The 144,179-nt window shown below is 44.8% G+C and overlaps 2 protein-coding genes across 3 annotated transcripts; both read right to left on the bottom strand.

Moving 5' to 3' along the window:
- Positions 1–38,904: 38,904 nt before the first annotated feature.
- Positions 38,905–90,983, bottom strand: HEATR6 (HEAT repeat containing 6). Of its 2 annotated transcripts, XM_032216265.1 has the most exons (20): positions 90,695–90,983; positions 89,369–89,476; positions 88,115–88,255; positions 85,732–85,847; positions 84,171–84,285; positions 81,944–82,045; positions 78,021–78,158; positions 75,973–76,256; positions 72,686–72,863; positions 70,939–71,145; positions 64,593–64,692; positions 59,520–59,875; positions 55,255–55,377; positions 54,087–54,167; positions 53,116–53,250; positions 52,360–52,482; positions 47,197–47,321; positions 43,892–43,988; positions 42,683–42,887; positions 38,905–39,610 (listed from the first exon to the last, which is right to left on the bottom strand). In XM_032216265.1, exons 1-20 carry the CDS (start codon positions 90,947–90,949, stop codon positions 39,057–39,059), a joined length of 3,543 nt encoding a protein of 1,180 aa, XP_032072156.1. In that variant the 5' UTR covers positions 90,950–90,983; the 3' UTR covers positions 38,905–39,056. The 2 variants fall into 2 exon arrangements, with proteins under 2 accessions (XP_032072156.1, XP_032072157.1); XM_032216266.1 differs by lacking the exons at positions 89,369–89,476; positions 90,695–90,983 and having other exon boundaries at positions 85,732–85,837; positions 88,115–88,198.
- A 15,700-nt stretch (positions 90,984–106,683) lies between these two features.
- Positions 106,684–129,060, bottom strand: DYNLL2 (dynein light chain LC8-type 2). The gene is made up of 3 exons (XM_032215720.1): positions 128,692–129,060; positions 115,266–115,404; positions 106,684–108,123 (listed from the first exon to the last, which is right to left on the bottom strand). The coding sequence occupies exons 2-3, from the start codon at positions 115,395–115,397 to the stop codon at positions 107,986–107,988; spliced, it is 270 nt and encodes an 89-aa protein (XP_032071611.1). The 5' UTR covers positions 115,398–115,404; positions 128,692–129,060; the 3' UTR covers positions 106,684–107,985.
- Between the last annotated feature and the right edge of the window lie 15,119 nt (positions 129,061–144,179).

Below are 144,179 nucleotides of genomic sequence, written 5' to 3'. Positions count from 1 at the left end.
TTCTGGGCTCCTAGTGGAGGTTCTGATCATCTGATGGAGGCCCTGGGCTCCTGGGGAGGCCCTGCTCTCATCGTGAAACTCCTGCTTCTATAGTGCAGGTCCTGTTCTCATAATGGAGCTCTTGAGTTCTTGGTGGAGATTCTGGGTTCCTAGTGGAGGTTGTCATCTCCTGGTGAAGGTCCTGGGCTACTGGTGGACTTTCTGGGTTCCTGGTGGAAGCCCTGATCTCATAGTAGAGGTTCTGGTCATCTAGCGGCCAGTTCTGCCTTCTCCTGATACGAGGATCAGGGAGCCTGATGGAGGAGACCAGCATCAGGACTGGTCTCCAGCTGGATTTTGCCAGAGCCTCCCCTAATGGGGTAGCTGATGGGTAGCTTCTGTACATTGCTGAGCTGGGAGGCTAAAAATTGACCCAGGAGGGACTTTCCCACCTGTTCTTGTGACCAGGTGAAGAGGTTCAGGCTGGAAGGCCTTCAAATGATTTTGGATGCACTATTAAATGGAAAGGGAGGGGGGAGAAGGGGAAAACAGAAAAGAAAATATTAAACATATATTTATATATTCAAGAACGAGACATAAAGGGGAGGAAACATACCTAGGGTAGATTAGTGAAGGTAAGGGAATAAGAAATGATACTAAATTATATTTGGGCTGATGGAAATACCATCCCATGGAAACATAAACTGAGTTTTGAAATATACACCAACGATAATAGAAAAAGAAAGGGAGAAAGGAGGAGAGAAAGAAAGGAAGACGGGGGGGGAGAAGAAAGAGGTAAGGAGAGGAGGATGGAAGGGGGAGAAAGAGAAAGAGAGAGGGTAGGAAGGGGAAGAGGAAGAGCGGGAGTAGGAGAAAGGTAAGGGAGGGAGGAGAAGGAGAGGAGGAAGGAAGAAAGAAAGTAGAGAAGGGAGGGAGGGAGAAAAGAAAGGGAAAACGAGATGTTACAAAAAAGAGGAAGGGATGTTAAATAAAGCAACCCGAATCGTACATTATAACTTATTAAATGAAATAATAAATGTATAAGAATGATAAATGTAAAGAAGAAGACCAATTACGTGAATGTATGCTTAAATGCTATGTAAGAGAATTTAAAAATAAATAAAAATTCTTTGGGAAAAAAAAAGACAGAAAGAAAGAAAATGATTTTGGATGAAATAAGCCAATGGGTTCAGTCTGTTTACTCCCGGGGAACATCACCTTCATCCACTCCGTGACCCGTCAAAACCGCGGTCCACAAAAGCGCGCTCGACGAAAGCGCGCATTTGATGTCATCACAGTGCGACGAAAAAAATTAAAAATTTAAATAAAAATAAAATTAAAGCAAGCCGATTCACATAAAGGTAAGGGTTAGGTTTAGGGTTAGGGTTAGGGTTAGGTTAAGGGTTAGGGTTAGGTTTAGAGCGTTAGGGTTACGTTTAGCGTTAGGTTAAAGGTTAGTGTTAGGTTTAGCGTTAGGTTAAGGGTTAGGTTTAGGGTTAGATTTAGGGTTAGGTTAAGGGTTAGGGTTAGGGTTAGGTTTAGGGTTAGGTTTGGGGGGGTTAGGGTAAGGTTTTCGCTTTATTTTTACATTTTTCGATCACAGTGCGATGTTTTCGTCGCGCTGTGATGACGTCAAATGCGCGCTTTCGTCGACCGCGATTTTGTGGTGGAACCCATCCACTCACCTCTGTAAACATTGGTGCAAGCAAGGAGCAGCCCCCTCCCTTCTCCCCCAGACCTTTTCTGTTGCAGAAAATCTCATACATACATTTACAGGTATACATTCTCATAGTTATTCTTCTTATTATATTGTATCCCTTTGAAGCATTCATTTTTCCATATGAAAAAATTAAGATATGTAAACGAGATTGCTTTGCTTGCCATCCGGATACACCTATTTTATTTTATTACTTTTCTTTCCCTTTCCCTTCTTCTCTACTTTCTTCTTTCCTCCTCTCCTTCCCTTTCCTTCTTCCCTTTCCTCTCTCCCATTCCTCTCTTCCTCTTCCTCTTCCCCTTCATACCCACTCTCCTCTTCTTCCGATCCCTCCCAATCTTCCTCTCCTTTCCTCTTTCCCTCTCCTTCCCTCTCTTCTCCTCTCCTCTTCCTCTCCTCTTCTATTGTTGTGGTTGCCTATTTTCCTCTTCCGTCTGCTGTATTTCCGGGATGGTATTCCGGGCAAACCCGGTTCTAACTTTATATTTAGCATTTTACATTCCCCGTTTGGTTTTTGAAATTCTCAGTTTCCTCCAAAAGTTTTATTTCTCTCCCCGCCGTCTCCCTGGTCATTTTTTCTATGAAGTCATCAGAGCTTTGTATTTTGGTCTCTTTTTTTTCTTAGGAAAGGAAGGTATTCAGTATGGCTAAAATGACCTTGATATATGATTTAAGGATAATGTTTAGGCCACTGTTAAGATGCTAATCTTCTTAGCCACTTACAAGGAAAAGAAGGTGCATTTGGAATGAAATGAAACAAAATGAGAAAACGAAAAATATAAAAAGAACACAAGCATTCGGGCAAAATTTTACACAAGAATAATAGTATTGCTCAGCTGGGACTGTCAATAATTTAAATCCTATATATTTTAACAGTTAGTGTGAAGCTGTATTTGTTTATTTCTGCTTCTGTTGTCCATTGGCTTGGGGCAACATAGCAGTGTTCCAATATCTCAGGGGCTGCTCCAAAGAAGAGGGAGTCAAAATATTCTCCAAGGCACCTGAGTGTAGAACAAGAAGCAATGGATGGAAACTATATAAAGAGAGAAGCAACTTAGAACTAAGGAGAAATTTCCGGACAGTTAGAACAATTAATCAGTGGAACAGAAGTTGCCTCCAGAAGTTGTGAATGCTCCAACACTAGAAGTTTTAAAGAAGATGTTGGATAGACGGTTCACCGACAAAAGGGCGTACGACAAAACCGTGCCCGACTAAACCGCGGTGACAAAACCGTGAGTTCTAAAGCACTCCAACGAATGAGCGCTGAATCCCGCCGACGACAGCGCGGCGACAGAAGTGCGCTGTAAAACTAAACCTAACCCTAACCCTAAACCTAACCCTAACCCTAACCCTAACCCTAAACCTAACCCTAAACCTAACCCTAAACCTAACCCTAAACCTAACCCTAAACCTAACCCTTACCTTAACTTAAATCGGCTTTCTGTCGCCGCACTGTTGTCGCTGCGTTGATGACATTGCGGTTTTAGCGATGTGGTTTTGTCGGCGCGCTTTTGTCGTGTCAAGAGATAGCCATTTGTCTGAAACGGTATAGGATTTCCTGCCTAGGCAGGGGGTTGGACTAGAAGACCTCCAAGGTCCCTTCCAACTCTGCTATTATATTGTATTGTAAAATGATTTAAAATGACAAAAAAGGGTCTACTTTAAGGTTTGGCAATGCTTCCAGGCAAAAAACCTCTCACACACACACACACAACACACACAACATACACACAGACGAGAAAAAGGCAATCACATCTTACTTCTTCCGGAAGAGATTTGCATATGACAAGGATGTAACGAAGGCTCTTTAAAAGCAAAATATAAGTATTCCTCAACTTACAAGAGTTCACTTAGTGACCAGTCAAAGTTACAACGGCATTGAAAAATGTGACGTGTGACCTTTTTTCACAGTTACAACCTTTGCAGAATTCCCCCATTGTCACAGGACCTCAGTGCAGATGCTTGCCAAGCAACTCATATTTACGACCGTTGCTACATTCAGTATGTACATATAGAGCCGAGGTGGCGCAGTGGTTAAATGCAGCACTGCAGGCTACTTCAGCTGACTGCAGTTCTGCAGTTCGGCTGTTCAAATCTCACCGGCTCAGGGTTGACTCAGCCTTCCATCCTTCCGAGGTGGGTGAAATGAGGACCCGGATTGTTGTTGGGGGCAATATGCTGACTCTGTAAACCGCTTAGAGAGGGCTGAAAGCCCTATGAAGCGGTATATAACTGCTATTGCTATTGCTTTTGCTACATCACAGGGTACTATGATCCCCTTTTGCGACCTAAATATGTGTCACATCTGAATTTTCATCACGTGACCATGCGGGGTCATAAGTGTGAAAAACAGCCAACTGGCCATAAGTCATTTTTCAGTGCTGTTTGTCAGGGTTCCAGTGCAAAAGGTGGCTTCCAAACTTGACACCGTTGTAACTTCAAGTGGTCACTAAACAAAAGGTTGTAAGTTGAGGACTACCTGTATAGCCTCTTAGAGAGCCCTCAAACTTTTTGGCCTGAGTTGGCCAACGCCTCCTTGCAGGAGGAGAAAGTGCTTTGGAGATGAATGTCTCTGGAGATTCTCAGTCATCCACTTCATGGTTGTCCCAAAGGTGCTTTTTTCATGAGGCAACTGGACTTTCTGGTTTTGCTTTGAAGATGTTTCGCTTCTCCTCCAAGGAGCTTCCTCAGCTCTGACTGGAATCCTTGCATTCCCCACCATCCAGTCAGAGCTGAAGAAGGTCCTTGGAGGAGAGGTGAAGTGTCTTCAAAGCAAAACCAGAAAGTCCAGTTGCTTCATGAAAAAGCACCCTGGGGGATGAAGTGAGAAGCGTTGAGCTGAGGGCAGAGGTGAAATTCAATTTTTTTTATGACCGGTTCTGTGGGCGTGGCTTGGTGGGCGTGGCAGGGGAAGGATACTGCAAAATCTCCATTTCCTCCCCACTCTAGGGGAAGGATACTGCAAAATCCCCATTCTCTCCCCACTCCAGGGGAAGGATTCTGCAAAATCTCCATTCTCTCCCCACTCCAGGGGAAGGGTGCTGCAAAATCCCCATTCTCTCCCCACTCCAGGGGAAGGATGCTGCAAAATCCCCATTCTCTCCCCACTCCAGGGGAAGGATGCTGCAAAATCCCCATTCTCTCCCCACTCCAGGGGAAGGATGCTGCAAAATCCCCATTCTCTCCCCACTCCAGGGGAAGGATGCTGCAAAATCCCCATTCTCTCCCCACTCCAGGGGAAGGATGCTGCAAAATCCCCATTCTCTCCCCACTCCAGGGGAAGGATACTGCAAAATCCCCATTCTCTCCCCACTCCAGGGGAAGGATACTGCAAAATCCCCATTCCCTCCCCACTCCAGGGGAAGGATACTGCAAATCTCCAATCCCTCCCCACTCCAGGGGAAGGATGCTGCAAAATCTCCATTCTCTATCCACTCCAGGGGAAGGATGCTGCAAAATCCCCATTCTCTCCCCACTCCAGGAGAAGGATACTGCAAAATCCCCATTCCCACCCCACTCCAGGGGAAGGATACTGCAAAATCCCCATTCTCTCCCCACTCCAGGGGAAGGATACTGCAAAATCCCCATTCCCTCCCCACTCCAGGGGAAGGATACTGCAAAATCCCCATTCTCTCCCCACTCCAGGGGAAGGATACTGCAAAATCCCCATTCCCTCCCCACTCCAGGGGAAGGATACTGCAAAATCTCCAATCCCTCCCCACTCCAGGGGAAGGATGCTGCAAAATCTCCATTCCCTCCCCACTCCAGGGGAAGGATACTGCAAAATCCCCATTCCCTCCCCACTCCAGGGAAAAGATACTGCAAAATCCCCATTCTCTCCCCACTCCAGGGGAAGGATACTGCAAAATCTCCATTCCCTCCCCACTCCAGGGGAAGGATACTGCAAAATCCCCATTCTCTCCCCACTCCAGGGGAAGGATACTGCAAAATCCCCATTCCCTCCCCACTCCAGGGGAAGGATGCTGCAAAATCTCCAATCCCTCCCCACTCCAGGGGAAGGATGCTGCAAAATCTCCATTCCCTCCCCACTCCAGGGGAAGGATACGGCAAAATCCCCATTCTCACCACACTCTAGGGGAAGGATACTGCAAAATCCCCATTCCCTCCCCACTCCAGGGGAAGGATACTGCAAAATCTCCAATCCCTCCCCACTCCAGGGGAAGGATGCTGCAAAATCCCCATTCTCTCCCCACTCCAGGGGAAGGATACTGCAAAATCTCCATTCCCTCCCCACTCCAGGGGAAGGATACTGCAAAATCCCCATTCCCTCCCCACTCCAGGGGAAGGATACTGCAAAATCTCCAATCCCTCCCCACTCCAGGGGAAGGATGCTGCAAAATCTCCATTCTCTATCCACTCCAGGGGAAGGATGCTGCAAAATCCCCATTCTCTCCCCACTCCAGGAGAAGGATACTGCAAAATCCCCATTCCCACCCCACTCCAGGGGAAGGATACTGCAAAATCCCCATTCTCTCCCCACTCCAGGAGAAGGATACTGCAAAATCCCCATTCCCTCCCCACTCCAGGGGAAGGATACTGCAAAATCCCCATTCTCTCCCCACTCCAGGGGAAGGATACTGCAAAATCTCCATTCCCTCCCCACTCCAGGGGAAGGATACTGCAAAATCCCCATTCTCTCCCCACTCCAGGGGAAGGATACTGCAAAATCCCCATTCCCTCCCCACTCCAGGGGAAGGATACTGCAAAATCTCCATTCCCTCCCCACTCCAGGGGAAGGATGCTGCAAAATCTCCATTCCCTCCCCACTCCAGGGGAAGGATACTGCAAAATCCCCATTCCCTCCCCACTCCAGGGGAAGGATAATGCAAAATCTCCAATCCCTCCCCACTCCAGGGGAAGGATACTGCAAAATCTCCATTCTCTATCCACTCCAGGGGAAGGATGCTGCAAAATCCCCATTCTCTCCCCACTCCAGGAGAAGGATACTGCAAAATCCCCATTCCCACCCCACTCCAGGGGAAGGATACTGCAAAATCTCCATTCCCTCCCCACTCCAGGGGAAGGATACTGCAAAATCCCCATTCTCTCCCCACTCCAGGGGAAGGATACTGCAAAATCTCCATTCCCTCCCCACTCCAGGGGAAGGATACTGCAAAATCCCCATTCTCTCCCCACTCCAGGGGAAGGATACTGCAAAATCCCCATTCCCTCCCCACTCCAGGGGAAGGATACTGTAAAATCTCCATTCCCTCCCCACTCCAGGGAAAAGATACTGCAAAATCCCCATTCTCTCCCCACTCCAGGGGAAGGATACTGCAAAATCCCCATTCCCTCCCCACTCCAGGGAAAAGATACTGCAAAATCCCCATTCTCTCCCCACTCCAGGGGAAGGATACTGCAAAATCCCCATTCTCTCCCCACTCCAGGGGAAGGATACTGCAAAATCCCCATTCCCTCCCCACTCCAGGGGAAGGATACTGCAAAATCTCCAATCCCTCCCCACTCCAGGGGAAGGATGCTGCAAAATCTCCATTCCCTCCCCACTCCAGGGGAAGGATACGGCAAAATCCCCATTCTCACCACACTCTAGGGGAAGGATACTGCAAAATCCCCATTCCCTCCCCACTCCAGGGGAAGGATACTGCAAAATCTCCAATCCCTCCCCACTCCAGGGGAAGGATACTGCAAAATCTCCATTCTCTATCCACTCCAGGGGAAGGATGCTGCAAAATCCCCATTCCCACCCCACTCCAGGGGAAGGATACTGCAAAATCTCCATTCCCTCCCCACTCCAGGGGAAGGATACTGCAAAATCCCCATTCTCTCCCCACTCCAGGGGAAGGATGCTGCAAAATCCCCATTCCCTCCCCACTCCAGGGGAAGGATACTGCAAAATCTCCAATCCCTCCCCACTCCAGGGGTAGGATGCTGCAAAATCCCCATTCACACCCCACTCAAAGGCCAGCCAGAGGTGGTATTTATCGGTTCTTCGAACTACTCAAAATTTCCGCTACTGGTTCTCCAGAAGCGGTCAGAACCTGCTGAATTTCACCCCTGGCTGAGGGGATGAGAGAATCAGCATCTTCCCAGAAACACAGTAACTCTAAACAGCCATCTCCACGCTGCCAGCGAGGCTTTCATGACATAAATCAAGCTCAAAAATTGCCAAAATAATATAAAAGTGCAGAGAAACGTGGGAGGTCGCGCTAGAGGTAAAGAAAACAGCCTCCTCCCGTGGGAATGGGGGCATTGGAAGAGTGGTGGAGCCCTGGACCTTGGAATGAATTGCATGGTTTAAAATAAACAGTGAGGTCTGATCAGCTCTGCTCATTGACTCACAGGAAGAGTCCAAGCAGTCCTCGACTTACAACAGTACGTTTAGTAACCGTTTGAAGTTACAATGTAAAATGGAGCAAAATTCACTTCACAAGTGTCCTCACTTCACAGAAGGAATGCTGGGCTCCGCTGAGGTCGTCGTAAGTCGAAGCCTACCTGCCACGGGAGCTTGGGTATTATCAGTAACTGAGTTTAAACATGCTCGGGATAAATACATGTCCATCCTCCAGCAAAAAAATTGAAAGATAAATTTAAAAATTTGAACTTAAAATATCAAACATCCACATCTGCCTAGCCTAGGTCCTTGGTAAGGATTCGATAGGTGGACAGAGATGCCACATCTGGCCTGAACATCTGGTGGACGGTGCGACGAGCCATGAATATTAAAAAAAAAAACCAATAATGAATAAAAATCAATAAATTAACAATAGAAGGGGAAATAATATAAGGTGAGCGGTATCGATTGATAATTGCTATTATAAAGAACAGGAAGTTCCTGTTCGTATTGTATTGTGTAAATGTGGTGTACGTCTAAATTTTGTGTGTGTGTATTTTGCATGTTTGTTAATAAAAATCTTTAAAAAATATAGCAATGAGTTAAAAATGAATGAATAAACAACAACAAAACACAAAACCTCGAAGGGCAGCCTTGGTGGATCATTGGGTCTTTTTCTGACGTCAGTTTTCTACAGAGTCCTTGACTTACAGCCATTGGTTTTTAGCAACTGTTCAAAGTTATAATGGCTCTAAAAAAAAGTGACTTACAAACAATCCTCACACTTATGACTGCTGTAGCATCTACCTACAGCCACATGATCCGAGTTTGGGCATTTAGTAAGCAGCTTCCAATTTTGGTCATAAGTGGAGGACTACTTGGATGTTTCTATGCCCCACCATGAGCCACGTCTGAAGAGGACTCCAGGTCCCATCTGCTGATGGTAGCTGGAGACCTTTGGTGCTCAATCTCTTGGGGTTAGAGCAATGGTTCCCAAACTTGGCAACTTTAAGACTTGTGGACTTCAACTCCCAGAATTCTCCAGCCAGCAGAGCTCTTAAAGTCTTAAAGTTGCCAAGTTTGGGAACCACCAGCTCTATGGATTTGAACCCCTCACAAGTGTGAACTGATGAACTGTGCTATGTGCACAGCTGATCTGGGAGAGGGAGGGGAAAGTTGGCTAGAATGAAAGCAGGGGAGAATTTCATGTAGTTTTCATTTTTATCAGAACTCAGATTTCCATCTTGGAATGTATTTACATTCAGTATTTAGGGTTCTTTACAGTTCACAGAAGGGACGCAGTGGCTCAGTGGCTAGAGACGCTGAGCTTCTCGATCAGAAAGGTTGGCAGTTCGGCGGTTCGAATCCCTAGCACCATGTAACAGAGTGAGCTCCCGTTACTTGTCCCAGCTTCTGCCAACCTAGCAGTTCGAAAGCAGGTAAAAATGTAGGGAAATAGGAACCACCGTTGGTGGGAAGGGAACAGCATTCTGTGCTCCTTCAGCGTTTAGTCATGCTGGCCACATGACCACAGAGACGTCTTCAGACAGCGCTGGCTCTTTGGCTTTGAAACTGAAATGAGCATCGCCCCCTAGAGTCGGGAACAACTAGCACATAGTATGTGCGAGGGAAACCTTTATCTTTAGCAGTTCAATGATTTCAGCAGTAGCAAAAAATATATGTAGGTATGAACATGTAAAAACCTATAGAGGTAGTCCTCAACTTACAACCACAATTGAGTCCAAAATTTCTGCGGCTATGCGAGACAATTGTTAATTGAGTTTTGACCTGTTTTACGACCTTCTTTGCCATCATTGTTAAGTGAATCACTGCAGTTGTTAATTTAATAGTCTGGTTACTAAGTGAATCTGGCTTCCCCATTGACGTTGCCTGTCGGAAGGTCGCAAAAGTGGATCCCATGACCCCGGGACACTGCAACCATCTGTGGGAAGTTATCATCCAGCCCTCTCCCAGTAAAATGAAATATCCTAGGAAATATTGAAAAGGCAGAATATTTCTCTGGATGTAAAAAGAAGCATGTTTTAAAAGACAGAATAGTTGCCTGTAGCTTCTTGCCCACCCCCACTTTGTCAATAGGCCCATTAAGACTAGCCAGGCTAGCCCACTTTACATAATAAAGACTTCTCCACTGCAGCTGTAGGGGGAAGGGATATTACTCAACTCTCCACATGGCATCTGAGAACTCATCTATGGATTCAAAACAGCCTAGAGAGTAGCCCCCTGCATGGCACCATGGGAGTCTGACAACCAATCAGAATACATTTCTTACACAGGAACAGGAAACAGAGAGGTGGGACTAAACAGGGTATAAAAAGCCTAGCAAGCCCCTCCCTCAGCCCTTCTCTTCTTCTCCACCTACATTGAAGCATGTGATCACCTTTTCTGTTCAGGGCTCAAGCCATGTGTCCCTGTCCAACAATAAACCATCTTTCCAAGCAGCCTCCATGTCTCCAGTGTCTTCTTCCCCACTTGGAGCTGAACCCAGAAGGACATTTCTTTCAACACATCATAAATAGGTTGCCAAATGTCTGAATTTTGATCATCACATGAGCAAGGCATGCTGCAACGGTTGTGCGTCAAATGGTCATAAGTCACTTTTGTCAGGGCTGTTGTTCAGTCCTAAATGTCACTAAATGAACGGTTGAAAGTTGAGGACTACCTGTAAGAAAAATGTGGATTGATTTGTTTCTTTGGGAGCAAGAATATGGCTGTCAAAACGGCGACCTCTGTTTTCCCAGAATGCTCCAGGGGGGAAAAAGTGATGGATGTCAATTAACGGTATTTGGAAGGTGAATTCATCCCCAAAATATTGAACAAAGGAGATGCAGGGGTTTTTTTTCATCTCAGATTCAAGAGATTTGGAAATAACTTTGGAATGGAATTAAAAGTCTCCTCAGTTGTAATAATACAGGCCAAAATGGATTTAGGAGATTTGGAGATGCCTTAAAAGTAATCTGATGTGTCTAATCAGGATGTTATAATTTATCAAATAGATGCCCTTTTAATAAATGGATTAGATATTGCAAAGCCTCATATTTCACATATTATGAATCTTTTTTTTATTTTGCTGACTGGTCATTGTGATTAAGGGGAATTCTCAGAGTGGGCTGGATGGAATTGTGATCTGTAGCAGGATCACTAAATCTCTTGGATGGATTAAATCTCATTTTTGAGAGGGGTTGGGATACAGCGCCCTCTTGCGTTTACAAACGGAATCAACCCAAGGTGTTTTAAAACATTCTACCCGAGGGAATTTCCTAAGAACCTTTTTCAAGGGGCTTCGTTCACCCCAAATTTGTTATTTTCCAGCCATAAAAACTCAATTCTGGGACCAAAATGCGGTTTAGGGAACACATTTCCCCTATTTTTTTTTTATAAATCTCAGAGTTGTCTGATAATGCACAGGGTACAAGTTTGACTTTGCAGTCAGAGTTCAAAGGTTACATTTCTTGATTCCAAGGGAAGATTGGTAGTCCTCGACTTACGACTACAATGGGGACAGGAAATGTCATCATTCTGTGGCATGGTCGTTAAGCAAGACATCATGTGACTGTGACTTGCGGCCAGTGGTGGGTTTCAAAAAATTTTCGAATCTACTCTGTGGGTGTGGCCTCCTTTGTGGGAGTGGCTTGCTGGCCATGTGACTTGGTGGGAGTGGTTTGCCGGCCATGTGTTCTCTCTCTCTCTCTCTCTCTCTCTCTCTTTCTCTTTCCTTCCTTTTGTCTCTCTGTCCCTTTTTCCTTTTTTCCTTTCATCTCTCTCTCACTTTTTCTTTTTTTTAATTTCTTTCTTCCTTTCTTTCTCTTTCTCTCTCTGTGAGTCTGTGTGTGTGTGTGTGTGTGTGTGTGTGTGTGTGTGTTTCAGTGGTGGGTTTCAAAAAATTTTGGAACCTCTTCTGTAGGTGTGGCCTGCTTTCCGGGTCCACTGGTGGGACCTCTTCTAACCGGTTTGGTAGATTTGACGAACCAGTTCTACTGAACTGGTGCGAACTGGCAGGAACCCACCTCTGCTTGCGGCGTTCTCTGCCGGCTCCCCCTTTTATTTAATTGCTCGGAAGGTCTAATATTTGAGGAACTGTCACAGAGAAGAGGGAGTCAATCGGGGTGGGCTGCTGGGCGTTCGCAAGGGTTCGGGAGAACCTCTAGCTAAGATTCTGTGCAGTTGCGAGAACCCCCAATTCCCACTCCTGGCTGGCCGCGCCCACCTTGCCCCTCCCATCCCAGGAGTCCCCATTTTGGATGCAGTTAAGTGCAGAGCGTGTGTGGAGGCTCAGGGAGGGAAAAACGGGCCCACCGGAAGTTTGGGAAGGCCGGAAATGGGCCTCCGGAGCCTGGGGAGGCTGTTTTTGCCCACCTGGAGGTCTCCAGAGTCTGGGGAAGGCAAAAACCGCCCCACACCACCGTGGTGCAGGAGGCCGACTAGGCCACGCCCACCCTGGCTACACCCACACAGCAACCAGGCAGAGAATCCTTGCTAAAAATTTTGAAGCCCACCCCTGGAGTCCACCTATTCTCCAAAGCACCTGAAGGCAGGAGATGAAGTCAGAGGTGGAAAATAACTAAAGAACAATCCAACCTAGAACTAAGGAGAAAATTCTTGACATTTGAACAATTAATCAGTGGAACAGATGTTGTCTCCGGAAGTTGTGAATGCTCCAACACTGGAAGTCTTTAAGAAGATGTTGGCCTTTGTTATAGATTTCTGGTATAATTCCCAATAAAAATATTTGATTGTAAACGTTCTAACAGCAGCCAGAATCGTATTTGCAAAAAACTGGGAAAAATGAAACAATACCAAAATAGGAAGAAGTTATTCAAAAAATAATGGAGTGTGCTGAAATATGTAAATTGACATTTGAAATTAGAGAACAAGAAGACGAGCAATTTTATAAGATACGGGACTTGTTTTATCAGTGGCTGGGGGGAAAAAACCTGGAAATGAAAAATGTTTTACTTATGTTTTAACTGAAGGAGTTAAGTGATAATACAATTATGCTGTAAAATAGATTAACAACGATCAATATATATATATATATATATATATATATATATATATATATATATATGAATTGAATATTTTAGAACTTTTTGTTTTAAAATGGATAAGGATAACAATGAATTTATGTATACTTGAGAGAGGATTGGTGATATATTGTATAACTTAAGTATATATTATAAAGATATCTTGTTGTTGATAAATAATTTTAATAAGGAAGTAATTAAAAATTGGTATATATATGAAGTGAGTATTTAGAATACCTTGTTGAAAAATGAAGGAATAACATCTTTGTTTGAATGTATGATGTACAAGGACAATAATGAACATAAGCATACTCGATGGATGATTGGTGGAATTATACACAATTGAAAACAGTGATATACAAATATAAATGGTTGGTAAATCTTTTTCCTATCGGGATATGTGATTATATAAAAGTATATTGTTATTAAACAGACAATCAAGAATGTAAGGGAATTAGGTTTATTGGGAAAAATATATTAATTGTAATTGAATATACACTGTACAATGAAAGTGAGGTACCTAGTTATAGTAGATGAAAAATCTCTGATTGTAAATGTAATTGAGAATATGGATGCAAAAACACTTGTAACCAAACAACATGCTGTATGTAATGGATGAGAATTTTTTTTATGTTGTTTTTTTATGTTTAAAAATAAAAACAAATTGCAAAAAAAAAGATGATGTTGGATAGCCATTTGTCTGGAACGGTATAGGATTTCCTGCTTGAGTAGGAGGTTGGACTAGAAGACCTCCAAGGTCCCTTCCAAGACTGTTATTCTGTATTCTTTACTCCATATTCTGTATTCTACAGCCTGTTTGTGTTCTGTCACAAAGGGCAATCACTTGCTGTGAGTTTCATAGCTGGGTGAAGGTTCCCGAGTGCTTAAATCATGAACACCTGACCCCAGAGATGCTGTCAATCAAAATAGAGCTGGGAGGGACCTTGTAAGTCTTCTAGTCCAGCCCCCTGCTCAAGCAGGAGACCCCCATACACGTGATGGCGAACCTATGCCACAGGTGGCACACGGAGCCCTCTCCTCTGTGGGCGCACGAGTCATTGCTCCAGCTCAGCTCCACCACGCGTGTGCGCACACGTCCCACCAGCCAGCTGATTTTCGGGTTATATGTGCATGTGTGGGGGTCGGGAGGGGGTCACGTGCACATGCGTGGGGGTGAAGGGAAGCGTGTGCATGCGCAGGGGCGAGGGGAGGATGGGGTTGCAGTGTACGGGGGGGGCAGCTGTGCCCACAGTCCATTTTTGGTCCTAGGAGGCTGTAGGGAGGCCTACTAAACCCAAAAGGAGGCGCACAGGGGGAGGGGTCACATGCACAGAGGTAGCACAGGAAGGGGGTCACGCACACATGCACCGGAGGGGGGGGAAGTGTATTGCGTGCACGTTGCATTATGGGTGTGGGCGCCCGGGGGCACTGTTGCACTCGGGCTATTGGCACATGGCGCCAAAAAGTTTAGCCATCACTGCCCTATACCACTTCAGACAAATGACTGTCTGTTCTCTCCTTAAAGGCCTCCTTTGATGGAGCATCCACAACTTCTGGAGGCAAGCTGTTCCACTGCTTAATTGTCCTCACTGTTAGGAAGTTTCAATTCCAGTGTGCTTCTCTCCATGGTTAGTTTCCACCAGAGGTGGGTTCCTGCCAGTTCTAACCTCTTCTATAGAAGAGGTTCCACAAATCTACAGTGCCGTTTAGAACCGGTTCCAGCTCCCTCCCCCCGCCCGTCCGCACATCATCAAGATGAAGAGCGAGAGGAGGAATTCTGGGAGTTGAAGTCCACAAGTCTTAAAGCTGTCAAGTTTGAACACCCCTGGGGTTTTTTTCCTAAAGGGTTAGGGGTGCAAGGATCTTGTAACTTGACAGTTTTAAGACTTGTGTGCTTCAAATGCCAGAGTTCCTGAGCCAACATTTTGGTTGCTAAGCAAGAGTGTTGTTAAGTGAGTTTCACCACATTTTACAAGTTAGCCATGCCCACATGATTGCCAAGCCACTCCCACTCAGTCACATGGCCTGCAAGCCACTCCCACCTGGTCACATGGCTGGCAAGCCACTCACACAAAGCAGGCCACACCCACAGAAGAGGTTCTAAAAATTTTTGAAACCCACCACTGGATCATGGGGATATAGCAAATGACGCAAGTGTGAAAAACGGTCATAAGTATTGGAAATGCTGATGAATTATGGGGGTGACCTTAAGCTTCTAAGCAAAACAGGAGGCTGGGTTTTAGTGGCCTATATGTCCGCTTCCAACTATATAATTTTATGATTCATTCATGCTTGCCCTTCTTAGTAAATAACACAAAACAGTCTGTTTCTTGCTTGTTTTTAATGATAATGGATGGGAGGGAACTGATGTTCTAGACAGGGATTTGGTGAGGGGATTAATTCCTTCCTGCTTGCTGCTTTTTGACCCTTGGGAAATTATCTTTCCCCCCCTTCCCAGAGTTATCAGTTCCTCCCCTATTGGCGAGAAATTCCATTTCTATGGAATTTATTTTTATTTATTTGGACAGCTACTCAGACAGGGTGACTCGAGGCAGCTTGCAAGGGTAGAAAAATACCACGTAAAAGAAATAAGAAGAATAAAAAGACAAATAATAAAATAATAATGTCCCCCACCCCAGAGAGAACGCACATTTTAACTAGCCATTTGAGGGGCTTCATTCCGCTCGGGGGTCCCGCAGGCTCGCTGACAGACTGCACCCCAAACTGCCAAAAGTAAAAAATGCTAGGATATACGTAAATGCAATGAAGGAAGGAAGGAGGAGAAGGAGGGGAAGGGGAAGAGGAAAAATTTAGAATATATTTCTGCCACATACCTCCCTTAGACCAATAAGATCGCACAGGATGGGCCTTCTCCGGGTGCCTTCAGCGGGACAATGCCGGCTGGCGACGCCTAGGAGTAGGGCCTTCTCTGTTGCCACTCCGGTCCTATGGAATGAGCTGCCCCCAGAGATCCGGGCCCTACCCACTCTCATGGCCTTCCGCAAAGCTATTAAAACCTGGCTCTTCCGGCAGGCCTGGGGCTGTTGACCTCTTGATTGAGGTCCAGCCCCCCCTCTGATTGGGTGTATGTTGTGCTTGTTCTTAACTTTGTTGTGTCTTATTGTTTTAATTCTTTTTTAATATTTTTCATTTCTGTAAGCCGCCCGGAGTCCTTTGGGATTGGGCAGCCTAGAAATTCAATAAATGAAATGTAAATGAAATATATAAATCAGAGGTGGTATTCTACTGATTCGGACTGGATTGCCCGGACTGGTAGCGGAAATCGTGGGTGGCTCTGCTCTGCCCACCTGCACCCGGCTCTATGGCATCCCATTTAGGCCCTTTTCTCGCCAAAAGCGTATGCGCCACAGAAGGATCTGCACATGCTCACATTTGCGAACCAGTAGGAAAGGTAAGTGTATACCACCCCTGATATAAACCCTTCCCAGTACACGAGGGGTGGGCAACAGGCATGAAGTCCTATTTACTTCGCAACCGGTTCAGTAGCGGGAGCACACAGATAAACGTACCTATCCCTCCCCCCCCCCCCCGGGGCTGCCAACCCAAAAAGGGTGGGGAACTCTACTATAGGGCATTGTATGCCAAGAAACTTAGACACAGGGACAATTTTTCCCCTTGTGCCATCACTCTGCTGAACACTTAATTCTCCATCTAATATGTATGTATATCAACCCATGTAGTGTGACTGTAGTATTATTATTTATCCTTCTTATTATCTTCTTTATTTCCTCCTTTTATTGGTACTATTAGTAGTATTGTTCTCTCTGTTGTTTACACTGAATGCTTCTGTACCAGAAACATAAATGCGGGCTGGTTGCAGAGAGTCCAAAATGAGATTGTGACACTGCAGTTTGGTTGAAATTGCTAGAGGCATTTCAGAGTTATGCTGGAACATACACACACAGAGAGATAGCAGAGGTGTGTGTGTGTGTGTGTGTGTGTGTGTGTGTGTGTGTGTGTGTGTGTCAGGGTTTCAAATAGCGTCCAAAAGTAAATCAGAGTCCAAGGCAAAGTCTTGCTCAAAGTTCCAGTTTTATTAAGAGAGCCATGTTCACCCCTCTGGGAAAACCCAAATCAGAAGGCTTCCCGGTTTTCCCACCCAGTTGAAAGTTCAAGATCTTGCCCCTGTCCATCACATGTTCCAATCTTCCACTTCCATGCTGGCAGCTTCCACCCATCCAGTTCCAGTCAGGTGCAGAGGTGCAAAGACAAAGGATGACCTTGGATTTCTAGAAAGAATTTTGTTATGGCCACATATCATCTAACTCCGTACAATCCTCCCCTCCCATTTTCCCACAGTAGAAAATGCATAGTAGAATAATAGAAGATGTGGCGGGCCTGAGATCCACAAGAATTTCCTGTGAATGCCCCAACACTGAAGTCTTTAAGAAAATGTTGGATAGTCATTTGTCTGAAATGGTATAGGGTTTCCTGCCTAGGCAGGGGGTTGGACTAGAAGACCTCCAAGAGCCCTTCCAACTCTGCTATTGTATTGTATTGTATAAGAAAATATGGCTGCAGGCCTGACACTAGATTATTAATATAAATAGAAAGAGCAACATGTTCAAAATCCATATAGACAGTGTGTTGTCTGGTTACAATTCTTTTGAGTAATATTCATCATAGTAATAATAATAGTGTTCTCTAATAGTAATCTCAGAACAGGGGTGGATCCCGTTGCAACCTGTATGGTGTAATGGGGCCCAGCATCTACTACATGAATGTGCGGCGCGCGCTCATGCATACCTACTGTCTGCGACGCTTCCAAGATGCTCCAGCTGCTCGGCGGAGCGTCGCAGAAGTGCCGTACACTCCGTGCGCGGAAGCCCCAAAGAGCTCAAATACAGGTAAGGACAGCGGGCGGGTGGGCCCTCCAGAGCACTGTACCAGAACAGTATCCGGTGCCCCCAGCAGGCACTGGTACGCCCGTACCGGGACATACCGGTCGTAACCCACCACTGTCTCAGAAGTTGTGGGAGCTTCATCACTGGAAGCTTTCAAGAAGAGACTGGACTGTCATCCGTCAGAAATGGTGTAGGGTCTCCTGCTTGGGTGGGTGGGGGTTGACTGGATGACCTACAAGGTCCCTTCCAACTCTGTTACTGTGTTATTCTGAAACACCCTTGCTGCAAAATCTGAAATATAAAAAGCCAACATGATGCCTTATCTACATTGAAACCCTGGGCTATATAACACTCCTGAAACTTCTTTCTAACACACATTTCTCTTGTCGGTTCGCCCATTGCGGTCCCCACCTAGGCCATAGGGTTGGGGAGGCACAGGGAGGACTCCCTAATTAACTTAACTCCCACTTCTCTGATAAACAGCCGGTGCTGATCTTTGGCACCACTTCAAAGCCAGAAGAGAACCACACCCGGCCCTGGTCAAATTGGGATGTTTGATCTATTGTTAGGAAGGTGCTCAGTTCGGTTTGGGCTCAAAGCCCAGATTGTAAGATGTAAGATGATGTGTATGTGTGTGTGTGCGTGCGTGCGTGTGTGTGCGTGCGTGTGTGTGTGTGTGTGTGTGTAATTCAATGAGCACTAGTGCAAATCTTGAAAGGAAAGAGATCAGAAATGTCTTCGTTTTTTATCTTTATCTTTTATCTTTTAATATTTATCGTTAATCTTTTAATATTGATTTAGGCTTGCCAGAGCAAACAGCAATACAGGACGTCCTCGGCTTATGACCAATCGTTTAGACTGTTCAAAATTGTGACACAGCCCAGAAAAAAGATACAGGTAAATCCTCGACTTATAAGGGACATATGTTTTTTTTTTAAAATTAATGTTACTTTAATACAAACAATTCATTAAACAGTGTGTCATCTGGGTACAAATATCTTGTGCAATAATAATTAGAATTTACAACCATAGTCATTATTTATCTGCTCATGATTTAATACTGATATACGTAACATATGTGATACTATAACAACTCACTTCTTAAATTATTTAATTCTATTAATATATTTTCTATATTTCACTAATCTACTTTCATTTCGAATTTTCATATTTGTTCTCTAACCGTCGGTAGAATAGTTCCCATCTGCTATAATATTCAGTCTGCTCCTTCTCTTTAATTGCAACTGTTAACCTATTCATTTCTGCACATTCTAATATTTTCCTGACCACATTCTTATCCATAGGAATCGCTTCACTTTTCCATTGTTGTGCAAATACAATCCTGGCTGCTGTTATTACATGGACATATGTGAAGTCAGTAAAAAAAGTGACTCATGTTTTTCACACGACCGTCACAACATCCCCATAGTCCCGTGATCAAAATTCAAAACTTGGCAACTGACTCATATTTACGATGGTTACAGTATTCCTGGGGTCACTTGATCCCCTTTTGCAACTTTCTGGCAAGCCATGGGGAATAACAGATTCACTTAACAACTGTGTTACTAACTTAACAACGGCAGTGATCTACATAACCACTGGGCCAGAAAGGTCATAAGGTAAAGGTTCAGGTTCCCCCACAAATGCGTGCTAGTTGTTTCCGGCTCTAGGGGGCAGTGCTCATCTCTGTTTCTAAGCTGAAGAGCCAGCGCTGTCCGAAGACGTCTCCATGGTCATGACTAAACACCGAAGGCACATGGAGCACTGTTATCTTCCCACCAAAGGTGGTTCCTATTTTTCTATTTGCATTTTTACATGCTTTCGAAGTGCTAGGTCGGCAGAAGCTGGCACAAGGAACGGACACTCACTCCGTTACACAGTGCTAGGGATTCGAACAGCCAAACTGCCAACCTTTCAGATCAATAAGCTCAGCGTCTTAACCATTGAGCCACCACGTCCCTAAAGAAACATCATAAAATGGGGCAAAACCAGTGGTGGAATTCAAATAATTTAACAACCGGCTCACCCAGGGTCAGGTTGGCTGTCGTGGGAGGCATGGCCCATCCCCGCCCTCCAGCTTCACCACACACACGGGACGAGCTTCCCGCGATGGCTAACCTGATCCTGGGTGTACCAGTTGTTAAATTATCCCCACCCACCCCCATCAGGGACGTGCAGTCAGGGGAGGCAGGGGAGGCAGAGCCTCACCACTGTCATCATGAAAAGAAAAAAAATGTAAAAGGAAAAAGACGAGAGCTGAGGTCAGGCTAAGCTAGTTGCTCCCAAAATCACTGTGGATGACTCTGCTTAACTGTTTAAAAAAGCCTCTAAAAAATGCCCTCTACAGGAGGCGGCAGGAGAACGACATGCCTCATCTAGTCTGGAGTTTTATGATCACTCAAGCAGAGTTAAGCAAAGGTTAAAAGCCGAAAAATTCCTGGGCACGTCGTTCTCTTGCCTTCTCCTGTAGAGGGTGCTTTTTTTTAGAGGCTTTTTTAAACAGTTAAGTACTAAGCAGAGTCATCCATGGTGACTCTGGCAGCAACTAGCTCAGCCTGACCTCAGATCTTGCCTTTTTCCTTTTACATTTTTTTTCCTTTCATGATGGCAGGCAAGAGCAGAGTTGAAATCCTCTGAAACAGCTGGAAAAGGTACGTGTGGGTCGGAGGGAGGGGGAGGAATTCAAACTTCATCCTCCTGGTGCAACTTTGTGTGTGTGTGTGTGTGTTTGAGAGAGGGGGGAAGAGAGCATATTGAGACAGTTCTTTAGTTTATGCACTATGTAACACTCTAATACTATGCCTTTGGGTCTTCTGAAATTTTAATTATCCAATCATAAGCAAAAACAATGTTTTCACTAGAATGAATGTCCACTTCTACTTACACCTGCCAGCCAAAATGCTGCTAGTGGTATTGCTAACATGGGCTGAGGAGGAAAACCTAAATTTTCTGAATCCTGGTGCAACTTGTGTGTGTGTGTGTGTGTGTGTGTGCGTGTGTGTGTTTGAGAGAGCGGGGAGGGAGGGAGAGAGGGAGGAAGGAGGGGAAGGGAGAAGAAAAAGAAAAAGAAAGAAGGAAACTTATTTAGCAAAGGAGAAAAACATTTGCTGTCTCTTTAAATTGGAACTTAGCATGCCTGGCTGTGGAATTCTGGGAGTTGAAGTCCACAAGTCTAAAAAAATTGCTGCCTCACCAGACATAAACCTCACCGCACGCCACTGCCCCCCGCTATCAAAGTAGAACCTGGGTGATGCACTGCAATGGAGAAATGGGAAATGGAGTAACTGACACCAGGGAAGGAGGAGGAGCAGGAAGAAGAAAGAGGGAAAGCGGCCTTCTCCATCCCTCACACCGACCACTCCATTGCCCGTTTCTCCAGTGCAGTGCAGCGCCCAGGGTCCACTTTGATAGCGGTGGTGGTGGTGGTAATTTAACCAACCGGTTCGCCTGAACCGGTGTAAACCGGTTGAATCCCACCAAACTCCCTTAACAGCTTAGCAACAGAAATGTTGGGTTTAATTGGGGACGTAAGCCGAGGACTCCCTGTATTTGGTCAGGGCTTTGAAACGACGACATTGGAAGTCGATTAAAAACATATTCATTTATAATAAACGAAAGACACCCATGCCTGCAAGGGGGAACTCTCTCTCCTTTTCTACACCTCCTTTGTGCAAACAGGAGACTAAATGAAGCGGTTTTATTTAGTCTTCCTGTTTGGGTCAATAAAAAGGAGCCAGGTGTATGCCAAGGCTTAACTAATCTGGATTACGTGACCCTAAGTGCATGCATGCACTGCTAGCATGACCCAAAGGGTCAACATCTCCTATAACCTGCATTTAAAAAGAAAAAGAAAGAAAAAGCTGTCCAGGATTGTGCAGTCCACCATGACAGCCAAATATCTCCAGGCATTTCATCTCCTATATCCTGAAACAACAAGAAATACCACTGCTCCCATTCATTGCTAAAATGGCTCCATTCCACAATCACCATGTCCATAAAAAAAAAAAAATCTGGAAAAATAAAGCTAACAGGTACAATGGAAGTACTCTAAGATAGGGGTCCCCGACCCCCGTAGACCAGCACTGGGGTGTGGCATGCTAGAAACCGGGCCACGCAAACAAGCTGGAGGTAAGTTGTTCTGGAGGCAAGTCGTTCCACTCATTAATTCTTCTTATTGTCAGGAAATCCCTCCTTAGTTCTAGGTTGCTTCTCTCCTTGATTAGTTTCCACCCATTGCTTCTTGTTCTATCCTCAAGTGCCTTGGAGAATAGTTTGACTCCCTCTTCTTTGGGGCAACCCCTGAGATATTGGAAGACTGCTATCATGTCTCCCCTGGTCCTTCTTTTCATTAAATTGGACATACCCAGTTCTTCATATGTTTTAGTCTCCAGTCCCCTAATCATCTTTGTTGCTCTTCTCTGCACTCTTTCTAGAGGCTCCACATCTTTTCTACATCGTGGCGACCAAAACTGAATGCCGTATTCCAAGTGTGGCCTTACCAAGGCCTTATAAAGTGGTATTAACACTTCACGTGATCTTGATTCTATCCCTCTGTTGATGGAGCCTAGAATTGTGTTGGCTTTTTTGGCAGCTGCTGCACATGGATGGCTCCTATTTAAATGGTTGTCCACTAGGACTCCAAGATCCCACTCACAGTTACTACTACTATTACTACTACAGTGTTGGGTTTCAAAAATTGTTCGAACCTACTGTGTGGGTGTGGCCTCCTTTGTGGGAGTGGCTTGCCACCCATGTGACCGGATATGAAGATGCCGACGACACTTGTCAGAACCACCTTAAATTACCTCCCACACAGCACTGGCATGCAAAAGAATATGATGTAAACTTCTTTTTTAAAAGGCATCTTTGGTTTGCGTTAAAACAACTTCAACACACACAATGTTCTGATTGCACCACAAACGCAGTAGTCATCCTTTCCTTTCACAGAGGCACTGAGTTTTATAAATATGAGCATGATAGTGTAGAATAATCATATCCAAGGACCAGTGGTGGGCTTCAAAATTATTTGGAACCTCTTCTGTAGGTGTGGCCTGCTTTCTGTGTCCACTGGTGGAACCTCTTCTAAATGGTTCGGTAGATTTGATGAACCGGTTCTACCGAATAGGTGCGAACTGGTAGGAACCCACCTCTGTACTACTTACTACTACATTTCTAACACGTTTATATAATGTTTTTTTTAAGTATTTTTTATCAATGTCTAATATTTCATTATACCTGTTCATACTCAATCTATATCTATATAGGCTAACTGCTCATAGATGATAAGTAGAGGACTACAGGTGCTGTAGTCCTCTTGTTATGACCACAATCGAGCCCAATTTCTGTAGCTAAGCAAGACAGTTGTTAAGTGAGTTTGGCCCCATTTTTTATGACTTTTCTTACCACGGTTGTTAAGTTAGTGACACGGTTGTTAAGTGAATCTGCCTTTCCCATTGAATTTGCTTGTCACAAGGTCACAAAGGGAGATCACATGACCCCAGGACACCGCGACTGACTTAAATGCGTGCCAGTCGTCAACCTAAAACTAAGGAGAAAATTCCTAATAGTGAGAACAATTAACCAGTGGGACAGTTTGCTTTCAGAAATTTTTTTTGGGGGGAGGGGGCAAACCTGGAGGCTTTTAAGAAAAGACTGGATTTGCCATCTATCAGAAATACCATAGATTTTCCATGAGAGTGGAGAGGTTGGACTAGATCAGTAGTCACTGGTGGTCCGAAAAACAATGGACAGTGTGCAAGAAAATTTTGGTGGTCCACGGAAAAATTATTTGTATTTTTTATATTGCACTAAATCAGGGGGTCCTCAAACTACGGTCCCTGGGCTGGATACGTGCAATGAATGTTTGTGTTGCTGCAGAGAGTCTCCCTCTTCGGGGTCTTTTTGAGGGGGGCAGAAATTCCAACTCGGGGTCTGCTTCAGCCTCCTGGTGTGGGGCTTTGGTCGAAGGCTGGAGGGAAGCGGCGCTGGTGGCGAAGAACCAGAGGGCCTCCTTCCAGTGGGACTGCATCATGGCCTGGAACTGGCTGACCATCTCAGCCTGCTGAGCCTCCAAGCGCCGGTACCTGGCCTTGCACTCCCGCAAGTTTTCCCTCTGCTTGGAAAGCCTATGCTCCTAGTCCTCAGTGAGGTGGTTCTACTGAGCCTCCTTCTCGGTCAGATCCAATTTGAACTGAGCTGTTTTGCCAACTCTTTGTCACGGTGGCTGCTTAGCTCCAACAACGGCTTCCTGTTGGGGCCCTGAGGAGCCCAGGCGGGTAGGCAAGGACTGGCTAGGAGGGGTGAGTAGAGGCTGGCGAGGCACCCCCCCTATGTGAATGACATTGAGTTGGCCATGCCCACCCAGTCATATAACCACCTAGCCACGCTCGCCGCCTGGTCATTAGGAAGATCATATTAGTAGTCCACGGGATTTAAAATAATGAATTTTGTGGTCCCTGAGGTCCGAAAGATTGGTGACCCCTGGACTAGATAGCAATAGCAATAGCAGTTAGACTTATATACCGCTTCATAGGGCTTTCAGCCTTCTCTAAGCGGTTTACAGAGTCAGCATATTGCCCCCAACAATCCGGGTCCTCATTTTACCCACCTCGGAAGGATGGAAGGCTGAGTCAACCCTGAGCCGGTGAGATTTGAACCGCCGAACTGCAGAACTGCAGTCAGCTGAAGTAGCCTGCAGTGCTGCATTTAACCCCTGCGCCACCTCGGCTCTATATATACATACTGAATGTAGCAACGGTCGTAAATATGAGTCGCCTGGCAAGCATCTGCACTGAGATCCTGTGACAATGGGGGAATTCTGCAAAGGTTGTAACTGTGAAAAAAGGTCACACGTCACATTTTTCAATGGTATTGATGACCTCCAAGGTCCCTTCCCACTCTGTTACCGTTACTAAGTCCTTTCCATCCCCTTCCTAGAAGACCATTGGGACAAGCCATCATCCAAGATGAATGGAAGGCTCTCACACAAGTTGTGGTCAGCTGATACCCAGCTCTATGTTCTGTCCTTCGCTCCCCGACCCAATCTCAGACTTTGGACTCAGACCCAAACTGCTACAGCTTGTACTTGGGTTTGCTTGACCTAAGATTAACTTCTTGTTTGTAACTCTGAGGAAAAACACACACACACTTCTCCTTCAAATTGGGATTTTTGTTTTATCTGTCAAAGGGTCACCAATGGCATTTCCCGGACGTCTTGTTATCACCTCAGGGAGGAGAAAAAAACAAAGAGGAATCAACAGGTCGGATGGCTTTCTTTCCCCAAAGACAACCAACCCCATCATGGCTTGCCTTCTCTAGATTTAATACAACACAATAGCAGAGTTGGAAGGGACCTTGGAGGTCTTCTAGTCCAACCCCCTGCCTTGGCAGGAAACCCTATACCAATGTTTCTCAACCTTGGCGACTTTAAGTCCTGTGGACTTCAACTCCCAGAATCCCCCAGCCAGCTATGCTGGATGGGGGATTCTAGGAGTTGAAGTCCACAGGACTTAAAGTTGCCAAGGTTGAGAAACACTGCCCTATACCATTTCAGACAAATGGCTATCCAACATCTTCTTAAAGACTTCCAGTGTTGGGGCATTCACAACTTCTGGAGGCAACTTCTGTTCCACTGATTAATTGTTCTCACTGTCAGGGAATTTCCCCTCAGTTCTAAGTTGCTTCTCTCCTTGATTAGTTTCCACCCATTGCTTCTTGTTCTACCCTCAGGTGCCTTGGAAAATAGTTTGACGGATTACTATCGTAGAGAGATTTCCTACCCCCCCAAAATATCATCCTAATCTAATTCTAACAACTGAAAGGGATGTTCAGAGGTCCTCTCTCACAGAGGATACATTCAGAATAATAAAACGGGGTTTTTTGGTGGGGGGTATTTTAATTATATTTTAAGGGACGCAGTAGCTCAGTGGCTAAGACGCTGAGCTTGTCGATCAGAAAGGTTGGCAGTTCAGCAGTTCGAATCCCTAGCACCAGGTTAACGGAGGGAGCTCCCGTTACTTGTCCCAGCTTCTGCCAACCTAGCAGTTCAAAAGCATGTAAAAATACAAATAGAAAGAATAGGAACCACCTTTGGTGGGAAGGGAACAGCGTTCCATGTACCTTCAGTGTTTAGTCATGCCGGCCACATGACCACGGAGACGTCTTCGGACAGTACTGGCTCTTCAGCTTTGAAATGGAGATGAGCACCGCCCCCTAAAGTCGGGAACGACTAGCACATATGTGCGTGGGGAACCTTTACCTTTACCTTTACCTTCTAATTATATTTTTGGAATTGTAAGCTGCCCAGAGGGTTCCACCACAAATGCGCGAACGACAAAAGCGCGCCTGACTAAACCGCGGTGACAAAAGCGTGCCAACAAAACCGCGCCGATGAATGAGCGCTGAAGCGCGCCGACAACAGCGCACCGACAGAAGCGCGCTGTAACCCTAACCCTAAACCAAACCCTAAACCTAACCCTAAACCTAACCCTAAACCTAACCCTAAACCAAACCCTAAACCTAACCCTAAACCTAACCCTAAACCTAACCCTAAACCTAACCCTAAACTTAACCCTAAACCTAACCCTAAACCTAACCCTAAACCTAACCCTAAAGCTAACCCTAAACCTAACCCTAAACCTTTCCTTAACTTAAATCGCGCTTCTGTCGGCGGGCTTTTGTTGGCGCGCTGTTGTCGGCGCGCTTTTGACATCGCGGTTTTAGCGCCGCGGTTTTGTCGGCGCGCTTTTGACGTTCGCGCATTTGTCGGGTCACGGCCCAGAGACATTGACTGGCTACTGAAATTGAATGAACACAAACGAACAAAGGAATGAATGGATGTTGAGTTTTGAAGAACGTGAGACAGGAAAAAGTGCAGAGAAGAGCAACAAAGATGATTAGAAGACTGGAGGCTAAAACCTAGGAAGAACAGTTACAGGAATTGGGTATAGCGTAGCGAAAACAAGGACTAGGAGACACATGATAGCACTCTTCCAATATTTGAGAGGCTGCCACAAAGATGAGGAAGTCAAATTATCCTCCAAAGAACATGAAAGCAAGATAAGAAACAAGGGATGGAAACTAATCAAGGAGAGAAGCAACCTAGAACTAAGGAGAAATTTCCTAACAGTGAAAACAATCAACCAATGGAATAGTTTGCCTCCAGAATTTGTGAGCGCTTCAACACTGTGGGCTTTCAAGAAGATACTGGACACTTATTTGTCTGAAACGGTATAAGGTTTCCTGCTTGAGCAGGGGGATGGACTAGAAGACCTCTAAGGTCCCTTCCAACTCTGCTACTCTGTTATTCTGTTACCAATATGGATGGCAATGATATTTACAGATTCTGACATCTCTTCTTTCACTCGGAGACGGAAACAACAAAGCTTTGGCTGGGTTCACACATTGCCTTAAGCCAGGGAATGCTAATCTAAAGCTAAACAAACCACACCTCAGGATGATCTTTGCAAGGCTCCCTGCAAGATAAACAACAGCCGAATGAGGGTTATTTTTTATGATCGAGGAGAGACGATGTTTAACTTGGAGGGGGCATTCCAAAGATTCACCTCCTCTGATTTCTGCTATCTCTTCCACCCTGTTTCATCAAATCAGACGAATACAAGTAGATAGTAGACTCCTGGTTATCGCATCGTGGATTTCCCAAGTTAGCCCAGCTTTATCTGATAACAGCTTTCCAATGGCATCACCATGAGGAAGGTGAAATTTATTTTTAAACCACTTCTGATCGCTTTTCATCTTGAAGTGGTTTAGAAGACTAACAGTGCTAAACCCAAAATTAAAACAGGACAGGAAACAATCTACCGTATTTTGGGACTATAAGACACACCATGATTTGGAAGAGGTAAACTTTAAAAAAAAGGTTTTGTACTCTGCAGGCCTCCCAAACCCTCTGCACACCTTATTTTTTGCAAAAAAAAACAGGGGAGGGGGCATGCAGAGCTTTGAGAGGCTTGTAGAGTGCTCCTGGGGTCTGGGGGGGGGGGCAAAAACTGCCCTTTTTTTTTTTCTCTTTTTTGCCCTGCCCAGCCCTCAGGAGCACTTTGCAAGCCTCCCAAACCCTCTGCATGTCAATTTTTGCAAAGGGGGTGGGGTTTCAGTAGGCCAAAAATGCTGTATTCAGTGTATAAGACACACCCAGATTTTCACCTTCTTTTTTGAAGGGAAAAAGGTGGACTTTATACTCCAAAACACACACACACACACACACACACACACACACACACACACATATGTGTGTGTGTGTGTTTTATTTGTGCTGATAAATAAATAAAGGGAGACTAGTATAGATCTATTTCAAGCTATTTAGCTCTCATCAGCTAGCCATACCCTTACTGGGATTCGAACCTGTGCTGTATTGCATCTTAGGCAAACGTCTTAGCCATTAAGCCACAGGTCTCCTCCTTATCAGCTGAATATTTATATATATATATAAAGTCAAATACCTCTCACTCATCACGAAATCTCCAGAACTGTAAAGCCTACAAACTTGAAATTCGGCACATATGTTCTTCTTGGCATCTAGGTGCTCGCTAAGAAAGGATTTTTTGAAATGACCATCAGATCATCAGTATTTCTTATACAGTATTATATTAACATGCGCCGATGCTAAGGAGTTAGACGTTCTACTCCCCCTCCCCACTTGAAAAGAACTCTGTTCCAACTGCCAGTTGCCTTATATTAACACTCTGATGCTAAAGAGTTACACATTCTACACTGATTTTCAAGCTTTAAGTGTTAATGTATCAAGCCTGATTGCAACTACTCATTAATTATCAAGCCCGATCACATAGTTTTGTAGTGAAGCATGGGTATCCAGCTAGTATATTTATAGAATTATAGAACTTATAATAATCATTATAAAGCCAAAGCTAGAGGATATTAATAGCTGGGAAAACCAACTGAACAAGAAGGGTTTTTTTTAATTAAAGTACATAAATGTTGCAGGTGTCTATGGAGATTCTCAGTCATCCAGGTTGTCCCAAAGGTGCTTTTTCAAAAGGCAACTGGATTTCCTTTGTTTTTTGTTGAAGATGTTTTCCTTCTCATCCAGGAAGCATCTAAGAAGCTACCGGTAGTCCTCAACTTACGACCACAATTGAACCCAAATTTTATATTGCTAAGCGAGACGTGAAGTGTGTTTTGTCCCATTTTATGACTTTTCTGGCCACAGTTGTTAAGTGAATCAGTGCAGTTGTTAAGTTAGTAACAGAGTTGTTAAGTGAATCTGACTTCCCCGTTGATTTTGCTGATCAGAAGGTTGCAAAAGGTGACACCGGGAAGCTGCAACCGTCATATGTATGAACCAGTTGCCAAGCATCTGAATTTTGATCACATGACCATGGGGATGCTGCAATGGTCGTAAGTGTGGAAAACGGTCGTAAGTCGCTTTTTTCAGTGCAATTGTAACTTACAAGCATTGCACCATCCCGATGGTGAATGATCAAAATTCAGGCGCTTGCTAGCTGACTCATATTTATGTCGGTTGCAGTGTCCTGAGGTCACCTTTTGCAACTTTTTTGACCAGCAAAGTCAATGAAGAAGCCAGATTCACTTAACAACCCTGTTCCTAACTTAACAACTGCTCTGATTCACTTAACGGCTGTGGCAGGGAAGGTCATAAAATGAGGCAAAATTTCACTTGACAAATGTCTCGTTTAGCAAAATAAATTTGGGGCTCAGGTCGAGGACTACCTACCTGTACAATAAACCATAGCAAATAACATTTAGGCTTATGTACCACTTCCAGAGGCCGAACCGGTAGTGATTTGGCAGCCTGGGTCGCTGGAACCAGCAGCGACCCAGGCCTGCCACGCCCCCGAACCGGTTCTCCTACGGGGCTGCCGTCTTGATTTTCGGTTCTCCGCACACGCAGAAAAGTTGTAATCGCACAAATTTAATTCCCCACCACCTTTTTTTAATGTTTTGCGCACGCACAGACCTATTTTTGTGCAAATGCACACATGTGCGGAGTGCACATCTGGCGTGCGGCCGAGCGAAGGTAACGCGCTCGCACAACATTTTTGCCTGCACCAAACCAGGAGCAACCCACCCCTGATCGTTTCATTGTGCTTTTATAGCCCTCTCTAAGTGGTTTACAGAGTCAGCCTAGAGCCCCCAACAGTCTACACAAACAAACTTTAACAATAGCAGCAATATAAATTTCCACATGTCTTCCTGAAGAGATCCCTCTTTAGCCTTGTCCCAAAGGGTATTAAAGAAGACAGCAGTCTAAAGAGGAAAGTGCAATTTTAGGGCACATCAAGAGAAAGAGAGTTTCTAGGTCTCAAGAAATAAAAGTTCCATTATGTCCAGCATCCATCAAACTTCAGTCTGAGCACATGTCATATACCAGCTGTTAACCCTCCTGGTCTCATGTTGTCTTTTTCTTTGGACAAATTGTTTTACATATTAAAACAAAACAAAGCTATAATTTGCAGTAATCAACTACGTTTTATAGGAACAAAGAAAATGAAATTAACAAAATGAAATTCAGGATAGAGAAAAGTGAAGTCAAGAAAAACCAAAAGGACACATGTAGACTGGGTGAAACCAATCAAGATCAAGTGAAGTACTAGTACCATTCTATAAAGTCTTAATAAGCCACACCTAGAATACTGCATCCAGTTTTGGTCACCACACTATAAAAAAAGAGGTTGAGACTCTAGAAAAAGTGCAGAGAAGAGCAACCAGGATGATTAGGGGACTGGAGACTAAAACATACAATGAATGCTTGCAGGAACTGGGCATGGCTAGTCTAGTGAAGAGAAGGATCAGGATAGCAGTCTTCCAATATTTGAGGGGCTGCCACAGAGAGGAGGGGGTCAGGCTATTTTCCAAGGCACCTGAAGGCCAGACAAGGAACAATGGATGGAAACTGATCAAGGAGAGATTCAACCTTAAAATAAGGAGAAATGTTTGGACAGTGAGAGCAATCAACCAATGGAACAGAAGTTGCCTTTGGAAGTTGTGGGAGCTTCATCACTATAGGCTTTCAAGAAGAGTCTGGACTATCATCTGTCAGAAGTGGTGTAGGGTCTCCTGCTTGGGCAGGGGGTTGGACTAGATGATCTACAAGGTCCCTTCCAACTCCTTCCAACACATCTGTAGAATCGTTGGACAAATTGCTTTACATATTAAAACAAAACGAAGCAGTAATTCGCAATGATCAACAATCTTTATTTTATAAGAATAGTTCATAGGATTGATATATGGGCACAAAGCACTTTTATTAAGGGGATGTTTTGTTTTGGGTGTGCCATTTGTTTAGTTTTAATTTAACTTTTTTTTTAAAAAAAGAATGTAATGCAGGTAGGACAAGGAGCCTAACAGACTCCAAAAAAGACCCTAATATCTGCAGACACCGTGCTGTTGACTCCTGATATACAATCAAGCCAGGGCTTTTAAAGACAATTTGGAGATGCAGTTCAAAGCTTAGGCCAACCTTTGAGATCACGAACTCTTCACTTTTTCAAAAAAGCTGCAGGTTTTGGTGCCTGCAGCGCAGACCAGAAATGCACCGGAGTCAAGGAAACAATCCACGTTTTTCTAGAGAGGAAAACGAGGTGTTGACTTAGCGAGATTGTGTGGCAGCCTCGGGTTGTATAACTTGAAGCTGCCACTTGGACCTTGGACATTTGATTGCTCAGGGGTTGGAAGGTGAGGGGTACAGAATCAGGATCATTCCCCTTGTTATAAGGTCGCAAAAGGTGATCCTATGACCCCAGGACACTGCAACCGTCATAAATGTGAGCTACTTGCCAAGCATCCAAATTTTGATCATGGGACCACAGTGCTTCTGCAATGGTCATAAGCAGTGGTGGGTTCCGGATCCCATCGCAACCGGTACACTGCGATGGGGCTGGGGGTTGACCACGGACATGCGCACTGTGCATGCATGCACACCCACAACCCTGCGATGATCCAGCTGCTCGGCAGAGGCCACGCAGGCGCCATACACTGTGCATACATGCACAAAAGCCCCGGTTAGCTTAAATGCAGGTAAGGAACAAGGGTGGGTGGGTCGTCCAAAGCATTGCTCTGGTATGGTGGCCGCTACTGCCAGCTGCCACCGGTACGCCCATACCAGGATGTACCGGCCGGAACCCACCACTGGTCATAAGTCACTTCTGCCATTATAACTTCAGATGGTCACCAAAGGAATTTTTGTAACTTGAGGACTATCTGTCCCAAAGATGCTTTTTTTCAGGAGGCCACTTGGACTTTTGGAGTTTTTTCTTTTGAAGACTTTTCACTTCTCATCCAAGAAGCTTCTTCAGCTCTGACAGGATAGTGGGGAGTGGAAGGATTTATATTCTGTCTGCAAGGAATATAAATCCTTTCATTCCCCATCATCCAGCGCTCAGAGAACTGAAGCATGTTGTTCAGTGGTGGGTTGTAGTTGTAGTAGTTGTAGTTAAGTTTATTTATAGGCCGCCCTTTTCCCTGAGGGGACTCAGGGCGGCTAACAACTTGTATGGGAGGGGAAACATACAATGACATATAACACAATGTATAATTAAAATCGAGCAACATTCATTCAACATTCGGGTGGGGGCGGATTATACTCTTTACCCCCAGGCCTGACGGGATAGCCAGGTCTTGAGGGCTGTGCGGAAGGTCTGAAGGGTGGTGAGGGTACGAATCTCCACGGGGAGATCGTTCCAGAGGGTCGGAGCTGCTACTGAAAAGGCTCTCCTCCGCGTAGTTGCCAGCCGGCACTGGCTGGCAGATGGCACTCGGAGGAGGCCTAATCTGTGAGATCTAATGGGTCGAGAGGAGGTAATTGGCAGGAGGCGGTCTCTCAAGTACGCAGATCCACTACCATGAAGGGCTTTATAGGTAGTAAGAAGCACCTTGAAGCGCACCCGGAGATCAACAGGTAGCCAGTGCAGCTCGCAGAGGATAGGTGTTATGTGGGCGAACCGAGGTGCACCCACGATCACTCGCGCGGCCGCATTCTGAACTAGCTGAAGTCGTCGGATGCTCTTCAAGGGCAGCCCCATGTAGAGCACGTTGCAGTATTCCAGCCTAGAGCGTTCTGGATCCCGTTCCAACTGGTATGGTTGGAACTGGCCTGGTGGCGTCTTAGCGCCTCTGACACTCCGCGATGCTCCAGCTGCTCCGCGGAGCATCGCGCAGGCACTGTACGTGCCATGCCTGTGCGCAGAAACACAGAAGCCTTAAAAGACAGGTAAGGAGCTCAGGTGGGCAGGCGAGTCCTCCAGAGTACCAGAACGGAACGATATCCGGTGCTCCGGGCAGGCTCCGGTACACCCGTTTTGCATGACTAGTCTTTCGCCTTTCGGTATTTAATGACTACGGGCCTCACAGTTTATGGATGGATGTTATAGTGCAGTTCAGAGGTGGGTTCCTACCGGTTCGGTCCAGTTTGGCCGAGTAGGAAGTAACTCAGCCTGCCAAGCCCCCGAACTGGTTCTATCAGCGGCGCCATGGGAGTCGCCATCTTGTTTTTTGCTTCTGCACATGGGCAGAAGCGATTTTTTCCACACCGCAAGTGTGCGTAGCGCACATCAAGCACACAAATCAGGCAAAGCACATCCCTGAGCAAACCGACAGTAGCGGCAGCCAGAACCCACCCCTGGTGCAGTGACGCCATGTCAGTGGTGGGTTTCAAAAATTGTTGGAACCTACTTTGTGGGTGTGGCTTCCTTTGTGGGAGTGGCTTGCCGCCCATGTGCCCGGAATGAAATTATGAATTAGTACTTAGGTTGGTCCAAGTAGCTATTCAGAAACTCTGGCATGGAAGCATGCAAGTCTTAAAGCTGTCAAGTTACAAGATCCTTGCCAGTGGTGGGTTTCAAAAGTTTTGGGAACGTCTTCTGTAGGTGTGGCCTGCTTTCCGGGTCCACTGGTGGAACCTCTTCTAAATGGTTCGGTAGCTTTGATGAACCGGTTCTACCGAATAGGTGCGAACTGGTAGGAACCCACCTCTGCGCCATGTGTAACTGACTGACTGGATGCCACATTTTAATATAATTTTATCTGTTATTTATTATTTTATTCTACAATTTTTAACTGGCTATTCCTTGTGGGGTTTTTTTTATTTGTTCTGGTCTCTGGTCTTTTGACTGTAATATTTATATATAAATAAGTCACAACCCCTGGTATGCCCAAATATGGGAGGAAGGTCACACTTCCATTCTATGAAATAGATCTATACTAGTCTCCCTTTATTTATTTATCAGCACAAACATAACATATATATACCTTCCTCCCATACTTGGGCATACCAGGGGTTGTGACTTTAAGTATATACCTCCCACCCTGGCTGGCTGATAAGGAGTCGTTCTTTGTAGCTCAAATGGTTAACTCCCTGCCTGGGAGGCAATAGAGCACAGGTTCGATTCCCAACTTGGGTATGGCTAGCTGATGAGAGCTAAATAGCTTGAAATAGATCTATACTAGTCTCCCTTTATTTATTTATCAGCATAAATATAGCATATATATATATATATATATATATATATATATATATATATATAGATAGATAGATAGATAGATAGATAGATAGATAGATAGATAGATAGATAGATAGATAGATAGATAGATAGTCAGATACATAGCCCTTCTACTATTTTTGTTTATTAATTACATTTACATTCCCAACCGTTTCACTATCCAAAATAATTCTGTTAATGGAGAAAACACACACACACACACACCCCTACCTGAAAGTTTTTACTTACCTTTCAGAAAGACCACAGAAGAGTTGGAAAGGCCTGTCACTTTTCTGGCCTGTAATAAATCATACCTCCAGCTGATAAGGAAAGTGCTCTCACCTTGAAACAATCCCGGGGAAGGATGTGAAAGGGTTGGCTTGCAAACAGAACAAGGGATCAAGAATCCCCATAAAACCTGCCACCTGCACACTTAAAGGTCGTTAACACACACCCTCACCCCAAAACAATTTTATTTGTTTGTTTATTTGCTTGTCAAACATGCACAGGATGGCAGGTATAAGTATAAACATGGACATGAACAAAGGAAATGAATACAGGTAAATGGGGACAGTAGGACAGGGACAGAAGGCACTCTGGTGCGCTTATGCACACCCCCTTTACGGACCTCTTAGGAGTGGGGTGAGGTCCACAATAGACAGTTTAAGGTTGAAGCTGGGGGTGGGGTGGGGTTAAGGATGTAACAATGGAGTCGGGTAGAGCATTCCAGGCATCGACCACTCTGTTGCTGAAGTTGTATTTTCTGCAATCGAGTTTGGAGCGGTTTATCTTGAGTTTGTATCTATTGTTTGCCCGTGTATTATTGTGGTTGAAGCTGAAAGTGGTCATTGACAGGTAGGACGTTGTAGCAGACAATTTTGTGTACTGCGCTTAGGTCCGACCGCAGGCAGGGCAGTTCCAGATTGTCCAAACCCAGAATTTTGAGCCTGGTGGCATAAGGGATTCTATTGTGAGCAGAGGAGTGGAGGACTCTTCCCGTGAAATACCTCTGGACCCCTCATGCCTCCCCCTGAAAGCTGGAAGTCCACCACAAAAACGGAGCTTACATCTGAAGGATATGTTCTTAAAAATGGTTCTTGCATAAAATGGGTGCAAGTAGTCCTTGACTTACAACCACAACTGAGCCCACAATTTCTGTTGTCAAGCGAGACATTGGTTCAGTGAGCCTTGGCCCGTTTAACGACCTTTCTTGCCACAGTTGTTAAGTGAATCACTGCCGTTGATAAGTTAGTGACCCGTTGGCTTTGTTGGTTAGAAAGTCACAAAAGGGGAACGTGTGACCTTGAGATCCAACAATGGTCGTAAGTATGAACCAGTAGCCAAGCATCTGAATTTTGATCACATGATCATGGGGATGCTGGAAAGGCCGTAAGTGTGAAAAATGGTCCTGTCACTTTTTTCAGTGCCATTGTAACTTTGAATGGTCATTAAATGAATTGTTGTAAGTCGAGGGTTACCTGTATATTTTAGATAATAAAAGCCAAGTACCACTCACTCATTACGAAATCTCCAAAACTGTAAAACCTACAAACCTGAAATTTGGCAAGTACCGTATTTTTTAGCGTATAAGACGCACCAGAGTATTTTTTTCGCAAAAACGGGCCCGTTTTTTGTCAAACAAAATTGCATGCATAGCCTTATGGAGGCTTATAGAGTGCTGCTGGGGGTTTGGGGAGGGCAAAAAATGGTCTGTTTTTTGCTCATTTCTGCCCTCCCCAGCCCCCGGGAACTCTCTGAAAGGCTCCATGAGGGTATGCACGGCCGTTTTGGTGAAGGGGGCGGTGCTTCAGGAGGCAGAAAATGCTGTATTCGATGTATAAAACACACCCAGATTTTCAGCCTCTTTTTTCAGGAAAAAAGGTGGGTCTTATACTCCGAAAAATTCAGTATGTTCTTCTTGGCTTTTAGGTGCTCACTAAGAAATAATTACTGTATAATTACTTATACAGTAATTAATACGCTGTGATGCTAAGGAGTTCTACTCCCCCTCCCCATCTGAAAAGAACTCTGTTCCAACTGCGTTGCCTTATGTTAACATGCTCTGATGCTACAGAGTTAGACATTCAACTCCCCCTCCCCACCTGAAAAGAACTCGTTTCCAACTGCCAGTTGTCTCACATTCCATTACCTCACTTCCAACTGGCAGACGTTCCAATCTTTCAATCAGGAACGGTCTGGGGCTCCTTACAGTACTAAACATCGGTACCTCACCAAAATGTCTACGCCTTCCACCTATGGAACTGCTTCCGGATTCAAGGCGGCAGGAGCAATATTCCCTTATGTGTTTCAACCATCGACCACCACTGAGCCAACGGATTGTGAAGCGAATTTCTCCTGCATAGCCCGATTACATAGTTTGATCGCGAAGCACAGGTATCCAGCTAGTTTTAGATCAAGCTCTGATGGAGTAAGACCACTCTGATGGAAAGGTAGACCACTCAGAATACCTTTACCCGCAAAGTGTCAATAGTAAGAGTCCTTAGACTCATATACCGCTTTACAGTGCTTTACAGCTCTAAATGGTTTACAGTCACTCTATTGCTCTCAACAATTGTTGTACCATCTCAGAAGGATGGAAGGCTGAGTCAACCTTGCCAAGTTGACTTTTGCAGCAAAGGTGAACAGGAATTGCGAGAACGAGATGAAAATTCAGTGAAGCTTGAATTCCTCCTGAAGAATCTATATATGGTGAGCAGATTCTCTCTTGCCAACACTGCAGTTCTTTTACTAACCCCTCGTCACCAATGGGCTAATATGTCAAGAGGTTGGCCAAGGGACATCACATTGAATTTATACCGCTGCAATGCAAGGCAAGGTGTTGGAAATTGCATTTATGGTGGCGATAACTTCCAAGGGTTATGTGATGGCCCTTTGCAACCTTCCCAGCTGGATTCTGACTAGCAAAGTTATTTATTCCCTTTGATGAAATAAAGTCCTGCCTTTAAAAAAAGGAGTACATTGTATGCAATAGTTTGATTTCAATGCAGTTAAAATTTGCCATGTTAAACTCAGATTATCATAGCAATAGCACCTAGACTTATATACCGCTTTAGAGTTCTTTTACAACCCTCTCTAAGCGGTGTATTGCCCCTCAAAATCTGGGTCCTCATTGTACCCACCTCGGAAGGATGGAAGGCTGAGTCAACCTTGAGCCGGTCAGGATCGAACTCCTGACAATGAGCAGCGAGTTAGCCTGCAATACTGCATTGTAACCACTGCGCCACCATGGCTCTTTTATCATCTTGAGTCCTTGGTACTCTCTGAGCTTGGTGGTTTTCTGGCAGACATTCCCTTAGCCAACTTCACCGCGGAAGATAAACAATCAAGCTCAGAGAGAACCAAGGACTCTACTGTTCAATGCTGAGCTACAAATATCCTTTTCTATTGGTATCAGATTGCCATTTTAAATTGGAAACAGGCATCTACTGTCAGGCCTGCAGCCATCTTTTGGGTCTTTGGCCTGCCACACTTTCTATTATTCTACTATGCATTTTCTATTCTGGGAAAATGGGAGGGGGGATTATACGGAGTGAGATGCTATGTAGCCATAACAACATTCTTTCTAGAAAGCCAAGGTCATCCTGTGTCTTTGCACCTCTGCACCTGACCGGAATTGGATGGGTGGAACTGCCAGCATGGCAGTGGGAGATGGGGCCATGTGATGGACTTGTGGGTGTGGGGGCAAGATCTTGAACTTTCAACTGGGTGTGGAAAACCGGGAAGCTTTCAGATTCGGGTTTTCCCAGATGTGCCAACATGGCTCTCTTAATAAATTGGAACTTTGAGCAATACTTCGCCTTAGACTCTGATTTAATTTTGGATGCTATTTGAAACCCTGACATTTATCTGAAAATAGGACAAGATGCATTCATGACAAATGGAGAGAGGAAACTCGTCTCCTCACCACTTTGGACCACCTTTTCCTAATCTTCAGAGTAAGGGTGAAAAGATAAGTAAGGAGTAAAAAAAGATAAATGAGGGCAAAAGGAAATATGTTTAGAACTGAATAATTTATTATTCTTCATTGGAATAAAGTGATATTTTTAGAGAATTAGTACAGGACTCCTGTTTTTTTTTTTCATTTTATATTCATAAGGTAGAAAACCCATGCCCAATTTCTGCTGTTCGCTGCTCACATTCTTCGCGTGAATTATTCAGAAACGAGGCAGTTGGTAAGGCAAATGTTTAAAATATATTTTAAAAAGGCTCTGTGAAGTCTGTCCCTATGATTAAAAAGGAAAAAAGGGAGAAAGGAGCCACCGAAAAGAGCTTTTTAATTCTTCCGCAGGACGGTGGCTGAGCAGTACTACTTGGGATCCCTTCGTTGCAGTGATAGGATTAAAAAACTTTTATTACCAGTTCTGTGTGCGTGGCTTGGTGGGCATGGCATGGCTCGGTGGGCGTGGCAGGGGAAGGATACTGCAAAATCCCCATTCCCTCCCGATCAGCTGGGACTCGGGAGGCAGAGAATAGATGGGGGCGGGGCCAGCCAGAGGTGGTATTTGCCGGTTCTCTGAAAATTTCCGCTATCGGTTCTCCAGAACTGGTCAGAACCTGCTGAATACCAGTCTTCATCTCTAATCTTCTTTTGGGGGGGTGTTCGTAATAAGCACAGGCCTGGCTTGGCTTCTTAATCTTGCCATTTTAAGCTTTGGTGAATTCTATGGAACAGTTGTGGGTTTTCAAGAGGTCTTCTAAGTAAGCCAACGTCCCCCTTTTCACTGGGGAGCCTTCAGAGGCTTCCTCCACCCTTCGCACGTGCTCAATGGCCCTTTCCAGGGTTCTGTCCCTTTCAGGAATGGTTTCTCCTATTCCAACTTCCTCACCGTCAGCTCCTGATTTCATATACTGCAACATATACACCCGAATTATGTCTCCCTGCTCGATCACGGTCCTCCTGATGTCCGGCAGGTCAGTCTCCTCGGCCAGGCTGAGCAGACGAAGCAGAGCGTGGCACAGGTGCATTCGGAGGCTGGCGCTGTATTTGAACTCCAAGAAGTCTTCGGCATTCTCACTGCACTGCAAAGCGGTCACCAGCGCCTCCCAAATCTGAGAAAACTGCTTGGGGGTCCCATAATGCCTCCTCTCAGATGGCACGGAGAGAGCTGCGGCTGATTTGATGCGGACTTTAAAATTCTTGCAGGATTTGACTGCTGACGTCAGGGCGTCATAGGCCTTGCCGGTCCAAGGGGCTTCTCCTAAACAATTCAAAATAAGTTAAAAATAAATAAATAAAAGACCAGGCTTCTCAGGAAGCCAACAATTCTATTCTGCAAAGCACCCGAGGGCAAGACAGGAAGCAATGGGTGGAAACTAATCAAGGCGAGAAGCAACCTAGAACTAAGGAGAAATTTCCTGAGAGTTAGAACAATTAACAGAACAACTTGCTTCCAGAAGGTGTGAATGCTCCAATACTGGAGGCTTTTAAGAAGATGTTGGATAACCATTTGTCTGAAGTGGTGCAGGGTTTCCTGCCTAAGCATGGGGATGGACTAGAAGACCTCCAAAGTCCCTTCCAACTCTGTTATTCTATTCTAATTGCTCCTTTCTTTTAAAATGTCTCCTCCAGCCAGATTCGTGATAATTTTGTTAGTTTCTAGCAAAAAACGGCCATTCAAATGAATGGGTTCGCTTAACAGCCACATCATTTGTTTAAGGGCCACTACAGTCCCTTAACAACAGTGGTGAAAAAAGCTGGAAATTATTAGAATATTCATGACTGAGAGAGAGATGGAAACAAGGCCAGCCAATGAATAGGCATAGCAACTAAGTCAGCCAATGGGAGCTTAAACAGATCTGAGTCTGTGCAGGGGATTGAAACAGAAACTTAAGCAGTCTGCTGCTCTGAGAAGTAAACTAGCAGTCTGTCTGGGCTTGTCTGCTGAAATGGAACTAACTGCTTGTGTTTGCCTGTAACTCTCCTGCCTTGTGTTTACTTGGAAGAACCACCTGTTGGTATTGTACATTTATTCATCTATTCTTATGTATATAAAGACGTTAATGAATCCAGCTACATCAATTATCTGTGTGTGTTTTCTGGATTTGAATTTATGCAACAAACTCTGATAGAAATTTGCTTCTGGTCATGTGGGTTCCTTGACTTACAACCATAACAATTTACAACTGTTATTCCAGGCTCAATTATGGTCATAAGTTGAGTTCTAGCTACTACAGTTAAATCCATGGGTGAGCTTTTTCCAGGAATTTGGGCAGCGACTTTGGAAAACCAGACAAAGGTCCCTCTCAGTCTGGTCCAGATGCCTCTCTTCATAATCTTGCATCTCATGGCCTTTACACAACCAGAAATTAAGGCCAGTTGACACAACAAGGTGGCAGGGGAAGTTAGTGTCAATAGCAATAGCAGTTAGACTTATATACCGCTTCATAGGGCTTTCAGCCCCCTCTAAGCGGTTTACAGAGTCAGCATATCGCCCCCACAATCTGGGTCCTCATTTTACCCACCTCCGAAGGATGGAAGGCTGAATCAACTTTGAGCCGGTGAGATTTGAACCACTGAACTGCAGATAGCAGTCAGCTGAAGTGGCCTGCAGTACTGCACTCTACCCACTGCGCCACCTCGGCTCTTCAATAAAGGACTGGGGGACATTTCTGTATTCATCCATGTAGTATCACTGCAGTAGTATTATTTACCCTTATTATCTTTCTTAATCCTCCCTCTTATTGGTAATGCAGGTAGCCCTCAACTTATGATCACAATTGAGCCCAAAATATATGTTGTTATATGTTGTTAAGTGAGAAATTTGTTAGGTGAATTTTGCCCCATTTTATGACTTTTCCCACCACATTTGTTAAGTGAATCCCTGCAGTTCTTAAATTAGGAACTAGGCTGTTAAGTGAATCTGCATTCCCCACTGACTTTGTTTGTCAGAAGGTCGCAAGAGGGGATCACATGACTCTGGGACATTGCAATTGTCATAAATGTGAGTCAGTTGTCAAGTATCCAAATGTAAATCACGTGATCTTGGGGACGCTGCAACAGTCATCAGTGTGAAAAATGGTCATGTCATTTTTTTCAGTGCTATTGTAACATTGGTCACTAGATGAACTGTTGTAAGTCGAGGATTACCTGTACAGGTAATTCATGACTTAAGACCACAAGGGAGCCCAAACTTTCGGTTGCTAAGCAAGATAGTTGTTGAGTGAGATTTCTTAAGATTTGTTAAAGGAAACACTGCAGCTGTTAAGTGAATCATTGCAGTTGTTAAATGAATCATGGTTGTTCAGTGACTTCTCCAATGATTTTGCTTGTCAGAAGATCGCAAAAGGGGGATCACATGACCCCAGGAAATTGCAACTGCCAGTTGCCAATCATCTGAATTTTGACTCTGGGGATGCTGCAATGGTCATAAGTGTGAAAAATGCTCATAAGTCTCTTTTTTCAGTACTGTTGTAACTTCGGTCACTAAATGAACTGTGTACATCGAGGACTACCTATATTATTATGAGGATTATCATTATTCTGTGGCTTTTCATGCACACTGAGAGCTTCTGCACCCAAGACAAATTCCTTGTGTGTCTAATCACACTTGGCCAAATAAAGCATTTCTCTTCTCTCTTTTCCTCCCATCCCATCTCTTGTTTGCTCCCCTCCCTTCTCGTCCCATCCTATCTCATTCTACCTAAAAACACTCTGTCGCTTTTATGTTGTGGCCCACCAGCAGCCAGCAGAGCTGGCAGCAGAGTCGGACAGTGAGAAAGTTGGGGAGGAACATGGACCAGTCCTGGATGCTGGGGAAAGCTCGGACGAGTCGGAAGCAGAGATGGGGCCAAGGCCGTCTGGCAGTTTTCAGCTGCTTTCGGAGCTACACAGCAGTGATGCAGAGGGAACAGCTGGAGCCTGTTCCCAGTATGCACATGCGCAGAGCTGTCAAAAGACAACTCAAAAATCAGGGTAGACTTGGGAGTAAAGTCGCAGGTGGACTTTAGGAAATAAAAGAGGAGCGAAAGGGGAGGGGGCTTTTGCAGGAAACAATTCATTTGTTCATTCATTTCAGGAGTGTGAAGATCTGTCCGTGAATCTCAGAGACTCTGTGCCTTGCAAAGCACTGCGTTTGGAAAATATTTACATGGCAGCTTTCCAAGCTAGATAAGGTCGGTGGTCATAAATTCACCTTTGAAAGACTGTTTGCCAGGCCTTTGCTGAATGCGAATGAGAGGAATTCACATTTGTTTAATAAAAGGGGTTTTGCCGGGACCAGGAATCTGCTTCGTGCTTTTGGGGGAAGCCTCGGTCAGAACACTTTACTTACCCAATGGCAAGGCAGGGTTTTTAAAGACATTTCCCAGGGCGTAGCAGGCATTCCAACGCACTTTCATCGTGGCATCACTCTGCACCGTCGAAGTCAGAGCCTGGATGGATTCCTCGATGGGTTGGCTGAATCTGGGATTGGCGATGTGGGACGGCTGGAGAAAATGAAGGAGGTTTCCCAGGGCTCGGACAGCATTGCTCTTGACCTGAGAGAGAGAGATGGAAAAAGTCCGTTGCTTGTACTGTAAAAGCTAGATCTGCCCCTGCCTTAAAGTCCTGAAGGATGCCATGAATCCATCTTGCTCTGTACTCCAGCCCTTTTGGGCCTCTGAGCCAGTAGGATGGACCGGGTCTTCCTGAGCACAAGGGTGCCACCCTTCAAGCCATCCACCTTCTTTCTTGCAAATTAAGAGGGTGTGAAAAATTAATTGGGATGATGTTTGTTTTGACTGGCGGCCCAGTGGTAAAGACACTCGCCTCCCACTTAGAAGGTTGAGAGTTCAATTCTAGCTAGCAGCAGTATTTCTCTCTCTGGGCGCAAAAAAAAAAAAAAAAAAAAGTTTGCTGCAAACTCCACATAGGTGTCAGGAAGGGCATCCGGCCAGTAAACGCTGAGCTCTGTTAGGAATATAATCTAATGGTTGGGTTAGCAATATATAAATCATGTAACAATGCTGTACCTGTTTCTTTAAATCATGCTGTAAATGTGATTGGTTGCTGTTTCCTCAATTGGCCATAAGATGAAGCCAGAATCACTGTTAGATGCTGATCTGATCTGAGTGTTTGGAAGCTGGCTGTTAGAAGTGCCGTATAGTGATCAGCGTGAGCTATTGTAAGTTTTGCAACTGTTAGCAAACTTTGAGTACTGACCTGATTATATGATGCTGGACTATGTTATTTGGATTATCCCTTAACTGAAAGACGTTGATGGCTGACTGTCTTATCCGTGTATGACTTGGACTGTTTGATGGACTCTGATACCTCTATTTCCACGAAAGTAAAAGCCTATTTAAACTGCAGTGTCTCTGTATGCTGGTTGGTGTGTTCTCCAACACAACTCTCACAACGCTTCTCTGAACGTACTCGCTCCCCCAACGGGGAGCATATTTAACAAGTGGCATTAATAATTATATTCCAGAAAATATTTTCCATGTTGCTCTCCACGGCTGCCTATTTATAAGCACACATGTGCAAATTTTGAGACACTTGCCTTATCCTTGTCTTTTGATGCCTCGGTTGCTGTTCGTAACATTTTCAGGAGTAACAAGTCTGAGAATTCATCCTGGAAGCTTTGTCCCATTAGCTCCCTGTTTCCCACCAAAGAAAAAACAAAGACATTAGAAACAGCTCCAGCGGGATCAAAAATACTGACAAATTAAATATCCACAGGAGTCCATCTGGAAGCAGCCCCTCCAATCTATTCCTTTTGTGTCTTTCATTATTTTTAAAGAGGGCTTGATTTGGAGAGATTAGGGTGTTGTTTTTTCCAAATAACATGTTCATATCTGAGAAGACATTTGAAAAATGTGGCATTGTGAATGAGGTGGGCATCTGATGAATAAGGGGGCTTTTTGAGATTTTATATTCTTTCCTTTCAGCATAAAAGTGAATTAGATATATTTTTCGGACTATAAGAGACACCGGAGTATAAGACACACTTACACATAAGTGAGGTAAAAAATTTTAAAAAGTTTTTGCATTCTGCAGGCCTCCCAAACCCTCTGCACGCCTCAATTTTTGCAAAAAATGAGCAAAAAACGGCCTGTTTTTCACAAAAAAGGGTCCACTTTTTGCCAAAAACAAGGCATGCATAGCCTTTAGGAGGCTTGTAGAGTGCTCCTGGGGACAGGGGAGGGGCAAAAATGAGGAAAAAAATGTCCTTTTTTTCACAAAAATGGGTCCATTTTTTTTCCAAAAACAGGGCATGCATAGCCTTTAGGAAGCTTGTAGAGTGTTCCTGGGGGCTGGGCAAAGATGAGGAAAAAACTGCTTGTTTTTTCACAAAAAAGGGTCCATTTTCTGCCAAAAACAGGGCATGCATGGCCTTTAGGAGGCTTGTAGTGTGCTCCTGGGGGCTAAGGCGGGCAGAAATGAGCAAAAAACAGCCCGTTTTCCACTCATTTTTGCCCTTCCCAGCCCCAAGGAGCACTTTGCAGGCCTCCCAAACCCTCTGCACATCAATTTTTGTGGAAGGGGGGGGTTGGGAGGCGAAAAATGCTATATTCAGTGTATAAAACGCACCCAGATTTTCACCCTCTTTTGGGGGGGAGGAAGGTGCGTCTTATAATCCAAAAAAATCGGTAGTATTCTTTTGAAACTAGCTTCTCAGAGTTAATTCCCTTTCTTCAGGATACTTCTGTATGTTTTTCTTTCAATAACACCAAAATTATGTAAGCCTCCAAGAGTCGTTTCAATTGTGGCCAAATGAAATCTGTTAGTAAGCTGAAAAATGAAGGTGCAGTTCCAAAATTAGGGTATCTCTTGACAATTTGGACAAATACAAAATCTCAACACACAGGCCTAGGGGCTAGACCAGCAACCCCAAAGCTTTTGGGCACTAGGAATCACTTCCATGGAGGGTGATCTTTGCACAGACTTTGGGGCGGAGGGAGACACGACATGGTTTTGCACGCTGCTTGGATGCCGTGTACAGATGAGGCTTCACTTGCTCGCGTGGCCTGGTTTCTACCGGGCCAAGGACCAGTGTCGGTCTGCAAACCGGGGTTTGGGGACTAATCTAAACAGCACCGAACTGAGGCAACCATCCCCTAACTTGGTGTTTTATGAACTTGGTAACTTTGAAGAGATGTGGACTACAACTCCCCGAAGTCCCCAGCCAGCATTCTGGGAGTTGGAGTCCACATCAATTAAAGATGTCAAGTTTGAGAAACATTGCTGTAACTTCATTCAAGATAGAACCTTTTTTATGATGGCGGAATGTACTACTGTGTTTCCCCAAAAATAAGACAGGATCTTATATTCCGTTGATCCCCCCAAAATAAGCGCTTGGCCTTATTTTTGGGGAGGTCTTATTATTTTTGAGGTGCAGGAGGCGTTGAGCATGGTCACCTCATAGCTGCTGCTGTGTTGCGTGTCGTTGTGCCTGCCGCTCTTTTTGCGACGGTCATTAGTGTGACAGAAGGGGCACGGTGGCTAGGGTTGCGGGAGCGGCCGTTAGGTGTGGGGTGCATGGGGCATGTTCCCCCCTTCCTTTCCCCGCTCCGGTCTCGCCTCTTCATCTCATGTTGTTTGCGTGGCATGCAACTAGAGGAAATGGTGGGGAGCGGCTGCGCATGTGGTTAAATATTTTCAGGGGGGGTTATTTGGTTCCACCACAAAACCGCGTTCGACTAAACCACGCTCAACGAAACCGCGTAGCTGACGTCATCAACAGGGCGACAACAGCGCGGAGAGAGAAGCACGCTGTAAACGCTAAACCTACAATTAACCCCTAAACCTAAACCTAACCCCCCTAAACCTAATACTAAACCTAACCCTTAACCTAACTCTAAACCTAACCCTAAACCTAACCCTTAACGTAACCCTAAACCTAATCCTAATCCTTAACCTAACCCTAAACCTAACCCTAAACCTAACCCTAACCCTTAACCTAACCCTAAACCTAACCCTAAACCTAACCCTTAACCTAACCCTTAACCTAACCCTAACCTAACCCTAAACCTAACCCTAAACCTAACCCTAACCCTTAACCTAACCCTAAACCTAACCCTAAACCTAACCCTAAAGCTAACCCTTACCTTAACTTGAATCGGCTTGCTTTCAAAGCGCTATTTAAAGCGCCCTTCTTTCTCCGCGCTTGCTGTTGTCGCCCTGTTGATGACGTCAGCGACACGGTTTAATCAGGCGCAGCTTAGTCGAGCGCGGTTTTGACGGGTCACGGTCCTATTTTACCGAATGCGCTCAAAAGCCCGATTGGGCTTATTATTTGGGGAGGTCTTATTTTGGGGGAAACAGGGTAATTTTCTGCCTATTGGCCTCAGAGAGTTCATTTATCTTAACAGGGATTTAAAAGGCACCAAATACTGTCAGATTAAAAAAAATCTTCAAGCCCTTTGAAACTCATTTAAGTTGAATTTTTGAAGCTATGGGATTGTTGTGAATTGCAGAGCTAGTCCTTGCTTACTGACTGCAATTTGGACCGGCAACTCAGTCGGTAAGTGCAAAATCGTGTGACTGGGACTCACAATTTTACTGCGTAGTATTCATTCTGCTTGTTGCAAGTGACAAGGCACACCAATTGTGAAGCGATCATGTGACTGAGAGACTGCCACAGTCATAAATGTGGGGCTTGGTCGCAAAGTTACTTTCTTTTAGCAGTGTCATAACTTTGAACAGTGGCTGAACAAAGCAATTGGTAAACGAGGATTTAACTGTAATGTAGACAAGTCATGTAATGCTTTTCTGTTTTGAATGTGTGTTCCGGGAACTTGTATTCAGCATTAAAGGGGGAAAAAAGGAAAGGAAAAAAGAAATAATCCTAAACCAGCAACCTACTTGTTGATGATTAGAGTGTCTGTCAGATTCCCCAAAGACCAAGCGGCTTTGGCACGGACATTTGGAGAATTATCACCAAGCGAATTCAGAATTGTGTTGGCTGTGTCAGCGACAAACATCACATCCTAAGATCAGATATTGGTCATTAATACATTGTTATCGCCTCTCCCCCCCCCCCCCCAATAGTCTGCTACATCAGTGATGGAATTCAACATTTTTTACTACCGGCTCTGTGGGCGTGGCTTGGTGGACGTGGCTTGGTGGGCATGGAAGGGGAAGGATACTGTCAAATCCCCATTCCCTCCCCACTACAGGGGAAGGATACTGCAAAATCCCCATTCCCTCCACACTACAGGGGAAGGATAATGCAAAATCTCCATTCCCTCCACACTACAGGGGAAGGATACTGTCAAATCCCCATTCCCTCCCCACTACAGGGGAAGGATACTGCAAAATCCCCATTCCCTCCCCACGCCAGGGGAAGGATACTGCAAAATCCCCATTCTCTCCCCATTCCAGGGGAAGGATACTGCAAAATCCCCATTCTCTCCCCACTCCAGGGGAAGGATACTGCAAAATCCCCATTCCCTCCCCACTCCAGGGGAAGGATACTGCAAAATCCCCATTCCCTCCCCACTACAGGGGAAGGATACTGCAAAATCCCCATTCCCTCCCCACTACAGGGGAAGGATACTGCAAAATCCCCATTCTCTCCCCATTCCAGGGGAAGGATAATGCAAAATCCACATTCTCTCCCCACTCCAGGGGAAGGATACTGCAAAATCCCCATTCTCTCCCCACTACAGGGAAAGGATACTGCAAAATCCCCATTCCCTCCACACTACAGGGGAAGGATACTGCAAAATCCCCATTCCCACCGCACTCCAGGGGAAGGATACTGTCAAATCCCCATTCCCTCCCCACTACAGGGAAAGGATACTGCAAAATCCCCATTCTCTCCCCACTACAGGGAAAGGATACTGCAAAATCCCCATTCTCTCCCCACTCCAGGGGAAGGATACTGCAAAATCCCCATTCCCTCCCCACTACAGGGGAAGGATACTGCAAAATCCCAATTCTCTCCCCACTCCAGGGGAAGGATACTGCAAAATCTCCATCCCCTCCCCACTCCAGGGGAAGGATACTGCAAAATCCCCATTCCCTCCCCACTACAGGGAAAGGATACTGCAAAATCCCCATTCCCTCCCCACTACAGGGAAAGGATACTGCAAAATCCCCATTCCCTCCTGATTAGCTGAGACTCGGGAGGCAGAGAATAGATGGGGTAAGGGCCAGGCAGAGGTGGTATTTGCCGGTTGTCCAAATTACTCAAAATTTACGCTACCGGTTCTCCAGAACTGGTCAGAAGCTGCTGAATACTACCTCTGTGCTATATACTGTGTTTCCATGAAAATAAACTCCAACCGGAAGCCCTACTATGATTTTTCAGAATGCTCGTAACATAAGCCTTACTCCCCCCCAAACCCCCGAGTTAATATCGTTAGACGGACCCTTTTAGTTCTGTGTTTCTCCAAAAGTAAGCCCTAACCAGAAAATAAGTCCTAATGTGTCATTAGGAGCAAAAATTGATATAAGACCTGGTCTTATTTTCAGGGAAACACAGATATCAGTGTATTTTTTTCCTCAACACCATTGAACTTTAAGAATGTGCCTTCTCCTCTAAGGAAGCAGTTTTGTCTTACCCCAAATGTTCATCATTTTACTAATTTCTAATTACAGGTGAGCTGTAGCCAAATTTGTTTGATCCCGATGTTGCAAGGGCGCTGGAAAAACTTTTCATTTCATTGCTACTTAAGGATCAACTTAATCAATTGCTTCTATGCACCATATACCATCTTTCCCCCAAAATAAGACAGGGTCTTATTTTATTTTGACCCCTAAAATAAGCGCTTGGTCTTATTTTCGGGGAGGTCTTATTATTTTTGAGGTGCAGGAGGCTCCTTAACCTCGGCCGGCGGATCAGCTGATCCAGAGAGGGCTGGAAGTTCTGTCTCTGTTTCTGGCACACTCTTGCCAGCCCTAGCATCGCTGGGCCTGCCGCTCTTTTTGCGGATGCCACTAAGAGAAGGGGCGCGGTAACTAGGGTTTGCGGGAGCAGCCTCCATGAGGCCATTCCAGGTGGATGGCAGGTGCATGTGAGGCATGTTCTGCCCCTTTCCGCCCCCAGGAAATGGCGGGGACCAGCTGCGCATGCGTTTATATATTTTAGGGGAGGGCTGATTTTTGAGGGAGGACTTATTTTAGTGCATGCACATTGGGCTTATTATCTGGGGAGGTTTTCTTTTTGGGGAAAAAGGGTACATACCCTCGTCACAATCTTATCATTACATTAATTGCTTTTATGCATTTGCTGGTAACCTTGCGACTCCACGCTTCTCTTCAGAACCCTTATTGGATTCTTCTTTCTTGCTTCAAAACTGACTTTCTTTTGTAAACTGCCCCAACTCTATTTCTACTTCAATTGATAAGCTATTTAATCTTGCATTTCTTCTTCTTTTTTCCCCCGAGAGACAAACATTCATTATTTCCAGGCATTCATTGTTTTCACGAATGAAGGCAAATATACATGTCCAAAGATAATGTTGCAGGATCTAATCTGGACCAGAGGTTTTGTCTTCCGAGCTTCTGGACTCGCTGGAACTTCTCTCTCACAGAACAAGCGCTTTGGGCTATTCCGTCGTTCTGATGCGGCGCCTGGTTGTGTGTGGATTTTTAATTGTCAATTGGGGTGTTGACCGGTGGCTTTTAAGCCGCTGGCTGTTTGCACAAGGAAGTTGCACAACAGCCAACAACTTCATAGCCAGCCATCAATATCCCAATCGACAACTAAACAGTTGTCAGCTGGGGTATTGCGTTCAAAAGCTCAGAAAACTAAACCTTTGTTTCTGGTGACTGACCCAGATCCTGCATTTAAAGCTTTATAAGGCTGCCCAGCTCAGACGTAGTGTGTTTACAGTGTAAAGGTCAAGGTGATTGTGGGTATGCATCTCTGTAGTTCGTTCAAAAGTGGTTTGTCACTGCTTTCTCTTAGATGCTTCCAGTCCCTTATCTGGCCTAGTATCCTGAGGTTCCCTGGTGTTTGTCAAATTACTTTTGAGACCAACCAAGGTTGGTTAGATGCTGCCATCTGCTGAGAGTTCACTCACAAATAGAGATTTAAATGCCTGGATTATTATTTTTTCCCCTACTTTACACATCATATTCCAAAAGTCTCTGAAGACCTAGTTGGTTCTCCCAGGCCTTTCTCTAAGGTAAACACTGAAACCCAGTGGTGGGTTTCAAAAATTTTTAGAACCTCTTCTGTACGTGTGGCCTGCTTTGTGGGAGAGGCTTGCCGGTCATGTGACCAGGTGGGAATGGCTTGTCAGCCATGTGACTGAGTGGGAGTGGTTTGCCAGCCATGTGACTGGGTGGGCGTGGCCAACTTGTAAAATGTGGTGAAACTCACTTAACAACGCTCTTGCTTAGCAACCAACATGTTGGCTCAGAAACTCTGGCATTTGAAGCACACAAGTCTTAAAGCTGTGAAGTTACAAGACCCTTGCACCCCTAACCCTTTAGAAAAAAAAAAAACCGGGGTGTTCAAACTTGACAGCTTTAAGACTTGTGGACTTGAACTCCCAGAATTCCTCCTCCAGTCATGTTGGCTCAGGAACTCTGGCATTGAAGTGTGCAAGTCTTAAAACTTTCAAGTTACAAGACCCTTGCACCCCTAACCCTTTAGAAAAAAAAAACCCCAGGGGTGTTCAAATTGACAGCTTTAAGACTTTAAGGTTTAGATAGGACTCTTAGAGGCGGATGGGGCAATTGGTGAGCCAGCCAATCAGTGAGCGGTGGGTGGGGCATGCATGGTGCGGATGGGCGGGGGAAGGGAGCTGGAAAGGGTTCTAAATGGCATGGTAGATTTGTGGAACGTCTTCTATAGAAGAGGTTAGAACTGGCAGAAACTTACCCCTGGTCCTTACCCTGTTGGTTGTTTTTATTATATACTAGCTGATAATTCGGCGTTGCCGGGGTATTTATTTATAGGGGGGAAATGTCCGGCACAAATGTAATTTCTAATGTTGGATTCTACCCCTTACCAGAGGGAGCCCCCTTGTGGAGTACTGTGAAGCTGTTACCACGGCAACTCCAGCTTCTACTGTACACCACTGCGCTGTACAGTAGAAGCTATTTTACAGCAGTATGATAGAAGCCATTTTAAGGCACAACAGGCTGTATCTTAACAGAACAAACACCCCGAGGGGCATTAGGGGTGCCTTACCCCCACATTATTTGTTTCCAGAGAGTAAGTCATCTGTGTACTAAGTTTGGTTGAAACTGCTTGAGGCGTTCCAGAATTATGGTGGAACATACACACACTCAGAGCCATTATATATATATAGATTATTATCTTTTCCAGACAAAAATGGGAGCGTTCTTTATGTTTCTTTCTGATTTTTAAGGAACAGACATCTGAAGTCAAGTGGCTCTAAAGTTATCATTATTATTTAATTATCATAATAATCAATGCTATGGCAAAAAAAATTCTGTGCAGGTAGTCCTTGACTAATGACCACAGTTGAGCTCCAAATTTCTGTTGTTAAGTGAGATATTTCTTAAATGAATTTTTGCCCCATTTTACGATATTTCTTGCCACGGTTGTTAAATGAATCACTTGGCAGTTGCCAAGTTACTACCAACGGTTATGAAGCAAATCTGGCTTCCCCACTGACTTTGCTGGTCAAAAGGTTGCAAAAGGCGATTACATAACCTTGGGATACAGCAACGGTCACAAGTATGAATTGGTTGCCAAGCCTTTGAACTTTGATCCCATGATCATGGGGATGCTGCAAAGGTCGTAAGTCACTTTTTTCAGTAAACAGTCACTAAGCGAGCTGTTGTTCAGTAGAAGACGACCTGCACAGGGTGAATAATATCCACGGGACCGAGGGGGGTTTTGTGCAGAGGGGAAAAAAAGTGGCTATAAGTGGCTGTAAGCATCACTCGGATCTAAGACCAGAATCTTGTCCACTGCTCTTTGCAAAACAGTGAAAACTTTCCCCAGAGCTACAAAATAAGATTCCTCTTTTAGGTGGCGGCTGAGGAAGTTTCATTTCGCAGCCGGATAAAGCAGAAACCAAAGCAGCTCGGGCGCTTTACCTGACGAAGGCAAGGGAAGACAACGTACACCCCGAGCGCCCGTGAAGCTGCGGCTTTCACCAGAGGGTTCTCACTGTGGCTGAGCCCCAGGAGGACTGTGATGCAAAGGATCTGCTTGTCACCCTGCACCAAAACAACACAAAGAAGTCAGTCCTTGAGCCCTGAAAATCGTATTAGCAATAGCACTTAGACTTATATACCGCTTCACATTGCTTTACAGCCCTCTCTAAGCAGTTTTTACAGAGTCAACCTATGGCCTCAACAATCTGGGTCCTCATTTTACCAACCTCGGAAGGATGGAAGGCTGAGTCAACCTTGAGCCAGTCAGGATCAAACTCCTAGCAGTAGGCAGAGTTAGATTGCAATAGCAATAGGACATATACTGCTTCACGGTGCTTTTTACAGCCCTCTCTAAGCAGTTTTTACAGAGTCAGCCTCTTGGCCCTAACAATCTGGGTCCTCATTTTACCCACCCCGGAAGGATGGAAGGCTGAGTAAACCTTGAGCCTGGTGAGATTTGAACTTGACAAATTGCAGGCAGCCGTCAGGTAGCAGAATTAGCCTTGCAGTACTGCATTCTAACCACAATCTAGTTCTCAACAGATGGAACATGAAGTGACTGAATGCCATTTTGCCACCTTCACAGTCTCAGAAAGCATCTCTGGCTGCCAGCAAAACCAAACAACATTTATTCATGGCTTTCAAATCTTGCATTTGCAAAACTAGTACAAACGCAAGTCCTAGCCGCGCACTTACGGGGAGACGGCTAAAAGCTTCGGGCAAAATAGAAGAGAGGGAGTCACAGGTGCTGGTCTGGAGAGTTGGGTGCTCGGAGTTTTGGAGGGCAGCTGGTAAAGGTCCATTAAGCATCCTTGTCCAGAATGTCACAACCTATGTGGGGGGGGAAAGAGAACCCTGGCAGTTTCATTCACAGAGAGATATTTTTAATGAATAGCACTAGCGCTTAAGACACATGTACCACCCGATAATGCTTTACACCACTCTCTAAGTAATATTATTATTATTGTTGTTGTTGTTGTTGTTGTTTTATCCTTCCATTATTATTAGAAATAACTCAAGGCAACAAATACTGTACATAATAATCTCTCCTGCTCCTATTTTCCTGACAACCTTGTGAGGTGGGTTGTGCTGAGAAAGAGGAACTGGCCCATCCCCTCTTCCTTCGGAAAATGGCTTCAATTGTTTTTCAAAGCAAGACTTGATTCCTGCTGATTTCAAATAAGTCAATCAGGCATCAAATTTAGTGGCAAGGCTACTGTTATCTTTTGACCTCCTTCATGTGAATTATTTTCCCTTCCAGCTGCCCTTGGTCTAACAATTTAATTAGCAAGTTTACTTTATTTATCTTTCCTGATGAATTTTTATCCTTTCATTGTGATTCATAGGGGCCTCTTTACTACCGTTTGTTAATTGCTTTACTTCAAAATCAAAGTTTCAACTGGAGATGATAGGAAAATTACTCAAATTAAAAATTAAAAAAAAAAACTGAAGCCATTTTCCCAGCTGCAATAAAGGAAGCAAAACATTGTATACGCAACCTAGATGTACGCTTGTAATATTTTAGGTTTTGGATTTCACACTGTATATTTTTATTTCCTGTGCTTTTTAATTGAAAGGTGATGGGAATGTACCATACAATAAATACGTAATAAAGAAAATGCAAATGGGCTACAGAAAATATAATACCATAATAGTGGGAGACATACCACATCAATGGGTACCCGCTGATCTGCAACTAGGTCTGGCTTGTACTGTTGTATTATACCCACTCCAAGTTCATCCAGAAGCTGCCAGAAATAGGAAAGAGAAAGGAATATTATGGATTTGCAAAGCAAGATACCATAGGGCATTGATGCCGGATCTATGGCATGCATGCTGGAAGTGGCACGCATAGCCATCTCTGTGGTCACACCAGCCGTTGTCCGTTGCTCTTCCAGGTTCCAGCGCGCACATGTGCATCGGCCAGCTGGCCTTCGCGCATGCGTGCCAGAAACCAGACGACCAGCACACATGTGCACGCCGGAAACTGGAAACTCAACTTCCCAGAGCGCGCATGCGCATTGGGGAGCTGCTCTTCTGGTTTCTGGTGCTTCCCCGCGTGTGCGCGTGCACTCCCGTTTCATCACTCGGTGCCAAAAACGTTCGCCAACGCTGCCATAGGGGGATGGTTAGGCAGGTAGTCCTCAACTTACAACATTCGTCTAGCATCCGTTTAGAGTTTCAAAAGCATAACAAAATTAATTAGTTAAAATCAGGCATGACTCACTTAACAGACACCTTATTTAGCAATAGAAATTCTTCTCCCAATAATGGTCGTAACTTGAGAACTATCTGTACCGGACCAGAACTAATATTGCAATAAATCACAATATTGTTTAATCTGTATTTAGTTATTCAGGTGTGGTTTATGTAGTGACTATAGCTTAATGTTACTCTCCTTATTGATTTTGAATCAATAATTTAACACAATGGCACCACTAGGTTGTTGTTATTTTTTAAATCATATAAAGTTATGTTCCTTTAGGGATTTCCTATAAGAAATATTTTTATCAACAAGGAATCAATATTTCTATAAGCTAAATATCATTCTCCATAAAATGAACCCGTATAAAACAAAAAATATGAAGATGAATTGTCTTGGGCCGCATATGAAATATATAATTTAGTTAATGCACTGCATTTAAATAGATATGATACATAAATAGATAACAATTATAGTATAGTTAGTGGATATGCATGTATAATGTATATCTTTATTTTTAAATTTTTAAATATTTGTATGTTCTTGTGAGGCCACATTAGCTGTCCAGGGCCACATGTGGTCCATGGGCTGAGGGATGAACACATCTGCATTAAATGGATATTAGTACTTACTTTTGCCCCATGGAGCTGAAGTGATGGATCTGCTTCCTCCATGCATTTACAAGCCACTTCGCCAAGTTCTAATAAACAGCCTTGAGCGAGGATAAAATAGCCCTTCACAAGCAGAGCTAAAACCTATAGTAGATTGAAGCCGAGAGGGGAAGGAAAGGGAAGAAACATAATGGGAGTTTTAATATTTAATAGGAAACCTATTGTATGGCAGTGAACATATCTAAATTGCCATTTAAATATTATTGCCAATAAAAACTGTGATCAAAGGTGGCTGCCATTTTTTTTCATTTTATTCTTGTCGTATATTCTTATTTTGAATTTTATATTAATATTTTTAAATAGTGTTCACCACTCAGAGTTGTTTATATAAACTGGGCACCAATATCAACTGAATAAACTAAAAAAATAAATAAAACAAAATACGAATTATAGTCTTTTTATAGGTCTTTTCCCATTAATAGCAATAGCAATAGCACTTAGACTTCTATGCCACTTCATAGTGCTTTTACAGCCCTCTCTAAGCGGTTTACAGTTTCAGCCTCTTGCCCCCAATAATCTGGGTCCTCATCTTACCCACCTCAGAAGGAAGGAAGGCTGAGTCAACCTTGAGCCTGGTGAGATTTGAACTGCCAATCCGCTGGCAGCCGGTGATCAGCAGAAGTAGCCTGCAGTACTGCACTCTAACCACTGGGCCCCCGCGGCGCTTAAAATTTCTGTCAGCTGATATTTGAAAAATTGAAATAAACTATCCAGCATATTAAAGGTGAGCAGATGTACTGTCACTTCCTGTGACTTTCAGATCAATGAATTTGCAAACTGAACATTATTTAAAGATTCACACCAGAGCAAGGTTCTAGTATCTAATGCAGTGATAGTCAACCTGGTCCCTACCACCCACTAGTGGGCGTTCCAGCTTTCATGGTGGGCGGTAGGGGTTTGCTGTAACTCTGCTTTATAAATTTTATAAAGTAAAGTTACTTCCCTACTTTATAAATCACTATTACTGTGGGACCGGTGGGCGGTTAGAAAGTTGTACTACTAACAGAGATACAAAAGTGGGCGGTAGGTATAAAAAGGTTGACTAAGATTAAGATTAAGATTTAATTTATTTGTATGCCGCCCTTCTCCGGGAGGGACTCAGGGCGGCGAACAACTCAAAAGGGGAAAGGGGATACAAACACAATACACGTAATTAAAATACACAAGAGTCATACAGCCATACAAGTCGAGAGGGGAGGGGAACTCATCAACCCCAGGCCTGCCGGCACAGCCAGGTTTTGACGGCTTTCCGGAAGGCCTGGAGAGAGGTGAGGGTCCGAATCTCCGCGGGGAGTTCATTCCAAAGGGCCGGAGCCGCAACAGAGAAGGCCCTCCCCCGGGTGGTAGCCAGATGGCATTGGCTGGTAGACGGAACCCGGAGGAGGCTGACCCTCTGCGATCTAACGGGTCTGTGGGAGGTACCCCTTGATTACCCCTGATTTAATGCATCCTAAATTAAGTTAGGAGAGTGAAGCTGAAAAAGCAGCATTTTCAGGTGTAACTGTGCTGGGAATGATTTCTGCATCTCTTTAATAACTTTGGGAGCAATGACACAGATGATCTGGGCCTACTACAGTATTCATTTTTTCTTCTCTATCTGTATTTATTTATTAAAATAAGTACCTATGTATTCAATCAATCAGCCAACAAATCTATCAGTTTCTATCAGTGGTGAAATTCAAAAATTTTCCCTACCGGTTCTGTGGGCATGGCTTGGCGGGTGTGGTTTGCTGGTCATGTGACCGGGTGGGGTGTGGCTTGGTGGTCATGTGACCGGGTGGGCATGGCTGCACGATTGACTCACACGCAACGGAAAAGCAGCTGGACTTCACACAAAATGTCCCCCGCAACAAGCAGGAACCTCACAGAGAGCTCAGAAACCAACTATCACACTTTACACAAAAGCAACACAAAAGCTACACAATTGACACACACGCAACGCAAAAGCAGCTGGACTTCACACAAAATGGCCCCTGCAAACAAGCGGGAACCTCACAGAGTCACAGAGAGCTCAGAAATCAACTATCACACTTTACACAAAAACAACACAAAAGCTACACAACTGACACACACACACACACAACACAAAAGCAGCTGGACTTCACACAAAATGGCCCCTGCAAACAAGCAGGAACCTCACAGAGTCACAGAGAGCTATCAGACACGGGAAATCAAGAAAGCATGTTTTTGATCCTATGTTCACCCATAGACAAACTCTTGCCAGACCAAAGGATACTCTAAACCAGTGGTCTCCAACCTTGGCTACTTTAAGACCTGTGGACTTCAACTCCCAGAGTTCCTCAGCCAGCTTTGCTGGCTGAGGAACTCTGGGAGTTGAAGTCCACAGGTCTTAAAGTTGCCAAGGAGCTGGCTGAGGAACTCTGGGAGTTGAAGTCCACAGGTCTTAAAGTTGCCAAGGAGCTGGCTGAGGAACTCTGGGAGTTGAAGTCCACAGGTCTTAAAGTTGCCAAGGTTGGAGACCAGTGCTCTAAACAACTGTCTGATAAATCCTCCTCCTCTTTTAACGACCCCATACTCCCTTGAGGGAGAGAGTCTGGGCAACTGAACGGAGTTGAGTGCTTACTGGCCGGATGCCCTCCCTGGCCCCAATGTGGAAGAGTTTTTCCCATCATCGTGGGATATTCTCACTGTGCCCAGAGAGAGAAATATCTGCCTCTAGTAGAATCGAACTCAGTCTTCTGATTGTGAGGCGAGAGCTCCACCTGTAGGCCACTGCACCACTCAAACTACCGTATTTTTCGGAGTATAAGACACACCTTTTTCCATCAAAAAAGAGGCTGAAAATCTGGATGCGTCTTATACACTGAATATAGAGGTTTTTTGCCTCTCAAAGCCCTGCCCCTTTCACCAAAATGGCTGTGCATAGCCTTTAGGAAGCTTCCAGAGTGCTCCTAGGGCCTAGGGAGGGCAGAAATGAACGAAAAATGGACTGGTTTTTTGCTCAATTTTGCCACTCCCCCCCCAGCTCCCAGGAGAACTCTATAAGCCTCCTAAAGGCTATGCATGCCCTTTTTTTGACAAAAAAACTTTCCTGTTTTCGTGAAAAACGAGCCGCTTTTTGCTCATCCCCCCCACCCCAGGAGCACTCTATAAGCCTCCTAAGGGCTATGCATGCCCTTTTTTTTGACAAAAAACGGGCCTGTTTTTGTGAAAAACGAGCCATTTTTTGCTCATTTTCCCCCACCCCAGGAGCACTCTATAAGCCTCCTAAAGGTTATTCATTCCCCTTTTTTGGCAAAAAAACAGGCCATTTTTGGGAGGTCTGCAGAGTGCAAAAACTTTTTTTTTTTAATTTGCCTCTTCAAAATCTTGGTGCGTCTTATACTCCGAAAAATACGAGTATGCTGAAAGAAATTTAAGAGGGGCATCCCTTCCTGCAGCTGCTTCCTGCATAGTAACAATTCAAGGCTGAAAGGTTGCTCCCTCTGATAACTTAGGATCAGATTCCACCACAAATGCGATTAAAACAATAAAAGCATCCAAAAATAAAGGTGTACAGCTGCCGAGATAGTTCGTCGTCAACTCACAATAAAAACCAAGAAATGGGGGTGTTAACACACTCCAAAGATTGAGGCCACTCTAATCCCTCGTGGGGGAATATCCCACAAGGCAGGGGCTACAGCAGAGAAGGCCCATCTTCTAGTACAGTCAAGACTTTTGGTTGACGGGATCTGCAATGTGTCCCATTTGCTGAATCAAATCGGATGGGTATAGATCAGGGCAGCCAAACTCGATTTCATTGAGGGCCGCATCATGACATCGGGGAGGCCTGGGTGGGTGTGGCTAGAGTGAGCGTGGTCAGCTCAACATCACGTATGTTGGGGGGGAGGCGCGTGTGGTGGCCAGCGAAAATGGGCTCCCAAGCTCCATTTTAGATTGTGATGGCTTCCTGCAACCCTCTGGCCACCCAGAGCCCTTCCGAGCTCCATTTTCGGCTGCGACAGGCTCCTACAACCCTCTGCCAGCTAAAACAGAGCTCCGTTTTCCCTGGCAGAGGCACCGCGGGTCCTTTGCTGTCTCCAGGGCGGCCCCGCAGGCCAGATCTAAGCACCCGGCGGGCAAGATCAGGCCCCCGGGCCTTGAATTTGACACCCCTGATCTAGAAAGACATGTTCCCTGGTTCCACAGAGGTAGCCCTTGACTTGACTTACAACTGTTTGAAGTTACGACGGCAATTCTATCAGCAACCAACTTTATCCACCTACCTGCAGTGCCTCCAGGCGAACTGGCGAGGGTTCATAGGTGCTAACCGTTGACGGGCAGCTGGTGTCACTATCCGAATAGCAATCTTCTCGGGGCAACACAGCAAGAGAGATGCAGAGACGCAGGAGCCAACAGGGCTCAGTTGGTGTCTTCTCCAGGGCAAGCAATGGTTCTCCTGAGACCAGAACGGGTTCTCTACGCCATTCAGGTGCACCGGAACGGAGCGGCAGGCTGGGTGTGCCGTCGCTCATCCCCAAAGAGGTAGGCTGCTGCAAAAGGAGATGCACTTCTGGCAAAGGGGCTTGAGCCGACACGATGGAACCCAGTAAAGTGAGACTTGACACTCGAACGTTAACATCTGGGAAGGAAAAAAAACACAGATAGCACACATGGAGTTGTTGTGACCTATCGGCCACCATCTCCTCCAGCAGCCAAATCAGAGGAGGAGGAGGAGGAGGAGGCAGCGGCGTGGGAATCATGGTCAGCATCAAGGCAATGTGAGAGCAGGGAGAAGAGAGAATGGAGCTGGCAGAGAGAGAGAGACAGAGGTGGAGCCTGGGCCGTCCATCAGCCCTTAGATGGAGAGTCAACAGCCCCCAGGTCAGGAGGTGGCTGATGAGGAAGAGGAGGAACAGCTAACTCCAGTGCCTGACTCCAGATGCACAGAAGGCAGAGGAGAGGAGAGCAGTGGAAATCTGTGGGCTGATCCTTGGGAAGGAAGAGCCACTGCTGCTAGTGAAGCCCCCCACTCCCCAGTTCTGGGGATAAAAGGCAGGGAATGGAGATGAATAGATATGGCAGGCAATTACCGCATTTTTCGGAGTATAAGACGCACTGGAGTATGAGACGCACCAAGATTTTGAAGAGGCAAATTAAAAAAAACCTCCCCAAAATGGCCCATTTTTCGCTAAAATGGGCTCTTTTTTTTTCAAAAAAGGCCAAGCATCGCCTTTATGAGGCTTGTAGAGTGCTCCTGGGGAGTGCCCCCCCCATGAGCAAAAAACAGCTTGTATTTCATGAAAATGGGCCCATTTTTGTCAAAAAAGGGGCATGCATAGCCTTTCGGAGGCTTATAAAGTGCTCCGGGGTGCTGGGGGAGACAAAATTGAGCAAAAAATGACATGTTTTTTGCTTATTTTTGCCCTCCCCAGCCCCCAGGAGCATTCTATAAGCCTCCTAAAGGCTCTGCACGGTCATTTTGGTGAAGGGGTGGAGTTTCTAGAGGCAAAAAAGTGCTGTATTCATTGTATAAGGCGCACCCAGTTTTTCAGCCTCTTTTTTGAGGGAAAAAGGTGCGTCTTATACTCCAAAAACACGGTGTTCATTTTGCGGACAGACGGACTTGTTAGCCTGCGGTGAGAGAGAAACTTTTTTGCTGGGTTACCTCCTAATTAAAGGAATCTTTGAGTTCATGTTTGTCATGTTTGGGGAGCTGGGTCAGAAGAGGAGCAGCTATTCTAAGCCAAAGAAAGATGGCACCAGAGGTGGGTTCCTACCAGTTCGCACCTATTCGGTAGAACCGGTTCGTCAAATCTACCGAACCATTTAGAAGAGGCTCCACCAGTGGACCCGGAAAGCAGGCCACATCTACAGAAGAGGTTCCAAAAATTTTTGAAACCCACCACTGCCACACAGACAGACAGACAGAGAAAAAGAGAAAGAAAGGAAGAAAGAAAGGAAGGAAGGAAGGAAGGAAGGAAGGAAGGAAGGAAGAAAAAAGAAAAAGAGTGAGAGAGAGATGAAAGAAAAAAAGAAAAAAGGGAGAGAGACAAATGAAAGGCAAAAGTTTCCTCTATTTAGTTGTTTCCGACTCTAGAGTGTGGTGCTTATCTCCATTTTTTGGCTGAGAGCCAGCACTATCCAAGGATGCTTCTGTAGTCATGTGGCCAGCAGGTAAGGTTCTACATTTAGGCAAGAAAAACAAAATGCACAGGTACAGTATAGATGATACCTTGCTCAATAGTATAATTGTCAGAGGGAACTTGGAGTCCTAGTGGATAACTATTTAAATATGAGCCAGCCGTGTGCAGCAGCTGCCAAAAAAGCCAACACAGTTCTAAGCTACATAAACAGAGGGATAGAATCAAGATCATGTGAAGTGTTAATACCACTTTATAAGGCCTTCGTAAGGCTACACTTGAAATACTTCATTCAGTTTTGGTCACCAGAAAAGATGTGGAGACCCTAGAAAGAATGCAGAGAAGAGCAAGAAAGATGATTACAGGACTGAAGGCTAAAACATATGAAGAACGGTTGCAGGAACTGGGTATCTCTAGTTTAATGAAAAGAAGGACAAGGGGAGACATGATAGCAGTCTTCCAATATCTCAGGGAAGAGGGAGTCAAACTATTCTCCAAAGCGCCTGAAAGCAGGATGAGAAGCAATGGGTGGAAACTAATCAAGGAGAAAAGCAACTTAGAACTGAGGAGAAATTTCCTGACAATTAGAACAATTATCAGTGGAACAGCTTGCTTCCAGAGGTTGTGAATGCCCCAACACTGGAAGATTTTAAGAAGATGTTGGATAACCTTTTGTCTGAAGTAGTGTACGGCTTCCTGCCTAGGCAGGGGGTTGGACTAGAAGATCTCCAAGGACCCTTCCAACTCTATTATTCTATTCTATTCTATGACTATACACTGAGAGATACAAAACAATGTTACCTTCCCATCGAAGTGGTACTTATTTATCTACTCGCATTTCCATGCTTTCGAACTGCTAGGTGGGCAGGAATTGAGGTGAGGACGGGTGCTAACCCCGTTGCGCAGTGCTCAGGTCTCGAACCTGGACTTTCCAGCTGATAAGCTCAGTATCTTTAACTGCCCCCTAGTGGTTCCATAATCAACATTTAGTAAGGTCTCCAAATCTAAATCTGTCCTTCCACCTCAGGGAATTTTTAGTTCCAGGTTCATGCAGAACTATCACTTCTGGCCTACATCTTCTATATTTTTGTCATAGCAGGATTTCCTATGAAACCTCTGGATGAAGTAGGATACAACAAAGGAAGGTAAACTCAATAACAGGTAGTCCTTGACATATGACATAATGAAGCCTACCTGTCAACTCTCCATGTTGTCATGGGGACAGAATGAGTGGGAGTAAATTCCACACATACTGTTCAGCTGGAATGGGGACTCAGATTACTGCTGCGGGCTGGGAGGGATGTATCGATTGGGTAATGTGATTTATGACACATAGTGAGGGGAGGGAAGCAACGGAGGTAAAGTTCAGAAGCAGATAAACAGAGCAAAGATTTGCCTGCGAATAAATCTTGCCTAATGAAGCTATCAATAAATCACTGTTTTTTGTATTAAAACATTGGCTCGATTATTATGAATCAATTACGGCATCATTAGGAAACTTGACACTACCCATCAGTGGTGAAATCCTCTGAAGTCTGGTACCGGTTCGGTGAGTCTGCTACCAAGGACAGCATGCGCACCTGGGAATGGAGGGCTCGATAATAATGAAGCTACATATAACACTTAGACTTATATACAGCTTCACTGTGCTTTACAGCCCTCTCTAAGTGGTTTACACTCAGCATATTACCCTCAACAATCTGGCTCCTCATTTTACCGACCTCAGAAGGATGGAAGGTTGAATCAACCTTGAGCCCTGTCAGGATCAAACTCCAGGCTGTGGGCAGAGATTGCATGCAATACTGCATTTTAACCACTGTGCCATCAGGGCTTGATAATAATGAAGTTATATATAACAGCAATAACACTTAGACTTATATACTGCTTCACCATGCTTTACAGCCTCTCTAAATGGTTTACAGAGTCAGCCTCTTGCCCCAACAATCTGGGTCCTCATCTTATCAACCTCGGAAGGACGGAAGGATAAGTCAACCTTGAGCTGGTGAGGTTCAAACTGTCAAACTGCTGGCAGCTGGCAGTCAGCAGAATTAGCCTGCAATACTGCATTCTAACTACTGCACCAACTCGGCAAAACGGTTACTTGGTACCATAATCAGAGATGAAGTCCAGCAAAAGCAAATATGAAGCAAACAGTAAATCTGATCAGCAGGGCAGCTGAACGGGGCTTTACACAAATTATTAATATTACACAGGAGTTCCCACATCCACACAAATTTGCATGGTTGGCTGACAACCGCATATACGAGATCTAACCAATTTGACAATAACTTCTGTAGAGACCAAAAAAGGTGCCTAGATTATGTGCTGGCATATTCCTGTGTCTTTTAAAAAGAACAAAACTTGTGATCTGAGTAAAAAATAATTCACAAGCAAAACTTCTAAAAACAGAGTCGGGAACGACTAGTACTGTGATGGCGAACCTATGGCACGCGTGCCACAGGTGGCACTCGGAGCCATATTTGCTGGCACGCGAGCCGTCAGCTCCAGCATACCTGCGTGTGCCGGACAGCTGATTTTTCAGCCTTCAGGAGAGCGGGAGGGGGGCATTTTCGCCTTCCCAGGAAAGCCTCCGGAGCCTGGGGAGGGCAAAAAATGGGTCCAACAGACCAACCGGAAGTTTGGAAATGATTCCACGGGGGCATGCGTGTGTGTGGGCATCCGTGTGTGAACAATAGTATGCACACACACAATTTTGACAGGCCTTTACAAAAAGGTTCGCCATCACTGAACTGGCACATACGTGCAAGGCAGGGGTGGGTTTCTCACCCCGTTCCAACCGAACCGGTGGCGTCCTCGTGCATGTGCGCAGCGCACGCATGTGTACTAGCATCTGTGCGATGCTCCAGCTGCTCCTGGAAGATCGCGCAGGCGCTGTATGCGTCCTGCACATCCGTGGAAGCGCAGAACCCGTCAAAACCGGGTAAGGAACGCGGGCGGGTGGGCCCTTCGCCGTTCCCGGAAGTTACTTACTTCCGGGTTCGCCGACCAACCGGTTCACGGGGACCGCCGCGAACCGGTTGAAACCCACCCCTGGTGCAAGAGGAACCTTTACCTTTACCTGCCATCTGATGCGTCTGTAACTGCCACACACAACATTGCTTCATCCAAAACAACCAGTTGGGACAATACGTTTTACTGCAAATAATACCAGTAACAGAACGGCTGCACAAAGGATAATGTAAAATAACTGCATACCTTTATGTTTAATGTACGGCTTTATCTGGTTCCATACTCTTGATAGCAGACCAGGCTTCAAGCGGCTGTACGGTACATTTGAGGCTAGATTGGCAAGGCACTGTCAACAAGGAAGGAAGATGACAAATTACCTCGACTTAGGACCACAAACGAGTCCAAAATGTCTGTTGCTAAGCAGAACTGAGGAAGCTACTTGGAGGAGAAGCAAAACATTTTCAAGCCAAACAAAAAAACAACGAAGTCCAGTTGCCTTTTGAAAAGGGACCTTTTGGGACAAACATGACCTGGATGACTGTTTAAGTGAGTTTTGCTCCATCTTACGACATATCCTGCCGCTGTCGTCGAGGGGATCACTGAAAGGGTTAAGCTAGTAACACGGTTGTTAAGTGAATCTGGTTTCCCCACTGACTTTGCGTGCCAAAAGCCGCTGAGGATGACATGACCCCCAGGACATGGTAGTTGCCAAGAGACCGAATTTCCATCATGGGACCACAGGTGATGTGGCAACAAGCATCATAAATGTGAAAAAATGGTCATTTTTTTCTCAGTGCCATTGTAACTTCCAATGTCACTAAAAAAATGATTGTAAGTCGAGGACTACCTGTATGAAAGAGGGATTAGGATCCTGTTTTAACACCCTGTTTTCTTATTTCCCACACCACCTTTTTCCTGGGGGGGGGGGCATGTCAGTTTAAGAATATAAGGAGGAGGGCGAGGGCTGTCCTTTTCTTAACCTTTTAGTGTTCTCTTAAGCTTTTCCAGCTAAATTTCCCCTCACATCCTGGACATAAACATTTTCAACTATAGGAACTATAAAATGACAATGGCAACAGCATACAAAGAGAATTTATATAAAATGTTTTATAGATGGCACATGACACCGGAAAGATTAGCAAAAAAGGTTTAAGAATAAATCAACTAAATGTTGGAAATGTCACCAACTACCAGGAACATATTATCATATGTGGTGGACATGTAGAGACGCAAAAAGCTATTGGGTGAAAATACAATCATGGTTAGAGAAAATGATACATCAGCTCATAGAATTTAAGCCAGAAATATTCTTATTGGTTCACCAACAAAACCGCGACGGACAAATGAGCGCCGACAAAACCGCAACAGACAAATGAGCGCCGACAAAATCGCTAATTGATTTTCGACAATATCGCGCCGACAAATGCGCGCCGACAAAATCGCGTCATCAAGAAACTATAGACAGTGTGCTGGGCCTTTAACATAGTGGGATGCGTATATGTACGTTATAACCCTAACCCTAACCCTAAAAAATTTTCAATTTTATTGTGCTTGTCATCGCGTTTTGTCATCATAATTTTATCGTCGCGAATTTGTCGTCGCGATTTTGATGTCGCGTTTTAATCCGCGCTATTTTGTCGGCGCGCATATGTCTATCGCGCAATTGTCGGGTCACGATTCTTATTGGGTATTCTACCAGAGAAATATACTAAAGAAGACTCATATCTGATTGTACAAATAATAATAGCAGCTAGATTTGCATTTGCACAAAATTGGACAAATACAAAATCCCTTCAGAAGGAGAGATAATAAAGAAGATATTAGATTGTGCAGAAATGAATAGGTTTGACATTGAGAATAAAGGACAAAGAGGAATCAGTGTACTACAGGACACGGGGGCGATTTTATGATTGGCTTGGAAAAAGATACAAATAGAAAGAGAAAGGAACAAAGCACAAAACAAATAACTCAAGACGACCCATTATTAAATCGGGAGGAGGGGAAATAAGAAAGTATGAAAATGTAAATATACAGGCGGAAAAATGATATGAATTGACAAATGTTAAATAAGAATTATAAGAATGTATATTTAAGAATGAATTTGAAAGGAAAGATAAAAAAAATTCCAAAAAAACCTTTTCAACTCCTACCCTCAAGACGACGCTATAGGGCCGTGTCGGCGAAACTTATGGCACGCGTGCCACACGGAGCCATATTTGTCGGCACAGCAGCCCTTGGCAGCCCCCAGTTGATTTTTGGCCTTCCAGAGGGCTGGGAGAGGCCGTTTTCGCCCTCCCCAGGCTTCAGGAAAGCCTCCAGAGCCTAGAAAGGGCAAAAAGGAGGCCCAACAGCCCAACTGGAAATTCATTCCTGAACCTCGGGTGTTTTTCGCCCTCCACAGGTTTCATGAAAGCCTCTGGAGCCCGGGGAAGGCAAAAACGACCCCCCCTGCATGGGGGTCGCTTGGGCATGTGGGGGGGGGGTCGCTCAGGCATGCGCAGGTGGGTGGGCATGTGGGGGGGGGTCGCTCAGGCATGCGCAGGTGGGTGGGCATGCACCAGGGGTGGGTTTCTCGCCCCGTTCCAACCGGTTCGGTTGGAACGAGGCCGGCGTCGTCCTCGTGCACCCGTGCGTCATCCTCGCGCACGCGTGCGTCGTCCTCGCGCACGCGTGCATCGTCCTCGCGCACGCGTGCATCGTCCTCGCGCATGCACGCAGCGCGCGCATGCGTACTAGCATCTGCGCGATGCTCCAGCTGCTCCTGGAGGATCGCGCAGGCGCTGTATGCGTTCTGCGCATGCGTGGAAGCGCAGAATTCATAAAAACCGGGTAAGGAGCGGGCGCGGGTGTGCGGGCGCGCGCAGGCGCGGGGGGGGCTTCGCCGTTCCCGGAAGTTACTTACTTCCGGGTTCGGCGACCAACCGGATCGCAGGGACCGGTGCGAACCGGTTGAAACCCACCCCTGGCATGCACCCACACATGCACGATAGCGTGCACACACAGTTTTCGTACATCTTTAGAAAAATATTAGCATTGCCCGCCAGAACAATTAGACACAAGGACAGTCCCCCCCCCCAATGCCATCACTCTGCTAAACAACTAATTCCCACAACACTGTCAAACTATCTAGTAAGACTATATTACTATTCTTCTCATCTTTCCTATTACCTATCTCCTTATCTTCTTATGACTATAACTTTGTTGCTTGTATCTTACGATTCACCGTATATTGTTTTATTTAGCATCCTAGTATGACTTATGTTGATTGCTTGTTTGGTATCCTATGACTATCACTGTTGTCACATGATTTATGATGAGTGTCTTTTTTATATGATCTATGATCATGAGTTGTCACTTGCTGCTTGTATGTACACCGAGAGCTTATGCACCAAACCCAAATTGTCCAGTCCTCAAGACTGGACTACTGCAATGCGCTCTACATGGGGCAGCCCTTGAAGAGTATTCAGAGACTTCAACTCGTCCAGAACGCAGCCGCGCGAGCGATTGTGGGTGCACCTCGGTACACCCACGTTACACCTATCCTCCGCGAGCTGCACTGGTTACCGATCAGTCTCCGGATACGCTTCAAGGTGCTAGTCGTAACTTATAAAGCCCTTCATGGTATTGGATCTGGGTACTTGAGAGACCGCCTGCTGCCAATTACCTCCCACAGACCCATTAGATCTCACAGGGTTGGCCTCCTCCGGATGCCATCTACCAGCCAATGCCACCTGGTTATTACCCGGGGGAGGGCCTTCTCTGTGGCAGCTCCGGCCCTCTGGAATGAACTCCCCGCAGTTAATCGGACCCTCACCTCTCTCCAGGCCTTCCGAAAAGCCGTCAAAACCTGGCTTTGCCGGCAGGCCTGGGGGTGATGAGTTCCCTCCCCTCTTGACATGTATGGTTGTGCGACTGTTGTCTACTTTTATTATTTGTATTTTGTCTTTTTATGTTCCCCTTTTTCCACCTTGAATTGTTCGCCGCCCTGAGTCCTCCCGGAGAAGGGCGGCATACAAATAATACAATACAATACAATACAATACAATACAATACAATACAATACAATACAATACAATACAATACAATACAATACAATATACAATACAATACAATACAATACAGTATGTCCAATTACACTTGGCCAATAAAGAATTCTCTTTCTCTCCTCTCCTGCCTCATTCCTATTCCATTCATATTTTAAGTGCCTTAAGTATAATGGAGCGAGTCATTTCGCTGCAGCAATTAAAAGCACTAGGTTGGAAGGCAAGAGAGTGTGGCAAACCACTTCCAAAAAAGGTTGCCAAGGAAACAAGGAACTTGTTCTGGCAGTCGCCCTCATGACTGATTTGAAGACATATAAACAAAACACACACACGCACGCACACAAACAATTCTGTTATCACTTGAAAGTTGGTCTCTTAGGGCAGTGTTTCTCAACCTTGGCAACTTGAAGATGTCCAGACTTCAACTCCCAGAATTCCCCAGCCAGCGAATGCTGGCTGGGGAATTCTGGGAGTTGAAGTCTGGACATCTTCAAGTTGCCAAGGTTGAGAAACACTGTCTTAGGGATTATCTTCCAGCAGGGAGCCATTCAAATACGCTGCATTAAATGGATTGTCTGGAGATTGCAGGTAGTCCCCGACTTACAACAGTTCATGATCCTATGATTAAAATTTAGACACTTGGCAACTGACTCATATTTATGACGGTTGCAGAGACCCGGTATCATGTGGTCACATTTTGCGAGTCAATGGGGAAGCCAGATTCACTTAACAACCGTGTTATTAACTTCACAGCTGTGGCAAGAACGTTCGTAAAACGGGGGCAAAACTCGCTCAACAAATTTCTCACTTGGCAACATAAATTGTGGGCTCAATTGTGGCCGTAAGTTGAGGACTATCTGTATAGAAGCAACTTGTTGCTTCTTGGACAGTGGTGAAATCTAATTTTTTTGCCCACCTGTGGGCGTGGCTTAATTGCGGGGGGGGGTCATGTGACTGGGTGGGTGTGACCAACTTTTTTTCACTTTTTAAAGCAATTTTTTCCCGGCAGGTTTGAGCGAATAGGCAGGAAAAAAAATGCTTTAAAAAGTGGAGGAAAAAAGTTTCCGACGATCGTACGGCTCAGAGCTGAGCCACACAATCCTCAGAAGCTTTTTTTACTACTGGTCCCTAGAACCAGGGACAATTGTCTCTACCGGTTCAGCCGATCTGGGCCGAACCCCAAGGATTATCACCCCTGTTCACGGAGGACTCTAGGCTGCAGAAAACTGGATTAGCAAGGGATGGCTAAGATTGTTGTAATGCCACTCTACTGACAATAGAAAGAAGAAAGTCATGATTACACAAAACAGCTAAGACAAACCTTTGCAATTAACTTTGAATCATCTTTGATGTAAAACAATGGATGGGAACTAAGAGACAACCTGTAACTAAGGAAAAGATTCCTGGCAGTGGGAACAATTCATAAGCGGAATGACTGGCCTCCAGAATCTGTGACACTGCAGGTTTTTAAAGAGAGATTGGGCATGCATGGCATCGCCTGTTCCACTTCCAGGTTTCTGGCACGCATGCGCACACGACAATCAGCTAGCCTTTGTGCCTGCGGCAGTGCCGGGAACTGGAAGAGCTGGTCTTCTGTTTTCAGGCATGACCATGCGTGCTGGCCAGCTGATCGGTGTCTGCGCAAGCCTGGCAGTAACCGGAAGACTTGCTGGCTGCTACGCATGCACTCCCCGGACACCGGAAGTTCCTTTTCCGGTGCGCGCATGCATGCCCCCTGGGCAGCTCCTCTTCCTGGTCGTGGCCTAGGCGAGCATGCAGACTCAGTCCAACACAGGCACGCACACACGCTCCCTTTTCAGCACTTGAGCGATCATGGGTGCACCTCGGTTCACCCACGTAACACCTATCCTCCGCGAGCTGCACTGGCTGCCTATTGGTCTTCGGATACGCTTCAAGGCGCTAGTCGTCACTTATAAAGCCCTTCATGGTATTGGACCTGGGTACTTGAGAGACCGCCTGCTGCCAATCACCTCCACTAGACCGATTAGATCCCACAGATTAGGCCTCCTCCGAATTCCATCCACCGGCCAGTGTCGACTGGCAACTACCCGGAGGAGAGCCTTCTCTGTGGCTGCTCTGACCCTCTGGAACGAGCTCCCCGTGGAGATTCGAACCCTCACCACCCTCCAGGCCTTCCGCAAAGCCCTTAAAACCTGGCTGTTCCGACAGGCCTGGGGCTAAAGAGCTTTTGCCCCCCCCCCCCCAGTCTCGAATGGTATGGTTGTTGTGTGCTTTTAGATTGTGTATTGTTTTGTTTGTCTTTTTATTCCTTATCTGTATCCCCTTCCCTGACTTGGATTGTGAGCCGCCCTGAGTCCCCTCCGGGGAAAAGGGCGGCATATAAGTGCAATAAATTCAATTCAATTCAATTCAAAAGGTTTGCCGTCACTGATATAGGGTTTCCTACTTGAGCAGGAGGGGCTTGGGCTAGAAGGCCCCCCCCAAGGTGCCTTCCAACTTCATTATTCTGTTACTCAATACTACTAGAACTAGTAGAACGAAAGCAGCTTCCGTAGACAGGCATTTACCTTGATTATCTGGGTGAGGGTTTGGGACGAGGTTTCGGCCACCAAAGCCAACAGCATACACCGGTGAAGTTCTCGGATGCTGGAGGCAATGCTCACCGAGAAGGGGGTGAATGCTCTCTTGTGATCAACGGCATCTTCGGCAATGGACAGGAATTGCTTGGAACCTTCCAGAATGGCGGAGAGAACTTGGAAAGCACAGGCCCGAGTCTGCAACAGAACAAAACCAATACAGGAGCTGAGCCTAGGCACCTGACGGGAGCTGAATTATCTTCCACATCAGTTCCCAAGGATACCGCCGGAGGCTCTGGCTGACCGATGGAAGGCAAAGAGAACCTGAGCCATTGACATGACCGTTCCTTAGTAAATCTTTAGCAAAAGCTCTTTAGAGCTCTTTGGTGTTATAAAGGGCACTGGGGATAAAGGGCTGGAGTGCCAGTGGAGGGACTTTAAAGTGAATTGGATTGAACTCTCTTTAAGAAACATATTCAACCCCTGTGTCCTAGACCTCAGGCTGTTCTACTTACCTTTGCAGACTTGGAAGGCTTCAAATTGTTCCTTTTTTACTGCTACGCGGGTGCGCACGAGGCACGCATGCATGCAAAGCATGGACTCAGCAGCAGACAAATCGAACAGGTAGCAGACTTCGGAGGATTTCACCATTGCCTTATATCTTATTTAATTTATTTTCAACAGGATAGGATAGTGCAGGGCAGGGCAGGGCAGAATAAATAAAATAGAGTGGGGTGGGGTGGGATGGAGAACTTTGCTGTAGTGTTCTATGACCACATTTCAGCGTTCCAAATAAGGCACCCTTATTGAAAGCAGAACTCCGAGGCAGGTAGATTCCTTAAAGAACATGTTTATTGGATACATCCCATCAGCACAGCCGGTAAAAACCAACTCTAAAAGATCCCGTGGCTTTCACCTAATTAAAAAAGTTTTTTAAAAAAATCAAAAAATCTCCCAGGTGTCACTGGTCACATTGTCCAATGAATACAGCTGGCAAGCTCCTCTCCTCCTTCAACAGCCACCTGTTGCACCTGTTACAATGACCTTGGTTCCCACAGGAAAACTTTTTGTTTTGACTGTTAACCAGGCTATCTACTCCCCCACCGCTCCCTGCCCCCTCTCAGGCTTCGCGGCAAGTGTGAGGCAGCGCAAGAGGGCTTCATCCAGGTTCGCTTCAGAGTTGACACCGCGATAAAGTGAACTGCACTGCACTGAATTGAATCCCATTCTCTTGCAAGGAGTGCTTGGAAGAGGGCTGTATGCTGGATCGTACGGGATGAGTAGCCAGGAGTTGAGTTTATGAGTTTATGAGTAGTTTATTTATATGCCGCCCTTTTCCCTGGGGGGACTCGGGGCGGCTTACAATTCAAAAGGAGGGGAAAACAAACAAATTAACACATAAGACAGTACATCATTAAAAGCACAACATTCATACAATTCGGGTGGGTTACGGTCTTTAACCCCAGGCCTGACGGGATAGCCAGATTTTAAGGGCTGTGCAGAAGGTCTGGAGGGTGGTGAGGGTACGAATCTCCACGGGGAGATCGTTCCATAGGGTCGGAGCTGCCATCGAGAAGGCTCTCCTCCGCGTGGTTGCCAGTCGACATTGACCGGCAGATGGAACTCGGAGGAGGCCTAATCTATGGGATCTAATTGGTCGAGTGGAGGTAATTGGCAGTAGGCGGTCTCTCAAGTACCCAGATCCACTACCATGAAGGAGGGTAACGAATCCTCTTACCTTAGGGGAAGGATCTTTTAAAGCAATTGTCATCAAAGACACCGTCTGTGGGCTTCCTATTCCAGGCTCATCGGGAATAAATGATGACCAGTAACCGTAGAGGATTTTCTTCTCTATGGATTTCACAGTGGAAAGGAAGCAGGTTAAAGCCCCTTGGCGAACTTTAGCTTGGAAAGACCTGGCATGAAAATAGAGACAAAATATAAATAGGCAGAGGGGGGAAAAACCTGATTTAACACCTTAAGTAAATGACATTGTCTCATTGGTCAAAGTGGGCAGCGGGGGAAGTCTTTGATCTTAGAACACAGAACATAGAATAATAGGGTTGAAAGGGACCTTGGAGGTTTTCTAGTCCCACACCCTACCTAAGCAGGAGACCCTATACCAGTGATGGCTAACCTTTTCCGGATCGAGTGCCCAAAGTGCGTGTCCTCCGCCTCAATGCCCCAGTGCATGTGCTGGCTGGTGTGTATGCACACCTCGCAAACTGGAACTTTATTTTCCAGTGCACACTTGCCAGCTGGGCAGCTCCTCTTCCCGGTCGTGGATCAGACAAGCGTGCGCGAAGGGTGGGCACTTGGTGTCGAAAAGGTTCGCCATCACTGGTATAGGGTCTCCTGTGAGAGCAGAAGGTTGGATTAGATGACCTCCAAGGTCCCTTCCAACTCTGATACTGTCCAGCTGAAGCCGGATGTTTCCCTATCCATACTGTCAAACATGCCTCCTTCAAAATTCAAGAAAGGAAACCCCCAACTCCATTAGTTGTAGAGAAAAGGTAGTTTTACTGAATTATGAAGTGAAAGCATCGGGAGTAAAGCAAGATCTGAAACGAAAGGCGCAAAATTGTACCTGTCCCAAATCCCTCCCCCCTCCCAACAACCCCAAGCCGAATGTCCAATCTCCAGCCTCCAAGGGTGTCATGTGGGGGTGCATCTTCAGGTGGTTTCATCCATCTGGTATGCAGAGACGGTTGGCCTTGACCAGACCTAAACAGGACCATTCAGCATGCGCAGAAGATGGTGAGAATAAAACTCCCTCCTCGTCCCGAGATAGCTCCTCCAGCATGATCCCCCTCCCAAATACCGAAACCCCCTCCCTCCCCGTTACCATGGCAGCCGATAGTAAGCAAAGCGATATAGAGGCTGACACATACTCTCAGTCTCCAAGTACTGAGATAAGATTGCACATCATTGCTTAATTTGTCAGCATATTGATGATATCTCACCCCTTGCGCTCACCCAGTGGCCTCGCCTAGATAGGAGAGGGGAGAGCACCAAGCTTTACAACACCCTCCTAGGGAGGGGTGTGTCAGCCCTTCCCCAGTCATCACTGCCTGGAATCAACCCCAGAAAAAAGGGGGCAAACCAGCAGAGAACCATGTTGCCACTCCCGATCGTCTGAGATCATCAGGATGGATACCACGGTTGGGGGTACCGATATTTGTTGCCATGGTTTTGTTTTTACAGATGCAAATTGCCCCGTGCCATTTGAAGCCGGCAGTATGCAAAATATTAACCCATGAATAATTGGGAAAACGCTCTCTTTGCTTTTAGGCAATCCTCGACTTACAACTTTTCTTTTAGTGACCAAAGTTACAACGGCAGTGAAAACGGTGATCTACCGTATTTGTCGGAGTATAAGACGCACTGGAGCATAAGACGCACCAAGATTTTGAAGAAGCATTTAAAAAAAAAAAAAAATGCACTCTGCAGACCTCCCCATTCATGCCCATTTTTTTTTTCAAAAAAAGGGCATGAATAGCCTTTAGGAGGCATGTAGAGTGCTCCTGGGGGGTGGGCCAAAAATGAGCAAAAAAACGGCCCATTTTGTGCTCATTTCTGCCCTCCTCAGCCCCCAGGAGCACTCTGGAAGCCTCCTAAAGGCTCTGCACGGCTATTTTGGTGAAGGGGTGGGGTTTCAGGAAGCCAAAAATGCTGTATTCAGTTTATAAAACGCACCCAGATTTTCAGCCTCTTTTTAAGGGGAAAAGGTGCGTCTTATACGCCGAAAAATACGGTATGTCCATTTTTTCACACATACGACCGTTGTAGCACCCCCATGATCACATGATCAAAATTCAGAGGCTTGGCAATTGGCTCGTATTTATGTCAGTGTCCTGGGGGTCATGTGATCCCCTTTTGTGACCTTCTCACAAGGAAAGTCAATTGTTGGAATCCATTCCGGGTGTTTGTGTGCAGGGCAGCTTCTGCTGTCTGAAACACACACACACAGGGATGCAAAAACATCGCACCAGAAACATCTTTCCGGCCTAACTGTCAAGACTCACTATGCAGCCTCATGTAACAAGAACTATGTGAGCCAGTTACTCCCACACCTGCCCCTTCTCCCCGCTAGGCTGTGCTGTAACTTTCTATTCCCCCTTTCCCCCTCCCAATGCCATGCAGCTTGTAACTTTCTATTCCCCCTTTGCCCACCCTTTGCCATGATGTGATTTTCTATTGGTTTATTTGTAGAACGCTGTGATTTTTCATTAGTTTACTTGTACCATGTGTGATTGTATATGCCTTTTGATACACTCCTTTTTGATGACGCTGTAACTAACTTTTCTAATAAAAGAGCCCTTCGAAGTTCTTTCGAAGCTTAGCTCATCCCAAGGAATTCTGTCTGGTGTTTTCCTTTTGATTAGGCAAGGACACATGAGCAGTAAAAGAGCCGAGGTGGCGCAGTGGTTAAATGCAGCACTGCAGGCTACTTCAGCTGAGTGCAGTTCTGCAGTTTGGCTGTTCAAATCTCACCGGCTCAGGGTGGACTCAGCCTTCCATCCTTCCGAGGTGGGTAAAATGAGGACCCGGATTGTTGTTGGGGGCAATATGCTGACTCTGTAGACCGCTTAGAGGGGGCTGAAAGCCCTATGAAGCGGTATATAAGTCTAACTGCTATTGCTATTGCTATTGCTAGCCCTCCAGTGTGGCAACAACGCCGCAGTCAATGGGGGAAAAGCCAGATTCATTTAACCACCGTGGTGCTAACCTTAACAACTGCGGTGATTCATTTAGCAACCATGGCAAGAAACAGCCTTTAACAACAGTCTCACCTAGCAACCGTATTGGGATCGTTAAGTCGAGGACTACCTGCACTTGTTACCAACAGAGGCAGGGAGGGGGAAGTGAAGAAACCAAGCGAGGAAAAAAAAAATCTGCTTTTGAAAGAACTCGAGTCAAAGAGAATTCAGCCACGCTGCTGGAAAAGGAACACACACCTCAAAGCTGCATAATGGCAGCAGGATGTGCGTGCGTGTGTGTGTTTAAGTGGTTGCCATCACAAACCTTGTTTTGCTCTGCATTCCACCTTCCGCATCAGAATATTCTGAGTCACTGCTGCTGATTCTCTTCCAGCTGAAAGCGTGGGAAGATAAACGCTCTTTCGCAAGTGAGGGATATTTATCACTGAATGCCCAATTTGTCATCTTCGAGCCCCGATCTTGCGATAACTCATCCTTTAATGTGGGCTTCTCCACTCTGCCTCCTTCGGCACCTCCTGGCTGCTCTTTTACTCCTTCTTCTTCCGGCTTCCCTTTCTTCGGTTTTCCTTTCGGCTTCTTCCTCCTGTTCTGTGAGAAGCAGTTGTGGGGCGTAGAAATGATTACAAACACAAGCCTTTTCAATTCAAGGGATTGTGTGCCGTTCTCTTTAATCAATCCAAGCATCTAATGTTTTTTTTTTCTTCTAAATATTAATATAGAATAGCCTGGATAGGATTTTTCTCTCGGCATCAAGAAATCTATCTCAACTTAAGAGGCCGCGTAAGACTTATTCTCTTGGCTTAAGGTGCTGTTGTGGCCCGCCAGCAGCCAGCAGAGTTGGCAGCAGATTCGGAGAGTGAGGAGGTTGGGGAGGAACATGGGCCAGTCCTGGAGTCTGGGGAAGGCTCTGATGAGGGCTCTGCATCAGAGGCAGAGATGGGGCCAGGGCCACCTGACAATTATCAGCTGCCTTCAGAGACAGAGATCCTTTGAGGCAGAGGAACAGCTGGAGCCTGTTCCCAGTGTGCGCATGTGCAGAATTGCCAGATGAAGGGAACAGCTAAGAATCAAGGGTTGACTTGGGAATAAAGCCACAGGTGGAAGGTGAGGGGAAGAGGTGTTCGCAAGAGACAATTAGTTCATTCCTGCATTCTTGCCAAGTATTGCGGTGTCTGAAAGATATCGGCCTGGCCACTCTCCAAGCCGGATAAAAGTCGGGAATTGTGAACTATCTTGAAAGACTGTGGGAGAGGAAAGACTTTGCCGGAGAGGAATTCACTGTCAATTAAATAAAAGGGATTTATCGGGACGAGGACTCAGCTGCCTAGGTTAGAACAGGCACCATGCGGTTAACAGTGCCTCCTGCTCAAGATTTAAATCGAAGTAAAACAAATATTTCATGTTTCACAACAGCTGCTTTGGAAGTTCATCTTGTCCAATTTTCAGACCCTGTTTGGTTGAGCAAAAGCTCCCAGTTCAAATCCCTGACATCTCCTTTTAACACTCGAAAATCCCGGTTTCAGAAATATGAAAAGGAGCTGTCAGCTACTGTAAAACAGAATTTCCTTTCATATTCTGCTGCCCTCCAGTTGTGTTAAACCTCTTGTCCCCAATGAAAACTGCCATTCATGAAGATTATGGGATTCAGAAGGCCCATAAGCAGTCATTAATGAAGGCAGATAAATGCTTATAAACAGTGGCTTGGCTCTATAGCAGGGGTGTCAAATTCAAGGCCCGGGGGCACGATCCAGTCCGTGGGTTGCTTAGGTCTGGCCCACGGGGCCGCCTTGGAAACAGCAAAGGACTGGCCCGCAGTGCCCCTGTCAGCGAAAACGGAGCTCGGGAGGCTGCCTTCGGCCGTCCTGAGTTCCATTTTCGCTGGCAGAAGGTTGCAGGAGGCCATTGCAGCAGAAACGGAGTTCGGGAGCCCTTGGGCCGCCACAGGCAACCCCAACATGAGTGATGTCCAGGTGGCCATGGCCACCCCTGCCCCCCAAGGTCAAACACAGCCCTGATGTGGCCCTCAATGAAATCAAGTTTCACACCCCTGCTCTACAGCAATGTTTCTCAATTTTGGCAATTTAAGCTTTGTGGAATTCATCTCCCAGAATTCCTGGCTAGTTTGGGGAATTCTGGGAGTTGAAGTCCACAGAGCTTAAAGTGGCCAAGGTTCAGAAATACTACTGTACTGTACAGACTATCATGCACTGCTGTCATGTGCTTTTACCAAAACATTACTTTTTTTTCCCCCAGACAGACAAAAACAGCCCTCAGCTTGTGACCAGATATACGTTTTTTGAAGTGCCTTAGGTTTAATGCACAACGCACACAAACCGTATTTAAAAAGTTTACCCCGCTCAGTTTAACACTGTTCTGCTCCAACTTCTCTTGCTCGATGGGTGACCGACTGTCGTACTGAGGAAGGAGTGCTGGATATAAGATGCTGGGCATTTCTATGTTAATTCCAGGGAGTCCATGAAACATGCATTTCTGAAATCAAAGAAAATCCTAGGCATCAGCACTATAATCTGCTTAGTGCTTCATTAATTTAAATTAAATTACATCTGCTTCTTTTTACGACCAAAATTGAGCCCAATCACTACAGTTGTTCAATTGGTACTGGGGTTCCCAATCTTTTCTATACCCCGCACCCCTGGAACACTTCTGATATATTCTTGCACCCAGTGGTGGGATTCAATTTTTTTTACTACCGGTTCTGTGGGCTGGGCGTGGCTTGGTGGGCGTGGCATAGATTGGTGGGTGCGGCATGGATTGGTGGGGAAGGTTATTGCAAAATCTCCATTTCCTCCCAATCAGCTGGGACTCGGGAGGCAGAGAATAGATGGGGTGGGGCCAGCCAGAGGTGGTATTTACCAGTTCTCCGAACTACTCAAAATTTCCACTATCGGTTCTCCAGAACTGGACAGAACCTGCTGAATACCACCTCTACTCACACCCCTTAAAAAAATAATTATATGCATATAATTATACATACATACATACATACATACATACATACATACATACACATACATACATACATACATACTATAATTTTGAAACTTCTAAACCCAAGTTTTTGTACCCCCTGGAATATTCCCCTGCTGGGAACCCTTGAGTTAGCAGCACAGTTGTTAAGTGATTCTGGCTTCCCCATTGATTTTGCTTGTCGGAAGGCCGCCAAAGGGGATCATGTGACTGCAGGACACTGCAACTGTCGTAAACATGAGTCAGCTGTCAAGCATCCAAATATAAATCACGTGACCATGGGGATGCTGCAATGGTTGTAAGTGTGAAAAATGATCGTAAGTCACTTTTTAAAGTGCCGTTGTGATTTCAAATGGTCACTAAATGAACATGTGCTCCTTTATCGAAAGAAAGGAAAAAGAAACCCATGTATTCTTTTAAACATCGTTGGATATCATAATTTTATAGGATAAAATTTTTTATAGGGGTGGTGCTCATCTCCATTTCAAAGCCGAAGAGCCAGCGCTCTCCGAAGACGTCTCTGTGGTCATGTGGCCGGCATGACTCAACGCCATAGGCGCAAGGAACACTGCTGCCTTCCCACCAAAGGTGGTTCCTATTTTTCTACTTGCATTTTTATGTGATTTTGGACTGCTAGGTTGGCAGAAGCTGGAACAAGTAACGAGAGCTCACTCCATTACGCAGTGCTAGGGATTCGAGCTGCCGAACTGCCAACCTTTCTGATCAACAAGCTCAGCGTCTTAGCCACTGAGCCACTCTTTGGATACTATGGGAATACAAATTCTTACTAGCTGGTAATTTGTTCAGGATAGCAATGATTTCATTTGCACTTCTACAAAGCACAGGGAAGAGCTTTTGTGCACACGGTATTGAATTAGCACATCGCACCAAATCATGGTTTGCTGAATGAAGCATAACGACTAGGGCCACACACCTTAGCGGAGCTAAAAATCATGCTGTGCAAAGATTTATTGGATTTGCAATTGTGATGCAAAGCTCAAACCACAAATCATATTCTGGCTTAGGGTGACATGTGAAACCAGCTGCGAACTATCTTTGGACATCGTAATGCCTGGTGGATTATTGTGACAGATGTCAGTCTCGCCTCCCCCATTATACATACACAGTATAGAAACACCACCCCCTTATGGCTTTAAGATTAGACATTTCCATTACTATTTTGGAGTTAGCCCTATTCTGTGTGTGTCACCCACACTCAAAACTGTGGATAAGGTTTTCTTATGTAAAGATAAAGTTGGGATCACTGGAATGCCAGCCCGAGAATCTACACGAGGGAAAAAAAATAAGTAAGGGCAACAACGGAAAGGAGAGAAGAAGAGGAGGGAAAATAAGAAAGGGTAAAGCAGAGGAAGTAAGGGAGGGGAAGTAAGAGTAGGAGAGAGGGTAAGGAGGAGGAGAAGAGAGGAGGAGTGGGGGAAAGGGACTGGAAGAAGGAAAGAGAAAGGAGAGGAGGAAAGGAGAAAGTAGAGAAGAGAAGTTGAGAAGGTGGAAAGAGTAGGGTTGTTGCAAAACAAGATGGAGATACAGGGTGGCAAGAAAGTGACCCCAATGGTGTTTTATTTGTAAGATTGTGATAAATGTCGATACTTAATAGATAGATGTTAACAGTATTTACAAGAATGTATATTTGTGAATGTGTATGAAAGGAAAAAATAAAACTTTATGCAAAAAAAAAATGTGGACAAGGTGATTACAGTTCAGACGTTACCATAATCCATGATTTGGTTGATTTACTTCAAACATAGATGCTATTACTCTCATTTTGAGTTTCAGCAACAACAAAAACTGGGATGCACCTAAAACAGCAACTTAAAAGCCATTCATTTGACAACTGTTCAACCACACTGAATAAACTACACACTTCAGTGTGAGACCAGATCTCACACTTGAAGCCATCACAGCATCCCCAGGGTCACCTGATCACTTAGCAACTGACTTGTACAGAGGGTCCTTAACTTACAACTGTTCATTTACCGTGTTTCCCAGGAAATAAGACTGGGTCTTATTTTCTTTTGACCCCTGAAAAAAGTATGTGGTCTTATTTTTGGGGAGATCTTATTATTTTTGAGGTGCAGGTCGCCTGTACCTGCTGCCGTGTTGCAATATTTTTGGGGGGAGCTTATTTTAGCGCATGCACTCAAAAGCCCAATTGGGCTTATTATCTGGGTGGGGGTCTTATTTTCAGGAAACCAGTTGAAGTTACAACAGCTTTTAAACAAGTGACTTATGACCATTTTTCACAGTTACGACTGTTGCAGCCTCCACATGGATGCTCACGGGATCAAAATTCGGGGGCTTGGCAACAGGTTCATATTCCTGAGTGTTGCCGTGTCCCAAGGCCATGGGATCCCCTCTTGCGACCTTCTGACCAGCAAAGTCAATGGAGAAAGTCAGATTCACTTAACAATCGTGTCACTAGCTTAACAACTGCAATGATTCGCTTAACAAACGTGGCAAGAAGAGCCCTAAAATGGGACAAAACTCACTTAACAAATTTCTCACTTAGCAGTGGAAAACCTGGACTCAATTGTGGCCGTAAGTTGAGGACTACCTGTATTTATAATGGTTGCAGCATTCTGGGGCTATGTGATCGCCATTTGAGGCCTTCCCAGCCAGCTTCCAACAAGCCGTCAATGGGGAAAGTTGGATTTGCTTAACGACTGTGTGATTCACTTAGCAGCTGTGGCAATGAAGATCATAAAATTGGGTGCAACTCACGTATCAATCACCTTGCTTAGCAACGCAAATTCAGATCCCAATGGTGGTCATAAGTAAAGGACTACCCGTATCCCATTTCCCTGAAAATAAGACCTCCCCGGATAATAAGCCCAATCAGGATTTTGAATGCATGTGCTAAAATAAGCCCTCCCCCCCAAAATAAGCCCTCCCTGGAAATATTGCAACACAGCAGCAGCCATGGGGTGACCACGCTCGCCGCCTCCTGCACCTCAAAAATAATAAGACCTCCCCAAAAATAGGGCCAAGCGCTTATTTCGGGGGAGTCAAAAGAAAATAAGACCCTGTCTTATTTTCAGTGAAACACGATAGTAGACCTTGAATGTTTCTTCACAGACACGCCAAGAGGAATAAAAGCTGCATTTCCTATCAAATCAATTATGGGTACTGGGGATTATGCAATTCTAATTTTAGAAACCAGAGACATTTCAAAAGCATGCTACACCTCTGAGTACAAAGGCCCGTCAAAAACTTTTTCAGGGTTGTTTTGTGGCACTCAGGGAAGATTTCCACTTTAAATCTCTTGTCACCTTCAACACAGCAAGGAGGGAACCAAGGTGATCAGTCTGGGTCAGCCTCATCTTTCCTCCGTTTAAGAGCGACTGGATTCCTTTCAAAGAGTTTTGTAGCAGCTGGAAAAGGAAATGGAAAAACAATTAGCCTTCTTGCAACTCTCAGGGAATAGTACAACTCTATCATCTACAGCAGGGGTCACCAACCTTTTGGATTTCAGGGACCACTAAATTCATAATTTTAAATTCCACGGACCACTAATATGCTCTGCATAATGACCAGCTGGGTGGGCGTGGCTATGTGGCCATGGGACTGAGTGGGCGTGACCAATTCGGTGTCACTCACATCAAGGGGCACTTTGCCAGCCTTGACTCGCCCCGCCCCTCTCAGCCACTCCTTGCCTGGGCTCCTTAGGGCCTCAAGAGGAAGCAGTTGCTGGAGCTAAGCAGCCATCATGAGAAAGAGTTGGCAAAACAGCTGGCTCAGTTCAAATTGGATCTGACTGAGAAGGAGGCTCAGTAGAAACACCACACTGAGGACTAGGAGCATAGGTTTTCCAAGCAGAGGGAAAATCTGTGGGAGGGCAAGGCCAGGTACCAGCACCTGGAGGCTCAGCGGGCTGAGATGGTCAGCCAGTTCCAGGCCATGATACAGTCCCACTGGAACGAGGCCTTCCGGCTCTTCACCATCAGCAGTGCTTCCCTCCAGCCTTCGCCCAAAGCCCCACACCAGGAGGCTGAAGCAGACCCCAAGTCGAAATTTTTGCCCCCTCCAACTCACACAAAAAGACCCCAAAGGGGGAGACTCTCTGCAGGAACAAAAATGTTCATTGCATGTATCCATCCCAGGTTCCGTAATTTGAGGTTCCCTGATTTAGTGCAATATAAAAAAATGCAAAAAAAAATTCTACAGACTACCAACATTTTCTCGTGGACCACCAGTTGGTGACCGCTGATCTAGAGTGCCATTTTATCTAGGTGATAAAAGTCCAATGGCAAAAGTCTGCCTCAAGTGATTATAGAGTTTGAGAAGTTGCTAGAATGATACCGGTATCACACCCAACTTTAATTGCAAGCTCAACCTGTGGTTTACATTAAGTAACCATTGGGCTTATGTAAGATCATTCCATGTGAAATTGATTTCTAAATTTTACCACCAGCAACTAATTAGCAACCTCTGACAGTTCCCACAAAGTTTAATAATACAGGGGCATGATTTCCATGACAGGATGTCCCAATTTAGAGCCGAGGTGGCGCAGTGGTTAGAGTGCAGCACTGCAGGCTACTTCAGCTGACTACAGTTCTGCAGTTCGGCTGTTCAAATTTCACCGGCTCAGGGTTGACTCAGCCTTCCATCCTTCCGAGGTGGGTAAAATGAGGACCCGGATTGTTGTTGGGGGCAATATGCTGACTCTGTAAACCGCTTAGAGAGAGCTGAAAGCCCTATGAAGCGGTATATAAGTCTAACTGCTATTGCTATTGCTATTGCTACCTCTCTTGAACCCGTTACAATTCACAATAACAAGAAAATCCGGAAATGCTTCACTTGAAGCATGCTTGCAGGAAAAGCCACTATCCTGATTAAGGCAACAGCTGAAGTTCAACTGATAAAGGAGAATATTTGTAGCTCAGGGTTGAACTATGGGATGCTCTCTGAGCTTGGTTGTTCCCTTGCAGATGTTCCAGTAGTTTGGGTAATGAAATGCCTGCAAGAAAATAACCAAGCTCAGAGAGCACTTGGAATACTACATCCAGTTTTGGTCGCCACGATGTAAAACAGATGCTGAGACTTTCTAGAAAGAGTGCAGAGAAGAGCAACAAAGGTGATTAGGGGACTGGAGGCTAAAACATATGAAGAACGGTTGCAGGAACTGGACATGTCTAGTTTAATGAAAAGAAGGACCAGGGGAGACATGATAGCAGTCTTCCAATATCTCAGGGGTTGCCACAAAGAAGAGGGAGCCCAACTATTCTCCAAGGCACCTGAAGTCAGGAGAAGAAACAATGGATGGAAATGAATCAAGGAGAGAAGCAACCTAAAATTAAGGAGAAATTTCCTGACAGTTAGAACAATTAATCAGTGGAACAACTTGCCACCAGAAGTTGTGAATGCTCCAACCCTGGTCATTTTTAAGAAGATGTTGCATAGCCATTTGTCTGAAGTGGTGAAGGGTTTCCTGCCTAAGCAGGGGGTTGGACTAGAAGACCTCCAAGGTCCCTTCCAACTCTGTTATTCTATTCTTACCATGGAAAAGGTGATGTCATCTACTTCAGTTCCTTTGGAAGACTGTAAGATGCTCAGGAAAGCCTGAAAGCAGATCTCTCTGTATGATTCCTCCAGGTAGGGCTGTCCAGGTAGGCTAAAAGACAGGCAGATGCAAAGGAGGAAGATGAACTGCAGAAAAGGAGTAATGCTTTTATCTGTCTGTTTAGAAAATGCAGTAGAAGGAAGAAGCAACCCCTTCATATCAGAAAGCTCATAGTATCTGAGACCGCGTGGAAGGGGGGCAAATTGCTTTATCCAATGAAATGAGAGGATTTATTATGGAAAGCAATATCTCACTATATTATTATTCTTCCACGTGTTAGACAACATAGAAAGATAGAAAAGTGACGGTCCATTGAGTCTAATTTTTGAGGGCTTTTTTTTTAATTTGTTAAATTTTGGGGTTTATCTCAAGCATGTTTAAGTAAAAGTTATTCCCAAGAATGTTTCCCAATCTGTCTTTTCATACTGTCTGTATTTGCAGTTCTGCTATAGAATGTTAAATACTAGGAGTTTCTGGGGCAATTTCAGGGTGTTGAAATTACAGGGTGTTTTTTTACAGCTATTTAGATTCTCTCCTGCAATTGTGATCAAAATAAGGAAAATGTTAAGAATAATATTATAGCCTAACAGTGACTGGGTTCAAATACTGTGATTAGTCATGACTTGCTGAATAATACACAGGGACTGTTCACACAAACTAATAAGCCACAACCCTTAATATCCAAACCACAACTCTGGGTTTATCTTTTGCACTAAGCTATAGACAAATAAACCACATTCTGGCTTAGTACCATGTGCTGAGTACCAGGTGTTTTTTTTTTAAGAAAGTACTCTTCAATATCAGCTCCATCACTTCCACTGATATATTTAAAACAATAAAATACATCAATTAAAAATAATATGTTAAATTTGTATTTCTATAGTGAAGAACATTTAAACTAGAATGCTAACAGCTATTTGGAAGTCTATTAAGTAAAGGTAAAAGTTTCCTTCGCACATATGTGCTAGTCATGCCTGGCTCTAGGGGGTGGTGCTCATCTCCGTTTCAAAGCTGAAGAGCCAGCGCTGTCCGAAGACGTCTCTGTGGTCATGTGTGAACAGCATGACTAAACACCGAAGGCGCACAGAACACTATTACCTTCCCACCAAAGGTGGTCTCTATTTTTCTACTTGCATTTTTACGTGCTTTCAAACTGCTGAGTTGGCAGAAGCTGGGACAAGTAACCGGAGCTCACTCCGTTACGTGGCACTATGGATTCAAACCTCCGAACTGCCAACCTTTCTGATCGACTAGCTCAGCGTCTTAGCCGCTGAGCCACCGCGTCCCTTTGGAAGTCTGTTATTAACACTTAAAGACAACACACTTCCACAAAAATGCATTTTAAACTGGAATATATGGGCCTGTTTATCTGTGGGCCTTGGATTTAGATATTTCTTTCTAGACCTCCCAACGCTGGAATATTTGCATCCTCTATCCCTAGAAGAGGCACCGCATAGGGGAAAGGAGTCAAGCCATACCTATTGGTTTCAGTCATACCTGAAGCACAGGTTAGCCATGCTGTGTATCGCAGCCCTTTTCCTTTCAGCATCAGTTTCAGCCGGGCTGCTGAACTGCACCAGAAGTCCGTTTTCCCCCAGCAAATCTGGGAGATACTTAAAAAAACACCAGTCAGCACATATTCGTTGAACAAATTGGAGAAGAGAGGCAAAACTAAACTTAGAATTAGCGAAGCCACAAAAGCATGCAATAGCAATAGCAATAGCAGTGGACTTATATACCGCTTCATAGGCCTTTCAGGCCTCTCTAAGCGGTTTACAGAGAGTCAGCATATTGCCCCCAACAATCTGGGTCCTCATTTGACCCACCTCGGAAGGATGGAAGGCTGAGTCAACCCTGAGCCGGTGAGATTTGAACCGCTGACCTGCTGATCTAGCAGTAGCCTGCAGTGCTGCATTTAACCACTGTGCCACCTTGGCTCTTTAGTGCATGAATTCTAGAAGCTCAGCCATCTTATATCGTATTATGGCTTTCAGCCTGGGTGAACCACAGGCTACAATTAAAAAAAAAAAAGAGGCAAAAGCTGAAAATGTCATTCAGGACATCTCATTGTTTTCCCCATCATCAGATAGCAGGAATAATTCTGGGTTAACATGAGATAGGAAATTATCTTCTTCACTTAGCCGCCAAACATCCTATACTAGTGATGGTGAACACAGGTGCAAATGTGCGCATGTGCAGATATGCGAACATGCGCAGCAGAGACCCGAAGACTAGCTGGCTGGTGGGAGTCGGGGCATCCCAACACCGGCAGTATGAAAAGAGGTAATTTTTTTTTTTAATAGCAAAGTTGGAAGGGACCTTGGAGGTCTTCTAGTCCAACCCCCTGCTTAGGCAGGAAACCCTATACCGTTTCAGACAAATGGCTATCCAACATCTTAAAGACTTCCAGTGTTGGGGCATTCACAACTTCTGGAGGCAACTTCTGTTCCACTGATGATTGTTCTGACTGTCAGGAAATTTCTCCTCAGTTCTAAGTTGCTTTTCTCCTTGATTAGTTTCCACCCATTGCTTCTTCTTCTTCTACACTCAGGTGCTTTGGAGAATTGTTTGACTCCCTCTTCTTTGTGGCAGTCCCTGAGATATTGGAACACTGCTATCATGTCTCTCCTAGTCCTTCTTTTCATTAAACTAGACATACCCAGTTCCTGCAACCGTTCTTCATATGTTTTAGTCTCCAGTCCCCTAATCTTCTTTGTTGCTCTTCTCTGCACTCTTTCTAGAGTCTCCACATCTTTTCTACATCGTGGCGACCAAAACTGAATGCCGTATTCCAAGTGTGGCCTCACTTTTTTCAGTGTCATTGTTACTTTGCACAGTCACTAAATAAACCGTTGTAAGTCAAGGACTATCTGTGCCAGGAACTAAAAAGTTTGATTAGCCCTTCTGCTTTGGAGCTATTGGTAAGATAGAGTGCAGAGAAGAGCAACAAAGAAGATTAAGGGACTGGAGGCTAAAACATATGAAGAACAGTTGCAGGAACTGGGTATGTCTAGTTGAATGAAAAGAAGGACTAGGGGAGACATGATAGCAGTCTTCCAATATCTCAGGGGTTGCCACAAAGAAGAGGGAGTCAAACTATTCTCCAAGGCACCTGAGGGTAGAACAAGAAGCAATGGGTGGAAACTAATCAAGGAGAGAAGCAACTTAGAACTGAGGATAAATTCCCTGACAGTTAGAACAATTAATCAGTGGAACAGAAGTTGCCTCCAGAAGTTGTGAATGCCCCAACACTGGAAGTCTTTAAGAAGATGTTGGATAGCCATTTGTCTGAAGTGATGTAGGGTTTCCTGCCTAAGCAGGGGGTTGGACTAGAAGACCTCCAAGGTCCTTTCCAACTCTGTTATTCTAAATTCTAAAGATCCATAGGGATCCAAAGGGATGGACTGAATTATGAACCTTATTTGTTTTTGGTTCTACTACTCAGATGGCAATTCTCAGCCACAAGTATTGACATTTCCTTCTAACCTCTAACTCAGAGGTCTTCAAACTTGGCAACTTTTAAGACTTCAACTCTGTCCACAAGTCTTAAAGTTGCCAAGTTTGGAGACCCCTGCTCTAACACCTCTGCCCAGAATTCTCCTCTGTAGAATTCTGGGTGCTGAAGGCCACAACTCTTAAAGTTGCCAAGGATCGGGACCCCAGCTCTAACTCCTCTGCCCAGAATTCCTCTGCACTAGGCCAGTGTTTTTCAACCTTGGCAACTTGAAGATGTCTGGACTTCAACTCCCAGAATTCGCTGGCTGGGGAATTCTGGGAGTTGAAGTCCAGACATCTTCAAGTTGCCAAGGTTGAAAAACACTGCACTAGGCAAATAGAAAAAGTTCCCAAGCAAGAGGTTCAAAATTATGTTTCAATCCACCTTTTGGCACTTGTGTCCATTGTTGTAGACAGAAGCCGCCAAGGCTTGCAGAATTTCAACATGCGTCCAGGTGCTGCATTTTCTCAGAGCAGAGATGAAATAAGGCATCAGATAATTCAGGCTCTCTTCATCAAGTGCAACCTGCAATTGCAGAAAGAAAAATGAAATTAGCATAATCTTGAATTGGGGAATTCAGGATGATACTTATTAAGCCAAGCAGTAAATCAGTTTCATCAACCATTGTCTCCTGTCTTTCAAAAATGGCATTCAGAAGCCGAAGAAAGTAACCGCTAATAAATCCACTAGCTGTCTCATCTGCATACGGAGAAGAGACAAAAAGTGTGCTACATTTATAGTAACTGTATCATTTTTCTAATGGCAGAAAATGATTCTTCCTTTATAATGTAAACAAGATGACTAAATATACTAGCAAGTCAATGAAAACAATTATGAGAATTTGAAACAATGCTGTTGTTAGTTGCCAAATCGTGTCCGACCCATTGCGACCCCATGGACAACACTCCTCCAGGCCTTCCTGTCCTCTACCATCCTCTGGAGTCCATTTAAGCTCACGCCTTCTGCTTCGGTGACTCCATCCAGCCTCCCCATTCTCTGCCGTCCCCTTCTTCTTTTGCCCTAAATTGTTCCCAGTATTGGGCTCTTCTCCAGTGAGTCCTTCCTTCTCATGAGGTGGCCAAAGGATTTAAGTTTCATCGTCAGGATCTGGCCTTCTAAAGAGCAGTCACGATTGATCTCCTCTAGGACTGACCAGTTGGATCACCTTGCAGACCAGGGGACTCGCAGGAGTCTTCTCCAGCACCAGAGTTCAAAGGCCTCCATTCTTTGGTGCTCAGCCTTTCTTACGGTCCAACTTTCACAGCCATCCATTGCAACTGGGAAAACCAGAGCCTTGACTAGACACACTTTTGTTGGCAGGGTGAGGTCTCTGCTTTTTAGTATGCTGTCTAGATTTGCCATAGCTTTCCTCCCCAGGAGCAAGAATCTTTTAATTTCTTGGCTGCAGTCCCCATCTGCGGTGATCTTCGAGTCCAGGAAAATAAAATCTGTCACTACCTCCATTTCTTCCCCATCTATTTGCCAAAATTTGAGAAAAAGTGATCCAATGGAGAAGAAAATAGCAACCCACTCCAGTATCTTTGCCATGAAGTCCCCATGGTCAGTATAGTTGAAACAGTAGCTGACTTAAAATTAGATGCTCCACCAGAATATGGCAAAAAAAATCAGTTTTCTCACCTGGAATCTGTTGAGCAGCTGGTGAATTAATTGGCACACTTTATTGACAAGATGTTCTTGATTAAGCTGGACTAGTTTACAAGCTTGGACAATTAGTTCACAAATGTCCTGTCATATAAAAGAAGACAAAAAAGTGTTGTATTAGTTACTCTTAATATCCTGAAAGACACAGAGATGAAATTGAATTGACAATACAGGTAATCCTCAACTTATAACAGTTCATTTAGTTACTGTTCAAAATTATAACTGCACTGAAAAAAGTGACTCATGACCATTTTTTACTATTATTACCATTTCAGCATCTCCCATGATCACATGATCAAAATTAAGACGCTTGGCAGCTGGCTTATATTTATGACGGTTGCATTGTCCTGGGGTGATATGATCCTTTTTTGCGACATTCTGGCAAGCAAAGTCAATGGGGAAGCCAGATTCACTTAACAACCGTGTTACTAACTTAACAAGTGCAGTGATTCACTTGACAACTGTGCCAAGAAAGGTCATAAAATGGAGCAAAACCAACAATTGTCTTGCATAACATAGAAATTTAGGCACAATTATGGTCATAAGTCGAGGACTTTCAATCCAACCTATCTTATAGCTTTGTTGTTGCGAGGTTGAAATTGGTAAAAAAAAAAAAAGAATACTGTAGGTAGCCGTCGACTTACAAGTTCATTTAGTGACCAAAGTTACAACAGCACTGAAAAAAGAGACTTATGACTGTTTTTCAGTTATGACCTTTGCAGCATCCCTGTAGTCACATGATCAAAATTAAGAGGCTTGGCAACTGACTCATATTTATGACGGTTTTAGTGTCCCGGGGGGTCATGTGATTCCTTTTTGCGACCTTCTAACAAGCAAAGTCAATGGGGAAGCCAGATTCACTTAACAACCATGTTACTCACTGAACTGCAGTGACTCAATTAACTGTCTGGCCTAGCAACAGAAATTTTGGGCTCCGTTATGGTCATAAGTCTCTCAAACTAACTTATCTTATAGATTTGTTGCTGTGAGGTTAAAAATGGGGGGAAATAGAACTAAAAAAGAATATTACATAATGGAAAAAAGTGAGTCAATCTGGCCCTGCCTGTGGATGATCCTGGGCAGGGTTCTCCAACCATGGCCCCTTTAAGACTTGTGGACTTCAACTCCCAGAATTCCTCAGTCAGTTTTGCTAGCTGAGGAATTCTGGGAGTTGAAGTCCACAAGTCTTAAAGGGGCCACGGTTGAAGACCCCTGATCCTGGGGACCCACCCTTGCTTGGAGTCTATTTCCTCCACCCCATCAAGCTCCCCCGCCACTCCTCGGCCTTCTCCGGCTACTCACCTCCGGCTTCGGTCCCCACGGCGCCGCTCCTCCCGGGCCGCATGTCTCGGACATGAGCTCGTCGAAGAGCAGGTGGAGCTCGGGGCGGCGGCGGCTGGCGTTCTCCCCTCCCGGGGCCTGGCTGGGGTCGGGGGCGAGCCTCAGAGCCTTCAGCCGCGCCAGGTAGCGTTGCAAGCAGAGCCCGGATTCGATCCAGGCCGGGTTGGGTTCTGCTGCAGCTGAGTCTCCTCCAGCCATGCAGGCCTCAGCCGCCATTTTTTCCAGTTCGTCTGCCAGTTGCTAGGGCAACTAGGCCGAGAAGGGACGCCCAGGCCTAGCTTCCGGATAAAAGCCAGGATGGAGTGTATTGGAGGCCGCCGCAGACGGAACTCTATGGTTGAAGCCACTTCCGGGTCCCGCTGTGGCGCGCCCCCTATAGGTAGTGATCTGCTGCTGGTACAGGATCTCCTGCTTGGGGTTGGACTAGAAGACCTCCAAGTTCCCTTCCTGATCTATTCTGACAATACATATTTTGATAGCAGTCTAGCATTCCATAAGGATGCCATATGAGATGTGACTTGAGCTTTAGAAAATGCCAAAGTTACATCTAGCAGCACATACCAAGATGGCTGTAGAGGCCAGTGGCTGATAATTAATTCTCTGGCTGGAGAATTCTGGGAGTTGAAATCCACAAGTCTTAAAGTTGCCAAGTTTGGGAACCACTGCTTTAAAGACTAAGGAATTGATTATCATGCTACTGTTCTCCATCATGTTCCGCTTCATTCTACGCCTGCTGACATAGCGAACACTTCCCATTCTGACATCTCTGCATCTGTACCACAAGCCCATTTTGTTCACGGATAAGGATGAAAATGTTCAGGGAAGTTAAAGGTGAATCCTCCTTTGGGAAAGCCCTCAATCCATTCAGAAGGCATTCTTAGCTGAAATGCTGTATCAAGTATTTGACAGGTCAAGGAACAGAAAACAGAGCTAATCTGTTCTCTTTTCCCCCAGAGGACAATGAGTGGAATTCTGTAAGAAAACAGGTTTCAGCTCAACGTTAGGAAAATAGCTTTCCAGTGGATGGTGAAACAGCAATAAGGATGTAATTACCCTCTGCGGTGTGTAGATGTTGTTATTGTGGTTTGTTTACAAGACAACCAGTTAGGTGTAGTGATTAATGCTTCTGGCTAGAAACTGGACGACACAAAGCCAAGCTGGGTGACCTTGGGCCAGCCCCTCTCTCTCAGCCCTAGTATAGGAAGTTAAAACCCACCCCTCTCCTAGAAAAATGAAATATCTTGGGGAATATTGAAAAGGCAGAATATTATGTTTCCCTGGAAAAGAAATGGAAACAGGCAGGAAACAGACTCACTCTTAATAGCCCCCACCATTATCAATGGGCCACCAAAGGGCCTGAGCCAGTCTATTCTACATAACAAAGATCCCCCCCTTCAGCTCCAGGGTGATGGGAATAATGCATGATAGTATTAGCCATTTACCCAACTCGCCACATGGCATCTGGGAACTCAACCAAACCTGGACTCAAAGCACAGCCTAGAGAGTTGTCCCTGCATGGCCCCATGGGAGTCTGACAACCAATCAGAATACAAGATCAAGATCAAAGCCCAGAAAGGGCATAAAACCAGGGACTTTCAGCATCTCAGTCTCTCTGTCTTCTTCACCCAATATCTGGAAGCATTTGATTCCCCCTTTTCTGTTCAGGAACTCAAGCCATGGGTTCCTGTTCTATCATCAAACCATCTTTCCAAGCAGCCTCCATGTTTCCAGTATCTTTTCCCCCACTTGGAACTGAACCCAGAAGGACATTTCTTTCAACACTAGCAAGAAGATTAAAATGGAATGGGGTGGGGTGGGGCGGAGTCAGTGGTGGGATTCAAATAATTTACCAACCAGTTCTCTGCCCTAATGATGAGCTGGGTAGGCGTGGCTTGGTGGTCATGTGATCGTGTGGGCGTGGCCAACTCAAGGTCACTCACATCGATGGGCGCTTCGCCTTAGCTGTTAGAATGTAATAAGGGTTAACCGGACAGGCAGTTTCTGTAAACAGGGCAATAAAGATGAGGCTAGAAACAACACCAAAATGTTTCCTTCCTGCCTTCCTTACAGGATTAGCCCTGTAAAGTGGGGGGGAAAAAAAGATTTCTTCCAACAACCAGTTCTCCGAACTGCTTAGAAAGTTAACAACCGGTTCTTCCGAATAGGTGCGAACTGGCTGAATCCCACCACTGGGCGGAGTAGAATGGAATGGAATGGAATGGAATACAATACAATACAATGGAATACAATACAATACAATGGAATGGAACACAATACAATACAATGGAATACAATACAATACAATGGAATTGAACACAATACAATGGAATACAATACAATACAAAGGTAGGGTAGGGTAGAATATTTGTGACGGTTCCACCACAAATGCGCGAATGACAAAAGCGCGCCTGACTAAACCGTGGTGACAAAACCGTGCCGACAAAACCACGCGCCGAATGAGCGACGAATGAGCCCGGAAGCGCGCCGACAACAGCGTGCCGACAGAAGCGTGCTGTAACCTAACCCTAAACCTAACCCTAACCCTAAACCTAACCCTAAACCTAACCCTAAACCTAACCCTAAACCTAACCCTAAACCTAACCCTAAACCTAACCCTAAACCTAACCCTAACCCTAACCCTAACCCTAACCCTAACCCTTAACCTAACCCTAACCCTAACCCTAAACCTAACCCTAACCCTAACCCTAAACCTAAACCTAAACCTTAACTTAACTTAAATCGCACTTCTGTCGGCACGCTGTTGTCGTCGCGCTGTTGTCGACGCGCTTTTGACATCGCGGTTTTAGCACCGCGGTTTTGTCGGCGCGCTTATGACGTTCGCGCTTTTGTCGGGTCACGATTTGTGACGTTTGCAGTATCCTGAGATCACGTGATCCACTTTTGTGACCTTCTGACAAGCAAAGTCAATGGGGAAGCCAGATTCGCTTAACCACAGTGTTACTAACTTAAAAACTTCACTTCACAGCTGTGGCAAGAAAGGTCATAAAATAGGACCAATAATCTCAATTATCTTGCTTAGCAACAGAAATGCGGGGCTGAATTGTGGTCATAAGTTGATGGCTACCTGTACAGAGGAGGAGGAAAATTATAGTGTGACTGTGGCCCAGTGGTGGGTTCCGGATCCCGCTGCAACCGGTATGGTGCAACGGGGCCCAGCGTCCCCCACATGCACGTGTGCAGCGCGCGCATGCATCCTTATCTCCTGCGACACTCTGCGATGCCTCCGCGACACTCCAGCTGCTCAACAGAGAGTCACGCAGGCGCTGTACGTTCCATGCGTGTGCACGGAAGCGCCGAAGAGCTCAAATACAGGTAAGGCGCTCGGGCGGGCCCTCCGGAGCACTATACTGGAACAGTAGCCGGTGCTCGAGGCAGGCACCGGTACGCCCGTACCCACCACTGCTGTGGCCCTATTTGAAAACACAGGGGAAACAATTCGAGGCATATATAAATTCTTCTTAAGCTCTTCTCAATTAGAGTTAGTGTGGGAAGTTAGCACTCACCCCTCTTGTAGGAAAATGAAATATTTTAGGAAATATTAAGAGGGCAGAATGTTTTTCCTAAAAAGGAGGCAGAAACTCAGCCTCCTTAACACATACCTTTGTCAATGGGCCATTAAGGCCTGAGCCAGTCTATTCTACATAACAAAGATCTACCTCCTTCAGGCAGAGCCATAGTAGGAATCCCAAAGCCCTTTCATTACATCATCACCCAGCAAGAGTCAACCAAGCTTGGGACTCAGGACAGCCTACAGAATTGTCCCTGCATGGCCCTATGGGAGTCTGACAACCAATCAGAATACAAGCTCAAATTCAAAAGCCCAGAGAGGGCATAAAACCAGGGCATTCTCAGCATCTCTTCCAGGACCTCAAACCATCTGGTCCTGTCCATCATCAATAAAACTTCTTTCGAAGCAACTTCCATGAATCCGGTGTCTTTTTCCCCACTTGGAACCGAACCCAGAAGGACGTTAGTTCCAACATTAGGAAAGATGAATAGAAAAACACTTCATTTCGCTGCAGCATTAAAAGTCTACCCAGCTGAAATATCACATCTAAGAAGAAGAAGACGGTGTTTACTTTAAGCAAAAGAGAGAGAGAGAGATCCCTAATAGTATATTGTGGAGGCAAAATTGAAGCTCTTAGGCAAATAAATAGTTGCAAATCGGTTTTAAATGTGTGTGGCATTTTGCCTGCTCTAGCATTAAGGCTTATTGTCTAATGTCTGTGTCTAATTTGTTGGGGGTGGGGTAATGTAAGGAGCTCTTTAGGAGGTGATAATGATAAAGGATTTAATGGGGAAAAGACCAACTTTAGGGCCAAACAGATGTAGAATGGAGCCAAACGCTGGAATTCAGATTGAAATTTGCAATGTTGCCTCTTATTTCCCAAAAGGAGATAGGTATATTGTAGATTTCCACATTTAAATGTATATGACATAGGGCTGTGATGATGGGAAACCTATGGCACGCGTGCCACAGGCGCCACGCGGAGCCATTTCTGAGGGCCCGCAAGATTTACGGTCTCGATTTTCAGCCGTTTTTCACCATTCCAAAAACTTCCGGTTTGCGTGTTGTGCCGTTTTTCGCCCTCCCCTGGCTCCTACAAAGCCTCTGGACCCTGCGTAGGGCAATAAAAACTACCAGGCCCATCGGAAGTCAGAAAACAGGCCATTTTCGCCCTCCCCAGGCTCCAAGAAAAGCTGTGTGCGCATGGCTGGGGCAGCAGGGGGGGTCACACACGTATGCGCAAGAGGCACGGTGTGGGGAGGGCATTAAATTACGGGGGGGTGGGCATGCATGCTTTTGGCAGCCGAGGTGAAAAAGGTTTGCCGTCACTGACATAGTGGTAGTCTATGACACAGCAGTTCATATTCCGTAGTGACCATTCGAAGTTGTAACTGCACTGAAAAAAGTGAGTTATTATTGGTTTTCACAGTTACGACCCTTTCAATATTCCCGTGGTCACTTGGTCATATTTAGGATGGTTGCAGTGCCTTGGGGTCATGAGATCCCACTGTAGGAAATAAGTGCCCACTTCTCTCCTAGAAAAATGAGATATTTTAGGAGACATTAAAAGGACAGAATATTTCCCCTTAAAAGGGAGGCAGAAACTCAGCTCCCCCCTCCCACACCTTTGTCAATCGGCCGTTAAGGCCTGAGCCAGTCTAACTGTACATAACAAAGATCTACCTCCTTCAGGCAGAGCCATAATAGGAATCCCAAAGCCTTTTCATTACATCATCACCCCGCAAGAGTCAACCAAGCTTGGGACTCAGGACAGCCTACAGGGTTGCCCCTGCATGGCCCCATGGGAGTCTGAACAACCAATCAGAATACAAGCTCAAATTCCAAGCCCAACAGAAGGTATAAATCAGGGGTGAAATTCAGCAGGTTCTGACAGGTTCTGGAGAACAGATAGCGGAAATTTTGAGTAGTTTGGAGAAATACCACCTCTGGCTGACCCCTGAGTGTAGTGGGAATAGGGCTTTTGCAGTATCCTTCCCCTGGAGTGGGGTGGGAATAGGGATTTTGCATATCCTTCCCCTGGAGTGGAGTGGGAATGGGGATTTTGCAGTATCCTTCCCCTGGAGTGGGGTGGGAATAGGGATTTTGCATATCCTTACCCTGGAGTGGAGTGGGAATAGGGATTTTGCAGTATCCTTCCCCTGGAGTAGAGTGGGAATAGGGATTTTGCAGTATCCTTCCCCTGGAGTGGAGTGGGAATAGGGATTTTGCAGTATCCTTACCCTGGAGTGGAGTGGGAATAGGGATTTTGCAGTATCCTTACCCTGCCATGCCCACCAAGCCACGCCCACAGAACCGGTAGTATACCACTGGTATAAAAATCAATCTCTCCCTCCCTCCCTCCCTCCCTCCCTCCCTCTCTCTCTCTCTCATCATGCGGTCCTCAAATCATGTGGTCCTGTCCACCATTAAAACCATCTTTCCAAACAGCCGCCATGTTTCCAGTATCTTTTTCCCCATTTGGAACTGAACCCAGATGGATGTTATTTCCAACACCCTTTTGCAACCTTCTGACAAACCAAGCCTTCCCTGGGGATACAAGGTGGAAGAATGCAGATTCTGACGGAAGTGCTGGGGAGTAGGAATCATATGGGTCCGTGATGGCAAACAGGTGGCACCCGGAGCCCTATCTGCGGGCACACCAGCCGTTGTCTCAGCTCCATTCCATCGTGTATGCGCACGCACCTCCCGTCAGCCAGCTGGTTTTAGGGTCTCTGCCCTGCATGCATTGTGGGGGGGGGGTGGAGCATGTGCAGGAGACTTCCTCTTCGATTCCTGCAGGTAAAGAGCCCGGTAAAGATCATTGAATGCCATTTTGCATGGTCAACTGCAGCTCTGGAGCACAAGCCTGCAGCTTGCATATCTTTGTTGATGGTGTCTTGCCATCTCTGTTTTGGATGCCCGCGAGGTCGCCAGCCACTGACTTCTACTTGGTAGGCAGTCTATGCCACAGTGGAAGGTGCTGCTCTCTGGACATCTCCATACCACCAGAGTCATCCTTCTCTCGTCTTACAGCATCCCCAGGGTCACGTGTTCAAGATTCAGAGGCTTGGCAACCGACTCGATGCTACTTGCCATGTCGTGCGATCCCCTTTTGCGACCTCCTGAACAAGCAAAGTCGATGGAGAAACCCGATTCACTTAACAGCCGTGGTACGAACTTAAGAACTGCAGGGATTCCCTTAAGAAATGTGGCGAGAAAATGTCGTAAAATGGGGCAAAACCGACATAACCGATTTCACACTTAGCGACAGAAATCTTGGGCTCAATTGTGGTCGTACGTTGAGGACTTCCTGTACACCTGTTTTCCTATCTTATCAAGAGTTTTTTTTCCTAACTGTTCAACATCAGTTGGCTGCATTGGCAGATTTTATAAGCGTCTCCCACTCTCAAACACACACACACACACACAAGTCTCAATCTGAGCATTTTAGCTGCATATTTCTGGCACCCATGTGGATAAAGAGCCCACACCAATTTCTGCTCCCTTTGCATACTAAAAAACCTGAAATAATCATGGCAATTAGAGATAATTACAGTTATTTTGAAGTAGAAATTCAGGCTGGAATTCAACTAGGCATCAAGGAGAGGGAAGGAGAAGGGGGAAGGAGGGGGGGAAGGAAGGCAGGAGGAGGGGGATTAAATTTGGCGAGGGGGAATGGCTGTGTTTCTCATGCAAAAACTGCTCCCTGCTTCCCTTGGCTATGTACAAATTGTGCATAAATCACGCCATGCAAGACAATTGCTTTGGAAACTAATTTCTTCAGCCTGGCAGGAAAGTTTCTTCTGCAAAAGCCTTAAGCAGCTCGGAAAATGTTTTGGAGCCACACAAAATGCTTCCCACCACCGCTGTTCACAGGTGCCTCCCTTTGCATGCATGTTCAGGCACTGATGATTGCATAGAAACAAGAATTGGGCGAAGAAACATGCCAAACACTTGTTACTCACCACAGCAACTGGCATGTGTACACAGTTGCGTCCCTACCTGGACCGGGAGGCGCTCGCAACAGTCACTCACACCCTTGTGACCTCAAGACTGGACTACTGCAATGCGCTCTACATGGGGCAGCCCTTGAAGAGTATTCGGAGACTTCAACTCGTCCAGAACGCAGCCGCGTGAGCGATTGTGGGTGCACCTCGGTACACCCACATTACACCTATCCTCCGCGAGCTGCACTGGTTACCGATCAGTCTCCGGATACGCTTCAAGATGCTAGTCGTAACTTATAAAGCCCTTCATGGTATTGGATCTGGGTACTTGAGAGACCGCCTGCTGCCAATTACCTCCCACAGACCCATTAGATCTCACAGGGTTGGCCTCCTCCGGGTGCCATCTACCAGCCAATGCCACCTGGCTATTACCCGGGGGAGGGCCTTCTCTGTGGCAGCTCCGGCCCTCTGGAATGAACTCCCCGCAGGGATTCGGACCCTCACCTCTCTCCAGGCCTTCCGAAAAGCCGCCAAAACCTGGCTTTGCCGGCAGGCCTGGGGGTGATGAGTTCCCTCCCCTCTCGACATGTATGGTTGTGCGACTGTTGTCTACTTTTATTATTTGTATTTTGTGTTTTTATGTTCCCCTTTTTCCCCCTTGAATTGTTCGCCGCCCTGAGTCCTCCCGGAGAAGGGTGGCATACAAATAATACAATACAATACAATACAATACAATACAATACAATACAATACAATACAATACAATACAATACAATACAATACAATACAATACAATATGTGTGCGCACATTAGGGCCCTCAAGACCTACCCAGCTGGGAGACAAGGAGGACATATACACAGCTATCTTTTTTTTTATAAAGATTTTTATTAACAAACATGTAAAATACACACACACAAAAGTTAGACGTACACCACATTTATACAATACAATACGAACAGGAACTTCCTGTTTTTTATAATAGGAATCATCAATCGATACCGCTCACCTTATATTATTTCCCCTTCTATTGTATTTCATTTGGATTTCACCATTCTTAACCCTCTTAACCCTCTTATTTTACTCATAACTATTATTTTTGAGTTTTGTTATATTCTTTCATTGATTTTTGTTTCTTTCCTCCACCCACCTATACCATTTATCCCATATCTGGTAGAATTCTGATTCTTCCTTTCCCTGGATTTCTTTAGTTAGTTTGTCCATTTCGGCACAGTCCATAATCTTTCTTATTATTTCATCTTTGCTTGGGATTAATTTGTTTTTCCATTTCTGGGCAAAGGCAATCCTTGCCGCCGTAATTATATGTAGTATTAAATACTGGATTTCTTTTTTGTATTTCACAGACATAATTCCTAATAAAAAAAAACTTCAGGTTTCCATTCTATTTTAACCTGTGTTATTGCCTCCAGCCAATTTTTGATCCTTTTCCAAAAAAAATTTGCCTCCTCACAGGTCCACCATAAATAGTAATACGTTCCGTGTATTGATTCACATTTCCATTATTTTGGGGAGGTATTTGTTAAAATTTTAGCTAACCTTGTTGGTGCCAGGTGCCATCTGTAAAACATTTTGTACTGGTTTTCCAGCTATCTTTAAGGCTAGTTCTGAGGTTTGTTTATTAGGGCCAGAAGCATTTAATAGAACAACCAATTAAATATGAACCAACAGTGTGCGGCAACAGCCAAAAAAGCCAATTAATAGAGGGATACAATCAAGATAAAGTGAGGTACTAAAACCTTAGTAAGACCACACCTAGAGGGGGATGCAGTGGCTAAGACTCTGAGCTTGTCGATCAGAAAGGTTGGTGGTTCGAATCCCTAGTACCGCGTAACCAAGTGAGCTCCCATTCCTTGTCCCAGCTTCTGCCAACCTAGCAGTTCAAAAGCATGTAAATGCAAGTGGAAAAACAGGAACTACCTTTGATGGGAAGGTAACAGCGTTCCGTGCGCCTTCGGCGTTTAGTTATGCCGGCCACATGACCACGGAGACATCTTCAGACAGCGCTGGCTTTTTGGCTTTGAAATGGAGATGAGTACTGCCCCCTAGAGTCTGGAATGACTAGCACATATGTGTGAGGGGAACCTTTACCTAAGACCACACCTAGAATACGGCATCCAGTTTTGGTCACCACGCTATAAAAAAGATGTTGAGATTCTAGAACGAGTGCAGAAAAGAGCAAGAAAGATGATTAGGGGACTGGAGGCTACAACACATGATGAATGTTGCAGAGACTGGGCATGGCTAGTCCAGTGAAGAGAAGGACCAGGGGAGACATGATACTGCTATTGAGAATATTGCCACAGAGAGGAGGGGGGGGCAAGCTATTTTCCAAGGCTCCCGAAGGCCAGACAAGGAATAATGGATGGAAACTGAACAAGGAGAGATTCAACGTGGAAATAAGGAGAAACTTTCTGACACTGAGAACAATCAACCCATGGGACAGACGTTGCCTTCAGAAGTTGTGGGAGCTTCATCAGTGGAAGCTTTCAAGAAGAGGCTGGACTGCCATCTGTCAGAAATGGTGTAGGGTCTCCTGCTTGGAGGTGGGGTTGGACTAGATGACCTAGATTTGTCCCTTCCAAACTCTGTTAATTTGTTAATCCCCAATTAAAATAAGGCATACTATATAACATAAAGTTTAAAATATCAAATACTAGCTTAAAATAGGTGCACATTAAAGAGATCTTGCCCAGAAACTAGCAACATGAATTACATTCCTCCATCACACTGCCATGAGGTCCTCAGGTGTGCCCTGATCCGGGGGGGGGGGGAGACAAAGGACAGGTAGATAGCTATGTGTTGTTTGCAAGTCAATACAATTGCGAAGAGCAGAAGCCACCAGATAGCCCCATCAGTTCAGAGTGTCTCTCTAGATCTTCTACCCGTGCACAGTCTATTCAATGATTTCTGTTGTGGCCTAGCAGGAGCCGTTGGAGCTGCCACCAGACTCCGACAGCGAGGGGCCCTATGAGTCAGCCCTGGAGGATGTGGAGGACCCTGGACAGGGTTCCGACTCCGAGCAGGGCGCAGAGAGACTGGTTGGCCACCAGGTGGTGCCTGAGCCTTGGATCAGTGGGGAGGAGACAAGGGACAGTGATCCAGAAACAAACAGTGAGTTGTTCCGGGATGCACGCCGTCGAAGAGCTACTCGGCGTCAAGAACAACTACGTAATTACAGGAGGTAATTACACTCAGCTGATGGTCATTAGGCCCCTCTCCAGACTATAAAAAAGACTGCTAGTGCCACACCCTTCTTGCAGAAGTAAACGCTTTGACTGAAGAGAAACTAACTTGGCAGGCTGAATTGCTGCCAAGGTTTGTCGGACTTGCTGCCAAGGTCCTTATCTGTTTATTTACTTGGCTTTCAGCCACCGAGATTCTGGTCTTGTTATTAAAGGACATTCCATTTACGCTTGTCTCGGCTTTCGTTACTGGACGGAGGGAGGGGGTCAGAACAGATTTCCATACTTGTGAAGCTGTGGGGCGAAGGCAGAGTATTGGAAATGGCAAGAGAAAAGTCTTACCTTGGACCCCCGCCATAGCAACATGCCCAAAACATAAGCCCTAATCAGCATGGTGGTAGTTGTTAAGTGGACCTGTTTTACTTGATGCACCACGATTTTTTGCCAGAAACCGGAAGTAAACACCTAAATTGGCAAAAACTGCTAAAAATGTCATGTGGCTGTGAGACACCGCAAATGTCCATAAATGGGAGCGGATTGCTAAGTGCCCAATGTGTGATCATGTGACTGGGCGGGGGGACACACAGCTTTTTGGGACTCCAGAACCAGGTTGTACTCTGGAGAGGTTCATTGTAATTCGGTCGCTAGGCTAGAACTAACTGTATAAAGGAACTTACGTCCCCAAGATGGTATATGCAGGGATGTTTCTTGAGAAGAGTGCCGGTTAATGGGCATTTCTTGGTATAGTTTAAACCAGGGGTCCCCAACCTTGGCAACTTTAAGACTTGTGGACTTCAACTCCCAGAGTTCCTCAGCCAGCTTTGCTTGCTTCTTGGGAGGAAAGCTATGGCAGATCTAGACAGCATACTAAAAAGCAGAGACATCCCCCTGCCAACAAAAGTGCGTCTAGTCAAGGCTCTGGTTTTCCCAGTTGCAATGGATGGCTGTGAAGTTTGGGCCATAAGGAAGGCTGAGAGCCAAAGAATGGAGGCCTTTGGACTCTGGTGCTGGAGAAGACTCCTGCGAGTCCCTTGGACTGCAAGGCGATCCAACCGGTCAGTCCTAGAGGAGATCCACCCTGACTGCTCTTTAGAAGGCCAGATCCTGAAGAGGAAACTCAAAAGAGTTTTGGCCACCTTATGAGAAGGAAGGATTCCCTGGAGAAGAGCCCAATGCTGGGGAAAATGGGAGGGCAAAAGAAGGAGACGACCTTCTACTAAGCATTAAACCAGAAAACATAAGCAGTTCAATATGGCATTTGAGCCTACATATAATTGTGGCCGCAAGAATAACTTATGCACAATTTTGGAAATCCACTACCATACCGTCGGAAGATGCTATAATTAAAAAGATTTATGAATGTGCAGAAATGGACAGAATGACGGGTTGACTGAGGGACAAAGAGAAATGGAACATTATCTTAGCTGGAACCTATGGTATATGTGGGCGACAAGGAGAACAGCAGGGACTTAAAATGGGGAAAGTTAACATGGGTATTGTAATAGATCCCTGAACTTTGCAGTGAGAAGATGTGGCTTAGAGACCTAACAATGAGGAAGGAAAGAAAAAGTTGGGCTGTGAATGACTGTCACCGCGGGGGGGGGGGGGGGGTTGTATGTTTAAAACTGTATTTGTATCTGTATGTTTTACGCTTAAAAAAAAAAGTATAACTAATGAATGCCGATACAAAAGGCTGTATATTTACTTTATATTATGTATGATTTGTCTTTCTTATGTTGCTGTATTTTTCTTTCTGTTTTTTAAAGGTAATAATGTTTAATAAAAATTATTAAAAAAAAAAAAAAGAAGGGGATGACAGAGAATGAGGTGGCTGGATGGAGTCACCGAAGCAGAAGGTGGGAGCTTCAATGGACTCCAGAGGATGGTAGAGGACAGGAAGGCCTGGAGGAACATTGTCCATGGGGTCGCGATGGGTCGGACACAACTTCACAACTAACAATGCTGGGAGTAGCTGATGGGTTAGAGGGAAGATCCACACCCCCTGCTCTTTAGTATTTAATGTTTAATCGTTTTTGTATTATGGTGTGAGCCCCCCAGAGTTGCTATAATAGCCAGAAGGGTGGCATATAAATTTAACAGTCATAAAGATGACCCTGAGTACAGATAATCCTCATCACAATTGAGCCCAAAATGTCTGTTGGTAAGCGAGTTAAGAACATGAATCTTGCCTCGTTTTACGACCTCATTGCCACAATTAAGTAAATCGCTGCAGTTAAGTAACGCGGTTAAGTGAATCTGGCTTCCGCACTAACTTTGTCAGGTCACTAAAAGTGATCACACGATCCCAGGACACGGCGACTGTCATAAATTAGTTGCAAGGCGTCTGGATTTTGATCACAGGGATGCTGCAACAGTCACAAGTATGAAAAAAACGATGATGGGACTTTTTCCACTGTCGCTAAATGAACTGTTAAGGATTACCTGTAACTTAGCGTCTCTCCCACAATACCCCAAATTGTGTACATCAGGGATCCTCAAACTTTTTAAACGGGGGGGCCAATTCATGGTCACTCAGGCTGTTGGGGGGGGGGGCTGGATGGGGCATGCGTGCTGGCTAGGTGGTCACGTGACTGGGTGGGCGTGGCCAACTTAACAGACCATTATACAATGCACAAATTAAAACTTCAATTGGTTTTGCTCCTGGGGGTTGCTTGTTGCTCTTTTGGGTTGACTTTTCTTGTTACTAAATCATTTTCTTCAGTTGTTTAAGAGTCTAGTGGTCCACTTCAGGAATCTTAGTTCTGCAGCAATTCTTCTCAGCCCCAAGGAGCTTACAATCAACAAGTCTACCTGTCTCTTTCTCTCTCCATCTTCTGGAGGCCAAAAATTTTAGCCCTTTTTTTTTTTTGGTCAAAAACGGGCTAAAATTGCCTGGATTTTTTTTGGCTTCCTTGGGCATCCATGCACCTCGTTTTTCACACACACCCCACCCCCAGAGCGTCTCTGCAGGCCAAAATTGTTGACCTTACCTACCAGTTCCAGCCAGTGGGGAATGCAAAGGTACCAGATTTTTCAGAGTATAAGACACACTTTTTCCCCTCAAGAGGGTGAAAATCTGGGTGCATCTTATCCACTGAATACAGCATTTTTGGCCTCCCAAAACCCCGCCTCCTTTGCAAAAATGGAGTGCTCCTGGGGATGGCAAAAATGAGCAAAAAATGGGCAATCTTTTGCTCGTTTTTGCCCCCCCCCCCCAGCCCCCAGGAGCCCTGGAAGCCTATTAAAGGCTATGCATGGCTTTTTTTGACAAAAAACAGGCCCATTTTTGTGAAAAACGGGCCATTTTGGGGAGGTCTGCAGAGTGCAAAAACTGTTTTGTTTTTTTAAAATTTGCCTCTTCAAAATCTTGGTGCATCTTATACTCCAAAAACAAAAAAACCTGTAAATTCTATGCTTGGCTGAAGGGTGGGGGGCCGGGGAGATGTGGGCAGGGCAGCCTCATGGTCCTGTGTGGGCTGGATTAGTGGCTTCGGTGATAGTTCGAGGAGCCTTGGTGTACATATTCCACTCCAACCCTCACACATCCCAAAAACAAAACTCAACACCGTTCTTAAATGTGTCAATTCGATTTTAATGTTTTTGAAAAATAAAAAGGGGTTAGTCTGAGCAACTGCGGTTAGGATGGGAAGGATTCGTTTTCTCGTCCTCCATGAAGTGAGCTTATTCACAGTTAGTCTCATGCACAGAATTAAAAGCAACAAGGCCAAGTCTTCTCATTTTTATTTCCAACGAAGGGCGGTGTGTTCCTGTAGGATGACGCCCCTAGGAACCCCAGGCACTTACTTTGCCTCCCTGCCCTCCTTGGATGGAAAAAAGAAATATCAGTAAACATTGAACACAACAGCCGTTGCAACTTTTAACATTTGTTTTGTTTCATGAAACAAGTTTCTACGGGAAGCCTGTGGGTTTTTGGCTTGTTTTGGATTCGGCACACACTTACGATTCAGGGCACGACAAAACCGCGCTCGACTAAAGCGCACCCGATTAAACCGCGTCGCTGACGTCAACAGGGCGACAACAGCCAGCGCAGAGAAAGAAGGGCGCTTTAAATAGCGCTTTGAAAGCAAGCCGATTCAAGTTAAGGTAAGGGTTAGATTTAGGGTTAGGGTTAAGGGTTAGGATTAGGTTTAGGTTAAGGGTTAGGTTTAGGTTAAGGGTTATGTTTAGGGTTATGTTTAGGATTTGGTTTAGGGGGGTTAGGTTTAGGGGTTAATTTTAGGTTTAGCGTTTACAGCGTGTTTCTGTCTCCGCGCTGTTGTCGCCCTGTGATGACATCAGCTACGCGGTTTCGTCGAGCGCGCTTTAGTCGAACGCGGTTTTGTGGTGGAACCCTTACGATTTGGATCTGTCTTCTTCTTTCAGACACAGCCCCCTCCCCTATAAATGAGGGGGGGGTGGACTGCCCTATTTCTTTAACCAGTAACTTCGGGTATCGAATAGAAAGACAGGGGACGTACTCTTACATTCTGAGCCCGCGGCGTCCCAAGGGTGCTTTTTTTCTCCTTCAAAAGACAATTAATTGGACTTTGTTTTTTCCTCGAAGACGTTTCGCTTCTCATATCCAAGAAGCTTCTTCCGTTCTTGGGTGAGAAGCGAAAGGTTTTCAAAAGAAAACTACAAGGAAGTCCAGTTGCCCTTGGAAAAAGCACCTTTGGGACAACCATGGTCTGGATGGCTGAGAATCTCTCCATGAATCCAGGAGTTAAAAGTGCTCCTTCAGTATAGTCTTCTTGTTTTTAGAGAACTGCTGCCCCCCCGTGGCACGACAAAACCGCGCTCGACTAAAGCGCGCCCGATTAAACCGCGTCGCTGACGTCATCAACAGGGCGACAACAGCGAGCGCGGAGAAAGAAGGGCGCTTTAAATAGCGCTTTGAAAGCAAGCCGATTCAACTTAAGGTAAGGGTTAGGTTTAGGGTTAGGTTTAGGGTTAGAATTAGGGTTAGGTTAAGGGTTAGGTTAAGGGTTAGAATTAGGTTTAGGTTTAGGTTTAGGATTAGGTTTAGGGAGGTTAGGTTTAGGTGTTAATTTTAGGTTTAGCGTTTACAGCGTGCTTCTGTCTCCGCGCTGTTGTCGCCCTGTTGATGACGTCAGCTACGCGCTTTAGTCGAGCGCGTTTTGTGGTGGAACCGCTGCCCCCCCTCCCAAAATAGAATTTCTAGGCTCTTTGAACTGCGAAAAGCAACCAGAGATGTTAAAGCTATCACTGCGTTTCATATATAACCTTTGCAAAAAGGAAAAAAAAAAGCAATCCCCATTTTATTTATTTTTTATTGTTGCAACAGAACTTAAAAAGTATTCCTGTACAACCATAGACTAAGGAAGCTAAGAAAGCCCAGAGGAGACTTTTTCTTGCACATTCAGGAGTTGGGTTTAGGTACAGAGCTGCTCCCATTGACCCTCCCTTTTGTTGGGTCAAAAGGGGACCAGAATAGAAAGCCAACAGAAGAAGAGACTCGGGGGTTCAGCCTCTTAAAAGAGATGAAGGTCTATCCATCTTTACTGGAAACATTTAAAGCACAGCAACATTTAAGCCACTGGTTTCGGACAGGATCTCCCCTGCACAACGAGAGGACGTGAGAGCTACAATAAGGCAATACTGTACGGACTCAAAAAAAACAGGGGCATCGAAAATCCCGATCACATCCATTGGGCATCACGACAGTATCTTGGACACACAAAGAGTAGACATCTTGCGTTTGAAAAATGCTTTGGAAACGCCGACACAGACCAGGCCAGCCGATTCTGGGGATGGAGGGGGGGGGAGGCGTCTCCTCAAGAGGATACCACGCATTTTGCAAATCCGTATCAGCTTTGTTTGCTCAATCTGTGTTGGAGGCAGCACGGGAGAGTCAAAAAAAAAAAAAAGCAAAGAAAATGGGGCCAAGACAACACACAGATACACACGCACCCCCCCCCCGTACCCCCACCCCGGGGCTGCCTCCAATCACTTGTTTAGAGCTAAGGCGACTTCATGGGACAATAGTGCCATTTTGGGAAGAGGAAGCTTTTGACAGGAATTTCAAAAAGAAAATAATTTAGTTAACTTTTAGACAGATTCTACACCTAACACAAGTTTTATTTTTTTTATCTTTTTCCTCTGCTAGGGGGTTAGACCTCCAAGCCTTCTGCAAGAAAGTTAAACCCAAAGATTTGTTTTCTGGAATTGAAGTTTCTTATTATTATTTTTTTATTTCATTTCATTTCTTCTTCTCACTTAAAGGCCATTGTTGAAGCATTTTACAGTTCTCCTAGTGCAAAAGAACAGGAAAAAAAAATAAGAAGCAGGAACATAAAAGAGAGAGGGGGGGAAAGATAAAAGAAGAGGAGGAAGAGGGGGATAATACGCTGCCTTTCTTCTCCCAGGCAATCTCCCCAAAACAGAGAAAGAAATGAGAATTGTAGGTATTTTTTTTACGGCAACATATACACATTAAATATAGTTATCGAGTCCATGCAGTGGCGCAGCCATGGTTAAAGAGCTGGAGCCTGTCTTTAGTGCTACAGTCCATGTTCCTCACCAGCCGTGACCCCCACAGGCGCTGGCCTGAACCCCTAGCCGGATTTGAAGAGGAGAATCGCCACTTGGCCCAAGTAGAAGTAAATGAAGTGCTTGGTCTCATGCGTTACGTAGCTACCGAAGTTCCTGCCCACGATGCAGTGCCAGGTGGGGTTGTATTTCTTGTCAAATTCCTGGGGAGTAAGCAAAAGCGGGAAGGAAAGGTGAAAATCAGTGATTTGTTCAGAGAGCATTTTCAAAGTCTTGGCATGTATGGGGAGGAAGGAGGTGACATGAGCGTCTGGAAAAAAACGAGGCCTACCATGTAATACAATACCAAATAATACAATAGCAGAGTTGGAAGGGACCTTGGAGGTCTTCTAGTCCAACCCCCTGCCTAGGCAGGAGGCCCTTTATCATTTCAGACAGATGGCTATCCAACATCTCCTTAAAGACTTTCAGTGTTGGGGCATTCACATCTTCTGAAGGCAACTTCTGTTCCACTGAGATTAATTGTTCTCACTGTCAGGAAATTTCTCCTCAGTTCTAAGTTGCTTCCCTCCTTGATTAGTTTCCACCCATTGCTTCTTGTTCTACACTCAGGTGCCTTGGAGAATAGCTTGACTCCCTCTTCCTTGTGGCAACCCCTGAGATATTGGAAGACTGCTATCATGTCTCCCCTAGTCCTTCTTTTCATTAAACTAGACATACCCAGTTCCTGCAACCGTTCCTCATAGGTTTTAGCCTCCAGTCCCTTAATCCTCTTTGTTGCTCTTCTCTGCACTCTATCTTACCAATAGCTCCAAGCAGAAGGGCTAATCATAGTATTTAGGTCCTGGCACAGGTAGTCCTCGACTTACAACAGTTCATTTAGTGACCGTGCAAAGTAACAATGACACTGAAAAAAAGTGACGTATGGCCATTTTTCATAGTTACAACCTTCATAGCATCCCCGTGTTCGTGTGATCAAAATTCAAATGCTTGGCCATTGGTTCCTACTTATGACCATTGCTGTGCCCGAAGGTCATGTGATCACCTTTTGCAACCTTCTGGCCAGCAAAGTCAATGGGGAAGCCAGATTCACTTAACAACCAGGTTGTTAACTTATCAAGTGCAGCGTTTAACATCTGCGGTAAGAAAGCTCATAAGATGGGGCAAAGCTCATTGAACGAATGTTTCACTTAACCACAGAAATGTACGGCTCAATTGGGGTTGTAAGTCGAGGACTACCTGCATATTTCTTAAAGATGGAAGACTTAGTGGAAATGTTATGTATTATCCTGACACAAAGTAATTTGGAGTTCTTGAGTAATGTTTCTACATCCTCAGTTCTGTTTTGATATTTTGGCACCTTTAAGACTTGGGGACTTCAACTCCCAGAATTCCTCACTCAGCCATGATGGCTGAGGAATTCTGGGAGTTGAAGTCCCCAACTCTTAAAGGTGCCAAAATTGGACTCCTCTCTCTATTATATTGTTGCTGCACGTATATATGACCTGGTTCTAAAGTTCCAATGCCCCCTCACGGTCATATGACTTGCATTTTGGGCACTTGGCAATTGGACCGAATATTTGCAGTGTCCCATGGTCATATCAACATTTTACAAAGTTTTGTTTTGGGCTAAAAACAAGTTTTACTTGCAGTTTTCAGCAAATATGAAACAATAAGTTCACTTAATGACCACAGAAGGTTGCAGGCTCCATTGCAAGTCAAGTCAACTGTTCTTTTGAGTTCTAGATAACAAGATATTCCTCCTCCTTTCCAAATTGGCATCTACCACTTTTCCTCGGGAAGTTTACATCCATTTCCCATTTAATGCATCAATGTTTTCCAATCGACAGATTTCCACAAAGGAAGAATGGTTGGTGAAGTTAATGGAACTGTCCTAGATGGTGAAACTATTTTAATTAAAGAAAAGTTGTTGTCTCTCTTTGTTTCCACAATTGGGATTTTTTGTTTGCTTGAAACTGAATTGAAATTTTTAATGTTGGGATGTGATGATTAAAATACCGTGTATTATTGCATTCTGGAGCAAAAGATTAATGTTTAATTGTAACTGTGTTGAATGAAGGGAGGTCGAAAGTGATTCTTTTACTACTGCCCACGATTTTAAATAGTACCTCTGCTTCTCCTTGAATTAACATGAATGACTATTCCCATCCCCCCAATTACTTATTCCACTGTGATTTGAACAAGCTACTGGCTCAATTTCCTTCCGTTCCATTTTATCTAATAGGTGCATTTTGCTGGAAACCAGAAATGCTGACAACTGGCAAAAGCCTGCTGAAAACCAGAATAACAGAAACAGAATAACAGAGTTGGAAGGTACCTTGGAGTTCAAACTCCTGCTCAACCAGGAGACCCTATACCTATGATGGCAAACATGTGGCATGCAGAGCCCTCTCTGTGTGCCACAGGTTGCCACCTGCTCTCTATGGGCACCGGAAAACGGTCAAAAAACACGCCGTGTGTGTGCCGGAAACCCGAAGACCAGTTGGCTGGCACGCATATGCACACCGGCCAGCTGATCTCCACTGTGCACCCCCATTCTGGCTTGGGCACTCGGTACCGAAAAGGTTTGCCATCATTGCCTTATACCATTCCAGGCAAGTGGCTGTCCAGTTTCTTCTTAAAACAGGAGTCCCCAAAGCAGAGGTGGGTTCCTACCAGTTCGCACCTATTCGGTAGAACCGGTTCGTCAAATCTACCGTACCGGTTAGAAGAGGTTCCACCAGTGGACCCGGAAAGCAGGCCACACCTACAAAAGAGGTTCCAAAATTTTTTGAAACCCACTACTGCTAAAGGGTTAGGGGTGCAAGGATCTTGTAACTTGACAGCTTTAAGACTTGCATGCTTCAATGCCAGAGTTCCTGAGCCAATGTGACTGGAGGAGGAATTCTGGGAGTTGAAGTCCACAAGTCTTAAAGCTGTCAGGTTTGAAGACTCCTAGTTTTTTTTCCCTAAAGGGTTAGGGGTGTGAGGGTCTTGTAACTTGACAGCTTTAAGACTTGCGTGCTTCAATGCCAGAGTTTCTGAAAAGCTACTTGGACCGACCTAAGTACTAATTCATAGTTTCATATCCGGTTACATGGGCGGCAAGCCACTCCCATCCGGTCATATGGGTGGCAAGCCACTCCCACAAAGGAGGCCACACCCACAGAGTAGGTTGGAACAATTTTGGAAACCCACCACTGTCCCCAACCCCTGGCCCATGGATTGGTATCGGGCGATGGCATGCTAGAAACCAGGCCGCGCAAACAAGTGTTATCCCATCTGCGGGATGCAGGCAGCATCAGGAAACCATGCCCCCCTCCTGTACATGGAAAAAACACTCTTCACGGAATCGGTCCTTGGTGTCCAAAAGGTTGGGGGCTGCTTTCTTAAAAGCCTCCAGTGATAAGAGCCACCCACAACTTCTGGAATCAAGCCATTTCACTGAATAATTGTTCTCACTATGGGAAACTATTGTGATAAAAAGACAGAATCACAAATTGGGGGCACGGAGGGATGTATAATTATATAAAGATAATGATGAGAATAGCTGGGAATTGTAACCAGGTCTACATCTCGACCAAAATTAGGTAGGGGAGGGGGTGTGTGTTAAAAGCACAATGACTATATATGTATATTTTTCTGTTATATCCTTTACTAAAAAGGAGGAGAAAAATCAAATATGTACATTGAAAAGGAATTATAAATACCATCAACATAAAGGGGAGCTCGCTCAGAAGCTGAACTACACCAAGTAAATGAGATGAAGAGTGAGAAGTAGAGGAGAGAGGTAAGGGAAGAAGAAAGGGATAGGAGAGAAGGCAAGGGGGGGGGGAGAAGAGGAGAAAATGAGGAGTGGTAAGGGGAGGGAGGAGAAGGAGAGAGGAAGGGGAAGTTGAGAAGGGAAGGAAGACAGGGGGGAAGAAAGGAGGGAGAGAGGGGGAGGAGAGAGGGAGAAGAAAGTGATAAAGTTCAAATAGGGTATATGGAGAGCAGAAGAGCCAATAATTGATTTTTGGGAGTTGTTGGTAAGATGAATTGATGTGAACATTTAATAATACAATATGATGTTGGCTATGTAAGAGTATACATGTGATTATGTGACATGAAAATGAAAAAATAAATAAAAAGCTTCAATTAAAAAAAGTAGCAATAATTGTTCTCATTATGAGGCAATTTCTCCTTAGTTCTAGGGTGCTTCTTTCCTTGAATGGTTTCTATCCATTATTTCTTGCCGTGCCTTGTGGCAAGAAAGAAAGCACATGGATCCCACGGTGGTGATGTTTGGTTCAATGTACCTTAAGCACAGTGACTCAGCTCTGTGTGCAACTATCATAAATATATGCTGGTTGCCAAGCACTCTAATTTTGATCGTGCGACTGTGGGGATGCTGCGATGGTTGTTAAGTGCAAGGATAGGGTCGTATGGTTCCTTTTTTCAGTGCCACTGTAACTTCAAATGGTGCTTAAATGAATGGTCTTAAGCAGTGATGGGATTCAAATAATTTAACAGGGTTCTCTGCCCTAATGATTTCTTCCAACAACCAATTCACCAAACTGCTCGGAAAGTTAACAACCGGTTCTCCCTAAGTCAGTGTTTCTCAACCTTGTCAACTTGAAGATGTCTGGACTTCAACTCCCAGAATTCCCCAGCCAGCATTCGCTGGCTGGGGAATTCTGGGAGTTGAAATCCAGACATCTTCAAGTTGACAAGGTTGAGAAACACTGCCCTAAGTGGTGTGAACTGGCTGAATCCCACCACTGGTCTTAAGGATCGCCTGTATTTACTAATACGTGGCTTTTCCACATTTGCATTGTCAGTTTTTTCCCCCTCACATCCTGAAACCTCTTAAGTGACTTAGTTTATAATTTTAATTTATACAATTTATTAGTTTATAAAATTAACAAATTATTCATTATAATTAAATTAAATTAAATCTACTTAAATCACCCTTAGATTCTGAATCTTCGGAGAAAGGCATCTGAGCTAACTCCACCTAATCTAATTTACTCTTTAAATTCCCCAATCCATTTAGTGCACTCACTCTTCCAAAAAGTTTTGATTGTTAACAAACTCTTGCAAATCAGTTTGGGTCTGGTTCCAGTAGAAAGTATCACATTAAAAAAAAAAATCCCCACTTAATATTTATTTTGTCTAACAGGTTTGAATTTTTTTTTAAAAAAAGGAACACAAAATATTAAGCCTTCCAATTCAGAGAGAGTTACTCAGACAAAACATGTAGGTTCTGTCCCTGGGTGACAGACCAAGAGAAACATTTATTTGACACCCTGCAATCAATAGTGCGCACAGAATTCAGACAAGCCAATTATACTGCCTTCTTTTAGTATAGTCATTACCCAAAATTGCAATAGGTTTTACAATACAATACAATACAATACAATAGCAGAGTTGGAAGGTCTTCTAGTCCAACCCCCTGCTTAGGCAGGAAACCCTATACAGTTTCAGACAAATGGCTATCCAACATCTTCTTAAAGACTTCCAGTGTTGGGGCAGTCACAACTTCTGGAGGCAACTTCTGTTCCACTGATTAATTGTTCTAACTGTCAGGAAATTTCTCCTCAGTTCTAAGTTGCTTCTCTCCTTGATTAGTTTCCACCCATTGCTTCTTGTCCTACTCTCAAGGTGCTTTGGAGAATAGCTTGACTCCCTCTTCTTTGGGGCAGCCCCTAAGATATTGGAAGACTGCTATCCTGTCTCCCCTAGTCCTTCTTTCCATTGAACTAGACATACCCAGTTCCTGCAACTGTTCTTCATATGTTTTAGCCTCCAGTCCCCTAATCATCTTTGTTGCTCTTCTCTGCACTCTTTCTAGAGTCTCCAACATCTTTTCTACATCGTGGCGACCAAAACTGAATGCAGAATGCAAAACTGAATGTTTTTTCAGTGTTGGTTTAATTATTTTGTATTGCGACACTAATCATGGTTTACGACTGTTTTTTTCAAACGCAACTATTGAGATGTGTGGATTTCAACTCCCAGAATCCCCCAGCCCGAAATGCTGGTTGACTAGGATTCCTTGCTTAAGGAAACCAGGCTGTGATGGGCAAACTTCCCTTCTATAATAATCGGGCAGAATCTTCTAAATCAAATGCATCAGTTACGGAAAAGCTTGTAACTGCTTTTAAAATTCGCTTGAGGTTTTTCCTTGGCGACTGTTTGAAATTACAATATATCTTCCCAAAAGCTACTTACAACCCAGATTCGACCTTCCAATGCTGCTCCCCTTCAGTGATGTGCCTGCATTTCTGGTACTTGGAAACTAGCCAACATTTACGGCTATTTGCACCATCCCATGGTCATGTGACCAGAATTATTTTCTGCAGAAAACCGACATTTTCTTCACATTGACCTACTGAAATAAACTTTGGGGAGAAACCCCTGAAGTTGTTGCAGCAAGAGTTGGTACATTCCAACGAGACGCTGCCTAATCTTTTTTTATTTTGGCTGATGAAGTTATTTGGCTGAGCAATAAAAGGTCTCGAGATTAATACATTTTGGTTCCGATGCCATGAATTCAACCTTTTAAGATACCTTTGGCCTGGATGTTTTGAGTTTTCACTGACACGCGACATTTACTTCCTATTTTCAGCAAAACTGCCCCATTGCAAACAATGAATTTGTTTCATGACCAAAGTGATTCACTTAACACAAGCGAACTGTGAAATTGGGTCAGTCATGTGACGACTCACTTTATGAACTGTCACAACTTACAAACATTAGCCACGGTGGTGCAGTGGTTAGAGTGTAGTACTGCAGGCGACTTCTGCTGACTGCAATTTGGCAGTTCAAATCTCACCAAGCTCAAGCCTCCCATCCTTTCCAAGGTGGGTAAAATGAGGACCCAGATTGTTAGGGGCAAGAGGCTGACTCTGTAAAAACTGCTTAGAGAGGGCTATAAAAACACTGTGAAGCGGTATATAAGTCCTGTTGCTATTGCAATCTAACTCTGCCCACTGCTAAGAGTCTGATCCTGACTGGCTCAAGGTTAACTAAGCCTTCCATCCTTCCGAGGTGGGTAAAATGAGGACTAGATCGTTTGGGGCAAAAGGCTGACTCTATAAACCGCTTAGAAGGCTGGAAAGCACTGTGAAGCAGTATAGATTTGAACTGCCAAATTGCAGTCAGCAGAAGTCGCCTGCAGTACTGCACTCGAACCACTGCACCACCGTGGCTAATGTTTGTAAGTTGTGACAGTCATAAAGTGAGTCAGATAGCAATTGCTATCAAAAGGCATAAGGATTGACCTATGAGGGTCACAAGTCAAGGACTACGTGCAAGGCTATACAACCCCCCATCCCATCACGCTTCGCAGACAGAAACATACCTTCTTGATGTATGCTGCAATATCCTTCTCTATATTGTACTTCTCCATGGCCTGCGTAGCACAATCCACAGCATCCTGCTGCATGTCCTCAGACATGTCAGCATTTTTGATCACGGCCTTTCTGTCAGACATGATGGACCTGTGGGAGGATACAGGAGAGGGAGCCCAACTCAGTGTAATATTCATCTCAGATGTAATTCCAAGAAAGCCACCCAGAACCTACAGCCTTGCTTTTATTATCTGTTGAAGGAGAGGATGGATAACTACAGGCCATTCTACAACGGAAGCAGCAAATTACACAGTTCATTAACTACAGGTCAGTCTACAGAGGAAGCAGGAAATTCCATATCTATGAAAGAATATCCATTATTCTTTGATGTTAATGGGAAATTCAACACCCCCCCCCCATTAAACACAGGAGCTATTTCTCACAAGTGCACAGGGGCAACTACACAAATTCGAGAAATCACTAAACCACAAAGAATGCACCCTGGAGGTAGTCCTCAACAACCATTCGCTTAGCAACTGGGTGATTCACGGTGGGTGCTGAACAATGTGACTAGCAAGTGGTCCTTATGTTGTACCAAAATTGGCACAATGGTTGCAGCATCTTGCTGTCATGTGATTTACAATGTGTGGTCTTCCCAGCCTGCTTCAGACGATGTCAATGGGAAAATGAGCAAGGAAGGTCACAAGTCATAATCGCAGTGTCTCAATGACTGTGGTAATGAGTACAGCAACCCTCCCAAAAGGTGGGGAATGGAAGGATTCATACTCCTTGCAGACAGCTGGTCATTTGCATTCTTTTAGTGAGACATTAAGACCACCTGGAGGTTTACCTGTATCTTCAGGATCACCTGAGTGGTGCAAATGGGTGAGGAGTCTTCTTGGAACTGCTGAAAGGACTGTGTTTGTAGACAGGAGATAGATGGTGTCATATCTCTACCCCTCTTGTTGACATAGATGGCCTCTTTGACCCCTCTTTCAAACCAGTTTTAAGCCAGCAGGGTTTTTTCCTCTGTCCAAAATGTGGCCTTTGTCTTTTAAATGCAGATGGACTGCTAAATCTTATAATAGGTTTGTTCAACCAAATAGCCACCTGTCTTGCAAGGAGCACAAATCCTTCCATTCTCAACCACCCAGTCAGAGCTTCTTGGATGAGAAGTGAAATGTCTTCAAAGAAAAACCAGAAAGTCCAGTTGCCTCTTGAAAAAAAAAATAGCTTTGGGACAGCCATGACCTGGATGACTGGGAATCTCCATAGACACAGCAAAAAAAGTTTGCAGAAAAGGGTGTGGCCTCAATGATTATTCACCTAATGTCCATGCTTGATGAAGAAATTCCTAGTCCCTATTCCGGTTGGTAAACTGAAGACTACCTGTACTTTAGATTAACTGTCCCGAGTCCTGTTGAAATTCTCACCTGTTATGTCTATTTAGCAGTTCTGTGAACTCATCTGACTGGTGACATTGTTCATATCTACCATATTAAAACCTAATTACATTATGCCATGATGTGTGAGCAAGTTCATTATGGATGAACCAACCACAATCAATTCATACTGATTAATACTAATTTATTGATAATTCAAGTGAGGGGGGATTCTCATTACATTAATCAGTAGCATGGTTTTGGCTTAGCATGTATATAAACTGATTCACTGTGGTTGTAAATCTAGAGGCTTCATCCAATGTGCCAACTCAGCACTATGCCTTATTCAAGGAATAATGGTTGAAACAAACTAAAATTCTATCGCAGAGAGAAATCTCCAATTTGACACCTTGGCTAGCCTTTTGGGACCTATCAAATGGTTTGCAGGAAGACCAAGAGATTCAAAGAATACAAAAATATTATCAGGAAAACCAAGCAGATACTTCTCAGCCTAAAATCCATGCAATGCTTTTTATGTAAAGGTAAAAATTTCCCTCGCATATCAGCTTCAACCACAACAATACATGAGCATACAATAGATAGAAACTCAAGGTAAACCGCTCCAAACTCGATTGCAGAAAATACGACTTCAGCAACAGAGTGGTCAACACCTGGAATGTACTATCCAACTCTGTGGTTTCTTCCCCAAGCCCCCAAAACTTTAACCTTAGACTTCTACTGTTGACCTCACTCCATTCCTAAGAGGTCTGTAAGGGGCGTGCATAAGCGCACTGAAGTGCCTACCGTCCCTGTCCAAATGTTCCTTTTTATTCGTACCCATTTCATGTATTCAAAATCATGTTTATAGTTATATATATATAGATAGATAGATAGATAGATAGATAGATAGATTTAGTGTCATATATAATATATAATCTATCTATATAGATATATAATCTAATACATGCTTGATGAAATAAATAAAATAAAAATATGTGCTAGTTGTTCCTTACTCTAGGGGGCAGTGCTCATCTGTGTTTCAAAGCCGAAGAGCCAGCACTGTCCGAAGACATCTCCATGGTCATGAGGCCGGCAGGACTCAACGCCGAAGGCACATGGAACACTGTTATCTTCCCACCAAAGATGGTTCCTATTTTTTCTACTTGCATTTTTTTACGTGCTTTAGAACTGCCAGAAGCAGAAGCTGGGACAAGTAACAGGAGCTCACTCGGTTACGTGGAGCTAGGAATTCGAACCACCAAACCACCGACCTTTCTGATGGACAAGCTCAGCATCTTAGCTACTGAGCCACCTATGCTTTTTATGTAAGTATCTGAAATAAGCATCAAATAATACATGCACCATAACATCTCTATGCAAATGTTAACCCAAGGGACATCTGATGCAAGTTGTGTCCATTTACATCATGACACATGTTGGCTTTAACTTCCCTTGCAAGTAATTATGGTGCTCTCATGTTAGAAGAAAGGCCAGGAAATGTTGCATATAAATAAAAAAAGTTTGCTGCACTGCCTGGAGACACACAGGGTACATAGATTATGCCTCCCTTTTATCAATTCTATCTCTCAGCCAGAGCTATTAATATCTGAAGCAAGTCAGGTTGTGATATGCAAAGACTAACAATTCTCCAAACTAGTAAAGGATCTCCTGCTTGATCAGGGGGTTGGACTAGATGACCTCCAAGGATCTTGCAGAAAAAACAACTACTACTGCCAACCTGCCTTCCGTTGAGGATCTGTATTCTGCATGAGTCAAAGAGGGCCGTGAAAATATCACATCCTGGACATATATTGTTTCAACTCCTAGCCTCAAAATGACGTTATAGGGCACTGCACATCAGAACAAGACACAAGAACAATCCCCCCCCCATGCCATCACTCTGCTAAACAAGTAATCCCCTCACCACTGTCAAACCATTCACTATTTCTCTTCCTTTCTTTCTCTTTCTTTCTTTTCCTTCCTATCTTCTATCTATCCATCATCCATCATCCATCTATCCATCCATCCCTCCATGCATCCATCCATCTATCTTCTATCACTCTATCTATCAATCTATCATCTATCAATATTCTATCTATCTATCATCTATCTATCTATCTATCTATCTATCTATCTATCTATCTATCTATCTATCTATCTATCTATCTATCTATCTATCTAATCTAATCTATCTCTTATTCTGTGTTCAAGTTGACCTATAAGCACTAGTTAAGCCCAATTTTTTTTCCTCAACTCCAGTCATATATTAGTAATTATAGCTAGTCCTCCACATAATTAGGGTTAGAATTTCCATTGCTAAACAAGGCAGTTGTTAAAAAAGAATCACTGTAGTTGTTAAGTGAGGGCTCCTTGATGCTCTCTAAGCTTGGTTGTTTTCTTGCAGACCTTTCACTACCCAACTAGGTAACATAATCCGTTTGGGTAATGCAAGAAAACAACCAAGCTCAGAGAGTTTCAAGGACCTCAAACCTTGAGCTACAAATATTCTCTTTATTGGTTGTTCAGTTAATCATGCAAATAATTTAAGCAATTCCAGCTTCCTCCATTGACTTTGCTTGTCCGATGTCAGCTGGGAAGGTTGTATATGACCTGGACTGATGCACCCATCATAAATAGACAGTGACCAGAGTTTTTATCACATGACCACAGGGATGGTACAGCAGTCATAAGTGGGAGAATCAGCTAACTGATTCAGTCAAGCATTACACATAACTTCAGTCAAGCATTACGCATAAGCACAAATACACCTCAATCTTAAACCCTCAAAACCCAGACAGGCAAGACTAGCAAATCTCAATTTATCCTAGAATTGTGTATGCTCTGTAAAATAATATTTACCATAAAGTAGCAAATATATTATTGCACCTAAACACTAGAAAGCTAGTGAACCACCCTCCAAGGGATGGCAAGACCCCGGACCCTTCTTATCCCTAACCATGATTTAACATGGTTTTAGAATGCTATCCAAATCCAGCCACTGTGATCTCTAAAGAATTATTTATCGTCTTCTGATAAATGCAGCTTATGAACTGAACCACAAAACTTTGTTCCGCACAACTGAACCCAATTTTCTACAAAGCTGAGGCCTCTTTAGAGAGGTGTACCTTTAAGAATCAATTTTTTGCCCCTTTCTAGTTTGTAAACACTTTTAAGATGGTGACTGTTTCCCTATCAACCCTTTCATCTAAATTTGTATCTACCGTATTTTTCGGAGTATAAGACGCACCTTTTTTCCTCAAAAAAAAAAAGAGGCTGAAAATCTGGGTGCGTCTTATATACTGAATTCAGCATTTTTTGCCACCTGAAGCCCCGCCCCTTCACCAAAATGGCCATGCATAGCCTTTAGGAGGCTTTTAGAGAGCTCCTCGGGCTGGGGAGGGCAGAAATGAGCAAAAAAAAAAAAAAAAAAAAAAAGGCTGTTTTTTGCTCCCCCAACTCCCCTTTATAAGCCTCCACAAGGCTATGCATGCAATTTTTTTTAAACTAAAAACGGGCCTGTTTTTGCAAAAAAAAAAAGGGGGGCATTTTTTGCTCATTTTTGCCACACACACACACCCTGCCAGGAGCACTCTGCAACCCCCCTCCCCACAAGGCTATTCATGCCTTTAAAAAAAAAACAGGCTGTTTTTGAGAGGTTTGAAGAGTGGAAAAACTTTTTTTTCCTTTTGGAAAGCTCTTTAACTGATTAATGAGAATTACATTGATCAAGTGCTGTGCCAGCAGAAGTCTTAGGTGCTGCAGATTGTCAGCTACTTCCTTCTCCAGCACATGGATAGAAACATCTACCTACCTACCTACCCTCTCTCCCTCTATCTACTGTATTTCTCTCCCTCTCTATTTATCTATCCCTCTACCTACCAACCTACCTACTCTCTCTCTCTCCCTACCTACCTATTGTATTTCTCTCTCTATCCCTCTACTTACCTAACTACTCTCTCCATCTCCCTACCTACCTACTGTATTTCTCTCTTTCTCTCCCTCTCTATCCCTCTACCTACCTACGTTTCAAAAAAAAATGCCTCTTCAAAACCTTGCTGCGTCTTATACTCCGAAAAATATGTAGTTCAGAATCCAGAAGCCCTGTCTACTCCAACTTTTTCCTTTTATGTTCACATCTTTTAAACAGATTGCCTCCACTCATGCAATTCCACTTATTTGTTTGTTTGTTCATTCATTTCCTGCCTTTATTACTTGTATAAATAACTCAAAAGTGGTGAACACATCCAACATGTTTTCCTCCTGTTTTTCCCACCACAACTCCTCTTTGATTGGGCTGTGTATGTGACTATTGTGGCAGATTAGGACAGTGAGAAGGTTGGGGAGAAAGATTGGCAGTCCTGGAGTCTGGGGAAGTCTCTGATGAGGGCTCTGTGTAGGAAGCAGGGAGGGGGCCAGAGCCATATGCCAGTTATCGGCTGCCTTCGGAGTCAGACATCACTGAGGCAGACAAAGAGCTGGAGCCTGTTCCCAGTGTGCGCATGCGCAGTTGCCAGATGAAGGGAACAGCTAAGGAACAGGGGTTGACTTGGGAGTAAGGCCACAGGTGGACGATGAATGACCCCTCCCAGAGAAAATAAAAGAGGAGCGAAGGGGGAGTGGAGTTTGCAGGACATAATTAGTTCACTTAATTGGTTCGTGACTCTCCGAGACACCTTTGCAGATATCAGCCTGTTAGCTCTCCCAGCCAGATAAGGTCTGTGACTATAAATCCTCCCTTGAAAGACTTTGCTGGATATGAATGATGCCTTAACCATTAGACCAGACTGAGATATCTTTACTAAGATAATGTTGAAACAGCATAATGGCTATGCTTATTCCCTAGTGAATATGGAGAAACAGGAGTGGGGGAACACTATGTAGGAAGTCCTGAGCCGTGAATTAAAGGCAGGATATATTAAAAAACTACAGTGTCAAAGGCTTATGTCACTAAGTTGCATAGCTATTGCCTACTGAAATGACTTTTTAAAATTAGAATTAGAACAATAGAGTTGGAAGGGACCTTGGAGGTCTTCTAGTCCAACCCCCTGCTTAGGCAGGAAACCCTATACCATTCCAGACAAATGGCTATCCAACATCTTCTTAAAAACTTCCAGTGTTGGCGCATTCACAACTTCTGGGAGAAAGTTGTTCCACTGATTAATTGTTCTAACTGTCAGGAAATTTCTCCTTAGTTCTAAGTTGTTTCTCTCTTTGATTAGGTTCCACCCGTTGCTTCTTGTTCTGCCTTCTGATGCCTTGGAGAATAGTTTGACTCCCTCTTCTTTGTGGCAACCCCTGAGATATTGGAAGTCTGCTATTATGTCTCCCCTAGTCATTTTTTCCCATTAAATTAGGAATACCCAGTTCCTGCAATCTTAATCTGCTTCCCCTTAAAAGGGAAGCAGAAGTTAAGCAAAAGATTTGTAAATAAATTACTGGTCCACATGATATCAATATTCTCTGCCAGTTATGGCACACCCTGTGTCCTCTAGGCCAGATCTAAGTATTTTATGTCATGTGGGCCATATCTGGCCTACAGCATTGACAACAAGGTATCAGCAGACATGGCCGTGAGGGAGCATTAAAGCATGGGGGGGGAGGGTTGGGGCAGCAGTGGTAGCGGGCAGGGCTGCATGCATCAGGGTTGGCCCTCTGCAACAGACCCAGTTTCCCATGTGGCCCCTTGGAAAAATTAATTGCCCACCCCTGCTCTACAGAAGTAGTAGTTATGAATTTGTATTGAGTGGTGGCAAGCAACTCCACCAAACTACAGTTCCCAGAATTCTTAGTGAAAGCCGTGCCCTCTTAGACCATTTAAGCATGCTCTAAACCACATATTCAATGAGCAAGTAAAGCAAAAGCTACAGAAGTAACATCCTAGTTTTCTAACCAAATAAAAAATACTTTAAAGTATTAAAAATACCACAAATTCCGACACCCTCTCATGTAGATTATTACCGGTCTCTTCCAGATGTGTGGGAACTATCGTCCCATCACAGCTGGAGAATAGCACTTCTAGAGAAGATGCCACAGGACCCGTCTATAAAAAGACCATTTTATAGTATTAAGATACAACATCTGTCTCTATACACTAAACATTTTTTTCGTGCATCTCGAGACCATACTACTTAAGTGCCACAGTTAAATATACGGCCAATTTTATCTTGGGGTTTAACTGTTAAGTCACCAGGACAGAAAACAGCTTTTGAGTTTTGAGTTTCACCTTGGGCATGAAAGCCTGCTGGGTGACTTTGAGCCAATCACCAGGAGACAGTGAATTCTAGTCCCACTTTAGGCATGAAAGCTGACCGGGTGACTTTGGGCTAGTCATTCTCAGCCCTGCCCACCTCAAGAGGGTGGTTGTTGTGGGGGAAATAGGAGTACTAAACATGTTTGCTACCTTGAGTAGTTTATAAAAACAATAAAAGGCAGGATAAAAATAATGTAAGTCTATTTTCAGCAGTGTGATTGAAGTTCCACTCAAAAATCAAAAGGGAAGTGGGAGATAAGTCCATATCAAGGTTCAGCCCCCGTTTGCCTCATTTCACTGGCACAATTTGAGTGGCCTTTAAAAGGAAGGAAAGGAGACTAGGGTGCCTCCAAAAAATATTCTGCCCTTGTACCCAAATTCAACTTTCTGTGTTATCACCTTTAATTCTCTAATAATAGGAAGATAAAATTGCCAGTTATCTGTCCTCTTAGGTATGTGGTTTGGTTCTGCCATGGCATGAGATCTTAACACGGCCATTATGGATGATACCAGTTTGGGTCAGCAGCGGACAAAGCAAAAAGATGCAATGTCCTTTTTGCAGTCCCTGAAGATCAGCTGCTGAATTTTGGCAGCAGTTCATTAATAAAGCATGTCTTATCTCCCTTTCATGATCAATAGTACAATTGAGTAAGGTTTTCAAAAGGTTTCATAGAACCACCTTATTTTTATTTAAAAGCCCCATGCTAATTTGCAAAGCAGCTAAAAATATCTGCAACTCCCTAGTAGTAAACAAAGGAAAAGACAGTTCCTAGCTGCAAAAAAAATCCCCACTGGATTGCCAATTATGGCTTATTGCAGAGTTGCTGTTGGTTGTGAAGTCGTGTCCGACCCATCTCGACCCCGTGGACAATGTTCCTCCAGGCCTTCCTGTCCTCTACCATCCTCTGGAGTCCATTTAAGCTCCCTCCTACTGCTTCTGCGTCCCATTCTTCTTTTGCCCACAATCTTTCCCAGCATTAGGTTCTTCTCCAAATACTTAGGTGGCCAAGGCCTTTGAGTTTCCTCTTCAGGATCTGGCCTTCTAAAGAGCAGTCAGGATTGATCTCCTCTAGGACTGACCGGTTGGATGGCCTTGCAGTCCAAGGGACTCGCAGGAGTCTTCCCCAGGACCATAGTTCAAAGGCCTCCATTCTTTGGCACCCAGCCTTTCTTACGGTCCAACTTTCACAGCCATTCATTGCAACTGGGAAAACCATAGACCAGACACTGATTTTTTGGCAGGATGATGTCTCTGCTTTTTCATATGTTGTCTGGATTTGCCACAGCTTTCCTCTCCAGGAGCGTCTTTTAATTTCTTGGCAGGGAAATTAAGTGCTGAGTTACTCAGCCCTAAATATATATTTTTTCTGTTAAGAACAGAAATCTAACTGGCTAAGAGGATCCCTGTTCTGGCCTGCAATTTTCCTAGTTAAAACTACAAATGTGCAAAATGAACTGTCAATTAAAGAGTGGCAGCGTTTTCTAATGGGAGCACACACTAGCACTTCGCCGATCTGTGTAACGCAGAGTGCGCTGTCCCTTGAAAGCAAATCTCACTAGCCTTTTAATCCCATTACAAAGTCACTTGGCACTCTGGAACTATCCAGGGACCGCCCATTTCAATGTTTTTACCATTACCCCACTCCAAGGCTGGATATCCAGTTCTTTCTGTCCAGCACGGGAAGCCAGCATGCTGGGAATGAGAGGCCCTTAGCAAATTCTAAGCAAATTTCACATTTTGGCAGGGACTCCAAAAAGGATCTGAAGCCACCAAAATAGAGCTATCTAAGAAGAGGGAGAGGGCCCATCACATTAATAGCCACGCCAAGGTGCGATTGCTCCAAAATGTTGATTATGATTTGATTTCAAGGTTGAATTTTTTTGCATTTGCACAACATAAAATAAGCTAATTGCATGCAAGCATCAAGAGACGCTACATTCACTACAAGCCTTCCACTGACTGGCATTTTTATGATGTTGTTGTTTTTTAAGCTATTTTTTCTGTACATGTTATTTGGCCTCATTTTTCAGCTATTTTCCCCAGTACGCTCAAGGGAGGCCTTCTCACAGGGAAGGTTTACTAACAGTAAATAAAAGCACTCCAGAAATGAGCACCCATAACCATATAATGGGAAATTCCCAATATACTACAGTATTTCAATAGTATAGCCAGTCCTGGATTTACAACCATTTGTTTAGCAGCTGAAGTTGCAACAGCGCTGAAATTAACTTCTAGCCAGTCCTCACAGTTACGACCATCTCAGCACCCCGGACAGGTGCTCTGCAACCAGCATGTATTTACAATGATTGCAGCACCTCGGGATCACAATTTGAGACCTACGTACCTTCCTAGCCAGCTTCCAACAAGTCAAGTCAATGAGGGAAACGACTTCCCTTGTCAACTGCATGATTGACTTAACTGAAGGTTCCTTTAAAAACTGTGACAAGTAAAAAAATATATATACATTGTGACTCACTTAACTATGATCTCACATAGCAACCGAAATTTTGGTCCCAATTGTGGTTGTAAGTTGAGGAGTACCTGTAATCTTCAGACTCTCATTGGCTGGTTCAGCAAGAATATCTGAAGGTAGCAGGTGTTCTCCCGGGAGTTTAACAGTTATAAATGGGGAGTAATTATCCATCACCTGGTGCATTCCAACATACATACATTACAACATCCAATAATATTACTATTCTTCTCTTCCTTCCTAGTACCTATCTCTTCCTACATGACTATAACCATGTTGCTTGTATCTTTAAATTTTATATTGTTTTATTTCTTTCCTAGTATGATTTGATTTCTTATTAGTAACCTATGGCTATCACTAAGTGCTGTATCTTATGATTCTTGATGAATGCATTCTATTTTATTTTTCTTTATGTACACTGAGAGCATATGCACCAAAGACAAATTCCTTGTGTGTCCAATCACACTTGGCCAATAACGAATTCTAGTCTAGTTCTACATTCTACCTCCAAACTTCAGCTGTTACTCTTTGGGGGAGAGTAAGCATTATGTTGGGATATTCCAGCTCAAAACCACATCGGACAAGCAGTTCTCTCTTCTGAGATACCAACTTAAAAATCGGTCCACCAGCATTTGCTTCTATGACTTTAAAGCCAGATCAAGTTATCCATCTAAGAAGAGCATGAATGAAATATTGAAAAAAGGAAAGATCGTGTCTTTGATTAATAAGGGAAGGGGGGGGGGAAAGAGGGTTAAAATAGAGGTAGAAATATGAAGGGGGAAATAGTAAAAATTGATATTAAGTGGATATGAAGTATGGTAGAATTATGAGAAGGTTTAGAAAGATGACAGTAGGAATTATGTGTTAGCAGAATCAAAAATGAAAATGAATTATAATTAAGAATATTGATTAGACGTACGAAACTCAGGACCCAAACCATTCACAAAATGAGATGTATAAGAATAAAAAATAAAAAACTTTTTTTTAAAAAAAAGTTACCAATCTAAGCTCATTTGTGATCTAAAACTGGACCAGGAGAAATTTTAAAAAAAAATTTTTTTTGCCATTTTCATCCGCTTCCTTCTAAGATTACGACCTGAAAATTAGATAAAGTGCCACACATCACAGTGGGGGTTTAGCAGGTAAACCTTCCATGCGGATGTGCTTACAGAATGTGGATTTCAATTCCCAGGATTCACACCCAGTAGCTACCTCCCCACCTTGAAAGGGATGGCAGCTGAAGCATCCAATACCTGAAGGCGCCCCAAGATTGGAGAAGGCTGACACAGCACAATAATGTGTGCAGTCACTGCCATCTGTGCAAAAGGAAAGCAGAGGAAAGAGACGACCCAGGGTGTAGTTTCGAACTCACCACCACCAAAAAGAGAGGGAAGCTCAGATCGTCTGCTCTTGATAAAAGATGATCTGGAGGGCAACCCCCTCCCCAATAACAGGGAGGGAATCCCCCTTCCGCACCCTAGAGAAGACGACTCCATTACAGTCCTAATTACCCCTATTTAAAAGATGATGCATCCTATTAGGAAAAGATTCCACCCCGCTCTAAAAGTTACTTGCAGAGGTATATTGCATTATTATCCATGCATTCTGGTGCAGGTTGCAGTCACTCATTTCAGGCATTTTAAAAGGGGAGGGGGGCTTTTCTCACCTTTAAAGAAAACCCTTATGGGGGCTGCACAAAGGAAGTTCCCTCACTAGCAGCTTTTTTGGGGGGGTGTATTTGAGTGTTCAAATGTCCCCCCCCTATTTTTTGGATCCAGTCCAAGAGAAACTCCACCTGCAGGCTAGGAGAAGACAGTTCTGGCTGATGATTAAAAAAAAAAACCCTTGGCCAAAAAAAGAAGAGCCACCCCCTCCCATTTCAAAGCCACTGAGACTCTAGAAGAATCCAGCGGCTGGCTTGGCTTCCTGGCTCAAAGTGTCCACGGGATAAAGGCATTGGATTGCAAAGGAGAAACAAGGTTAAAAGCCGGCAAACCAAAAACCTGCCATCCCCTCAAGCCAGCCACAAACACACACCAGCATTTCAGGTCATGTTACACCTTTTCCCACATGACAAGGCAATTTCTGAGACCGTCTCTATGGATTCTCTCTCTTTTTAAAAATAGCTGCCCATTGATAGCATAAACTCAAGGCAGGCTATCAAGACAGTCTATGAAACTCCTTAGTAGATTTTCTCAACCCACCCCCCTGAGTTAAACTGTTTACCACCCCAAAAAACAAGAAGAGGGGGGGAAGCTAAGATTTCTCTAAAAAACAAGAAGAAAGAGGGGGGGAAGCTTAAGATTTCTCTAAAAAACAAGGAGAAAGGGGGGGGAGCTAAGATTTCTCTAAAAAACAAGGAGAAAGAGGGGGGGAGCTAAGATTTCTCTAAAAAACAAGGAGAAAGAGGGGTGGGGGAAGCTTAGATTTCTCTAACAGGACACAGGAAGGTTGGAGGAATGCAGATCAGAATGGACAGGAGTCAGATCAGGGGTACCCATCCATTCAAAAAAAACCCCATGCAGTGGAAAAGGGGGAGGGGGTCAGGAAAGTCAGAACGGGACCTGTCTTCCCCATGACATCCATTAAGAAAGTCACAGACTTTCAGCCAAGGTGGGTCACAATGGACAGGTAGATTGAAGACTACTAGAGGCAGATTAAAATGACAGGTGGAGTCCAAGCATCCTCAAGCAGGGAAAGTTGAGGCTGGGGGGGGGCGGATGGGTAGGTGGTCGTGCGTAGCAGACTTGCGGGATTTCTTCCCCCCCCACGCCCCCCCCAAAAGCAGAGCGTCTAACTACCCCAACCCTGCAGAGACACCCCCAAAGCGCAACGACCTCCCCCCAAATATATCCCCCAGGTAAGCCCAAGTGGATGGGAGCGGCAGCTTTGGGAGCCCGGGCGTCGGCTGCCTCCTGGGACAGCGCCGGGGTGGGGTGGGGTCTCTATTTCCCAGCAACCAGCCCCCAAGAGTTACGGGGGGGGGGCTTTTGGGGAGGGGAGGCAAGCAAGCGAGGGGCGTGGACCAAAACAAAACGCGCGCAAAGCAGGGAAAGCGCAGTTAAAAAAAACCCTCGCCGCTGCTTCTTCTGGCTCGGGGCATCGCTTTGAACCTCTCTGGGTTAAATTCCTCCCACCGTCTCAGATTAACAAGAGTCGGGAGTGACCTTAAAGGTCATCTAGTCCAACCCCCCCCCTCGCCCTGACCGACGACAACCCAACCCGATTTGCGCCTTACCAAACGTTACTCGCGATGCAAAGGAAAACGCCGTGCAAGATTGCCCAGGGAATCTCTCCCTCCCAACCCCGAGTTGTTGCGCGCACCCCCGCTTACCCTTAACAGTTGCTTCGCCTCTGGGAAACCCGCGTCAACGACGGCAGCCCCCTGGCCGGCGTCCCCCTCCCTGCAAACGGCAAGGTTTTGCAAGGCGCCCCGCCGCCCCCAGCGCCTCTCTCCACCAGCCCTACAAACAAGCAGCTTCCTGGCTTCTCCTGCCCGGGGTGTCAAAAGGGGAGCAAGCGCAGCGGCCGGCCAGCCGAGCCAAAGGCGTCTGGAGCGCGGCTTGCACAGCGCGCTGGCGGCGGCGGTGAGAGAGAGAGAGAGAGAGAGAGAGAGAGAGAGAGAGAGGAGGGGGAGCTTTCAGCACAGCAGCAGCAGCACCGTCGACGCCCTCCGCTCCTTTCCCCCAGCAAGCCTCCTCTGGCGAGCTGCCCCGTCCCCCCCCCCTCCCACCTCCAGCGCTGAAATAGCTGTCCCACCCCTTGCAGTGGCTCAGCCACGCCGCGCCCCGATTGGTTGCCGCAAAGCCTCGTCCCACGGCGACGTTGCATTCTCCTCTCGCTCTTCTCGCCCTACATCTTGTTTCGTCCCATAATGCCACGAGGAAATTGCAGAACCCATTGGGAAGAGAGGCGGTGGGGGGGGGGAGGAGAGAAAGGAGGGGGGGGGAAAGGAGGGAGGAGTGGGGTTGGGCTGGAAGCGTGCAAGCCGGGTGGATTGCCTTGTGCTGGGCGAAAGCCGGGTGCGCTTTTTTGGGGGGGGGGGCAGTTAAGGAAACTGTAGGCGCCTTATTATTTTGCAATATTTTTTTTTGCAAAATCAAGCTTTTTTTTGTTTTTATCTGCACCTGTTCATTTTTTTTTGCAAAAATCAAACGAGATCACCTTTTATCTGCGCCTGTTCATGTTGCATTTTTTTTTTTGCAAAATCAAACTGGATCGCGTTTTAACTCCCACCTGTTCATTTTTGCAAAAAAATAATAATAATTGCAAAATCGAACGGGGCGCACCTTTCATCTTATGGGGTGCGGGAAGTGGCGGGCAAGTCGATCTCTCTGGCTCTTTAAAACCGGCTGCAGGCATCCCCAGGCAGGATTGCAACAGGTAGAGCTTTCTTTCCTCCACTACCATCACCCCGGCTTGCATCGCCGGAGAGGGTTAAAAAAAGGGAGGATCTGTTGCATTGCTGGGGTTTCGATCAGCGGTTGCAAAGCCCCATCGGGAGATTGGAAAAAAAATAATATAAAATCAAAGCTAAGGATCCTGTATGGGCGGCTTTTTTTTAATGATTACGTGATGTATGGTGTAATCTTTTAACACCTGTTTTATTTAGGAGCAACTCCCGCGTAACTCGGTGGGAATTAAAAGCGCAGGAATTGGAACTACAGGTTGACTGAGATTCGTAGGGGGAAAAACAACCCACGATTTGGGTGAGGGATAAAGTTAGGCGAGTTTGTAAAGAGGGAAACGTGGGAGGATGGATTGAAAGGGTTGTTTGTGCAGCTTTATTTTCTGCGTTGAAGAAAATGGGTGCTTTCCCATTGTTATGAATGCATTTGGGAAATTATTAGTATCTTTTACTCGACCGTTTTAAAGTTAAATAAAAGTGATGGCTTGCTTTTCATTGGGATACTTCTAGCAGAGGGAGAAAGGAAAAGAGTACAAGAATTTACCTGAATTTTGAAAAGAATTTACAAAAAACAAGAGAAAACAAGAACTAAAGTTTAGAAAAGCTTCAACCATCTAAGATGAAACAAACATTAACAGAAAGTAACTGTGGTACCTTTAAAAAAAAGTTCACTAAAAATCCACATTACCATAAAATAGTTTATTTACCAAATTTATATAGTAGCCTGTCTCACAAACATGACTGGGGAGCCACAACAAAATGTATTTCTTGAGTATCTTGCTGATATGAGATGTAGGAAGTTAGCACCTTCTCCTAGAAAAATGAAATATTAAAAGGACAGAATGTTTCCTCTAACAGGGAGGCAGAAACTCAGCCTTTGTCAACGGGCCATTAAGGCCTGAGCCAGTCTATTCTACATAACAAAGATCACCTCCTTCGGGCAGAGCCATAATAAGAATCCCACAAAGCCCTTTCATTGCATCATCATCATCCAGCAAGACTCAACCAAGCCTGGGACTTAGGACAGCCTATAGAGTTGCCCCTGCATTGCCCCATGGGAGTCTGACAACCAATCAGAATACAAACTCAAATTCAAAAGCCCAGAGAGGGCATAAAACCAGGGCACGCTCAGCATCTCTTCCAAGACCTCAAACCATCTGGTCCTATCCATCATCAATAAAACTTCTTTCGAAGCAACTTCCATGAATCCGGTGTCTTTTTCCCCACTTGGAACTGAACCCAGATGGACATTTCTTCCAACAGAAACGTTCAACTTTTTACCAGTTTCCAGAAACCCCTGAAGAAAAGGAGGGGAGACGGGCCAGGCCTGTTTAAAGCCATATCAAATTTACATTTAAACATTCAGAGGAAAGAAAAAAATATTGCTCAAGGTTCATATTGACTTGGGAAGTATGCTAAAAGATGACTATGGGCCTAGAGAAGAAAAAAACAGACTTTAGATGTGATTATACTTTTATGACATTGATTAAATGCAGACCACATAAATAACCTGTGTATTTAATGGGAGAGAAAGAGAGAAAAATAACATTAAAATATATGGCATCTTGAAGAAGCTCTATCCACCCAAACTTTTTGGGAGTGGTTCTGGATTAGGGCGTGGGACTGAACTAATTCTAATATTTAAAGGCAGCCTAGGAGACAAGAATACAGTACGAAAGAGACAGATGTTAGATTTACTACGTGTTCCTATAAATACATTTACACGGCACCTGACTCATTCACTAAAAGCGTATCTGAATAGCTAAGGTTCTTTTCCAAGATAATAGGAAGCCGGAAATATACGTGCACTAAATAATTTGTCTTTATTAAGGGGGGGGGGGATATTATAATGGAAAATAATCAAAATGTGAAACTTGAGTTCCTAAAAGTGTCCTTATTCCAGCATGCAAACCAAGGTAAATGTGGAGTTAAAAATTGGCCTGAAAGGTTTCCAATCCCTGTTTCGCAGCAGCTGTAGATGATAAAGAACAAAATTTATATGAGCAACAAACATCACTTTATTAATACCACTTTATAAGGCCTTGGTAAAGCCTTATAAAGTGCATCCAGTTTTGGTCGCCACGATGTAGAAAAGATGTGGAGACTATAGAAAGAGTGCAGAGAAGAGCAACAAAGAGGATTAGGGGACTGGAGGCTGAAACACATGAACGATTGCAGGAACTGGGTACGTCTAGTTTAATGAAAAGAAGGACTTAGGGAGACATGATAGCAGTCTTCCAATATCTCAGGGGCTGCCACAAAGAAGAGGGAGTCAAACTATTCTCCAAGGCACCTGAGTGTAGAACAAGAAGCAATGGGTGGAAAGTAATCAAGGAGAGAAGCAACTTAGAACTAAGGAGAAATAGAATAGAATAGAATAGAAGAATAGTTTATTGGCCAAGTGTGATAGGACACACAAGGAATTTGTCTCTGATACTGTCAGAGTACATAAAAAGACAACATACATTCATGAAGAATCATAAGGTACAGCACTTAATGATAGTCATAGGGTACAAATAAGCAATCAGGAAACAATATCAGTACAAATAGTAAAGATACAAGCAACAAGTTACAGTCATAAGTGAGGAGATGGGTGATAGGAACGATGAGACGATTAATAGTAATGCAGACTTAGTGAATAGTTTGACAGTGGTGAGGGAATTATTTGTTTAGCAGAGTGATGGCGCTCGGGGAAAAAACTGTCCTTGTGTCTAGTAGTTGTTCTAATGTGCAGTGTTCTATAGCATTGTTTTGAGGGTAGGAGTTGAAACAATTTATGTCCAGATTGCGAGGGATCTGTAAATATTTTCATGGCCCTCTTTTTGACTCGTGCAGTATACAGGTCTTTAGAATATTTTAGAAGAGAAAGAGAAGATTCAAAAACATCTTAATCTCGCAGGAAATATGTAAGGAACAAGTATAAGAAGGGGAATAGAGGTACTCCTGGACTTACAACCGTTCATTTAGTGAGTGTTCAAAGTTACAACATCACTGAAAAAATGACTTATGACCATTTTTCACATGACCGTTTAAATTGAGGATTCCTTATAAAAGGATCTATTCTAAATTAAATCTTAAGACCAGAGCCAGCAATGCAGGTGCTAAAAAAAGGAAATACAGTTGGTAACCTTGATGCTCAATCCTACGGGTCCCAATCCTACTGGCCATCCTTAAGATGCTGAAAACCTGGTTCTTCGCCCAGGCCTTCAGCCAGAAGGTGGGATGAGCCCCTCCAAAAATGAAAGATCTGTGTTAAAATATTCATGACTGGGAACAAGGTCAGCCAATGAATAGGCATAGCAACGAAGTCAGCCAATGGGAGCTTAAACAGATCTGAGTCTGTGCAGAGGATTGAAACAGAAACTTAAGCAGTCTGCTGCTCTGAGAAGTAAACTAGCAGTTTGTCTGGGCTTGTCTGCTGAAATGGAACTAACTGCTTGTGTTTTCCTGTAACTCTCCTGCCTTGTGGAAGAAACACCTGTTGGTATTTTACATTTATTCATCTATTCTTATGTATATAAAAAAGTTAATGAATCCAGCTGAATCAGTTATCTGTGTGCTTTCTGGATTTGAATGTATGCACCTAATCTCTGACAATCTAGAATGAGATAGTTGGCCTCACTTATTCTACTTTTCTCTTCTGGATGTTTGCTGTTGTTCGATTTTCTAATTCTTCCTCTGTTTCTAGCCAATAGAAAGCCAACCAGAGTCGCTTTTGTGAGTTATGTGCAGCCACAGAAATAACATAAATAAATAAAATGCAATTCCCTCTAAGGAGAGATATAGCGATGTGTCTTGGTACAAGAAATGCTGCCTTCATATACACCCTGATGGGATTTGAACTGTCTGAAACGCATCAGATATTAGGTGTCATAGTGGACAAGCCCAATAATGAGGTTGACTTGGCATGTAGCAGCAGAGAAAAAAAGAACATTTCCATAATCAGGAAAGGGATTGGGGGAAAAAGGCCTTTTTAGCAATAACGTGTTCACCATTTCTACAAGCAGTCCTCAACTTGCAACAGTTCATTTAGTGGTCGTTCAAAATTACAACGGTACTGAAAAAAAAGACTTATGACCATTTTTCACGCTTATGACCATTGCAGCATCCTCGTGGTCATGTGATTTACAACTGGATGCTTGACAACCGATATTTATCATATCATATCATGTATTTATGATGGTTGCAGTGTCATGTTTGCGACCTTCTGGCAAGCAAAGTCAATGGGGAAGCCAGACTCACTTAACAACCATGTTACTGGAGCACAAAAGGTCGTAAAATGGGGAAAAGTTCATTTAACAACTGTCTCACAGCAACATAAATTTTGGGTTCAATTCAGTGGTAGGTTTCCATTTTTTTACTACTACTTGCACATGTGTGCGTGATACTTCTGCGTATGTACAGAAGTGTCCGGGCGGGTGGGCAGAGCCTCCTGCCATCGCCACTACCAGTTCGCCCGATCTGGGCCGAACCGGGATCAACCCACCTCTGGTTCAATTGTGGTGTAAGTCCAGGACTATTTATACACAATTCTGTTGCAACCTCTTGATGCTGACCTAGGCTTCATAAAAACACAAAACAGACTCCTCCTCCCCCCAAAACCCCTTTTTATTTGGCTAATGTGAATTCCTAGCATTCACATACAGCAATGATGGCAAACCTTTTCAGCATTAAGTGCCCAAACAGGAGTGAACATGCATGCACATGAATGTGCGCATGCTGGAGCACGGGGAACCCAAAGATCAGTTGCCAGCATACTCTCGCTTGGTTTTTTGTCCATTTTTCAGGTCGTTTTTAGGCAAAAAACGCCCCCCCCAAACAGCCTGGTTTTTGCCATTTTTGGGGCCGTTTTCCAGCACTCCAGCGCCTGCAAAGACCAGGTAGCAAGTGTGCATGTGTGCCCAGGAAACCAGAAAAGCAGTTGGCACTGGCACACGTGCCCACAGAGAGGGCTCTGCGTGCCACACATAGTTTTGCCATCACGGACATACAGAAAAGTCCCTGCAAACAGTCTTCCAAGGGTGAACGGCAAACACAGACCTTATCAGTCCTTGGATAGTTGCCAGGTCGATCGCTTCCGGATACAACGCTGTACAAGGAAATACTTGGCAAGGAGACTCTGTGAGGCACGAACTCAGATAAGCAAATCTTCACAATAATACATGAACTAATTGTCGCCTGCAAACGCCACTCTCCTTTCGCTCTTATTTATTCCCTATAGCAATAGCAGTTAGACTTATATACCGCTTCATAGGGCTTTCAGCCCTCTCTAAGCGGTTTGCAGAGTCAGCATATCGCCCCCAACAATCCGGGTCCTCATTTCACCCACCTCGGAAGGATGGAAGGCTGAGTCAACCTTGAGCTGGTGAGATTAGAACCGCTAACTGCAGATAACAGTCAGCTGAAGTGGCCTGCAGTACTGCACCCTAACCACTGCGCCACCTCGGTTCTAGATGGGAAGGGCCATTCAGCGTCCACTTGTGCCAACCCCTGTTCCTTAATTGTTCCCTTCTCCTGATAGCTCTGTGCATGCGCACATCGGGAACAGGCTCCAGCTGTTCTTCTGCCTCACTGATATCCGACTTTGAAGGCAGCTAATAACTGTCGGATTGCCCTGGCCCCATCTCTACCATCAACACAGAGCCCTCATCAGAGCCTTCCCCAGACTCCAGGACTGGCCCATGTTCCTCCCCAACCTCCTCCCTGTCTGAGTCTGCTGCCAACTCCACTGGCCGCTGGCGGGCCACAATAGCTGGCTCCTTCGGCTAAGAAAGAGAGATGCGCAGCGCCCACTAGAGTTGGGCACAACTGGACAGGGGATACCTCGAAGCGACAGGTGGGAAGTTCAAAAGTCATGTTAGAAAAAATGACTTCACAGAAAGAGTAGCGGGAGTTTGGAACCAACTTCCAGCAGAGGTAGCAGGTCAATGATCAGAAACTATTTAAACATGCCTGGGATGATAAACAGGTGTCCATCATTATCCAAATTTAAGGGAAAAAACCCTCAAAGGTCAGACTTGATGGATTACTAGGTCTTTTGGGAATTCTGGGAGCTGAAGTCCCAATTCAACAGAAGCCTGGCAGATTGGAAAAAAAACTTGACAGTCTTGTAACATTTTTCCTTTTACAATCATTGGCAGGCTGTAAAACAAGGAATGTTTTTTAAGCTTCTGTCAGCCAACATTGAGGAGTGTTGATGAGAGGCTGGCTTGTCAGCATGTGTCATAAACTCTGCTGTCACAGCAATTTCTCTTTGGCTGATTCAAATGTTAATTATTACAGCAATTTCTCTTTTCTGTTCTGTGCCTGGGATGGAAAGTCAAGAGGCTGAATTTGCTTCTCGCCCATCTCTTATTATTAATCCTCCTCAACTTACAACAGTTTCACTCAGTAACTGTTCAAAGTTATTAAAGCATTGAAAAAAAGTGACTTATGACTGTTTTTCACACTTGTGACCATTGCAGCATCCCCGTGGTCATGGGATTAAAATTCAGATGCTTGGCAACTGGTTCATATTCATGACGGTTGCAGTGTCCTAGGGTCATGTGATCACTGACAAGCAAAGTCAATGGAGAAATCAGATTCACTTAACAACCATGTTACTAATTTAACAACTGCAATGATTCACTTAACAAATATGGCAAGAAAAGTCGTAAAATGGGGCAAAATTCACTTAAATACCTCGCTTAGCAACATAAATCTTGAGCTCAATTGCGGTCATACGTCAAGGACCACCAGTAAAAGCAGTCCTTGACTTACATTTGTTCATAACTGTTCAAAGTTAACAACGGCACTGAACAAAGTGACTTATGATCAATTTTCACATTTAGGACCATTGCTGCACCAGGTCAGTGGTGGGTTCCGGATCCCGGTACAAGGGGTACGGTGCAACGGGGCCCAGTGTCCTCCACATGAATGCGCACAGCACACGCACACATCCTTAACTCCTGCAACGCTCCATGACACCTCTGCGATGCTTCGCGACATCTCCGCAACGCTCCAACTGCTTGGCGGAGCGTCACACAGGTGCCATACTCTCTGTGCGCGTGCATGGAAGCCCCGAAGAGCTCAAATACACATAAGGATGGTGGGTGGGTGGAGCACCATACCGGAACGGTACCCTGTGCTCTCGGCACGCACCGGTAAACCCGTACCAGGGTGTACCAGTCGTAACACACCACTGCACTAGGTGCTGGGTAACCGGCAAATAAATTTCATTCATTCATTCACTCATAAATAAATTGATGAGAAAGAAAGGAAGGAAGGAAGGAAGGAAGGAAGGAAGGAAGGAAGGAAGGAAGGAAGGAAGGAAGGAAGGAAGGAAGGAAGGAAAGAAGGAAAGTTTCTGACAAGCAAAGTCAATGGGGGAAGCCAGATTCTCAATGATTCAGCTTAACAGCTTCAGTGATTCGTTTAAAAACCAATGCAAAATGGTTGTAAAATGGAGCATGACTCACTTAACAACAAGAATGAAATATTTTGGGGAATATTAAAAGAGGCAGAATATTATATTTCTCCAAAGGAGAAATGGAGAAAAATCTTAACAAAGGAAGAAAGCAACCCCTACAGCCTCCAGCAAATACTTAAAAGTCTTTAGAGATGGATATTTCTTAAGAAATATGGGCCAATCTATTCACAAACAAACCACCTTCAGCTCCAGTTGATGGGATTAAGAAGGACAGGACAGGACTTTCAGGGCATCGTAGGATTAACCCATCACCAATCAAATAAAGAAAACATGCAAAACAAACCTCAGAATTACAGTATACTGTAAACTGTATGAAAATCCTTGCATTCATCAAGCTAATTTGTCAGCTGCCCCAGAACTACATGCTCTTGTTCTGCTCATTAATAAGCAGAGTCCTTCTTTCCAATCAGCCTCCATTTTATTTCCAGCGACCCTTCTCCTGCCTTGGAACCGGGCCAGATTTTTCTTCCCTCACATCTCTATTAAAGAGTTCCTCTGTGGTGTTGGGAGAAATATCCAGGTCCAGGTCCAAGCCGGAAGAAAGGCACCGGAGGCTGAAAGCTGATTGGAAAGATGGTTTAATGATGAAGCATGGAGTTAACAGTGGGTTTTTTTTATACCTTCTCTTGGGCTTTGCATTTGAGCTTGCTGTTCCTGTGCAAGAGCATGTATTCTATTGGCTGTTGTAGGGGTCATTCTATTAGCTCTATAGCAGAGGTGGGTTCCTACTAGTTTGCACCTATTCGGTAGAACCAGATCGTCAAATCTACCGAACCGGTTAGAAGAGGTTCTACCTTTGGACCCGGAAAGCAGGCCACACCTACAGAAGAGGTTCCAAATTTTTTTGAAACCCACCACTGGTCCTTGGATATGATTATTCTACACTATCATGCTCCTATTTATAAAACTCAGTGCCTCTGTGAAAGGTAAGGATGACTACTGCGTTTGTGGTGCAATCAGAACATTGCGTGTGTTGAAGTTGTTTTAACGCAAACCAAAGATGCCTTTTAAAAAAGAAGTTTACATCATATTCTTATGCATGCCAGTGCTGTGTGGGAGGTAATTTAAGGTGGTTCTGTCAAGTGTCGTCGGCATCTTCATATCCGGTCACATGGGCGGCAAGCCACTCCCATCCGGTCACAGGGGCGGCAAGCCACTCCCACAAAGGAGGCCACACCCACAGAGTAGATTCGAACAATTTTTGAAACCCACCACTGCTCTATAAGTTGTCTGAGCTAAGTTTGGTTGAAGTTTGGAGGATGGTGCAATGTCCTTAGGAGATTGTGCAATGTAGTGAGCTCTGCTGCTAGATGGTAAGGGGGTTAATCCCATTATGTCCTGAAGGGACATGTCTTAATCCCATCATCCTGGAGCTGAAGGTCTTTTGTTTTGTAGATAGGATGGCAACAGTCTTTCTTAATGGGCACAAAATATCTGCTGGGGGCAGGGCGCTGCGGCTCTGAGCTTCTGTCTCCCTTAAGATTAATTATTTCTCTTTTAGGGGAAATATTTTATCCTGCCTTTTTAAAATATTACTCAAAATATTTCATTCTTCTAGGAGGAGGAGGGTGGTGCTAACTTTCTATAGTGGAACGCAACAGAGGTTGCTTTTATTCATTAAGTAGTTGATAACCCGGCATTGTCCAGGTATTTCTTTATAGGGGGGGAACTGCACTGTACAGTAGAAGCCATTTTACGGCAGTACAGTAGAAGCCATTTGAAGGCACAACAGGCTGTATCGTAACAGAACACACACACACCAAGGGGTGTTAGGGTTGTATTACCCCCAGAGCATTTCTTTCTAGAGAGTAAGTCATCTGTACAGTTTGCTTGAAATTGCATTCCAGATTTATGCTGGAGCACGTACACACACACACACACACACACACACACACACACACAGAGTTACCAAGTTCAGCTTGCAGTAATTCAGTTTCCACCATATTGCTAACAAGAGTTATTAATCCAGGTCTGTTCTGTGCTAAACTTCTCAACAGTTTCACGGTCCCGGGGCCAGACCCAAAAGATGCTCCTTGGGTTGAAAAGTCGACTTTTCCAAAGCCAGCTTTGGTTCTACCACGTTCTCTGTGGGTTGGGGTTTTTTTGCTGAATTCGTCCGGCACGTGTTGGATGATGGAATTGCACTCTCATCCTTTTATTAAAAAAGAAAGAAAGAAAGAAAATCCAGCTTTTCTGCAAAGGCTTACCTCACAGAGATCTTGCCTTTATGGGTCCAAATGGCCCAAGAGGGGAAGCCTCATTTGGATGGCATTCCTGAGTTTTCAGCAGTAAATCAGGCAATCCCCGGATCCAGCCTGCCCATCAGTTAATTGGTTCTCTGGAAAGCCCATGATTCAGCTGGAAATGGGTAATTCCTCCATTTAATTTACTGCCAACGCTGAATATGTCTAGTCCAACGAAGACTAGAGGTGACACCACATGAGTTTTCCAATAGTTGAGAGGCTGCCACAAAGAAGGGATTGCGTGGTTTCCAAAGCCCCTGAACCTTTTTTCCCAAAGCCCCTGAAGTCAGGACAAGAAATAACAGATGGAAACTAATCAAGGAGAGAAGCAACCTAGAACTAAGGAGAAACTTCCTGATGGTGAGAACAATTAAATCAGTGGAATGGCTTACCTTCAGAACAGAGGTTGTATTCAGCCGGTTCTTAGCGGTTCGGGTGAACCGGTAGCGACAGCTGATGGAGGCTCCGCCCGCCCGCCCTAACGTAACACGCAACTTTCTGCACATACGAGTGCGCTCACATCTGCAAACCGGTACAAAGGTAAGTGAATCCCAACACTGCTTCGGAAGTTGTAGGTGCCTTCATAGGGTGAAATTCAGCAGGTTCTAACAGGTTCTGCAGAACCGGTAGCGGAAATTTTGAGTAGTTTGAAGAACCGACAAATGCCTCCTCTGGCTGTCCCCAGAATTGGGTGGGATTGGAGATTTTGCAATATCCTTTCCCTTCCATGCCCACCAAGCCACGCCCACAGAACCAGTAGGCTAGAAACAACACCAGAATTTTTCCTTCCTGCCTTCCTTACAGGATTAGCCCTGTAAAGTGGGGAAAAAAATAAAATAAGATTTCCTCCAACAACCGGTTCTCTGAACTGCTTAGAAAGTTACTAACGGGTTCTCCCGAATAGGTGCGAACTGGCTGAATCCCATCCCTGTTCTATAGTCCACACAGTAGCCTGAAGCATTAACTCTAATCCTTTTTAGATATTTTAGAATATATATTTCTCTTTATAATAATTAATTGTAATTATTGTGTTTTGTTTGCTGGTCTAGGAACAAATAAAGATTGGTGATCGCTAAGCTTTTTCTAAAGGTGTGCCAAAACTGTGTGGGTGCCCTATTGCACGTGGGCACATGCCCACCCACCTGCGCATGCCCGCGTGACCCCCGCATGGGGTGGGTGGGGATTTTTGCCCTCGCCAGGCTCCGGATGCTTTCCTGAAGCTTGGGGAGGGCGAAAACGGCCTCCCCCAGCCCTCCAGCCTCTAAAACTTCCAACCAGAAGTTTGGAAACTCAAATTTCTATTCCAGGATCTGCGTCTTCTTCAAAACACGGCAACGAACTTCTGAAGTCAGAGAACGGTTCTCAGGGTAGACCTCAAATGTTATTTGGAAATGTTCTCCAAATGGAGAAACTACCTGCAAGGGGGGGAAAAATAAATAAAAGATCAGCTGGGCAGATCAAGAGAACATTTCCTCCTGGATTTACTAGTGTTTTATGCTTACTTGCAGAAAGAGTGGTGTTTCTTTGACTTGATTATGCAAAAGGCAGCTTTCCAAAGCGATATTTCCTCTGCCTGCAGTGCTTACCTCATTTTGGGCCATGCTCACCCACTATCTAAAATAGAAATAGATGAAATGGCTCCTACAGATACCTCCTGTCAGGCTCTCTGCCCACCTGACCTTTTTATTAGATTATTTTAATTTTACCAAGAGGAAAGCTGGCATGTTGGAAGGTAAAAAAAGGCACCAGGATCAAACGTGGCCTTTATTTCCAAGAACGCCTCTGGATTTCACAGGGACATCTCTGTTATTTTTTTCCCCTGGGGGACGGACAGAACGAAGGTATCTGATGTCCAGGCCTGGTTGGAAGGATGCCTCTCTGCCTGAAAAACAGAAGGCAAATTAAATCGGGATGGAAGGAGGAAGAGGAAAAGTAGGAGCGACCTCGTCAATTCAATGTGTCTTTATAAATCTCTATAATTTGTTTCTTGCATTTATTTATAACCCAGATAAATAATTCAAGGTGGTGAACGTAGCTAATATTCCTCCTGCCATCATTCCCCCCCTCCAAACAATTCTGTGAGGTGGGTTGGATTGAAAGTGAGGGACTGGCTGAAAGTCACCCAGTTGGCTTTCATGCTTAAGGTGGGACTAGAACTCACAGTCTCCTGGTGACTGGCCAAAGGTCACCCAGCCAACTTTTATGGCTAAGGTGGAACTAGAGCTCAGTCTTCTGGTGATTGGTCTAAAGTCACCTAGCTGGCTTTCATGCCTAAGGTGGAACTAGAACTCGCAGTCTCCTGGTGACTGGCCAAAGGTCACCCAGCCAGCTTTCATGCCTAAATCAGAACTAGAACTCAGTCTTCTGGTGATTGGTCTAAAGTCACCTAGCTGGTTTTTTTGCTTAAGTTGGGACTAGAACTCGGGGTCTCTTAGTGACCGCCTAAAGGCCACCCAGCCAGCTTTTACACCTAAAACAGAACTAGAACTCACTTTTTTTTTGGATGATTGGCCCAAAGTTGTCTATCTGGCTTTTATGGCTGAGAGGTGATACTAGAACTTACTGTCCCCTGATGATTGGCCTAAAGCCACTCAGATGGCTTAATGCCTAATGCAGCACTCCAACTCACAGTCTCCCAGTTTTTAACCTGAGAGCCACTAGACCAAACTGGCTCTTTTAATAGACTAGAATAACAGAATTGGAAGGGACCTTGGAGGTCTTCTAGTCCAACCCCCTGCCTAGACAGAAGCCACAAATATACCACAAATGGTTATCCAACATCTTCTTAAAGAGCCGAGGTGGCACAGTGGTTAAATGCAGCACTGCAGGCTACTTCAGCTGACTGCAGTTCTGCAGTTCATATCTCACCGGCTCAGGGTTGACTCAGCCTTCCATCCTTCCGAGGTGGGTAAAATGAGGACCCGGATTGTTGTTGGGGGCAATATGCTGACTCTGTAAACCGCTTAGAGAAGGCTGAAAGCCCTATGAAGCGGTATATAAGTCTAACTGCTATTGCTATTAAGGACTTCCAGTGTTGGAGCATTCAGAACTTCTGGAGGCAAGTTGTTCCACTGATTAATTGTTCTGACTGTCAGGAAATCCCTCCTTAGTTCTAAGTTGCTTCTCTCCTTGATTAGTTTCCACCCACTGCTTCTTTTTCTATCCTCAGGTGCCTTGTAGAATAGCTTGACTCCCTCTTCTTTGTGGCAGCCCCTGAGATATTGGAATATTGCTATCATGTCTCCCCTAAACTAGACATACCCAGTTCCTGCAACCATTCTTCATATGTTTTAGCCTCCAGTCCCCTAATCCTCTTTGTTGCTCTTCTCTGCACTCTTTCTAGAGTCTCCACATCTTTTCTACATCTTTGTGACCAAAACTGAATGCAGTATTCCAAGTGTGGCCTTACCAAGGCCTTACAAAGTGGTATTAACACTTCACGTGATTGTGGTATTTTAATCTGCTTTTTCCTGCTATAATGTGGTATAGAAAATAATGTGGTATTTTCCTGTCGCTTCTGCTATAAGCCATACCTGTGTGGCAGTGATGAAATTCCATTTTTTTTACTACCGGTTCTGAGGGCATGGTGAGGCTTGGTGGGTGTGGCTTGGTGGGTGTGGCTTGGTGGGCATGGCAGGGGAAAGGATACTGCAAAATCTCCATTCTCACCCCATTCTGAGGCCAGCCAGAGGTGGCATTTGCCAGTTCTTCAAACTACTCAAAATTTCCGCTATCGGTTCTCCAGAACCTGTCAGAACCTGCTGGATTTCACCCCTGCTGTGTGGGCCCATCTATGGCACCTAGTATTAAAATAAGACGTCCAAAGGCCTGTCTTACCCAGTTGGCCACTTGAACCTATTTGGGGTATGCTGTCCTTTTCAGTCCTTTATTAAGGCTTTGGGAGAATCGGAGCTGGCTCTCTGGGCCCCAAAAAACCCCTACTTTGTTGTTTGTTTATTGGATTTATATGCCGCCCTTCTCCCAAAGGACTCAGGGCGGCATACAACATTAAAAAAAACCACATATTACAAAAGTTAAAAAGAAAATTGGATAGAGTATCCAAAAACAAACCCAATTAATATTAACAATAACATTTAAAAAATAGATTAAAATTAACAATAATCAATCATTTATTTTATTTTGTTCAGGCCAGGCCGGTTTGCTGGAAAAGCCAACTTTTTAGGGCGCGTCGGAAGGACCGGAGGTCGAGGATTATACGAAGCTCCGGAGGCAGCTCATTCCAGAGGGAAGGGGCTCCCACAGAGAAGGCTCTCCCCCTGGGGGTCGCTAGCCGACACTGTCTGGCCAACGGCACCCTGAGGAGGCCAACTCTGTAGGATCGCACTGGACGGTGGGAGGCTACCGGTGGCAGTAGGTGGTCTTGCAGGTACCCTGGGCCTAAGCCATGGAGCACTTTAAAGGTCATAATTAGTACCTTGAATCGCACCCGGAAGACAACCGGCAACCAGTGCAGGCCGCCTAAAAGGGGCGCAACATGGGAGCACCTAGGTACCCCCATGATAACCCGCACAGCTGCATTCTGGACCAGTTGAAGCCTCCGGGTGCTCTTCAAGGGCAGCCCCATTTAGATACCCTTTCTCCCTTCCTTTGCCAGTCCTGATAGACATAGCAAATTCCCAGGTTGGAGGGAGGGGACTTAAACAGCGGTGAGGGTTAAGACAGAAGCAGCTCTTTAGCTGTCA

This window comes from Thamnophis elegans, chromosome 4 (assembly GCF_009769535.1).
Source record: "Thamnophis elegans isolate rThaEle1 chromosome 4, rThaEle1.pri, whole genome shotgun sequence".
In the NCBI taxonomy this organism is placed as follows: Eukaryota; Metazoa; Chordata; class Lepidosauria; order Squamata; family Colubridae; genus Thamnophis; species Thamnophis elegans.
The sequence above is the reverse complement of the archived record's forward strand: the minus strand, read 5'-3'. Positions and strand labels throughout refer to the sequence as shown.

What these genes read in the sequence shown, in the direction of transcription:
- HEATR6 (XM_032216265.1), bottom strand. Translation starts at nt 90,949, where the DNA reads ATGGCGGCTGAGGCCTGCATGGCTGGAGGAGACTCAGCTGCAGCAGAA. An exon ending in TTCAGCTCCATGGGGCAAAA is followed by an intron (nt 54,168 to 55,254) that starts GTAAGTACTAAT and finishes TATTTCTGGCAG; the next exon opens with CTTCTGGATGAACTTGGAGT. An exon ending in AAACCCTGCCTTGCCATTGG is followed by an intron (nt 39,611 to 42,682) that starts GTAAGTAAAGTG and finishes TGAATTGTTTAG; the next exon opens with GAGAAGCCCCTTGGACCGGC.
- DYNLL2 (XM_032215720.1), bottom strand. Translation starts at nt 115,397, where the DNA reads ATGTCTGACAGAAAGGCCGTGATCAAAAATGCTGACATGTCTGAGGAC. An exon ending in TTGCAGCATACATCAAGAAG is followed by an intron (nt 108,124 to 115,265) that starts GTATGTTTCTGT and finishes CTTACTCCCCAG; the next exon opens with GAATTTGACAAGAAATACAA.